The sequence below is a fragment of the Loxodonta africana genome, chromosome 15, assembly GCF_030014295.1.
Source record: "Loxodonta africana isolate mLoxAfr1 chromosome 15, mLoxAfr1.hap2, whole genome shotgun sequence".
In the NCBI taxonomy this organism is placed as follows: Eukaryota; Metazoa; Chordata; class Mammalia; order Proboscidea; family Elephantidae; genus Loxodonta; species Loxodonta africana.
This window is the reverse complement of record NC_087356.1, coordinates 18,233,747-18,367,554: the sequence shown is the minus strand read 5'-3', so window position 1 is coordinate 18,367,554 and position 133,808 is coordinate 18,233,747. Positions and strand designations below refer to the sequence as shown.

Genomic DNA, 133,808 nt, shown 5'->3' with positions numbered 1-133,808 from the left:
TAAGGTTTTCACTAGCTAATGCTTTTCAGAAGTAGACTGCCGGGTTCTTCTTCCTAGTCTATCTTAGTCTGGAAGCTCAGCTGAAACCTGTCCTCCATGGGTGACCCTGCTGGTATATGAATACCGGTAGCATAGCTTCCAGCATCACAGCAACACACAAGCCCCCACAGTACGACAAGCTGACAGACACGTGCGGGTATCTGCAAGGCTAGTGTGTTGAAATCTGTTAGAGTTTATGCAAAAGTGTGGCCAACCCTTATTCTGAGTTGTATGTGCCTGCCACGTGATAATGATTCTATTGGATGAATGAACGAAGGGATGAAAGCTTTACTCTCAGTGTACATCCACTGTGGTAGGCACTGTTCGTTGGTGCTTAATTCACACAGCTGCCTCTGCCTCTGCCTTTATCTGGCTGGGGAAGCACATTAGGCCAGATGTGGTAAGAGTTGATGCTCCTGGAAGCAGCCTTGACCAATGGCAGATGGGTACTGGTGGATAAATACCCCCGTTTCCTCGTATCTCAGTTGGGAGGACTCTGAGACGTGTTCTAGACAGCAGGATTAATGCCCAGTGGTCCTCAGAGGTAACTTGTCTGACAATTTAGCTTTTATTGTCTTCCTTTACTTTTCCAGTTCCCTTCCCCTTGGAATCACCTCCCAATCAAATGACTTGAACTTGAATCCTTGGTTAGAATCTGTTGTTGTTAGTTGCCATTGAGTCAATTCTGACTGATAGCAACCCCATGTGACAGAGTAGAACTGCCTTATAGGGTTTTCTAAGCTGTAATCTTCATGGGAGCAGATTGCCAGGTCTTCCTTCCACTGAGCTGCTGGGTGGGTTTAAACCCTGGACGTTTCAGTTAGCAGCCTAGCTCTTAACCATTGCACCACGAGAGCTCCTTGTTTACAGTGTGCTTCTGGGGAAACTCCAAGAATCTTCCTCACTGAGTGCTCTGTGCATGTGACCTCACAGTTCCTGGGGCTTCCCATTAACCCTCTGTCTGCTTTCTAAAAACAAGAATAATCTAGTTAGAAGAAAAGTGACCTTTAACCCACATCTAACTGAAATGTTAACTAAAAGGTCGGCAATTTGAATCCACCAGCCGCTTCTTGGAAACCCTATGGGGCAGTTCTACTCTGTCCTATAGGGTCGCGACAAGTTGGAATCAACTCGACAGCAACGGGCTTGGTTTGTGTTTAGCTGGAATAGCATTAGACTCTGTCAAAGTGCAAAGTCACTAGGTTTTATTGCCAAGTAATGTGTGTGGCCAGAATTCCTGACCTTTGTGCTGTCTGGAACACCCACCCTGACCATGAAGAACCCTACCCTGACCATAAGGGAATACCACAGTCTTCTTTATCTCTGTTTTGTTTGAATTTCTGTGAGGTACATTATTTAACCCACACCTAATTGGAATAGTATTAAACTCAGGCTTGATTAATTCTCGCTGGAAATGCTCATCTTATTAAGTATTTAACAGAAGTTCAGCTTCATTACCAAAGCTGATCAGACTGTGCTTTATTTAATGACTGGAAGGAGGACAAATGTCAGACCCACAAACCCATTTTCCTGGTCAACCTTCTTTGACAATGCACTTTGCCTAACTTTAAGGCAGTCGTGTTGGTTAAAAGTCCTTTTAGCTTTTCTTTGATTATTTAAGTATCTGAATTCTCTCCAGGTCCCCAGAGTACCTGCAAAAGATTCTAGACAACACTTCAGTAGCTCTCAGCCCTGGCTGTGCATTAAAATCAGCCAGGGAGCTTTTATTTAAAATGATTCCTGGGTCCCATTCCAGATCAATCAAATGATGGGGCCCAGGCCTCAACATTTTTAAAGTTCTCCAGGTGATTCTTATGTGCAACGAGTGGTGGGAGCCACAGTTGTAGAGGACAGGGCTCCTACAAGCTATGTACTCTAGCTGCCTCATGAGCTGTAGCTCTGGGGCTAAGAGTGTCCTCAGTGGCAGCCCTAAAACCAAAAAAAAAAAAAACCAAATCCGTTGCCATCGAGTTGATTCCGACTCATCGTGACCCTATAGGGGTAGAGTAGAACTGCCCCATAGATTTTCCAAGGAGCCCCTGGTGGATTGAAACTGCCAACTTTTTGGTTAGCAGATGTAGCTCTTAACCGCTACGCCACCAGGGTTTCCATGGCAGCCCTAGGTGACACAATATAGCCAGAGCACTTGCAGCCTGATCTATGTTTCACCCCACCTTCACCCACACTTCACCCCATGCTTCACTCCCTGCACTTGAGCCAAGAGACTTTGGGATCTCCCTCATCAACCTGCGCTTGAATGAGAAAACAGCTACCATGCAACAACCTTTCTCTCCCATAAGATAGCCAAGTCCTCGCCTCCCCAAGGAGGTTTCAGGTTGAGAATTTTATTTTCTCATTTGAAAGTTTGGGCAGTTGAATCTCATGTATTTTCATTTCTCTATCTTCAAATCTGATAATTTTTGCTCCCGGCTGAACCTTCAGTTATTATCTCCGTCTTGGTGGATGTGACTCTCTTAGTCCTTGGAGTGTACTTTGTTTTTTTATTTTATTTTTATTTTATTGCACTTTAGATGAAGGTTTATAGAACAAACTAGCTTCTCATTAAACAATTAGTACACATATTGTTTTATGACATTGTTTACCAATCCCATGACGGGTCAACGCTCTCCCTTCTCGACCTCGGGTTCCCTATTACCAGCTTTCCTGTCCCCTCCTGCCCTTGCCCCGGGCTGGCGTGCCCTGTTAATCTCTTTGTGATTTATGGGCCTGTCTAATCTTTCACTGGAGGGTGAACCTCAGGAGTGACTTCATTACTGAGACGAAAGGTTGTCCAGGGGCCCTAAGCCTGTTAAGGGCCAACGATCATGAAGATGGTATAGGACTGGGCAACATTTTGTTCTGTTGCACTTGAGGTTGCCATGAGTCAGAGCCGATTCAGTGGCAACTGACAACAACAACAACAAAGATATTTGTACGTTTTGGTGCGTACATGCATTTTTCTGGAGAAACACTCTATAGATTTTTTCATGTTCTCAAACGGGTCTGTGATGTAACAAAGTTTAAGAATTAACAACTTACTGTTTTTCCCCTTCTCCCCAAGAACCCAGACACAATTGTCTTGACTTGAGGACTAAAGCTGAAACTTATACATACCCTCCATTTGTTCCCTGCTATTGCCACCTCCATCCCTCACCATCTTGGTGCTCTGGAATGTCACAGCATGTAGGCTCTTAATCACCAGTGAGGGGATCTAACGCCACAGGGCATCCGGAAGCCAGAGGTCAAGAAAACAAAGTGGCCTGTCTCCCAGGGGCCAGCAGTCCTTCGGAGTAACATTCTGGCTTGTGTTCTCAGGTGGTCCATGAGATCCTAAGAAAACACTGTACGAGGCTAGTGTAACTGTTGGCCATAGAAAGGCTGGGTTAGCTGGAGGCCATGCTCTGCCTCTCCTCTGCAGGCATATGTGATTATTTTCTTTCTCTGAATTCTTAAAAAGGCATGAGAAGGTGGTCATCTGTCGCCGTCATGCCTTCCACCACATCAAAGCAGACATCTAATAAGCTGAGGGAGAGAAAACTGGAGACCCACCTGGTATACACCCCACTCCTTACCTTGCAAAGGTCATGTCTCCTCAGTTCTCTTCTGTGAGGTGAGAGGGTTAATAATGTCTTGCTCTCAGGGAGATAACATACTCATTGCTGTCCAGTCGATTCCAACTCATAGCAACCCTATAGGACAGAGTAGAACTCCCCTATAGGGTTTCCAAGGAGCGGTTGGTGGATTCAAACCGCTGACCTTTTGGTTAGCAGCTGAGCTCGTAACCACGGTGCCATCAGGGCCCTGGGAGGTAACCTAAGGCTCTATAGCTAATTTCCACAAAGGGAAGGGAACTGTGAGTGTGTGAGTGTGTATGGAGGTGTTGGTGTCGGGGGCGGCACAGGGAACAAGGAAACCAACACTTTTTGTCTGCCTAGCATGTGCCAGGCTGTGTTAGACCCTTTACCCATGACATGGCCTGGTGAGCGGCTGCAGGGTATGCAAACGAGGGAGCAACCACAGGACAGGGCCCACGTTGCAGGCCCAGAACAATTCAAACCCCAACACGAGGGAGTTACTCTTGAAAAGGGCAGAATAACCCTTCAGATTGCCTCTGACAGTGACTGCCAAGAGTACCTGCTCTTTCTTCTGCAGCAGAACTTTCTGCAATAATAAAAAGTGTTCTCTATCTGCAGTGCCCACTCACTACTATAGCCATCAGCCAAATGTGACTGTGAACCCTTGAAATGTGGCTAAGATGGCTAAAGAACTAAATTTTATTTCATTTTAATTCATTTACATTTAAATAGCCACATGTGGCTAGTGGCTACCACATTGGGTAAAACATTTTTACAGTAATTACCGAAAACCACACCAGTTGCCATGGAGCCAGTTCTGACTCATAGTGACCCCAGGTGTGTCAGAGTAGAATTGTGCTCCATAGAGCTTTTGGTGACTGATGTTTTAGAAGGAGATCTCTGGAACTTTCTGCAGAGGTACCTCTGGATGGACTCAAACCTCCACCCTTTTGGTCAGCAGCTGAGCATGTTAACTGTTTGCGCCAACCAGGAAGTCCTCTACGGTAATAGACCTGTTGCCGTCAAGTTGATTCCAACTCACAGCGACCTATAGGACAGAGTAGAACTGCCCCATAGTGTTTCCAAAGAGGTTCTGGTGGATTCGAACTGCCAGCCTTTTGGTTAGCAGCTGTAGCACTTAACCACTACACCACCGGGGTTTCCTGTCCCTACAGTAATAGAACCCGCAATATTTAGCTGGGTGCATGGCTACCTGAAGTAAAGACTGTATTTTACAGCCTCTTTTTTTTCTTGCAGTGTGTGGTTAAGTTTTGGCCCATATGTATGAGGATAAGTGATAAAGGCAACTTCAAGTTATGCTCTAAAGTGAAGGGTTGTTCCTTTCCTGTCACATTTGGCCCCTTCTTGCTGGCTGGAATGGGATGTGGCTGTCAGCCATCTTGAACTGGGTGATGAGGACAACACCTCAGTGATGGCAGAACAATAAGATAAGAGGAACCTGGGCCCCTGAGGACTTCATATAGCAGTGCCTCAAAGCCAGCTCAAACATTCACGTGTAAAAGAAAATGAGCCAAAATTATCCTAAGTCTTCTTTGAACCAAAAAAAAAAAAATTTACCTACGTGAGATCAAATTGACAACAGCAATTTGAAAAGTAGATGAGAAGCTCAGGGGCAGCCAGTTTAATCAATGGTGGTGGAACAATTTGGAGAAGGATGGTGAGAACGTTTGCACAACTTGAAGAAAGTAACCATTGTCACTGAGTTGTATACGTAGAAATTATTGAAATGGTGTGTGACTGTGTATATTTTTACCAAAATAAAAGAAAGAGAGAAAATAAAACTCCATTTCATTTAAGCTACTGTTATTTTGGGTCTCTGGGACCCTGAACCACACCTACATCCTATCCTAACCAATATCCTGCCCTCCTCACTCTTACAGAGACACTGGTGACTAATGTCCTGTTTGTGATTTTGCTCATGTGATTTCAAAGCTTCTGTCAGTCTCTACAAAGTGCAAGGGCAGAGACTCAGAAAGGGGTCACCCAGACACCTGTATGCCCCATGATATCCAAGCAGCTGACACTTGGTTTTGCAGCTCCCCATGGCACCATCCTTCCTCCTGGGTCAGCTCGCAAAACCTTACAGTCCAGCCTGGAAGAGAGACAAATGCTTCCTTCACGCTTCCTCTGCTTTGGCCTGGATTAAGGGCTATCTAAACCACCAAACCAAACCCAGTGCTGTCGAGTCAATTCCGACTCATAGCGACCCTACTGGACAGAGTAGAACTGCCCCACAGGGTTTCCAAGGAGCACCTGGCAGACTCGAACTGCCGACCCTTTGGTTAGCAGCCATAGCACTTATCCACTACGCCACCAGGGTTTCCAAGGGCTATCTTAAATCAAGAGCACACGATCATTAGGAAGGGCGAGAAAATCTAACTGGTCAGAGGGCCAAGATGGCATGTTGAGCTCTTATTCTCCACAGGGAGCAGGAGCTTGGGAATTCTGGGTTTGGAGATGGGCCAGAGCCCCACATCCAAACTGACTCCTGAGGAGGGGCATGTAACATTTGCAGAAAAGCGTTGGCTGATGTTACTGCTAATAGTAACACTTGTGCTCAACATCCAACTATACCCTCTGTTTACACTTGCTCAAGTAATGGAATTTTAGGAGCTGCACCTGGGGCGATAGAAAGGTGACAGGCGTTTCTATGGTAACCCTCCCACAAATGATCCTATCATATCTTTAGTCAGTTTAGGCACAGACTGAAGTTGGGGTCCACTGGAAAAAGAACGGTTAGGAATAATAATCATTAACATTCACCGAGTACCTTCTAGACGCCAGTACTTTGCTGGGCACTGTATCCTCATATGTTCCTCACAACAATTCCATGATGTGACTTCATTTACATACTAACAGATGAGGAAACTGTGGCTGGAGGAGGTTAATAATTGGCCCAATGTCACACAGCATGTAAGTCCTGTGCGTGGCAGGGATTTGAACCCACGCTGACTAGCTTCAGAGTCTACACACTGAGCCACCATCATCTTCTGCCTCTTGGCTCTCTGGGTGCTGTACTTGGGCCTTGGGTGCACACAGCCCTTCAGAGCCCCTCCCCGAGCATGGACCTGGTACCCAGGACTATAACCTCAGATGGCAAAGATCCAGGGCAAAACTACACGGCCACTAAGATGCAGCCTAGAAGTTTTTGTTTTTGTTAGATACATACATCTCTTTATCAAGTTAGTTAGTAGTCACTTGTCATAAAAATAAATCAATAAAAGCAGAATGTTCCAAAGTGTTCCTGTTATTTGAAATTTCCAGCAGTTTGAATTCCAGGCAAACAAGAATTTCTTCTAATTTTAACAATGAGTGGTCATTTTCAACTCCAACTGTAACTCTGAGTGCTTAGCTCACTTGTTTTGTTATTCCATTGCTTGCCATCCTAATGGCATGTATTTTCACTAAACCAGGCATTCAATGGAAAAACTGTATTTCATTTCAGCATGCATGTATAGTAGTCCTATTGCATATAAATCTTTAAGAAGCTTCTATTAAAACCTAATTAGAATATCTGCTTTAGAATCGTATGCTAGATTCCTGTGTCCTTTCTTAGGTTAATAAGTACCAGACTAACTACCAGGTTAACTCTTTTATTGCAAACCCTACCCAAGTAAAATAAAATATCTAACGATTCTGGAAGAAAACAATTCCTTCCATCTTGAGATAGCATCTCTTACTTCAGTGACAGGGAGCTTTACCTGATACTGACTTAGCATGATCAAAAATGCTTTGGGGATTATGACATTAATTTTTAAGAGGAAAAGTCCAGGATCGCTGTCTCGTTATACAAAACGTGTAATAACGCATTTTCACTTCTATACTTTGGTGTATATTAAACCTGTATTACCCTGTTGGTAGGAAACAAGAAGAGGACTTATAATTTTCTGTTACATTAACAGTCGATGGAATTGAGCAGTTTGTAAAAGTACTGAATTTGATTTTTGTTTTGTAAGATTTATAGCGTGATTTTAGTCTAATCTTGTCCTAAAAAGGCTTGTAAGCGACAAGCATGTCAGTCGTACATAAAAAGGCCTCCAAAAAGACTTTTGGTGCAGCACTCTGTGCCTGCATTGCGTCATCAACTGTTTCAGTGCCACTGGGGAAATCTGGTTTCTCAGATAAAACGGGATTCTGAGAAGTGACATTTACAAAATGTGGGTCTAGCCGGTTTGGAGCAAGAATTCACACATTAACAAGACCGTCCGCACTGCTGGCACAGCCCAAATGGTGAACATTTTTAGCATGAAGAGCTGGCGCGTGGCTCAGTACTGCATGGCTAAAGCCTGTGGAGAAACAGATAAGGGGTTGTACAGTTTGCTCATAATAACCATGCTTGCTTGACATTGCGAATTTTGCACAAAATTACCCAGAAAGCATAACAACTCTTTACTTCAGTAAATCACTCCTATGACTGAAAATGGGTTTTTTCGGGGGGGTTATGACTGAAAAAGATACAGCGATCGTTGGAGAGAACAGAGATACTTTTTCTAAAGTTTTTGGAGCAGACTTCAACTTTCTTCCCAGCCAGGGAAAAACTGCTACAACACACCACGGAGAAAATTAAAATTTGTTTGTTTTAAACATGAATCATGATAAAACTAAGGATTAGAAACTTAGAAAGAGGAAATTTATCTGAGCAAGAATATACCCGTTGCTATCAAGTCAATTCCAACTCATAGCAACCCTATAGGACAGAGTAGAACTGCCCCATATGGTTTCCAAGAAGCGGCTGGTAGATTCGAACTACCGATCTTTGGTTAACAGCCAAGCTCTTAACCACTGAGCCACCAGAGCAAGGAATGTAGCCAAGAAACCCAAGAAACACTGAAAAAAAAAAAAAAAATCCCGTCTCTCTAAGACTTATCAGGCTTGTACGTATGTGACGCTGTTGAGAGACACCCTGCACCCAAGTGTCTCCACTGGGCTTCTGAGGCCTCCAGCTCTCCCACTGAGTCTCCTCAGTGAAGTGAAGGTACAAGCTCCCCATAGCATAGACTGTTACCTGGAAGAAGGTAGATGTTAATCCAACATTCCTGTTTTTCAAACTATCAGTCTCGAATGAATGAGGCTAAGGATGGGTAAAAAGCCCTAGTGGCGTACTGGTTAAATGCTCCGCTGCTAACCGAGAGGTTGGCAGTCAAACCCAGAAGCTGCTCTTTGGGAGAAAGATGTGGCAGCCTGCTTCCTTAAGGATTACAGCCTTGAGTCATAATTTACCAGCTATTCTACCAGTCCCATTACTTCGCGGTGGGTGGGAGCTTCCAATCGGCCCATAGCTCTCCAGAGTTCAAAAACATGCACATTCTCTACCATGTTGAGCTTTTAGGCTCTTGACAGCCCTTGAATATGCCTGAGCCCCAAAGCACATACTTAAAATAGGGGAGCTCCAGACAGTAGCCCTGACACATGGGCCTATTCGTTGCCTACATTAAAAATGTCCGAGTCTATTTTTTCCCCTTTCTGGGAAGCTGACCTAAACAAGTAAGGCTGTGCTATAAATGCCATTCAAGACTTGACTTGTAAGTTCTAATTATAATTAAGATGATAATAATACTACTTTGTGTTTTTGCCGAGCCTTTCTTCCAAAGTGCTTCAAACACTCTCAGCTGCGTGAGGGCAGGTATTACACGTTCCTTTGTATCTACTTGCAGATTCTAATTACACCCTTTGATTCTGGTTCTAAACTTATCTTTCTTCCCAGAGCCCAGGGCACGAGGCCGCATCACCTGGGCTAAATTTCCTAGGAGTCTAGCACACCCTCCAACCGTGGAGAAGATCCCACCAGGCAGGCCCCTCACGGCTGGGCCTGATCCTCAGGTGGTTCAGACTGGCTGCTGAGAGCTCCCACCCTGCCCGCCAGGAACCTGTCCAGGGCTCCTCATTCCCCAGACTCTCTGGTGCCAGGCACTGAGCTTGGCTTCCTGCTTCTGTCACCAGGGAAGGGCCCCTCCTCTGAATACACTCCCTTCCCAAACCTGGCCCCAAGGACTCTATGCCCTCACTGTCCCAGCTCCAGGACAGGGACAGGCTTGGACTTGCTTATGTCCCTGTTATGTTGCACCAGGGTAACTGGTGGTCAGTATCATGCAGGCACTTTGCATTTTCCTCCGGTGTCCCTTTTTGAAGCTTTAGATTGGCATGTTCATTTATCCACTTTCTGTGACTCTATTTAAAAAAATTTGTTCCAATTTTATTTACTTCCCGCATGTGTCATTTTTGGAATCTGTTTCGTATCTTTTTTGAGAATGAGGTAGGAAATAAATAAGATCAGTAAACAAATATACATCCTTTTGTTTTACGAGTTCATTATTCTGCTTTCACCTTACTCTCATTTGAAGTAGAGGAGGGATCCTTAACCTTTTTTTCAAAGATAAACTCCTTGCGTTTTTCCTGAAGGATTCAGTTGTGTGTGTGTGTAGCAAGATATATTATAGCGCAATGATTGAGAAAGTGAGTTCTGAAGACAGACTACCTGAGTTCAAATCCCAAAGCCACCACTTATCAGTAGGGTGACTTTGAGCAAGTTACTTAACTCTGTGCACCTGCGTTTTATTATGAGAGTATTACTATTGACCTCATAATGTGACTGTGAGCATGAAATGCTAAAACAGTAATACATGTAAAGTGCTTAAAACAGGTGCTGAATTAACGTTCGTGGTTCTTGTAAGCGTGGGGCGGGGCAGAGAGGTGATGTTGAAAGTAAGTCCCTCTCCAGACGCGGAGAGAAGGTGACATCACAAGCTGCTCCCCCTCCGTTTGGGACGTTAGCGAAACTATAGAGGAGAAAGCGGGGGCTGGACAGGGGTACCTTGCTTAGAAACCACCCCACTTAGGCCTCAGTTTCCTGGTGGAGACCTAAGCTCTCCACAATCTCCTTCAAATTTCCCTGTTGTATTGTTTGGACAAAAAACTCCAGAGGGAGCTATGTCTATTCCTCTTTAACCCATCTCTAATGGATTTAATTTTTATTCTTAGATGTTCTATTTTGGTTCCTGGTTATTATTACTTAGTCAGTTTTTATTTTCATCAGGTTATATATGCTCATGATTAAAAGAGACAAATAGTCCTATAAGGCAATCCTCTGTTCCCCTCCCTAAAGAAATCATTTCTGATTCTTTTAGCTGATTCCTTGGGATTTACAACTATATCTCTAAGCCACACATTTGTATAGTTTCTTTTCTGTGAGTAGGTCTCAATGTTAGGCTTTCTATTGCTATTCCACTGTAAAAATGGTGTGGCAGAGCCATCTGATCACCTTTAACTTCATGAGGAGGAAGGAGAATCAAGATCACTTTGAGGCGGAGGCCAGACATACCTCCTCTTGGCAGCCGTTTTTACCAGTTCTCATACCAACCATCCCTCCCAGTCATGCTCTACTTTGCTGGGTTTGATAAGTCATTGCAATGACCACACAGAACTCACAGACAATACTCATGATTATGGGGTTTATTAGGGTAGTAACAGATTACAATTCTGGTTCAGGAATACTCCGGACACAGTTCTTTGATCAGGACAACCTTTTCTCAGCCATACCCACAGACATGCCTCTCTCTGGCCTCTAGGCCTCTGCCCTGCTTGGGCAAGTGTTACAAAGCTCTTTTAGGTCTGCCGATAAGTGCCCCAAGGCACCGCACTCACCAGTAAGCCTCAGCCTGAAGGCACTGAGCTATAGGTCCGGTCAGCAAACCTAGCTCTACCAGATGCCCAGAGGCACCTTACTCTGCCAGCAAGCCTGCCTGAAGTCACTCAGTTATCTTGCTCTGTGGGCTGGGCAGCACAGTGGGCTATCTCCTGCTGGTCTCCTGGTTCTGCTGCTCCTGTTTCTCTGCCGCTGCTTCTTGCCATCTTAAGTGTTACAGCTCTCTCTCGGTCTCCTGGTTCCAGGAGCTTCTCAGCACAGCAATCTCGGGTACAAAGGATGCACTCCACTCCTGGCTCTTCTTCCTTGGTGGTGGTGAGATCCTCTCCTCCTTCCCCTGGGATGGCTCATTTTAAGCCTAGAGTGGCGGCAAAACTGACCTGTCTCCTTGGAGGACCACTATTACCTTATTTACATAGTCCTTTACCCAGTCACTTGGAGCCCTGGTGGCACAGTGGTTAAGAGCTCAGGCTACTAACCAATAAGCTGGCAGTTCAAAGCCACCAGCTGCTCCTCGGAAACCCTATAGTGCAGTTCTACTCTGTCCTATAGTGTTGCTATGAGCCAGAATTGACTCAACAGCAGTGGGTTTGGTTTTTGGTTACTCAATCACTTGGTGGAAGCTACAAGGCCATATAAAAGCTATCCACAGCAACACACCCACTAAGAGACGTAAGGGCTTAGTTCTCTTTCACTCCCATGCCCCAACCACCACAGTCACTCATCCTTCCCTATACTTCATCCTGCCAATAGCTATACAGGTAGTCCCAACTTATAATAGGGTTCCATTCCAATGACTGCGTCGTAAGTTAGTTCTGATCTAAGTTGAATACTTCATTTTTTTTTTTTTTTTTAGTTTTCATTATTATTGCCATGGCCTGCTATAGGGCAGTGTTTCGAAAGGTAAATCACAACATTGAACACCTGCAAGTGAACGTTTGAGAATAAAAACATCAGCAAACTATGCACTGCAACATTGTATGCAGTACATATTACTAACGATAAGATGGACCAAAAAAAACAGTCATAAGTGCAGTTCCTCATAACTTGAATACATCCTAAATCAGGGACTCAAAAAACATCCTAAATCAGGGACTACCTGCATCTAATACAATAAGAACGATATTCAGTGTTGAGATGGTTGTGACTAGGTAAACAACTTTGATTGCTAGGCCTTGTAGTATGCCTAGAATACTTTTCCTTTCCTGTAACATTTTTTGTTTTTCGTAAAATTAATATTTGTTTGTGAATAATTTCCTTTGGAAGGATCAGCACAAAGCTGGCTCCTATGAGGTGGAGGTTAAAGATGTCCCCAATGTCCAACTTTTCCGAACTTCTGTACCACTCCATCATCTCTAACATCAACTACTCCTCCTCCCCTCAGTACTCTCCCTCCTATCTTTGGGTTCCATAATTCACTGCAACATCTCACAGACCTCACGAACCGTCACGGATATGGCTCACGTGGTTGTAGAGGGGAACAAGTCCCAAAATCATGGGTCAGGCATCAGGCTGGAGGGTTCTCCCGACTCATGTGGTTGCAGGGGCTGATGATCCCAAGATTGGCAGGTCAGATGACAGGCTACTGACCCACAGGGCTGCGGAAGCTGATGAATCCCAGAATCAGCAGGTCAGATGACAGGCTGCTGGCTCAAGTCTCAAGAACTGGAGATCAGATTATGATGGGCCAGATACAACATCCAGATCGAGAGAGAACTTTGCCAGAGCATTCATACGTATATTGGATGCAGACCACTCCCTCATGGAAACTCCCCTTACCTAAGCAAGGCGGTGCAATGGTGTGAATTGAATCAGTGTGGTAAGGGTGGTGAGTGGGGTAAGGGTGGTGTTATGGATTGACTTGTGTCCCCCCAAAATGTGTATAAACTTGGCTGGGCCATGATTCCCAGTATTATGTGGTTGTCCACCACTTTGTGATCTGATGTGATTATCCTATGTATGGTAAATTCTAACCTCTATGATGTTGAATGAGGCCGGATTAGAGGCAGTTTTGTTAGTGAGGCAGGACTTAATCCACAGGATTAGTTTGTATCTTCAATCAGTCTCTTTTGAGATATAAAAGTAAGAATTGAGCAGAGAGGATGGGGACTTCATGTCGCCAAGAATGAAGAACCAGAAGGGGAGCACGTCCTTTAGATGAAGGGTTCCTGCGCTCAGAAACCCCTAGGATAGAGGAACACTTATGACAAAGACCTTTTCAGAGAGCCAACAGAAATAGAAAGCCTTCCCCTGGAGCTGATACCCTGAATTTGGACTTCAGCCTTCTAGCCTGTGAGAGAATAAATCTCTCTTTGTTAAAGCCATCCACTGTGGTATTTCTGCTATAGCAGCACTAGACAATTAAAGACAGGTGGTGACCTGAGTCACACCCTCTAGTAAGGCAGAGACTCAAGATACATCCCACCCTAATCCTGCCTCATTAACATAAGAGACAACTTACTCCCAAGTAGGACTATAACCACAGGCATAGAAGCTAGGATTTACAACACATCATGAAATGGAGAACAATTGCATCAGACCACTAAAATCGAGGATGATTACATCATTACACAACTGCAAAATTACATCATCGTATAACTGCAAAACCACTGAAAATCATGGCCCAACCAAGTTGACACATAACCTTATTTATCCACCACAGGTTCCACACACCTTATATGTATTAGCAGCGAGCTGTCTAATCTTCTTAGTTGGTCATAATCCTACCAATCATTATGTAGGAGTCACAATGACTTTGGCTAGAAGGTCCATATTAAGTAATTTACTGCATCATCGTTTGTTTTTCTTCATTGCTTAGTTTTCTATAAATGTATCGCTAATTTAATCCCAAACTCTCTGACGGTTGTTTGAATCTCACTTAGTGTGTTCAGGCACATCAGATATTCCATCCAACTTCACGTCCCTGGGGGACTTGTTTGGAGCCTTCTAGCCTGCCTTAGTCTGGGCTCTTCCTTCACCGTCACAATGGGAATGTCACTGTTTGTAGTTGAATCCCACATTGTGCTTCCTCTTGTTTTATTTCCTCCTTTTGATGGTGCATATCTTTCAGTAGCTTCTTGAGAGAGTACTTGGAAGATAACTTTTTGGAGTCTTGCATGTATAAAAATAGAATGAACAAATATGTTTTGAAAAAGGATAGTCAGAATATTCCTTAGAAGGAAGGATGGCAGGACTTTGTCTCATGTACTTTGGACATGTTATCCGGAAGGACCAGTACCTGGAGAAGACATCATGTTGGTAAAGTAGAAGGTCAGCAAAAAAGAGGAAGACCCTCAATGAATTGGATTGACACAGCGGCTGTAACAATGGGCTCAAATATACCTACTATTGTGAGGATGATGCAGGACCAAGCAAAGTTTCCTTCTGTTATGCATGGGATCACTGTGATTTGGAACCGACTCAATGGCACCTAACAATGTACAAAAATATATTTTACCCTCACACTTGGTTGACTAATTTCACTCAGCAGAATGTTTTCAAGGTTCATCCATGTTGTGCCATGTAGCAGGACTTCATTTCTTTTCATGGCAGAGTAATGTTCATTGTAATGTATGTACATTTTCTTTATCCATTCATCTGTTTATGGACATTTGGGTTGTTTTCATCTTTTGGTTATTGTGAATAGTGCTGCAATGAACATTGGTGTACATATGTCTGTTTGTGTCACTACTTTCAAGTCTCTTGGGTGTAGACCTAGGAGTGGAATTGCTTAGTCATATGGTAGTTCTATGTTTAACTTTCTGAGGAACTGCCAAACTGTTTTCCACAACGGCTGTACCGTTTTGTGTTCCCACCAGCAATAGATAAGGGTTCCAATTTCCTCACATCTTCACTAACATTCGTAATTTTCCATTTTTTTAATCTTAGCCATCCTAGTAGGAGTGAAGTGATATTTCATTGTGGTTTGGATTTGCATTTCCCTAATAGGATTGCACAGTGGTTAAGCACTGAGCTGCTAACCAGAAAGTCTTGGGTTCAAACTCACTAGCCGCTCCATGGGAGAAAGATGTGACAGTCTGCGTCCATAAAGATTTACAGCCTTGCAAGCCCTATGGTGCAGTTCTACTCTATCCTAAAGGTTGCTATGAGTTGGAATATACTCAAAGGCGGTGGTGCAATGGTTAAGTGCTTGGCTGCCAACTGAAAGGTCAGCGGTTGGAACGCACAAGCAGCTCCACAGAAGAAAAGACTTGGCGATCTGCTCCCAAAAAGATTGCAGCCTAGGAAGTCCTATGGAGCAGTTTTACTTTGTTCTGTAGGGTCACTATGAGTCAGAATTGACTCAATGGCACACAACAACAAAGGCTAATGATGTTGAGCATCTTTTCATATGCTTGTTGGCCTCTTGTATATCCTCTTTGGTGAAATGTCTATTTAGGACCTGTGTCCGTTTTTCAAATGAGTTGTCTTTTTCTTTAGTTGTTGTTCTTTATATATTATGGATATTAAACTTTTATCTGAAATATGGTTCCCACAAATTTTCTCCCGTTCTATGGGTCGTCTTCTCACTTTGTTGATAAAGTCCTTTATTGTACAGAAGTTTTTAATTTTGATGAGACCCCATTTATCTACTTTGTCTTTCGTTGCCTGTGCTTTTGATGTATCTAAAAACCTGCTGTTGAAGACAACAAGAATTTTATGGTTTTAGGTTGTGTGTTTAGGTCTTTGACTGGTCTTGAATTAGTTTTTTACAATAAGTTCTTAATATCTGGTGGGGCAAGTACCCTTCGTCCTACTTCTCCTTCTCTTGTATTCTCTGTCCTCTTTCTGCCCTTCCATATACATTTTACAAGCACCTGATCATTTCCACAAAATTATCTTCATTGTGATTTTGAGCCAAACTATAGATAAACTTGGAGCAAATTGATCTTTATGACATTGGATTTTCTTATCCTTGAACATTATACTGCATTGAATAATGTCCCCTCTAAAATTCATGTTTATAGGAATGCGACCTTATTTGGGACACGTGAATGTGACCTTACTTGGAAATAGTGTCTTTGCAGACGTAGTCAATTAAAGACGAGGCCACACAGGCACCAGAAACTGGAGGAGAAAAGGAAGAGTTGTTTCCTAGAGCCTTCAGAGGGAGCATGGTTCTGCTGACACATTCATTTTGGACTACTAGCCTCTAGAACCATGTGAATACATTTCTGCTGTTTTAAGCCACCCAGTTTGCAGTACTTTGTTATGCAGCCTTATGAAGCTAATACAAACATAATAATTTTTCACTTGGGGACTTTTTCCTATCTTTCAATGAACTTTTACATTTTCTTTTTATACCGAGGTCCAGACAAGTCTTTAACATTAGTATCACAGCTTAGGGTTCCACATTCTACCAGAAAAAATAAACTCAACCAATTGTCATTGCTTCGATTCCGACTCCTGGAGATTCATGTGTGGCAGAGTAGTGCTCCATAGGATTTTCAGTCGTTGATTTTTCAGGAGTAGATTATGAAGACTTTCTTCTGAGGAGCCTCTGTGTGGGCTTGAACCTCCAATCTTTTGATTAGCAGCCAAGTACCTTAATCATTTGCACCACTCAGGGATTCATCCACAGTTTACGGGTAATGTGAATTCGGATCTGTTTATGCACAGTATAACTCCTATTCGCCTCTGACTTTGAGTTCTTTTTACTTCCAGAACTTGACCATTTCTCTTTCTTGGCTTCCAGTTTAGTATATATTAAAAAACATTTCGATCATATTTTTTCATTGTGTTTCTTTTTAATATTAGGTGAAAGTATATACAACAAAGTATACACCTGTTCAACAGTTTTTACATGTGTAGTTCAATGACATTGTGTCACCATCGTTGATACCTTCACCCGTGTTTCATCACCATTAGCTTAGACTCTCTTGCCCCTTAAAGTTCTCATCTATGCTTTAGGGTTACTGTTGTCAATTTGATCTCATATAGATCATTTTTTAAAAGAGCACAATGCTCAAGGCAAACATTCTTTATTAATTGAGCTAAGCTGTTGTTTAGTTAAAGATGACTTCATGGAATAGTTTCTGTTCAAGGTTTAAAAATTGTTTCCAGGCACTAGATTTGGGGTTTCACTTGGTCTCAATGGATCCAGTAAGTCTAGTTTCCATGAGAATTTGAAATTCTGTTCCACATTTTTCCTCCTTTTGATCAGGATCCATCTATTTGGTCCTTGATCAAAATGTTAGAAATGGCAGCCAGGTACCATCTATTTCTTTTGGTCTCATGACAAAGGAGGTAGTAGTTCATGGAGGCAATTAGACCTGCAGTTCATTTCATCCTCTGATTCCTGAGTCTCCTTCCTCTGTTGCTCCAGGCAAATAGAGAACAATTATTGTATCTTGAGTGGCCTCTCACAAGCATTTTAAAAATATTTTATTGTGTTTTAGGTGAAAGTTTACATAGCAAATTAGGTTCCTATTGAATAACTTTTATACAAGTTGTTTCATGACATTGGTTACATTTTTCACATAGGTCAACATTCTCATTATTTCCATTTTTTAAAAAAATTTATTTATTGTGCTTTAGGTGAAAGTTTACAAATCAAGTCAGTCTCTCAAACAAAAAGTCATACACACCTTGCTGTGTACTCCTAGCTGCTCTTCTCTTAATGAGACAACACATTCCTCCTCTCCACCCTATATTGCCTGTGTCCATTCAAACAGCTCCTGTCCCCCTTTTCCTTCTCATCTTACCACCAGACAGGAGTTGCCCACATAGTCTCATGTGTCTACTTGAGCCACAAAGTTCACTCCTCACCAGCATTATTGTCTATCTTATTGCAGTCCAGGCCAATCCCTGGCTGTAGAGTTGGTTTCGGGAAAGGTTCCAATCTTGGGCTATCAAAGGGTCTGGGGATCATGACCATCAGGATACCTCTGGTCTCGGTCAGACCGTTAAGACTGGCCTTTTCATGAGAATTTGAGATCTGCATCCCACTGTTTTCCTGCTCAATCAGGGATTCTCTGTTGTGTTCCCTGTCAGGGCAGTGATTGGTGGTAGCTGAGCACCATCTTTTTCTTCTGGTCTCAGGCTGATGGTGTCTCTGATTTATGTGGCCCTTTCTGTCTCTTGGGCTCATATTTACCTTGTGTCTTTGGTGTTCTTCAATCCTTTGCTCCAGGTAGGTTGAGAACAATTTATGCATCTTAGATGGCCACTTGCTAGCGTTTAAGACCCCAGACGCCTCTCACCAAAGTGAAATACAGATCATTTTCCTAATATATTTTGTTATGCCAATTGACCTAGATGTCCCCGGAAACCATGGCCCCCAGACCCTAGTCCCTGCTACTCTGGCCTTCGAAGCATTTGGTTGTATTCAGGAAACTTCTTTGCTTTTGGTTTAGCCCAGTTGTACTGACTATCCCTATGTTATGTGTTGCCCTTCCTTTCACCTAAAAAAATTTTTGTCTACTATCTAGTTAGTGAATATCCCTCTCCCTCCCTCCCACCCTCATAGCCATCAAAGAATATTTTCTTCTGTGTTTAAACTTTATCTAGAGTTCTTATAATAGTTGTCTCATACAATATTTGTCCTTTTGCAACTGACTAATTTCACCCAGCATGCCTTCAAGATTCCTCCATGTTATGAAATGTTTCACAGATTCATCGTTGCTCTTAATCATTGCATAGTATTCTATCGTGTGAATATACCATAATTTATTTATCCATTCATCTGTTGATGGACACCTTGGTTGCTTCCATCTTTTTGCTATTGTAAGTGCTGCGGTGAACATGGGTGTGCATATACCTATTCATGTCTCACAAGCTTTTAAGACATTTTGGTCATATTTTATCCAGAGTTTCTTCTGTGTCTAAAGTGAGTAAAGGGTTTCTACTTTCATAAAGTCCATGTAACCCAGTTTCACAAATGAGCCAGAGCTTCACAAAGTGTGTGATGGAGATGTTATGGTTTTCTCCCTATCATTGACTGTATCTGCCTTTGCTAATTCCCATTCCTCCCCTCCTTTTGAGCTTACTTACTTATTTGTATTATCAACAAGGGCCACATCTACTTCTTGAATGTATCAACACCCTGATGACTTCCAAGTAGCATTAATAATAGCAGAAATAAACCTATTAAGAGCTGACTGCTAAGTTTGTATAAATTTTATCATTCATTTCCTTCATGGATAGAAAAATTCAGAAACATCCATGGTGACCACCAATAGCAGTATTTTTTCTGGGCTGCAGATCACTGTTCATTATCCCCTCCTTCTCTTTTTCTTCCTCTAAGTAAATAAAAATGTCCATTAACCCCAGATGTTATCAGACAAGTGCCCATTGTGCTGACCTTGCTTGACCTCCTTTAGAAAAACTGCAAACCTGTTAGAAATAATTTGCAGAGCTGTGATCCCAGCCAGCAACTACAATGGCAGTGTTCAGCAAGCTCCTGCTGAGCAAGAAAGGAGATGATTTAACTTCATTGATGAGAAAGTCAGAAGTCTCACATGTAAGCTACGGGGTTATAATGCTGGCTGCCTTTTGCAGAAAAACTCTAGGCAAACATCTTTTCCTTCTAGAGAGAACCAGACTCCTATAGATCCACTCTCTCTCCCCAGTTCACAGTGCAGACAGGTGAAATAACTCATGAATGAGTTAGGAATGTTCTCTAACCAAGGAGGGTAAGCAGACGGCATTTTGTAGGGAATAGCAGTGATGCTAATGGTTGTGCTAGCTTGAAGGGAGCAGGAAACCAAGAAGTTAAAACAAAGAATTAGAAGACAGAGCTCTGTTTCTCAATGGACCTGAGCTCGTTCCTGCTCTGTGGATTTATATCTTCATTTGATGTCAAATTGAATGGGACTTTAAGAGTGTTTAACACTCTTAAAACAAAAACATGATCAAAGGGGCCTTATATTCCTAAAGTCTTGGCTAAGATGATATCTCTTGCTCAAAAATAATAATAATAACAGTTTTAAAAAAAGTGAATTAATAAGGGAAACAGTCCCACTGAAGGGAGATTACGTGGTGTTTGGAGGGATAGAGGCCGAAGCAGCCCTGTATGCCTCCTGTCCCTTCCCAGGAAAAGGAGACAGCCCCTGAACCCAGGAAGAGGATAATAGTTTGGGCAGCGGCCCTTTAGTAGTAGGTTCTGCATGCTAGTCTTTTGCAGCCACCCAGAAAGGTGTCTCATCTTAGCCAGAGTTCTCCAGAGAAACAGAACCAGTAAGACGGTTAGACAGACAGATAGATAGATAGATAAATAGATAGACAACTTATTGGTTCTGTTTTTATAGCTGAGATCTATGTACGTACGTATGTATGTATGCATGTATCTATCTATCTATCTATTTAGTCTTGTTTTAAGGAACTGGCTCACATGATTGTGGGGGATGGAAAGTCCAAAATCAATATGTCAGGCAATGGGCTGGACACTCCAGCAGGCTTGTGTCTGAAATTGGAAGGCCAGGTGGCAGCTGGAAATTCTGGCAGGGTGTCTGTTTACAGTCTTGAAGCAAAATCCTGGTGGCTAAGAGAAGGATTTTAAGGCCTTCATCTGATTGGATGAGGCCCATCCACATTGTGGAGGGTAATCTCCTTTACATAGGGTCAGCTGATTTACATAAATGCCAATTACATGTCAATACCTTCATAGCAACATCCATACTAGTATCTGACCACACAACTGGGTACCATAGCCTAGTCAAGTTGACACATAAAATCAACCATCACTTGTCTCAATCTCCTAGGAATATAGCTAGAGGTATATTGGGGAGGGGATGGGGTAGGAGACGGGGGGCTAGGAATTGGAGTTTCCAGCCACTGCAAGCACCCCGAACCTAAGCAATGGAAGCAGCAGAGCTGTCCTTCTCTGAGTATTTGGACAATGGGCACAACAGCAGATGTCCAGTGCGCCTGAAGGCCAGAGAGCCACCTGGGAGTTTCTTTGTAAGGTCTCTCAGACCTCCCATGGCCTGAGGGAAAATATAGAAACTAGGAAAAAATGAATACTCTCCTAAGAGAGGCTGGACAAGAGCCAGCAGTATCCTGGGTTTTGAAATGACTGTCAGGAGCCTTGGCTGAAAAACTGAAAAGTTGGCAGCTCCATTTCAGAAAGACCAGGTGATCTGCTCCTATAAAAACTACAACCTAGAAAACCCTATGGGGCAGTTCTAATCTGTCTCAAGGGGTGCCTATGTGTCAAAAATCTGCTCCAGGGCACCTAACAAGAAGTCAACTCAAAGAAATGAGAGTTCAGAACCATGGACAGAAGCATGAGCATGCAGGGGCTGCCCCCCAACAAAATAAAATGTTCCATACGCTACACCTAGTATTATCCCCATTTTACAGAGGAGGAAAGTGTTTCCCAGAGAGATTAAGCAGCTGCCCAAGGTCACACTGGTAATGATGAAAGAGGCAGGAATTGAACTCAAATTCATTTGATTTCAAAGACTATGAAATTTTATAGTTGAAGTCAGTCTCTTCCTCATCCCCACCTTCCCAAGATGTTTTGACCACTTTCCCTAAGATTTTGAACACTTAAGATTATTCATCCCCTCAGTTACATTCTCTGTCAGGAAAAGAATGCATCTCTGCCCCCTGCAATGGCATTCCTGATTTTCTTTTTAATAATTTTTATTGTGCTTTAAGTGAGAATTTACAAATCAAGTCAGTCACATATAAGCTTATATACACCTTACTCCATACTCCCACTTACTCTCCCCCTAATGAGTCAGCCCACTCCCTCCTTCCATTCTCTCCTTTCGTGACCATATTGCCAGTTTCTAACCCCCTCTACCCTCCTATCTCCCCTCCAGACAGGAGATGCCAACACAGTCTCAAGTGTCCACCTGATACAAGTAGCTCACTCTTCGTCAGCATCTCTCTCCAACTGCATTTGAAGCAAAAGAAATAACCACAGAAGTTGTACTGATACCCTTAGAGTTATTTTTTTTAAATAGACCTTATTTTTTAGAGTATTTTTTTTATTGTACTTTAGATGAAGGTTTACTGAACAAACTAGTTTCTTATCAAACAGTTAGTACACACATTGTTCTATGACATTGGTTAACAACCTCATGACATGTCAACTCTCTCCCTTCTCAACCCTGGGTTCCCTATTACCAGGTTTCGTGTTCCCTCCTGCCTTCCAGGCCATGCCCTAGGGCTGGTATGCCCCGTTAGTCTTGTTTTGTTCAACGGGCCTGTTCCATCTTTGGCTGAAGGGGGAACCTCTGGGGTGACCTCATTACTGAGATGAAAGAGTGTCCGAGGGCCATACTCTCAGGGTTTCTTCAGTCTCTCTCAGGCCAGCAAGTCTGGTCTTTCTGAGTGAGAATTTTGTTCTACATTTTTCTCCAGCTCTGTCTGGGACCCTCTATTGTGATCCCTGTCAGAGCAGTCAATGGTGGTAGCCAGGCACCATCTAGTTGTACAGGGCTGTGGTAGATGAGGTCCATCAGTCCTTCGGACTAATCTTTTCCTTGTGTCTTTAGTTTGCCTCATTCTTCCTTGCTCCCAAAGGGAAGAAACCAGTGGAGTATCTAGATGGCTGCTCATGGGCTTTTAAGACCCCAGACATAGAGCAGTTTTAAGTTTACGGAGAAATTGAGCAGAAAGTATAGAGTTCCTACATGCCCCTCCCCCCTTGCATCTGTTTCTTCTGTTATTACCATCTTGTATTCCTGTGTACATTTGTTACAACTGATGAACTAATATTGACATCTTAAATCATTAACTGAAGTCCATAGTTTACATTAGCATTCACTCTTCTCTTCATGCTGTACATTCCCATGGGTTTTGACAAATGCATCATGTCACGTGCTCATCATGACAGTATCATCCAGAAGAGTTTCACTGCCCTAAATATGGCCTGTGCTCCACCTATTCATCCCTCCCCCTGACCTCTGACCTCTTGGCAACGGTTGATCGTTTCACTGTCCCTACAGGTTTGCTTTTCCCAGAATGTCATATAGTTGGAGCTTTACAGTAGGTTGCTTTTTCCAGAGTGGCTTCTTTCACTTAACAAAAGTGTATTTACCACTAGAGTTTTCATTCTTTCGTTCCTTGCTCACCCTTAACGCCTAGAGCTCTGGAAGCACGGTGGTGCTGGAAACACACAAAACCACATGTCTTCAGCTTATCACTTCCAAAATGCTATTTCAGAGCTGCTTTCTATCCCCCCATCCTCCCCCTAAACCAGCCAGACGTCCTCCCACCCACCCACCATGTGTTGCCCATGTGCAGTTAATCTGCCTGTCCCTAGCACCACTGCGGGGTGGCAACAGCTTGGTCCTATCAGCAATCAGCTGCAGAAACCCCACTGCTCGTCAGCATCCTTGCACTGCGAGCTGGAAATAGGCCCCAAGTCTCCAAGTACCATGAAGAGCAGAATAGGGGTGGATGTGAGCAATTAAAAAAACAAAACTCCTTAGGACTAAATTGTTTTTCTGTAAGACTGTGTGCGTGACTTCTCCCAGTATGAATAGAGCCTGTCCACATGCTGAGAAAGGAAGCCACACACTGCCAGCCAGTACAGAGACCTGGGCAGGCAGGCTGGCAACCCCAGCGTCTGCCATCCTATCCGCCTTCATCTCAGGGGAGCAGAGGGCCTCCTTCCCTCTCCTGACTGCTTTGGTCTCAGGCGTCCTCTTACAAGTCTCTTCCGCTATTACTAAGAGGCAGCTCTTGTCACTCTGAGAGCTGAATGCACCAGGGTAGCAAAGCCATCAATGGTTCATAAAGCCCTGCCCACTGCTTTCTGATTAAATGCTCAAATGTAAACATTTGCAAATTCCGGTCCCCTCTGCACCCTCCCTCATTACTTTTTCCTTCTTCCTGAGAACCTGAGGACTTCTCATCTGAGCTACCTTTGGTCCTTAGGGTACCTTTGACACAACCTCTTGGCAGAATGCAGGGCTTGGGAGCAAAGCCTGACTGGATTTCGGCCCCCACTTGCCCCGTTGGCCTGATGCCCTTGCTTAGGGCACGCTGCACAACTCTACATGGAGTCCCTTGTCCTCTCTGCCCAGCTCCTTCTGCCAGTGTAGAGATGGTATCTTGGTTATCTAGTGCTGCTATAACAGAAATACCACAAATGCATGACTTTAACAAAAGAAATTTATTTTCTCATAGTCTAGGAGGCTAGAAGTCCAAATTCAGAGTGCCAGCTCCAGGGGAAGGCTTTCTCTCTCTGACAGCTCTGGGGAAAGGTCCTTGTCATCAATCTTCTGCTGGTCTAGAGGCTTCTCAGCACAGGGACCCTGAGTCCAAAGGATGCGCTCCCCTCCCAGTTCTTCATTTTTGGTGGCATAAGGTTCCCGTCCTCTCTGCTCAATTCTCTCTTTTATATCTCAAAAGAGATTGACTCAAGACATAACCTAATCCTATAGATTGAGTCCTGCTCATTAAGATAACTGCCTCTAATTCTGTCTCATCAACATCATAGAGGTAGGATTTACAGGACATAGGAAAATCACATCAGATCACAAAATGGTGGACAACCATACAATACTGGGAATCATGGCCTAGCCAAGCTGACACACATTTATGGGGGATACAATTCGATCCATAACAGATCGTCATTTCTCACATCCACTTCTGCTTTCCACGGTTAATTCCTCAAGATCAATGAATCAGCTGCATTTTCTGCACTCTCTCCTCAGCAGTTTCACTCTGAGAGCTGCCAGGAAAGGTTGAGTCCCTAGATACCAAGGGTCTACATCATAGGGTGGATTCTTGTTAGTTCAGGCACCTGTCACAGAGCCTGCAACGTTCAAACGCTCTAGGCCAATTTGGGGGACACTCATCATTCACCATTCCAAATGTGTTATTGCCTGATTCCTCATTAAAGATCTCCTTTAATGTGGTAGGAAACCCCGGTGGGGTAATGGCTAAGTGCTACGGCTGCTAACCAAGAAGTCGGCAGTTTGAATCCACCAGGCGCTCCTTGGAAACTCTATGGGGCAGTTCTACTCTGTCCTATACAGTCGCTATGAGTTGGAATCAACTTGATGGCAATGGGTTTCGTTGGGTTTCGTTAAATGTGGTAGGGTATAGCATGGGTTAAGGAAAAAGAGAAGAAAGACAACTATAAGTCTTGAATAGATTGAAAGCCCTTCATTCATCATTTATTCACCAAATACGCATTAAATGCCTATTGTTTGCCAGGAACCCTGCCAGATGCTACGATACAACAGAGAATAAGAAAGACGTGGTTCCTGCCCTTTTAAAGTTGACATAGTGGTGGAGCGAGTTTAACAAAGAAGCCTACAAATATATATAATTACAAGCTTTCAAAAGTGCTATGAATGGAAAGTACTTAACTCCCTTTGAGGAAAAACAGTATGTCTCATTTGTCTTGGTATCTCCAGTGCCTGGTACTTCTTGCTGCATGTTGTCAAGTCGATTCTGACTCATAGAGACCCCATAGGGTTTCTAAGGAACAGCTGGTGGATTCAAACTGCCAACCTTTGGTTAGCAGTCAAACTCTTAACCACTGTGCCACCAGAACCCTATACTTAAAAAAAAAAAAACCTAAAAAAAAAAAAACTTAGTACGTGCTAAATAAATATTTCTAGAACCAACGGATGGATAGATGACTACATGAAAGAAAGTTATTTCATAGCATAAGAATCACTTGAAGGCATGTCTTTAATAAGAGGTTGTGAAGATTGAAAGACATGAGTCCTGGATAACTTCTACCTTGGTTATTAATTTACACTGTAACTTCAAATTATCAAAACTTTCTTCAGGTCAGCAGCAATTCGGAGTGGAACACAAAGTCCCGGGCTTGGAGCATCTCTTCATCAGAACTTGTTCGCCACTCTGAAATTCTTGGACTAAAAGTACCTTTATGGAAACCAAGTTCTTTAAATAAAAAATAAAGAGGCAAAGCCTGCTCCATGCACTGTATGATTTCTACCTCTGGGCTTTGTGGCATTGTGGTCATCTCCAAAGCTCTGATTTCCTTTTTGTCTTTGTTGAGGACGTCTCAGTTGCAATGTATAGAAAGGCACTTAGAGGAATGCAAAGAAAAAAAAAGGAAAATTTAAGGAAAGAGGGAGAGCTCCTGGTTGCCAGTTTACAAAGTAGAGGTGTTATTTCCCTTCCCCCTTCTTCCCTTCCCTTCTTTTCTTTTTTCCTCTCTCTCTCTGAAACCATGACATCTATCCTCACTTCTTTGCTCTCTTGTCTTCTCCATTCTCTTTGCTGCAGGTTGACTTTCTCTACAAGGCTCTTGTTTTTGGCTCTCCCAAAACTTGGGCTTGCATGAGGCTCTGACTTGCCTTGGTCCCAACATCAGCCTCAACTCCACATGACCGGGTTCGTCAAGACTATCTGTGAGGAGGCACGCCCAATGCAAACTAGCATGAACAACCCCCCCCCCCATCATTCAATCCCATAATTGAAAATTCTAGAGTTATCTAGCTTTAGACACATGTGGATTTTGATACTTAAATAATACCACATCTCTCTCTTTCTCTCTCACTGTCTCTCTATCTGCTTTTCTTTATATTGCCTTTGAACACAGGGAATGGGATAGGAACATGCTGATCAACAGCTCTAGACTTACGTTGCTCCTCTTTACAATTTAAAATCCCAGAGGAAAAGAGAACTTTTTTTTCCTCAATAGTTTTGGCTAAATTCTGGGGAGGGCTCTGGTTGGCCTAATTTGGGTCATGTGCTTACACTTGACCAATCACTTTGGCCAAGGAAATGTAGTGCATAGATCGGCCAGGTCTGTGGCACAAATAGTTAAGCACTGAACTACTAACTGAAAGGTTGGCAGTTCAAACCCACCCAGAGGCACGTTGGAAGTGAGGGCTGGTGATGTGCTTCCAAAAGGTCACAGCCTTGAAAATCCTAGGGAGTGCAGCTCTCCTCTGCACACTTGGGATAGTCATGAGTTGGAATCAATTTGATGACAACTAACAACAACAAAGACTAGATTAGGGTCAGCCCTGCCTGAATCCCAAAGCTAAGGGTTATTAGTTTAAATTTTCAAGAGAATCTAATTGGTCCACCTTAAGTTAGCTGTCCATCATTGATCCAATCAGTTGCAGCCAGGAGAGCAAGATTACTTGGTACAAATACGGCTACCTAGGCTCACCTCTTCAGGATGGGCTATGTGTACAGGGCTACAGAGTCTGTTAAGCGGGGTTATGGGAGGTGAAGCAATACTGAATGAAAAAAAGTAAATGTGCCTCCCTCAGGCTGACACCTCCGTTTGGAAGAGACATGGTAAAAGTTATAAAATATGGAAAAAATCTCGAACTGCCCAGACTTCACAGACCCATGCAATTTTTAGAACAGAAAGAAACTGTAGAGATGATCAAAGTTCCAACCTCCTCATTTGACAAATGAAGAAGCTGAGGCTTTGGAAAGATTAGGCGGCTTGCCCAAATCTCATAGCTTCTTTATTGCAGAGCTTGATGTAAACCTGAAGTCTGAAGTGTCCTGCCTCCCAAGCAAAGACGTGTCTGCTACACCGGGCTGCTTAGCCAAAGCCTTGGACATCAGTTCATCTTCTTCAGGGCGGGGCTACTTCTGGGCTGCCTTGCTTTCCTTCCCTGGGACCAGGAGTGGATTAACCAGTAAGCAAGGTGCACATGGGCTTATATTAAGCAAGGTATGCACGGGCTTACTTGTGTTTACTTAATAATCTGTAGTGAACACTTTCACGTGGGTTTCACCACATCTTTGAAACCTATGTGAAATTGTTCACTATAGATTAGCAAGTAAGCACAAGTAAACCAATGTGTACCTTGCTTATTGGGTGATCTGTCCTGCTTCAGACCACCTGACTTCGTTTATTATGAATAGCTGCCTTGCTAGATGGAATTCAATGTAATGCAAATATCAACTCCATATCCAGCCATGGGTTATGTGCTACAGGTGTAGGAAGAAGTATTTAATGTTGCGGTTGAATGAAGTTGAGCAATGTATGGTCCCTCTCTTCAAAGAGCTTATAGTCAAGCTAGGAAGACAAGATTTTGACACATGTGCAGTGGTTAAGTCCATGCCTACTAACCAAAATGTCAGCAGTTCGAACTCACCAGCTGTTCCACAGGAGAAAGATGCCACAATCTGCTTCCGTGAGGATTACAGCCTTGGAAACCTGATGCGGGCAGTTCTGCTCTGCCCTATAGGATCACTATGATTCAGAATTGACCTGATGACAATGTGTTTAATAAACATAAATGATAGAAGACAGCATTTAACTAAGTACAAGTTTGAATATTGAGCATGATATTTATAGCCTTTTTGTTGTTGTTGTTGACACATCACTGTTTCCTATCTTTGATTACAGTTGTTTGGAATCTTCCCACCCTTGGCTTAGGCTGTTCTCACTTAGTGCAGAGGCTGTTTCCCATCCATTCTTGGCACTTAAGGACCTATCTGCATCCCCTGGAAGAACACTCCATAGGTCAGAAGCTCTGGAGTTCTCTGCTGAATCACGGCATCCCTTGGGACAATCTCTTTGGCACTCAAGGACACACCCATGTCCCTTGAGAGCACACCTCAGAGGTCAGAAGCTCTGGAGTTCTCTGCTGAATCACGGTGTCCCTTGGGACAGTGTCTTCTCCTTCACTGCAGTGATCTACCTCCTCCCAGAGCACGTCATTGCGAACCAGGGTCCAAAGGAAGGGTCTGTTGTTGGTGCCATTCCCTAGTGATGATGAGATGGGGCTGGCCTCCAATAGCTGAGACAGAAGGAATCACTCCAGCTGTAGAGGTCTCAAGAGGTAATTGAGTGGAGTAGAGGAGGTCCTTCCAGTCCCTGTGGATGGTGTGTCCATTCGGAGACTCCCATCTTGATTCTAATACAAAGGACTGTTTCAAAGATGCCAAGCTTGTGCCTGGCCAACTAAATTAAACCCTGGTACTTATCTCTTCCTCTAATAGGAAGCATAAGTGCCCCTTTCCCTAGGAAATCATGGAGAGGCTCCAGGAAAAGGGGTAGAAAGGGAGAAGAGAAAAATCCTATTCTGCATAACCTGCTCAAATGTGCAAAGTGGGGCCCACCAGAGCTGGTTGACAAGTGACTGTCACCCAGGATAGGTGACTGTTTTGTTCTGAACCTTGGTCAGGGAGTGGGTGCCGTATAAGTGATATAAGATCTAACACCATCTCACACCCCCCTTTCCCTCTGTAGAGCCACCCAGGCCTTCAGTCCCCCTCCCTCAACCATGTGCCTCACTCCCTCCCAGAGCCAAGCTTTGCGTAAGCCATCCCTTCCTCCTCTCTCTCCTCCACTCTTCACCTATGCAACAGAAGTCCTGGTGGCACAGTCCTGGTGCTTGGCTGCTAACCCAAGAGGTCAGTGGTTTGAACCCACCAGCTGCTCCAGGGGAAGAAGATGTGGCAATCTGCTTCTGTAAAGATTATAGCCTTGGAAACCCTACTGGGCAGTTTTACGCTGTCCTATAGTGTCACTATGAGTCTGACTTGATGGCAATGGGTTTTTTGGTTTTCACCTAGGTAACTCCCACTGCTGCCTTAGCTCCTAAATATCACTGATTGGGCATGGCTTCCCCCGATAGCTACTACGTACCATGTCCCTCTCCTTCCCAGCAGGTAACACTGTAGCAATTTGATCACACCAGAATGTAAGTGCTGAAAGGGCAGTGACCATGTCTGCTTTGGCTCACATGGCACCCGTGTGGAGCACCTTGACCTGGAGGCTAGCAGCAGGGACGAAGGGCAGGATGGGAGGTTGAGCAGGCAGCCAGTAGGAGGTAGTTGCGGGGAGCTTAAGCTGAGCAAGGGAGTGTGCAGAGCCAAGGATCAAGTCAGGGTATGTGGAGAATGTGCGTCAGGTCAGAACCTGGAGTACGTGGAGGAGCCCCGAGGCAGCTCTGGGAGTCAAAGAACAAATGCAGGGGATCAAACAATGATGGGGGTGAAAGTGGGGAATGGCGGGTTGAGCAAGCAAGTGGGAGGGGTCAGTGCCAATGCTAGACAGGAGGCCACTGCCCAGGGCAGTTTTCTGCATGGCTGGGTGGGTGGGCCACGTTTAAAGGACTAAGACTGAAGAAGAGGTAGAATGCCATTAAGAGACCTTCTAGAGCAGTGCTTCTCAAGCCTGGCTGCAGATTGGACTCACGAGGGGTTTTCTGAAGACACAAAAGCCCTGGGTTCCACCTCCAGAAATTCTGATTTTTGCTTTTATTCAAAAGGCAATGGGAAGGCATTGAAGGCTTTAAAGAGGGGTGTGTGAGTGTGTGTATGTGTGTGTGTGACATGGTGTGAATGTGGATAACAAATGGGGGCATCAGTTAGGAGGTTATTTGGTATGTGCCCCAGGAATACGTATTTTACAAAAGCATCCCATGTGTTTAAAATATGCGGCTAGAGTGGAACCATTGTTCTAAGGCAATAGTCTTTCATCTTGGCTGTACATTGGCTTTGCCAGGGGAGCTTTAAAAAATATTGATGCCTGGGCCTCACTCCCAGAAATTCTAGTTTAATTGGTCGAGTGTGGTCGGTACATGAGGGCTTTTCAGAGCTCCTCCAGATTTTTCTAATGTACAGCCTGGGCTGAGAACCGCTACTGTGAAGACTTGGTACTCAACGTGTGGTCTGTGGACCAGCAGCATCAGCATCACCTGGGAACTTGTTAGAAACGCAGAATCTCCGACCCCTTCATCTCTACCTATGTTTTAACCCCATGTCTGCATTTTAACAAGATCCCGGGTGAGTTTTGAATACATCAAAGTTTGGGAAGTGTTGTTCTCAAGGTGTGGTGTGTTCCCTGGACTGGCAGCACCAGTACCACCTGGGCACCTGCTAGAAATGGAAATTCACAGGCCCCATTACAAACCTGTTGAATCAGAGACCCTGGGCCAGGGTTCTGTTTTAAAGAGCCCTGCAGGTACTTCTGGTAAAGTTTGAGAACCGTAATTTCAGAGGGACAGAACAATAATTTCTGATGGAGCATCCACTGCGGAATCTGGCCAGCTGAGTGCTCCAGAGGTTTGGGGGTTAACTCGCTTCCCTAACCTCAGAGTGTAACGTTGGCTTCCAATCAAAAGACAGGGGCTGAACAACAGTGTCTCCTCTGCGTGGCCCACCTTCCTCCCTTCTCTGGACACATCCGGTCAGAGCCGAGGCTTGACGTTTTTCTCACGGTCTCTCTGATCTCCCACTCAGGATCTGTGCCAGAGGTGACATTGACTCCTGCCTAAGGCCTGACTTCGCCATGAGTTTCATGCAAAACAAAGAGAAGAAGCAGACAGAGCAGGGAAGCAGAGAAGCACAGCTGCAGAGACTCGAAGCTGCAGCCCAAGAAGAACTAAGGAAGCAAACACTAACTGCTCACATGAGAAGGTCTTCTCTTTGTGGCTAAAGTGTGTGGAGCAAGACCGGGGGAAGCAGAAGTTAACTTGTTGTTGCTTGTTGCCATGGAGTTGGCTCTGATTCAGGGTGACTCCATGTGCAATAAAATGAAACATTGCCCTGTCCTGCACCACCTTCGTGATCGTTGGTCTGCTCAAGTTCATTGTTGCAGCCACTGTGTATTTTGAGTGCTTTCCAACCTAGGGGCTCATATTCCAGCACTGTGTTGGATGATACTCTGCTATGATCCGTAGGGTTTTCGTTGGCTATTTTTTGAAAATAGATTGCCAGGCCTTTCTTCTTAGTCTGTCTTAGTCTGTAAGCTCTGTGGAAACCTGTCTACCAGGGTGACCCTGCTGGCATTTGAAACACCAGTTCCAGCACCATAGCAGCACACAAGCCAGCACAATACAAGGTGGGTGGTGGGAAGTGAATAACACAAGGTGTGGGGAGTTCTCCCCACAGATGCGTCCGCCTAGCTGCCCCCCTTTAACTGCAGCCACAGTTGTGATTTGCCCAGTATATTCAACTCTTTTCTCTCTCCAGCTTGTGACTAAGCTGGGCTTTGGGAGGACAGCAAGCAGTAGCAAAGGGGCAGATTTTGGCAGTGGAACGAGGGCCTAGCATCTTATGATCAAGGATGAGTTTCCTCCATATTCTGGGTTGTTACTTCCCATCTGTTCTCTGTTTTTGTGAGTTCTTAAGCAGTGTTCAGAAGGATCTGTGACTGTGCTTTAGGGACAGGCTAAGGTGCTGAGGCTGCACTTGGGTGTCTTACCTGGGACAGGAAGAGCTTTTGTGTCCTGTTTTCCTTCCCTAGTGGGTGGCGGGGCGGTATCCTTTGGAGAGGCAGAGTAAAGACCAGAGGTTGCCTTAGGGAGGAAAAGGGGAATAAGGACACAAAACCTCTTCATGTCCCATACAAAACACCCAAGTGGGGCCCCAGCACTTTAACTCAGGCCTGAAGCACATTCACACATCCTTCTGAACACTGCTTGAAGTTTTCACACCACCCTGGAGGTATCAAGATCCCCAAGAATGACTGAGCTCAAATATCCCGTCAGCCCAGTGGGCCGGAGACTTAAAATCAGATGTAAATAAGCAAATGAATGCGACATTTCTCACATACCCTGGACAGTGGAGTAAGATTCCTGTCTGCTACATAAGCGGGAGAAAGGTTTGTTTGCCTTATGGATGTTCCACTTGGAGGTGTCTGAAACCTGAGAGTCCTCAGAGAAGCTCAAAGGGAAGTGTCCTTCATCCCAAGGAAGGTCCAATCTGCCTGTTCAAATTCACTGCCGATGCTGAAAAAATGACTCACCACTCCATGGGGAGCAGCAACAGGTATGCTGAAAGATAGGAACAATCGAGTATGTGGTCAAAGTAATCATGCGCTGGGGCGGTTTGAGAGAAAGCTTGGTAGGGTCTCCTGACCAAACATATCAACCTCAGCACCTGGCTCTTCTCCATCATAGTTGCATTCTTTCAAGTCTTCAGATTTTCAGATTTTGAAACCAAAAACCTAATTAGTGTTTCCATTTAGTGTTTCTCAGATGTGTTCGGAAACCCTGGTGGCATAGTGGTTAAGAGTTTGGCTGCTAACCAAAAGGTTGGCAGTTCATAGGGTCCCTATGAGTTGGAATTGACTCAATGGCAATGGGTTTGGTTTTTTTTTTTTTGGCTTTATCAAGTCCCCAGGTAATTCTGACCCAGGTGCATTCACTGAACATAATGACTCTATAGGACGGAGTAGAACTGCCCCATAGGGTTTCCGAGGAGCAGCTGGTAGGTTTGAACTGCCGATCTTTTGGTTAACAGCCAAACACTTAACCATTATGCCACCAGGGCTCCAGGGAACTTGACAAAAATGTGTTATTTGTGAACCCTGCCCCAGGCCTATTGAATGAGACTCTCTGGTAATGAGAAAGGGGATGAGGAGTCCGCATTTTTAACCAGCGTACCGGATGATTCTGATATTCTCTGAAGTCTGAGGACCTCCGGGGTGGGGTGGGATCAGGTAGGGTGGGAGAGGTGGGGGCCATGCAGACAAGGTAGGTCAACATTTTGGCATGTAGAGAAGGGTTTCTATCTGGGGTTACAGACCACAAGGGAATGGCCTCCTGCGGACATGTGACTCCCACATGGTATGAAGGGTTGGTGAGCACAAGCTCATGTGTATTTTTCAGGGAAGAGCGGTCTTAACCTCCATCAGGTTCTCTGAGGCCTTCTTACTCAGTGTGGTCAGAAGACCAGCAGCATCAGCTTCACCAGGAGTTTGTTAGAAATGCAGACTCTTGGGCCACCCCAGCCCTAAAACAAACTAACAAGCAAAAAAAAAAAAAAAAAACGCAAACACATTGCCATGGAGTCGATTCCAACTCATAGAGACCCTATGGGACAGTAGAACTGCCCCACAGGGCTTCCAAGGCTGTAATCTCTATGGAAGCAGACTGTCACATCTTTTTCCCACTGGTGGGTTCCAACCGAAGACTTTCAGGTTAGCAGCTGAGCGCTTAACCACTGCACCACCAGGGTTCCTACCCCAGCCCTACTGAGTCTGAATTTGCATTTGAACACGACCCCCAAGTGATTCTGTTGCCCATTAAAGTTTGCAAAGCACTAAACCACCTAAGGGTGCGGGAAGAGGGGAGTTCTAGGAGGAGAAAAGAAAAACAAAAAAAACCCATAAAGTTTCAGTGAAGACACTGAATAATCATTTGTGTGCGTGTATGTGTGTGTTCATAGGAAAATGTATCAGCCGCCCTCTCGGCGGCTCTGGTCGTCCCAGGACCCCGAAACTGCTTTTCTACATGATTCTGTGGCTCAGCCAGCCTGGGTCTCCCCCGCAGCTGCTGGCTGTCCCCCTGCCACCCTCCTGGCCCCAAGGGAGGTGAGGTCAGCAGGCAGCCCTCCAGCTGAAGAGGCCTGCAGCCCCAGCACTTCCCTGGCCTCCTTCCTGGCCGCAGGAGCTGTGTGGTCTGCTTCTCCAAGGCATCTTCCCCCAAGGCAGGTTCTCCCAACTGCTTCAGGGGCAGTCATAGTGGAGAAACAGGACTGAGAGGTGGTAAGAGAGATGAGTTTAAATTGCACCCCACTGCCTTGGTTGCAGACAACACAGTAGGCGAGAGAAACACCAAGGAAGCGGGGGTGGCCTCTCTTAGCCCTTTCCTTGCAGGTTCCCGCTGAATGTGCTCCGCTGAGAAGTCAGTGCAGGCTGTCCTCACTGCCAGGCGCTCACGCACACCATCCTTCCTCGTCAACACCGCCTGCCAGAAGACAAGCTACTCTGCTTCCAATAAGTGGCTGGCCAGGGCCTGGCTGTTGACTGACTGACTAAGCACTTAGTGAGAGTGATGGCTTCCCCCTCCACGAGCAGCCCTGACATATCTTCTCTGCCTTGTGACTGCAAAGAAACCTCCTGGCTCTTCTTGAGCTGGGTGTGGCTGGGAGCTGCTCCGGGGTGGACTACAAAGCCTTTACTGCATTCTCTATGTCACCGCTTTCTATAACTGGCTCCCCTTTCTTCTTTCTTTCTCATCTCTGATTCCTTTTCCTATTATTTCACTCCACCCCGCCCTTTCAATCAATCATTCCTGTCTATACACTTCAGTACCACACGGCTCTGAAATATCCTCCTTTAACCCCATGTACCCTTCTAGCCCCAGTTTTCTCTCCTCTAATGGTAGAACTTCTTGAAACAATTGTCTTCACACAGTATCTCCCCTCCCTATCATCCATTCATTCCTTTATTCATTGTAACTTGCTTTCTACACCTACTGCTCCAGTCAAACTGCTCTTACAAAGTCCCCCATGCCGCCATGTTGAAAATCCAACAGACACTTCAGTCTTTACATACTTCACTTCTCAACAGAGCTTAACACAGCTGACATGCCCTGAAGTGTTTCCCTCTTGTGTCCCTGTGGCTCCCTGCTTTCTTCCTACCCCAGCTTCTCCTCTTCTACTGGCCTCTGTGTGTTGCAGTTCCTATGCACACAGTTCTGGGGACTTTTATCCCTGTCTTCACTCCCTAACATTTACAGCCTAAAAGATGTCATTACAGAAAAATAAAGCCATCTCTGTGAACAAGCAAACCTCATCTTTAATTTCGAAGATTAAGTGCTTCGAAGGAAAAATCTAAACAAGGAACTACAGTAAAACTTGCGAAGGCCAGAACCTGTGTAAGGTGGAAACTTGTTGGAGAAGGAAAATTCAAATACTGTCTACTAAAATGATGACTTAAGCCTGATAAACATTCTCTGAAAGCCAGAACCTGCAAGACAGAGAATCAGAAAATTGTTAGTATTGCAGCTCAAATATGAGGAAATGCTGGTGTGAAAGCCAGAAATAGTTCCGAGAAGTACAAGATCTGGGATGAAGGCTCAGTCTTCCACTTCCTTTTGTGTTGATACTGTGTGTGAGTGCATACGTTGGATCGCTATTGTTCTCTGAGTATGCTTATTCTTCACATTCTTTACAGTTTTCCTGCCTGTAAAATTTTTCCAGTGAAGAATAACGTCCATAAGTTTGGAAGAAGGTAAAAGACACTAATAAATTCCTTTATTTTCAATAAAATCTAGCAAAGTTACACATTATTCCTTTGTTTTGAGAGATTTTACTCTTCCTGTCTTTAATTTTAAGTTTTTGCTTTAGCTATTTGAAATTTTGATATATTATTACAATTTTCAAAGTTCATTCTTTTATTTGTTCATTCAAAATTTCTTGTTTTGCTCAAAAAATAGAGAAGCATCCTCATTTAACAGGTTCAATGTGTGTACAAAGGCAAAAACATTCTCATGCTTTTCTTTCTAAGTATTTTACTGAAGTGTGCTCACTTTACCATATAATGATGTTGATGGTTTTCATTTTTTCTTTTTGTTTGAAATATTGATGCTTTCAAGAAAATAAGATCATAAATTCCTTCATTTTTGTAAGAACTTATTTCCTTTTTTTAACATGTCTATTACTTCACAGCCATGGACAAGAGAGTGAGAAATTTATCTCTGAAAGAAAAGTTTGATGTTATCAAAAGGATAACTGAGGGGAAAAAGATCATCAAAAAAGCTGTGATTAAGTTGAAGTGAGGTAAGACCCAAATCTAGTCTATTATGAAAGAAAGGGATAAAATAATTTAAAAAATACACGAGCAGCACCGACGTAAACATCAAGACGGGAAGAGTAAGGAATTAAGCAGAAATCAACAAATATGTTTTGGAGGGGTTTCTTCAAGCCTCTGCCAAAAATGTTCCTATTTTAGGACCTATCCTGCACATAAAAAAGAAAAAAAACATGGAATCATCGCAATGTAGCTTGTGGGGAGTCAAATGAGGTTGACAAAGATGTTGTTCAAAACTGGTTCACAAAATTAAAAGAGATCATAAGGGGATATGATCCTAAAGACACTGCAAATGCCAATAAGACTGCCCTATTTTACAGGGCAATGACTACTCCCAGTGCCTACTAGTGCCCTGAAAATGAAGGAGGAAAAATGCTCATGGGGTTGGTTTTCAAAAGAGCAGCTTACTGGCCTCTTGACTATGTTTGCAGATGGGACATTTGAGAAACCATGGATAATTTGAAAGAGCAAAAAACCACAGTGCTTTAAGAATATTGAAGTTAATCAGTTTTCAGTAGAATGGAAATGGGATTAAAAAAAAAGGCTTGGATGATGGGAGCAATTTAAGAAGAGTTTTTAAGTAAACTTAACAGCATGAAAAACAAAATTGAAACATTCTTTTGTTCATTGACAATGCTACGAGGCATTGGTCACTGCCTCTGTACAATATTAAATTAATTTTTCCACCATCTACAACATGGGTCCTACAACCTCTGGATAATGAATGGCATTATCTAAAATGCTGAAATAAACTACAGGAAGCTATTGCTTCAAAAAGAGATTGCCAACATTGAGATGGCAAGATGGCATCAGAGATTTCTAAGAAAATCAATGTCCTTGATGCAATCTCATTTCTTACGTGACAATCAAAGTGATTAAGGAAACTTACACAATAAAAACTATAAAACTGCTGAAAGAGATTAAAGACTTAAATAAATGGAAAGATGTACCACGTTCATGGATCGAAAGACAATATTGTTAAGATGTCAGTACTACCCAAAACGATCTGTAGATTCAATGCAATCCTGATCAAAATTCTAATAGCCTTCTTTACAGAAATAAAAAAACTAATCCTCAACTTTACATGGAATGACAAGAGGCCCCAAATAGGTAAAGCAATGTGGAAAGAGAAGAACAAAGTAGGAGGACTCACGCTTCTGATTTTAAAACATACTGTACAGCTACCTACCACGGGTCTGTCACTTTGTTGTACTGTGGTGGCTTAGGTGTTGCTGTGGTACTGGAAGCTTTGCCACTGGCATTTTAAATACCAGCAGGTCACCCTTGGTGGACAGGTTTCAGCACAGCTTCCAGACTAAGACAGACTAGGAAGAAGGACCTGGCAGCCTACTTCTGAAAAAGTTGGCCAGTGAAAACCTTATGAGTAGCAGCAGAACATTGTCTGATAAAACAATGCCGGAAGGTGAGCCCCTCACGTTGGAAGGCATTCAAAATAAGACTGGGGAAGAGCTGCTTCCTCAAAGTAGAGTCGACCTTAATGACATGGATGAAGTCAAGCTTTTGGGACCTTCATTTGCTACAGTGAAGGTCAAAATGAGAAGAAATAGCTACAAACATGGAATGTGTGAAGTATGACTCTTAAAAAATTGAAAATCATCAAAATGAAATGGGATGCTTGAAAATAAATATGGTAAGCATTAGTGAGCTGAAACTGATTGGTATTGGCCATCTTGAATCAGACAATTCTATGGTGTGCTATGCCAGGGATGACAAAATGAAGACGAATGGCATCACATTCATTGTCAAAAAAAACATTTCAAGATCTATTCGACGGCACTGGGTTTTTGTTATCCTGAAGTGCAATGCTATCAGTGATATAATAATATCCATATGCCTACGAGGAAGACTAGTTAATGTGACTATTATTCAAATTTATGCACCAACCACTAAGGCCAAAGATGAAGAAATTGAAATTTTTTACCAACTTCTGCAGTCTGAAATTGAACAAACATGTAATCAAGATGCAGTGTTAATTTCTGGTAATTGGAATGCAAAAGTTGGAAACAAAGAGGAAGGATTTGTAGTTGGAAAATATGGCCTCGGTGATAGGAATGTCTTCGGAGATCACATGATGGAATTTTGCAAGACCAACAACTTCTTCATTGCAAATACCTTTTTCAATAACATAAAAAGCGACTGTATATGTGGCCCTCACCAGATGGAATATATAGGAACCAAATCAGCTACCTCTGTGGAAAGAGACAACGGAAAAGTTCAATATCATCAGTCAAAACAAGGCCAGGGGCTGACTGTGGACCAGACCATCAATTACTTGTATGTACGTTCAAGTTGAAGTTCAAGAAAATTAGAAAAAGTCCATGAGTCAAAGTACAACCTTGAGTGTATACCACCTGGGAGCAGGGTTCATATACTTTTGTATTATCCACAACACCTATCGTGGGGCTCACTAAAGACCTGTCAATAGATTGGTTGATTCCTCCTTGAGTTTTATCCCTTTGCTTCCTTCATATGAGACCAAATTAAGACCTTCAGGGGCTCTAATGCCCCGAGTAAAATAAAAATAATTTAAAATAATTATGAGATCATAAAATGACTTTTAAAAGGTTCAATAAGTTAGACTTTTCCCCATGATGATTATTCAGTACTTTGTTTGAAATATTAAACTCTTTCCAAACTTTTCTTTCTTATTAGCAGAGGAAATTGGTGTACGCTTTGCTGGTGGTCTAGGGATGTGCATATCCTGCGTGTTATGGGTGATCCCAGAATGCCTTCACTCCACAGTGGTGTGGAGGCAATGGGAAAGCTGGGTGGCAGCTCAGCCCACCTGCCTATGGTAGCCATCCTAACCATGGGGTCCCTGATAGAACAGCCGGTAAGTTGTCCATGACCTGACTGTGCTCCTGAACAGCCCAGTTGGCCATTTGCACAGAAATACAATCTGTGTCTCCTCTTAACTGCACTTTCTGAGCTACAAATGCAATTCATGTCCTCCAATCTTTCCTTTGTAAAGTGGAGTACTATTTACAGAGTGGTCAACACAGTCAAGAGATTGAGGGACAGATCAAATAGAAGCTAGGGGACCTGTACTTTTATCTAAGAAGACATAGAACCAAAAATAGGAATTGAAGGAGCTGTCAATAAGAGCAAAGGTAATAGTTACTGGCTTCCTTCACAATTGGCTTTCTTCAAAGCTCTCTTGAGTGTTCTAACTTAGATCCGAAAGTGGAACACCGATTCTGTTTAAATTACCTGGGCGTTGTGTAACCAAATAACAGGAATCTAGCAATTCTGGTTTCGGATTTCACTCAGTCTCCCTTACCCTGCTTGCCTGATAGAAAAATGTGCACACAGAGTAGCCTAATACCCTAATGTCTAGAACATAGCAAGTATGATAGGAATGAAGAGGTCCTAAGTGTTCCGTGAGTTCTTAATGAGACAGAAATTCTGATCAGAAGATTAGCAGTTTTATTATTTCTCCTCCAAGAAGCTGTGTTTTTGTTGCATTCATGAGTGTTCTAGAGATTGGAAAGTATTGAACCAGACAGATTTTAAATATTCACAGGTTGTTCATATCAATGTGATTTTACCTTTGTCCATTGAGGGACAGTAGGCACATTTGTGTTCTGTTCTACTGAAAAGTAATTCTGGGGACTTAATCTAGATTGCGTGAAAGAGCACAGACTGATGTTGAGATAAAAAGTTCTGAATTCCTGGGTGTAAGTAGATACTGAAATATTGTCCAATTTTAAGGTAAACGGCTATACAATTTAAAGCTCATTTTAACCATCAGTAGTACATTCCAAGAACAACAATAATAAGTGACAAAATACATAAAATAGCTGTAAATCTATTGCCTAAGATAACTATAAAAATAGTCTATGAAATATAACAAAAATCTTATAAAGTAATTGGTATAAATGGCAGTTTTTCACATGTTCAAGTGATGAGGAAACTAGCTGATAAATTAATTAGATCTTCAATACAAAATGGTGATTTTAATTTGTTTCCCTCAATTTGTAGCAGGCAAATTAATTCCTATTTTATGTCTTATATTCACAAACAAAAAACATATAATCATGGATCACATATATTCTAGCTTGGCTCTTGGTGGGCATGAATAGCTCTTTAAAACGTTGTTTTGGAGATTCTAGTGTTGGAAAGAGTGGTTTTCTGTCTCAAATTACTCAACAAGAGTTAATGAGAAAAATGAGTGTGCCACGGGGTGGTATTTATAACAAGAAATACCAGATTGGAAAGGACATTTACAAGGGTACCCATAATCCGTAGAAAATTAAAGAAATGTAGAACTGGGTAATAGTTCACTATTTGACCACATTTGAACATATTTTGTTTGGAACATAAATGGCTTTCCCTGCCCTCCTCTATCCAACATATGAAAACTTTGGACGAAAGATTGTTTTCATGCCAGAAAGTTGAATTTCTTTTCCTTTTTTTTTTTTAAATCAGTTAAGCTCCTAATTGTTGGACTAATACTGGCCTGAATTAAAATGTAATCCTCATAGTTTTCAGTTTTCATCCTTTTAGGAACACAATGGGTAAAGAAAAACTAATCTCAATGGAAAGAAGAAAAACACTAAAGAAACCCAATTCAAGATGGAGCCACGTCACCTGGAACTGTGCTAGATTCATGGTAGGTGGGCGGCTTTCCCAAATGCTTGTCTTTCCCTCTCCTTTTGCACTCTGTACCTCCTACGACCTCCACTGGCGTCTGGGAAGTAAGGGAAAATGGGGATTCCGCCCACAGGCTGAATGCTGGAAGAATCTGTAGCACCAAGTGTAGAAAACGAGTTCATGCTGAGAAAACTGCAGGGTAAGCTACTGCGGCTGATCTTCAGTCGAAACAGCTGAACTCTTATTTCCCAAGGCTCTTTCTTTAAAAGGAGGTCTGCTAGCCCAGTGGTTAAGAGCTGGGCTAGTCACCAAAAGGTGGGCAGTTTGAATCCACAAGCGGCTCCTTAGAAACCCTATGGAGCAGCTCTACTCTGTCCTACAGGGTTGCTATGAGTCAGAATCAACTCGACGGCAATGGGTTTTTTCTTTAAAAAGCCAAAAAAAAAATTACGAAATTATGAGGTACAACAAGCACCAACCAGGTGCCAAATTCATTGCCAGTAAAACTGAGATTGGTAAAAAGCCCTGCTGTTCTCTGTATTTCTCCTCCCCCAACAGATGACTCACTCAGACCCACACTGGGCCACATCACGAAGGAGGAGATCAGTGGCTACAAGTGACTAAGCACTTTAGGAAATTGGCACTCTGATTTCTCAAATGGTGGGTCTGACTATATTTTCACGTCTTGGAGCCCGCCTCACTGTGGTACAGCGTCAGCTAAAAATCTCCCACAGAGCGGGTGTGCGGCAGACACAAGAGCCTCCCTGGCCTGAAAAGGACTTTGAGAGACTAATTGTCTGTGGAGATGAATGGTTACAGTCACTGGGCTCTCGAAACTGGAATGCAGCTTATGAAGCAGCGCATTGTTATTCCCAAACCCACGTTCTGCGGAGGAAGTGGATCTTCTCCAACTGGTTGGCAAGCTTCTCAGTTGTTTACCTCTGGACTCAGTTTCTAAGGGTAGCTTGATTTCAGGTACCACCTGGTTTCTCAGGATGCCAATGTTCCCCAGGGAGGAGCTGCTTGGGCTGTTCCTGCCTGGGTTCTGAGAGCCCTGCGCCCTTAGAAGCAGGTTTCCCTGAGGCTTGCTCGGTTCAGATCTATCCCAAATGAACCCAAGACAGTCCCAGCCAGATCAGTTGGGAAGGAGTCGATTCTCAAACTCTTTTTGGGACCCTGAACTCAGCCCCTCCCACTCAGGGTACATTCTCCATCTCCTAAAGGAGTTTAAGGACAGGCTTTTCTTTTGTCTTCTCCTTTGCATGAGCTTCTAAACCCAGAGTCTTGGAGAAACGTCTCTGTCTCCTTCAGGCCCTCTTGGGAACAAAGCCCTGGTGGCCCCTTGGATGTCCCAGGTCCTTGAGCTGGACAGGCAGTTTAGTTCCAGCCACTGTCCTCACTGCAGGCATATATTTAGGTGCCTTTTTGGTGACAATACTTGCAGTTAAATACAGACTTCTTATTCAAACAGGAAATTTACATTTTTCGCATTCTTTAGCCAGAGCTAAAGAGGATGCTACAGGAATGACTGGGCAGATTAGGAATTTGTAGAATCTGAACGTTCTTCATATTTTTTCCTCTGCTGGTAAGAATGTTACTTTCTTCAACCTCCTTCTCTCTGGGTGTGTGAAGGTCGACCCTCCAGAGTTTACCTTTTCTTCTCACCTGGCTACAGCCCAGAAAGGATTAAACCATGGCATGTACTTATGGGATCAGCCTTTGGCATTAGGACAGACTCAGGTCCTAATCTGTAGGTCACCCCATCATCTGAAGGGTGGGGGATGAAGAGGGTAGGGATAAGGGAGCCCTTGTACCTCAGTAGTGAAGTGCTTGACTGCTAACCAAAAGTTGGCAGTTAGAACCCACCAGCCCCTACGTGGGAGAGAAAACCTGGCAATATGTTCCTGTAAAGATCTCAGCCTAGGTTTAACCCTATGGTACAGTTCTACTCTGTCCTACAGCGTTGCAATGAGTTGGAATCAACTGCACAGCACACGACCAAAACAAATACATATGTATATAAATATAAATAATTGCCATCAAGTCAGCTTCAACCCATGGCAACCCCATATATGTCAGAGCGGAACTGTTCTCCACAGAGTTTTCAATGACTGATTATTCAGCAGTAGATTGCCAGGCCTTTCTTCTGTGGCACCCCGGGTAGACTTGAACAGCCAACCTTTTGGTTAGCAGCTGAGCACATTAACTGTACCACCCAGGGAATCCGTTTTGTGTATGGACATGTATAATAGTATGTATATACACATATATATCATATCTCTATCTATTGAGATATATATATATATATAGAAGCCCTGGTGCCCCAGTGTTTAAAGAGCTCAGCTGCTAGCCGAAAGGCTGGCAGTTCAAACCCATCAGCCACTCCATGGGAGAAAGATGTGGCAGTCTGCTTCCATAAAGATTTACAGTCTTGGAAACCCTGTGGGGCAGTTCTACTCTGTGCTACGGGGTAGCTATGAGTTGGAATTGACTTGATGGCAATGGGATTTTTGCCATATATATATTTGTCATTGTTGTTAGGTGTCATCGAGTTGGCTCCGACTCATAGCAACCCTATGTACAACAGAATAAAACACTGCCCAGTCCTGCACCCCCTCACAATGGTTGTTATGTTTGAGCCCATTGTTGCAGCCACTGTGTCAGTCCATCACATCAAGGTTCCTCCTTTCTTTCGCTGACCCTCCACTTTACCAAGCCTGATGTCCTTCTCCAGGGACTTGTTCCTTCTGATAGCATATCCAAAGAACAGCCGTCCTTGATTCCAAGGAGCACCCTGGCTGTATTTCTTCCAAGACAGACTTGTTCCTTCTTCTGCCAGTCCATGGTATATTCGATATTCTTTGCCAACACTGTAATTAAAAGGCATCAATTTTTCTTTGGTCTTTCTTATTCATTGTCTAGCTTTTACATGTATATGTGGCAGTTGAAAATATCATGGCTTGGGTCAGGCACATCTTAGTCCGCAAGGTGACATCATTGCTTTTTAACCCTTTAAAGAGGTCTTTTGCAGCAGATTTACCCAATGCAATGCATGGTTTGATTTCCTGATTGCTACTTCCATGGGCAATGGTTGTAGATCCAAGTAAAATGAAATCCTTGACAACTTCAGCCTTTTCTCTTTTTATCATAATGTGGCTTATTGGTCCAGTTGTGAGGATTTTGGTTTCCTTTATGCTGAGGTGTAATCCATCCTGAAGGCTGTGGTCTTCGATCTTCATCAGTAAGTGCTTCAAGTCCTCTTCACTTTCAGCAAGCAAGGTTGTGTCGTCTGCATATTGAAGGTTGTTAATGAGCCTTATACCAAACCTGATGCCTCATTCTTCTTCATGTAGTCCACCTTCTCAGATTATTTGCTCAGCACACAGATTGAATAAGTATGGTAAAAGGATACAACCCTGAAGCACACTTTTCCTGACTTTAAACCATGCAGTATCCCCTTGTTCTGTTTGAACGACTGCGCTTGGTCTATGTACAGGTACCGCGTGAGCACAATTAAGTGTTCTTGAATTCCCATTCTTTGCAACGTTATCCATAATTTGTCAGCATAGTCAATAAAACACAGGTAAACATCTTTCTAGCGTTCACTGCTTTCAGCCAAAATCCATCTGACATCAGCGATGCTGTCCCTTATTCCATGTCCTCTTCTGAATTGGGCTTGAATTTCTGGCAGTTCCCTGTAGATGTACTGACGCAATTGCTTTTGAATTATATTCAGCAAAATTTTACTTGTGTGTGATGTTAATGGTATTCGATAATGTCCACATTCTGTTGGATCACCTTTCTTTGGGATGGACACAAATAAGGATCTCTTCCAGTCAGTTGGCCAGGTAACTGTCCTGCAATTTTCTTGGCGTAGACTAGTGAGCACCTCCAATGCTGCATCTGTTTGTTGAAATATCTCAGCTGGTATTTGGTCAATTCATGGAGCTACGTTTTTTGCCAGTGCCTTCAGTGCAGCTTGTATTCCTTCCTTCAGTACCATTGGCTCTTGATCATATGCTAGCTCCTGAAATGGTTGAACATCGACCGGTTCTTTTTGGTACAGTGACTCTGTGTATTCTTTCCATCTGCTTTTTTTAAAAAAGATTTCTGTGGATTTATTCGAGATTCCAACCATCTTTTTATTTTTTCGTACTTGCTATTCTTTTTTTTTTTTTTATCGTGCTTTAAGTGAAAGTTTACCGTTCAAGTCAGTTTCTCATACAAAAACTTATACACACATTGTTATGTGACCCCAGTTGCTCTCCCTACAATGTGACAGCACACTCCTTCTCTCCACCCTCTATTTCTCCTGTCCATCCAACCAGCACCTGTCCCCCTCTGCCTTCTCATCTCACCTCCAGACAGGAGTTGCCCACATACTCTCATGTGTCTACTTGAGCTAAGGAGCACACTCCTCACCTGTATCATTTTATGTCTTATAGTCCAGTCTAATCTTTGTTTGAAGTGTTGGCTCCAGGAATGGTTTTAGTTTTGGGCTAACAGAGAGTCTGGAGGCCATGACCTCCGGGAACCCTCCAGTCTCAGTCAGACCATGAAGTCTGGTCTTTTTACTAGAATTTGAGGTCTGCATCCCACTGTTCTCCTGCTCCATCGGGGATTTTCTGTTGTGTACCTTGTCAGGGAAGTCATTAGTGGTAATTGGGTACCATCTAGGCCTTCCGGTCTCAGGCTGATGGAGTCTCTGGTTTATGTGGTCCTTTCTTTCTTTTGGGCTCATATATCCCTTGTGTCTTTGGTGTGCTTCATTCTCCTTTGCTCCGGGTGGGTTGAGATCAACTGATGCATCTTAGATGGCTGCTTGCTAACTTTTAAGACCCCAGATGGCACTCACCAAAGTGGGATGCGGAACGTTTTCTTAATACACTTTATTATGCCAGTTGATCTAGATGTCCCCTGAAACTATATTCCCCAGACCCCCACCTGTGCTACTATGTCCCTCGAAGTGTTTGGTTGTGTTCAGGAAACTTCTTAGCTTTTAGATTAGTCTAGTTGTGCTGGCTTCCTCTTCCTTTTATCTAAAATAATTCTTGTTTGCTATCTAATTACTGCATACCCCTCACCCTCCCTCCCCACCCTCATGTTTAAACCTTTTCTTGAGTTCTTATAATAGTGGTCTCATGCAATATTTGTTCTTTTGCAACTGACTGATTTCACTCAGCATAATGCCTTCTAGATTCCTCCATGTTATGAGATGTTTCCTGGATTCATCATTGTTCTTTATCGTTGCCTAGTATGTCGTCATGTGAATATACCATAATTTATTTATCCATTCTTCTGTTGATGGGCACCTTGGTTGTTTCTATCTCTTTGCTATTGTAAGCAGTGCTGCAGTGAACATGGGTGTGCATGTATCTATTGGTGTGAAGGCTTTTATTTCTCTAGGATATAGTCCAACGAGTGGGACTGCTGGATTGTACGACAGTTCTATTTCTAGCTTTTGAAGGAAGCACCAAATCAATTTCCTAAGTGGTTGTACCGTTTGACATTCCCACCAGCAGCGTATAAGTGTTCCAGTCTCTCCACATCTTCTCCAACATTTACTATTTTGTATTTTTTAGATTAATGCCAGCCTTGTTGGGGTGAGATGGTATCTCATCGTAGTTTTGATTTGCATTTCTCTAAAGCCTAATGATTGTGAACATTTCCTCATGTACCTGTTAACCGCCTGAATGTCTTCTTTGGAGAAGTATCTTTTTATCTCCTTTACCCAATCTTGTAGATTTCAGAGATTAGGTGCTGATCGAATTTGTCGTAGCCAAAAATTTTTCCCAGCCTGTATGTTGTCTTTTTACTCTTTTGGTGAAGTCTTTGGAGGAGCATAAGTGTTTTATTTTTAGGAGCTCCCAGTTATCTAGTTCCTCTTCTGGTGTTTGTGCACTGTTAGTAATGTTTTATATACTGTTTATGCTGTGTATTAGGGCTCCTGTTGTTGTCCCTTTTTTTTCTTCCATGATCTTTATTGTTTTAGATTTTATATTTAGGTCTTTGATCCATTTTGAGTTAGTTTTTGTGCATGATGTGAGGTATGGGTCTTGTTTCATTTTTTTGCAGATGGATATCCAGTTACGCCAGCACCATTTGTTAAAGAGACTGTCTTTTCCCCAGCAGCCCTTGTCAAATATCAGCTGCTCATAGGTGGATGAATTCATGTCTGGACTCTCAATTCTGTCCATTGGTCTATGTATCTGCTGTTGTAGCAGTACCAGGCTGGTTTGACCACTGTAGTGTTATAATAGGTTTTAAAATCAGGTAGTGTGAGGCCTCCCACTTCGTTCTTCTTCTCCAGTGATGCTTTACTTATCCAGGGATACACCTTTCCATATGAAGTTGGTGATTTGCTTCTCTATCTCATTAAAAAATGCCATTGGAATTTGGATCAGGATTGCATTGTATCTGTAGATTGCTTTGGGTAAATAGACATTTTCACAATGTTGAGTCTTCCTCTCCACGAGCAAGGTATGTTTTCCCACTTATGTAGGTCTCTTTTGGTTTCTTGCAGTAGTGTCTTGTAATTTTCTTTCTTTCTTTCTTTCTTTTTTTTTATAGGTCTTTTACATCTCTGGTTAGATTTATTCCTAACTATTTAATCTTCTTGGGGTCTATTGTAAATGGTATTGATTTGGTGATTTCTTCGACGTTCTCTTTGTTGGTGTAGAGGAATCCAACTGATTTTTGTATGTTTACCTTGTATCCTGATACTTTGCTGAACTCTTCTATTAGTTCCAGTAGTTTTCTTGTGGATTCTTCAGGGTTTTCTGTGTATAAGATCATGTCATCTGCAAATAGGGATACTTTTACTTCTTTACCAATTTGGATGCCCTGTATTTCTTTTTCTAGCCTAATTGCTCTGGCTAGGACCTCCAGCACAATGCTGAATAAGACTGTGATAAAGGCCTTCCTTTTCTGGTTCCCATTCTCAAGAAGAATACTTTCAGACTCTCTCCATTTAGGCTGATGTTGGCTGTTGGCTTTGTATAACTGTCTTTGACTATGTTGAGGATTTTCCCTTCTAGTCCTATTTTGCTGAGAGTTTTTATCATGAATGGGTGTTGGATTTTGTCAAATACCTTTTCTGCATCACTCGATAAGATCATGTGGTTCTTGCCTTTTGTTTTATTTATGTGATGGATTACATTGGTTGTTTTTCTAGTGTTGAACCATCCCTGCATACCTGGTATGAACCCCACTTGGTCGTGGTGAATTATTTTTTGGATATGTTGTTGAATTCTATTGCCTAGAATTTTGTTGAGGATTTTTGCATCTAAGTTCATGAGGGATATTGGTCTGTGGTATCTTTACTTGGTTTTGGTATCAGAGTTGTCCTGGCGTCATAGAATGATTTTGGGAGTATTCCATCCTTTTCTATGCTCTGAAATACCTTTAGTAGTTGTAGTGTTCTCTCTTCTCTGAAAGTTTAGTAGAATTCTCCAGTGAAGCCATCAAGGCCAGGGCTTTTTAAAATTGTTGTTGGAAGTTTTTTAATTACCTTTTCAATCTCTTCTTTTGCTATAGGTTTATTTAGTTGTTCCACCTTTGTTTGTGTTAGTTTAGGTAGGTAGTGTGTTTCTAGCAATTTGTCCATTTCCTCTAAGTTTTCAAATTTGTTAGAGTGCAATTTTTCATAGTATTCTGTTATGATTCTTTTAATTTCAGTTGGGGGTCTGTTGTGATATCGCCCATCTCATTTCTTATTCAGGTTATTTGCTTCCTTTCCTGTTTTTCTTTTGTCATTTTGGCCAATGGTTTAGCAATTTTTTTGATCTTTTCAAAGAAAAGATTGTTTTTCTATTCTCTATTTCATTTAATTCTGCTGTAATTTTTATTATTTGCTTTCTTCTGGTGACCGAGGTTTCTTTTGCTGTTGTCTTTCTGTTTGCTCTAGTTGTAGGGTTAATGCTTTGATTTTGGCCCCTTCTACCCTTTGGATGTATGTATTGCTATAAATTGACCTCTGAGCACTGCTTTTGCTGTGTCCCACAGGTTCTGGTAGGATGTATTTTCATTCTCATTTGACTCTAAGAATTTTCTTATTCTGTCCTTAATTTCTTCTGTAACCCAATAGTTTTTGAGCAAGGTATTGTTCAGTTTCCATGTGTTTGATTTTTTTTCCCTTGCTTTTTCTGTTATTGATTTCTACTTTTATAGCTTTAGGTTCAGAAAAAATGCTTTGTAATATTTTCATGTCTTGGGTTCTGTTAAGACTTGCTTTATGTCCTAATACGTTTCCTATTCTGAAGAATGTTCCATGTGTGTTGGAAAAGGAAATATACTTGGCTGCTGTTGGGTGGAATGTTCTGTGTATGTCTATGAGGTCAAGTTGATTGATTGTGGCATTTAGATCTTCCGTGTCTTTATTGAGCTTCTTTCTGGATGTTCACCGAAAGTGGTGTGCTGGTCCCCTACTATTATTCTGGAGCTGCCTATCTCATTTTTCAATGTTGTTAGAGTTTGTTTTATGTATTTTGGAGCCCCATTGTGGGGTATGTAATTATTTACTATGGTTATGTTCTCCTGGTGGATTGACCCTTTAATCATTATATAGTGTCCTTCCTTATCCTTTGTGGTAGATTTAACTTTAAAGCCTAGTTTGTCAGAAATTAATATTGCCATGCCTGCTCTTTTTTGATTGTTGTTTGCTTGATATATTTTTTTCCATTCTTTGAGGTTTAATTTGTTTTTGTCTTTAAGTCTAAGGTGTGTCTCTTGTAGGCAGCATATAGACAAATCATTTTTTTTTAATCCATTCTGCCATTCTCTTTCTCTTTATTGGTGCGTTTAGTCCATTTACATTCAGCATAATTATTGATAGGTATGAGTTTAGTGCTGTCCCATTTTGATGTCTTTTTTTGTGTGTTGTTGACAGTTTCTTTGTTCCACTTAATTTTCTGAGCTGAGTCATTTTTCTTTATATATATTCTTTTCTTCTTTTTTCATTGTTGTTGATTTTGTATTTGCTGAGCGTTTATGTTTTTTATTTTGATGTGTAGGACTGTTAGTTTCCTTTGTGGCAACCTTAATATTTACCCTTATTTTTCTAAGTTTAAACCAATATTTTGTTTCTTTATATCACCTTAACTTCCCCTCCATATGAAAGATCTATGGCTACATTTTTTTAGTCCCTCTTTTTTATTTTAATGTTGTCGTCTTTTACATAAAGACACCGCTGTTTCCCTGTTTTGAGCATTTATTTTTGTGATTTCCCTATCTGAGTTGATACCTGGTTGCTCTGTCCTGTGTTCCAGTTTTGGATTGTTATCTGATGTTATTGACTTTCTAACCAGAGGATTCCCTTTAATATTTCTTGTAATTTTGGTTTGGTTTTTGCAAATTCCCTAAACTTCTGTTTATTTGGAAAAGTCCTAATTTTGCCATCATATTTGAGAGATAGTTTTGCTGTATATATAATTCTTGGCTGGCAATTTTTTTTCCCTCAGACTTTATATATGTCATCCCATTGTCTTCTTGACTGCGTGGTTTCTGCTGGGTAGTCCAGGCTTAGTCTTATTGACTGTCCTTTGTAGGTAACTTTTCATTTATTCCTAGCGGCTCTTAAAATTCTCTGTTCATCTTTGGTTTTGGCAAGTTTGATTATAATATGTCTTGGTGACTTTCTTTTGGGATCTACCTTGTATGGGGTTCGATGAGCATCTTGGATAGATATCTCCTTATCTTTCACAATATCAGAGAAGTTTTCTGCCAGCAAATCTTTAACAATTCTCTCTGTATTTCATATGTTATCATGCCCTGTTATGGTACTCCAATCACTTGTAGGGTTTTCCTCTTGATAGTCTCCCTTATAATTCTTAGAGTTTGCTCGTTTCTTAAAATTCTTTTATCTGATTTTTCCTCAAATATTTTGGTGCCAAGTGCTTTATCTTCAATCTCACTAATTCTGACTTCCATTGCCTCAATTCTGCTCTTATGACTTTCTATTGAATTGTCTAATTTTGAAATTTTATTGTTAATCTTCTGAATTTCTGTTTGCTGTCTCTCTATGGATTCTTGCAGCCTATTAAACTTATCATTATGCTCTTGTCTAATCTGCTTAAGTTTCTCTAATGCTTTCTGCATTCCTTGGCTTGTTCTGCTTTGCCTCTTCTTCCTGATCTCTTGAAGAGTTCTGTATATTAATCTTTTTTATTCTACCTCTGGTAATTCCAGGAAATTCTCTTCATCTGGAAGATTTCTTGATTCTTTGATTTCGGAACTTGCTGAAGCCATCGTGGTCTGTCTCTTTATGTGATTTAATATTGAATGTTGTCTCTGAGCCATAAATAAGGTATTGTATTTATATATTTTATGTTTGCTTACTGTGTCCTCGCTTCTTGTTTTGTTTTGTTTTGATATGCCCAGATAGGCTGCTTGAGTGAGCTAGTTTGATTATTGGTGCCTTTGAAGCTCAGACGTCCTGTCACCAAGTGGACAGAGCTGTTACTAGGTATGTGAGCCTAGAAGTCCATTCACTTTTCTTGTATAGATTCAGCTCAGGTGTCCAGATAGTCAGTCACCAAGTGTGTGGTGCAGGCTCTCACCTACAGTCATAGATGAGCAGGGGTGATTGGTGTAGGCACAGGTATCTGGCTGCAGTAGGGGGTCACGTGCTGAGCAAGGCAGGGGGCTGACAACCGCCCCTGAGCATCTGTGAAGAAAGCATGTCCCTGTTCCCTAGAGTGCATAGGTGGATGGGTTTTGCAGCCAGACTATGGACACCCAATGCTGTTGGTTGTAAGGACTGAGAGGCACCACTTATTCTTGACCCCTGTTGCAATGGCTAGGTGGTGTGGGTGGAGCCACCAGTCCTCAGGCCCCTGAGGTGAGTAGGTAAGGACCCTGCTTAATAGGCAAAGGGGTGTTAAATGTCATGAACCTACCTCTCCACCATGTAGCTGAAACTGTTGAAGTTAGACTTCAGGTGTATACCCTGTTGTACTGTGTGAATGAGGGCCTACACTGTTGAAATGGGCCCACACAGGTCTATGCAGGGGTGAAAGGCATTCAAAGTCCATGGACCCCTTATGCCTGTGCCTGGGCAAAGGAGCCATTTCTGCCCTGAGTTCCCAGCTTAGGGGAGCTGGCCGATTATTTTTTCCCTGTTTGTTAATTTGTTCCCTTTCCAAGGCCTGGAGAATGGCTCAGGGCAAGTGCAAGGTTCTTCTTCTGGCCCAGGGGATGCAGCCAGCTGGGACCCAGTGCAGATCAAGAAGGGAGCAGATAAGCGGGAGGGAGGTTTTTCCCAAAGGGGTATTTTTGGATTGCGATAGGTTAAACGTAGGTACTTATAGTTTGCCAGTTGAGGGCTGCTTCCCCCTTATTCTGGAGGGTTGAGCAGACTCTCTGCCGTTCAGCCTCTCCCAATGTGGAAAATGCATCCCAAATGCCTCTGCCTGCCTTGCTGTGCTTGCGGCCAATTCCCACTAGGTCAGTTTTGCCAACTCCTCACTGCTTCTGAACCGTTTCTCCCTCTCCCTGCCACTCAGCCTGATTCCTCAACTTTGCCTTTGATGTTCAGGACTCCTAGCTAGTAATTGATTCGTTTGTTTTTTTTCAGGTCTTTGTTGTAAGAGGGACCACAGGAAGCATCTGACTACTCTGTTATCTTGACCCTACCCACCCCTCCATCTGCTTTTGATGCTTCTTGCATCATTAAGTATTTTGCCTATCCCCAGAGAATCCTTAAAAAATGCAACCCAACGCTTGAATTTTTTCTTCAGTTCTTTCAGCTTAGGAAATGCTGAATGTGTTCTTTCCTGTTGGTTTTCTAACTCCAGGTCTTTGCACATTTCATTATAATACTTTACTTTGTCTTCTCAAGCTGCCCTTTGAAATCTTCTGTTCAGCTCTTTTACTTCATCATTTCTTCCATTTGCTTTAGTGAGGCTACATTCAAGAACAAGTTTTAGAGTCTCTTCTGACATCCATTTTGGACTTTTCTTTCTTTCCTGTCTTTTTAATGATCTCTTGCTTTCTTCATGTATGATGTCCTTGATATCTTCCTACAACTCATCTGGTCTTTGATCATTAGTGTTCAACACGTCAAATCTACACACACACACACACACACACACGTGGAACAGGCCTGTGACTAAAGTGGAGTGGGCTTAAAGTTTTTTTTTCCATAAGGCCATTGTTAAATGATGGTTCTGGAAGATTAATCTTATTTTTCTGGAAGAAAGTAGAAGTAGGTACGCCACTTAGCTGACTAATGTAATGGATCAGATCAAAATGAGCAAATACACAGACTGTATTTGCAAATGCCACAATTTCCCTCCGGTGCCCATGGCAATCACTATTAATGGACAGCCACCCTCTTTCCTACTAAACTCAAAATCCATCTCAACATAGTGCTCCAAGCCACTACCAATTAATTTGAATTGGCCCATGAGATAGAAACTGCTTTCTGTTCTGGTTCAAATGCAAGATAATAACCCCTGGGCTAGGTTTTAGCAGCAGGAATGAAGAGACAACAGTGAGGAGACCCAAGAGAAGGAAAGCGAGAACATCTCAGAGCCCAGTCTCAACTCATTGGTTCACAGAAGGGAGGGCCAACAGTGGTTCTAGAGATAACCCCAGTATTCAGAATTTGTCTAGGGCCCACCCATAAGGCCAATTTCCACTGAGGGAACTGAGGTGAGCCTCAGAGCTCACCTGGACTGTCCCTCAGAGTCCTCAGGTTGACATCTCAGGTTGGTTAGCCTTGGCTGGCTTCCAGAGGTGGACAATAGGCAAACTACTGAGCTCATGATTAGATGATCCTGTACATCCAAGTAGATGAGTGTCCTCTGTCCCTGGTTTGGTAGCAGCTTATGGGAGGATACAGCTAATTCCCTTTAGACACTCTGGGTCATAGCATCCTAAAGGCTAGACCCAGCAGCCTAAGGCTATAAGGAAACAGAAGAAGCTTGGGGCCAATCTGAGAGAAACACCTTTCATTCCATTTAATCCTGTTTTTCTTTGGGTGAGTGGCTTCAGCAGGCAGGAAGCCTCATTTCCTTTCTCTGTACTGGAACTCCTTGGTTTTAGTCCTTTGTTGTCTTCAGCCATTGCAAAACTGATCTAGATTGCACAATACGGGCAACGTGATGACCGTGACCGAGACTGGATGAGTCACATTAAACCCAGTGGTGGTAATAGGTCAGATATTCATATGAAGAGTTAGCGCTATTACTCCCTAATTTGTCATCACACCTGCCTTCAAACTGTTATTAATATTTAAGAGATTAAGTCAACAATATGCCTTCCTCTTCTCCAGTTGCTTAGGACTCTTTTTTTGTTGTTGTTGTTACATAATAAATGACTTCAACGTGAAGGCCTCAGGGCCTTGATTTTGCCATTTGTTCCTTTGTTTCTGTTTGTTGATTGTTTCTCCTTAGGCACATATCAGAAGACCCAAGAACTAGAGATAGAGAAAAACCTCTCAGAGTTCAATGATCCAAAATGGACTAGAATTTAACAAAACATGTTGCAGCTGCTGTTGATTTAGCTCTCGACTCCTGGTGACCCTGTGTACAACAGAATGACATGCTGCACCATCCCCATGATTGGTCGGTCCAACTGCTGTGATCCATAGGGTTTTTTCACTGGCTGATTTTCAGAAGTAGGTCACCAGGCCTTTCTTTCTAGTCTGTCTTAGCCTGGAAGCTCCTCTGAAACCTGTTCAGCATCACAGCAACATGCAAGCCTCCACTGACAGATGGGTGGTGGCTGCACCTGAGGTGAATTGGCCGGAATCAAACCCAGGTCTCCCACATGGAAGGTGGGAATTCATTTCAGCCCGCTGAACCACCACTGCCCCCCAATGAAACATGCAGATTTATAAAACCAAAGGCTTATTGAAAGAGAAACCACAACATTGAGGGTTGTGTGTGTGTTTGTATGTGTGAGAGAGAGAGGGAGAGGAAAAAGAGTGAAAGAGCAAAACAGCTTTGTGTGGGCAGGCAGTGGTGTGACTTGAAAATACCTATGACCAGACGCACATCTGTCAGGCTAGAAGCCGGGAGTAACGCTTGGTACATGTTACCCATAATCCTGGCATTTCCTCAAGCCTGAACTATATTAGCAGTCAGCCTGCAACACTCTTTTCTGTGACCTCTCCTAACCCAGACAGTTAAAGATTAAGCTCTCCTGAGTAAATGGATGAATCTCTTGAGGTGTGGTCTCTTTTGGCTAGGACCAAAACTGTAACAATACTCATGGCACTGCAGACAGCGGAAAGAATCCAGTCATTGACTCAGAAACAACTCGACATTAAAGATAGATGCAAAAATTCCCAAAGCTTTAGACCACGCCCCAAACAGGACTTTAATGATTACTCTCTTAGTTCCACAACAGAACTTTTCCTCAGGTAATAAGCATTAATTGAGCACCTACTGATACACGGGAAGGATACACAGATTAAGACAAGCTGACCTTGCCAAGTTTATAAACTAATTGCACAGACGACATTAACATACATTAACAGGTGGTTTTGTGAATCTATCCACAATTCCACAATCATCAGAGAGCAGGCAAGATGTGGTAGAAGGAAGTCTGTGAGATCCAAAGTAACAAGAAAAGTTTTTTTTCTGAGGAGGTAGGCTAGGAACTCATTCTAAAACAAAGGAATGAATTGTTTTAGTTTTAAAAATAGCTTTGATTTTTTTTTTTAATTACAAACTTAGTAAATGTTTATTATAGAAAATTAGGAATTACAGGTTGGAAGAAAAAACTTCCAATCACCAGTTACTCCACCACTGAGAACTCACCCCTGGGGCATCACCCTGTACACTGGGCTGCATCTTTTTCTGCATCTTTCTCTCTTTCTACCACTCTGGTCTCATTTACCACAGATCTAGAAAGCAGCCTCATTAGATTTCATTTCCAAAAATGTTTCTACTACTAAAAGCAAGTTTGAGAACTTCTGCTGAACCCCCTGGCCAGGTGAATCCTCCCAGACCCTGCTATTGTAGCCTCACCCTCTTTCTGATCAGCCTCCCATGGCAACCCCCTTCGCCAGACGTTCAGGGCCTTCCTCTTCAGGCCACCCTCTTTCTCTGCACCTTTGTTTCCCATCACCCCCTACAAGACCTTTCCTTTTCAGCCAAACTGTCCCTAGAATATGATGTGCTCGTTCCTGCGGCCAGCCTTTTGCTCACATCCTTTCACCACAGTGTGTGGCCAACACTTCTCTTCAAATATCTCCATTTGAACTCTGTAACTTGTTTCTCTGGCCTCCTCGGCCTGTGGATCACAGCAATAGCAGCTCCCTACATGGCAACCGCGTTACTTCCATTGTGCATGGGGTCTCCATAAGTCCGGGGCCAAGTCAACAGCAGCTAACAACAATAACAATATCACACCTGGTCCTGCCTGAGTGGTGCTCGGCCTCTAGGATCCCTCAAAGTAACACCCAGAAATTTCACCCCAGAGAATGTCTCACATGCACTCACAAACATGCCACAAACACATGGTACGTGCCATGCTCTTTCTCTCTAGCTCTAGCCATCCTTGCTCCGCCCATGCTTATGCTTCTAACCAAGGCCACCACTCCTGCCCATGCCCACCATAAATACCACAATGTCCTTTGTCCTGATGCCCCCAAGGCTGTAGCCCTCAAGGTCCCAGCACTGTGGCCACTGGAGTGTTCAGGAACAGATGCTACACTGTTCTATGCAGAAGAGGAGAAGGTGCTCTTCTTCTCCCTCTGGGTCAGCCTTCACTCCCTGGACTTCAGGGGACATTACTCATTTTTACTCATAGCCCTGTGACTCAGATTCCTCCTGAAAGCAGCTCCTTTGGCATCTGCCTTCTTTCCAAAGCCTCAGACAGGAATCTGTTGTCTGAGGGGAGGGAGGGACTCACCAGACCCCATGTTGCCCTTCCAGTACCTTGTCCCCCAAAGAGGCACCCTTGAAAACTTACTCATGCAGTGGACATCCAAGAACTGCTTCCTCCCTGGCTTATCAGACGTGCTCAGAAATATCCAAGTCCTACTGTCAGAAACAGTTTAGGTTCAAACTAGGACTCCCACTATGTACCCTTTAAGACCCACTCAGCGGCCAAGTTTCCTACCACCTTCTCAATCCCAGCTGATCCTACTTCCTCCCTGAATTCGGGTGAAATGAACTTACAGGCCTCTGCAGCAGTCATGGGGTTACAATTAATTTGGTAATTAATTATGTATTTCCTTGTGACAAATTAGCAACTCAAATTGGTGTTAAATTTTTTATTGTACTATAAAAAGTTATACTTTAAAGAAATACCTTTCTGATTCTGAGGATATTGGGCACAGAATGGAAAATCAAAAATGGTAGTTTCTTCCCTAATCAATCCTTAGGAAGATGGGAATAGCTTGAAAAATTAACAAGAGTTAAAGTTTCATGTTTATATCTTGCCTCATCATTCTTGATGCAGAAAAAAAAAACAAACAAACCCAAACCCGTTGCCCTTGAGTCAATTCCGACTCATAGCAACCCTATAGGACAGAGCAGAACTGCCCTATAGAGTTTCCAAGGAACAGGTGGTGGATTCCAACTGCCAGCCTTGTGGATTACAACAGAATATTGTCCAATACTGTGCTGGAAGATGAACTCCGCAGGTTGGAAGGTGCTCAAAATACAGAGAGGCTACGACAGTGAACGTGAGCGTGCCGACCACCACAGAGATGGTGCAGGATCAGGCCGTGTTTGGCTCTGTTGTTCACGAGGCCTGCATGAGTCAGAACTGACTCCACGACAACTAACAACAACAGGATTGTACACTACAGTATCGTGGAGTGTTTCCAAAAAACCAAAAGCCAAACCCACTGCTGTCGAAGGCAACGCCAACTCAGGACAGCCCCACAGGACAGGGTAGGACCGCCCCATAGGGCCTCCGAGGAGTGACTGGTAGATTCCAACTGCTGACCTTTTTTTTTTTAGCAACTGAACACTTAACCACTTCCCCGCCAGGGCCCTGGGGTATTCCAACATGTGTAAATCGGCTTATTTGTGTAACTCCTTTACTTTGCTCAAGTAAATCTGCATAACTATTGACATCCATTTAGTCCATCTGGATTCCAGAGCAGTGAAATTAACCATGTGGTAATTCAGACCTGTCAAGGAAATGGCCTTCGGCAAATTGCAGGCTGGAGGCAACTGTGCAGCTTGTGCTCTACATTCTCCCCTTCTGGAGACAGGAGAGATAAGCCTAGAAATGGACATACTTTAAGAGGAAAAAGCTTGAGATTATTTTTGGAACCAATCCACTGTCTACCCCTATAGTCATAATGCCAGGAAAGGAATTGTGAGTAATTGCTGTCCAAGCCTAAAGCTGGTTTTTGTGGTGAGAAATCCTCCTTCTTTTGGAATGATCAAATTTGGGGTTTTGAAAATAGCTTTTATAATTACTGACTAATCTATTAAAGGCATACCATTCAATTAACAATTCGACTCCATGGCATGGGGATATCCTATAATGATAGGTTAATGGCTTCCATGCTTAACAAAAACAAAAGGGGCTATTAGACTTTTAGTAAAATCAACACTGAAACTCTTTGCTGGCCATGTATTCCTGGTTAAATTGGCCTCAGAAGCAAATGTATAGAGAACTTTTAAGATTCCAAGTTGGTTTAATGGGTTTCACAGAAGGTGTTCAAAGGTAGCTTTCCCATCAACAATGGGGGCTTAGATAGAGGTGATGTGTTGACTTCAGGTCACTTGGAAAGTGGGTCACCCAGAAACTGACCCTCTGTTCCCTGAATCTCTCAGCTAGTCCTACTTCCTCTCTGAACTGAGCTCATCAGTGTTTGAATTTGTCCAAGTCTACGTGGAAGAGGAAGTTCCAGTCACTCCCTTCCCATGCTTGGCATATGGAACCCAAAGCGGGTGCGCAGAGGGAAGACAGCTGGCAGGAACAAAGAACTCCTGGGGAGGGGCTGAGACTAGAAAGCCATGCCCAAATAGGGGAACTTTTGACAGGTGGGGATATCAAGGGCCTCCAATTGTGGGGAGCAGGATGGAGATGTTACCGTTGGGAGGTAGAGCAGTGTTATTCTGGGATATCTGATTCAGAATAGGTGGAAAGGTGGATCAGGGCCTAGTATTTAAATGGTGAGCATTGAAAGACCAGTAGGCCTCAGATCGCTAACAAAAGCGTGCTTTTCAAACTTTATTACACATATAAATCACTTGGGATCTTGCTAAAAAAGCAGATTCTGGTTTGAAACCTAAGAGTCTGCATTTCTAACAAGCTCTCAGGTGATGTCGAGGTGGCTGATCCAGCCACCACCACCATAGTCCCTGCTTTGATTGAACAAGGTTTCCAGGCAGAGCCAGCCTCAGATCCAGGCCAGCAGGTGGGGCCTACTGGACACTGCTTTCTCCTAGGGAAGTGGAGAGGGGGTATTTCCTCCAGGGCCACTCTCCTGGGGCTCTAAATTGGGGGCAGCGCCTCCCCTTCCTCCAAGTCTGGCTGTGCACAGCACAAATGGTGCGGTTCTTCTGTCATCTCTGTGTTCAGATCTCTCATGACGTTCTGCACAAAGAGGAAAGGGGTCCGTGTATAAACCTCCTACTGAATGCTAATACCAAAAACCCATTGCTGTCGAGCCAATTCTGACTCATGGCGACCCTATAGTCCCTTTCAAAAGGAAAGTTCTTCTCTTATTAATACATATTTAGGGGCACAATATACATGCAGAGCCAGGAATCTGGATGTTACTACACATCCCTGATTCAGTAAGAAGTCGGCTAGACTTAGATAATAACTGGAAGGCATTTCAGCATTTTTAATGTAATTTGGATGATGAAGCCCAAATCATTTTCCAATGTAAACCAATCAAGTATATTCCAGTTGGAGTGTCTTTACCAAAAATAAACTTCCCTATGAATGTATAAAAGATAATTACACTGTCTCCAAGGCATTGGCCTCTTCCCAAATATGGAGAGAAGCCAGCATGCCTCAGAGTAGAATGAAGGCACCAATTCAACGACCCCAGTGCCCTTCCCCTCCCCATCCTAGTGGTCAGTTTTAGCCTTCTCAGAGCTGTCATTACGACTCCAGCTTGACTAGACCATGGCTGCAGGCTCCGTTCCTAATTCCAAATTTGCTATCTTCCACGTTGCACTGCCTGTCACAGGAAGGACTGGGCAAGAGAGAGAGTAATGTCAAAGCTCAAATCCAGCCCTGCTCCTGGAACAAAGTCTCTCTTAGGTTCTCAGTGTTGCTACAACAGAAATACCACAAGTGGGTGGTTTTAGAGAACATAATTCATTTTCTTATAGTTTAGGAAGCTGCTGTTGTTGTTGTTAGGTGCTGTTGAGTCGGTTCTGACTCAGCGACCCTGTGTACAATAGAATGAAACACTGCTTGGTCCTATGCCATCCTCACAACCGTTGTTATGCTTGAGGCCATTGTTGCAGCCAACTGTGCCAATTCATCTCATTGAGGGTCTTCCTCTTTTTCACTGACCCTCCACTTTACCAAGCATGATGTCCTTCTTTAAGGACTGATCCCTCTGATAATATGCCCAAAGTATGTGAGACAAGTCTCGCCATCCTCACTTCCAAGTGGCACTCTGGCTGTACGTCTTCCAAAACAGATTTTGTTCTTTTGGCAGTCGGTGGTATATTCAATACTCTTCACCAGCACCATAATTCAAAGCCATCAGTTCTTCTTCGGTCTTCCTTATTCATTGTCCAGCTTTCACATGCATATGAGGCGATTGGAAATTCCATGGCTTGGGTCAGGCACACCTTAGTCCTCAAAGTGACATCTTTGCTTTTTAACCCTTTAAAGAAGTCTTTTGCAGTGGATTTGCCCAGTTCAATATGTCGTTTAATTTCCTCACTGATACTTCCATGGGCATTGATTGTGGATCCAAGTAAAATGAAATATTTGACAATTTCAATCTTTTCTTTGTTTATCATAATGTTGCTTATTGGTCCAATTGTGAGGATTTTGTTTTCTTTATGTTGAGGTGTAATGCATACTGAAGGCTGTGGTCTTTGATGTTCATCAGTAAGTGCTTCAAGTCTTCTTCACTTTCAGCAAGCAAGGTTGCGACATCTGCATAACGCAGGTTGTTTAATGAGTGTTCCACCAATCCTGATGTCGAGTTCTTCATATAATCCATCTTCTTGGATTATTTGGTCAGTGTACAGATTGAATAAGCATAGTGAAAGAATACAAGCCCGATACACACCTTTCCTGATTTTAAACCGTGCAGTAGCCCCTTGTTCTGTTCGAACAATTGCCTCGTGGTCTGTGCACAGGTTCCTCATGAGCACAGTTGAGTGTTCTGGAATTCCTATTCTTTACAATGTTATTTATAATTTGTTATGATCCACACAGTCGAATGCCTTTGCATAGTTAATAAAACACAGGTTAACATCTTTATGGTATTCTCTGCCGTCAGCCAAGCTCCATCTGACAACAGCAATGATATCCCTCATTCCAACTCCTCGTCTGGATCCAGCTTCAACTTCTGGCAAATTGCTGTTGCTGTACTGCTGCAACCACTTTTGAATGATCTTCAGCAAAATTTTACTTGTGTGTGATATTAGTGATCATATTGCCTGCTCAGTATTTACTCTCTGAGTCTTTACAGAATAAGTTTGCTAACCTCTGAATTAAGTCTTTCACGCTAAGGTATAAAAGACAAACTAATAGTTTAATATGTTACTCCTCCAGGGATTACTTGAGATTTAATAGAGGAATAATATCTTAATCTAAAGGAATTAGTGGCTAGTAACAGAATTTTAAGGGGACCTGGTGGTACAGCGGTTAAAGTGTTTGGCTGCTAATGGAAAGGTCGGCAGTTCAACCCCACCAGCCGCTCCACAAGGGAATGATGTGGCAGCCTGCTTCCATGAAGATTACAGCCCTGGAAACCCTATGTGGCAGTTGTACTCTGTCCTATAGAGCAGTGGGTTTGGTTTGTTTTTTTTTTTAATAAGGTCACTCTAAGTCAGAATCGACTGAATAGCAGTGGGTTTTCATTTAACAGGATTTCAGTCATTAACAACGGGATACTTAGGGAGATATTTTGGGGTGGGGAAATTTCTTAAGTTCAATTACTCCCTATCCCACCTACCTGTAAACACAGTTGTGGGTCCACCTGTTAAGGACTTTAATAGTTGAGAGGGTTATTATGGTGTGGAGAAAGACTCGAAAGAGAGGTTGGTCTGAAGGAGTTCCGTAGTGCTAAGGTGGCAGTCTGAAGTTGGAAGCACACGGTCCAGGAGATTGTGCTTTGTCTCAGTCTGACTCAGATGTCCATTCTTATCATTTATAAGCAAACAAAAATATCTTGAAATCCATTTAAGGAGATTCAGATTCCTGACTTGCGTTGTCCCCCACTCTTTTTGCCTTTTTACTTTTCATGGGTATTCAACTTCACAAAGCTAAGTTTTTTTATGGTATCCAGAAGGTTTTCTTTCTGAAATTCCCATGAGCAGTGTTATTTATCTCTAAGAAAGTTCACTACCCCCTCACCAGAAAAGAAAAAAAGCAGAAGCAAGCTCACAGTGCGGCCTCCCTCCAGCGTGTTGCACCAGCAGCATGAAGCCGACTTACCGAGACTTTGAAGTAACTGCTGCACAAAATGGGAACAAGAACATCTGGTTTCTCATGCAGAGGTGAATCAGAGGCCAAGCGTTCATGGAGAATAATGATCACTCCTAACCTTTGTTCAGGATATTACAAGTCACGAAATGTTCTCCAGAACATTCTCTCATTTAATCCTCAGGATAATCCCCCATTTTACAGGTAAAGAAACTAAGGATCTGGAAAGTTAATCAAACTAGATCAAACAGCTTTTAGGGACAGAGTCAGGTTTAAATTCAGGTCTTCTGAGTCTTCTCTTGGTAGAGGGTTCATCCCCCGAGACTATGTTGGAGGGAGCGTCGCACATCATTAAGAGCAATTAAACCAGCACAGTTATTCACACCGATTCTTGAAGGCCAAGGTTTTGTTACTGAACGTTCAGGTGCAAGAGTGGTGTGATGGTTAAGGTTATGTGTCAACTAGGCTAGGCCATGATACTCAATGGTTTGGCAGATATTTTGTAATCACCCTCTATTTTGTGATCTGATGTGAGCAGCCAATCAGTTAAAAGGGGAGTTTCCTTAGGGGTGTGGCCTTGCATATAGTATATATAGGTGTTCTGGCAAAGCTTGCTCTCTCTGGATCCTGCATCCAACTCGTCATCCTCTGACCTTCAGTTCTTGGGACCTGAGCTAGCAGCTTGCTCTCTGACCTGCAGATTTTGAGTTTGTCAGTGCCTGCAGCCATGTGAGTCAGAGGCCTCCAGCTTGACTTCTGACCCATGAATTTGGAACTTGCGAGCCTACACAAATGCATGAGCCATTTCCTTGAAATAAATCTCTCTCTCTCTCTATATGTACATATATATACACATGTGTATATATATATATATGGAAACCCTGGTGGCATAGTGGTTAAGTGCTACAGCTGCTAACTAAAGGGTCAGCATTTCGAATCTGCCATGTGCTCCTTGGAAACTCTATGGGGCAGTTCTACCCTGTCCCATAGGGTCGCTATGAGTCGGAATCGACTCGACAGCACTGGGTTTGGTTTGGTTTGGATATATATATATATATATACACTTCACTAGTTTTACTGCTCTAGAGAACTCAGCCTAAGACAAGTGGCTAGTGGCAACATAACGAGAATAGGCTGTGTTCAGGTGTGCCCATAAGCTACCCATGTTGAGGACCAAGAGGCCACTGCATATGGCTCCTGGCTCCTCCTCAGTCAGATGGTGGCTACATACCTCTAGCACTTAAGGAGCTTTGTGCAAACTTGAAAAAAGGTAAACCAATTACACAAAGGTGCTCCTTCCCCCTGCTGACTCAGCCCTGGGCCGTGGCATAACTTGGCAAGCTGAGCCCTGGATTCAGCCAGACAAGGCACTACTGTCCAGACACAGCCAGTACATCTGTCCAGGGCCTCCGCCTTCCAGCTCAGAGACCTCCCTTCACCAAGGATGCTTCTCAAAAGAAAGAAAAGCTTGTTGAGAAGAACTGAATTTGTACAGTGACGTGAACAGTACACAGTTTACCAAGAGTATAATAGTTACAATCTAAACTCAGTATGACTTGGATAAAAATGGCAGTCTTTCCACGCTGGAGTGCTGGGCTGGTCATGGTCCATGCCATCTCCATCTTGGCTAAGCCCCTCGCTGCATCCCATTTAAGCCCATTTACCCTGCTAACTCAGGTTTTGCCACATTAAGCAAGGTTGTCCTTGAATCAGAGGAGACATGCACCTAGCAGAGAGGTGGAGTTACTCTTTGTGAGTGGATGGGTGGCCGTCCCCTTCAGCATGTCTCTGACACTCCATGACAGGCGATCCTGCTGGGATAGGGTACCTCCGCCAAGCCTAGATATTTCCAGGAGGTCAAACAGCCATCCAAGCATGCTGGGTCTCTTGCCATTCCTCCTCTAAATGTTCTGGGAACCCACAACATCCTCTAGGCCACGGGCAAAGTCCAACTGAGCTCATTAATTATATTAGGTCACCTTTTCTGCTCAGAGGTCAATAGCAGCAAGAGCTCACAATCCCTTTTTGAGTTGTGCTTTCTTAGGATTTGAAGGAGGAAGAATGGATCCAAGAGCAAAACACAGCTCTAACTAGTGCTGAGAGACAGGGAAAGAAAGTCAACTCAGGATGCATCTACAGAAAGACAGGAGGAGAGTTAGCTCAGAGCATACTAATCCCATCTGCATCCCAGCCACTCCTTCATGGGCCATGTCCTAATAGCTTGAGAACAAGACTATAAGGCAGGTGTAGAAATGGACCCTCAGCCAAAAGGGTTCATGTCTTGGTCATCTAGTGCTGCTATAACAGAAATACCACAAGTGGGTGGTTTTAACAAAGAGAAATTGATTTCTTTACAGTAAAGTAGGCTAAAAGTCCAGCTTCAGGGCATCAGCTCCAGAGGAAGGCTTCTCTCTGTTGGTCTTCTCATCAATCTTCCCCTGGAATAGGAGCTTTTTGGCTCAGGGACCTCAGGTCTAAAGGACATGCTCTGCTCCCAGCGGTGCTTTCTTCATGGTATGAGGTCCTCCTTCTCTGCTCCCTTCCCTTTCCTTTTTATCTCTTGAGAGGTAAAAGATGGTGTAGGCCGCACCCCATAGAAACTCCCTTTTGCATTGGATCATGGATGTGACCTGGGTAATGGTGTTACAATCCCACCCTAATTCTCTTTACCATAAAATTACAATCACAAAATGGAGGACAACCACACAATCAATATTGGGAGTCATGGCCTAACCAAGTTGACACATATTTTGGGGGGACACAATTCAATCCATGACAGTTCAGTTTACACTAAATGCATTCAGTTTACAAGATGACCTGAGTATCATTTATATTTTCTAGTGTGGACTCACAGCAGTGCACCAAACCAAATGAAACCCGTTGCTATCAAGTCGATTCTGACGCATAAAAAAAAAAAAAAAAAAAAATTCTGACGCATAGCGACCCTAAAGTGGCACTGAAATAGTTTCTAGTCTTCCTCAGGTGGTTACTACTATTTGTGTCTGTATAAATATTATTGAACAAGTAGGTTTGCCTTCAACAACTTCCTACCATCTTTTCTACACCCTTCTCTTTACAGCTCTACTTTTCCCATATTCAGATCTGGGTTTTGATGATTTTGTCACAGAGTTTGGGGGTTAGTTATTGTTTTGTTCACATAAGAATATCACATGGTGGCTCTTGATCCCTAGCCTTCCAACTTTTGATAGATAATGAGGTGTCCAGAGAAGTTTGACATTTTATAGTGTTTTTCAGGATTATATCCCACTCTTTTGTGGTATTTACCTACATCAATTTAGCCAAAACTACATAGGTAAAAATATGGCAGATCTGTGTTTTCTAATATAAAAGTTTGCTAAAACAATTTATAAGAGAGTGATCATTTTAAAAAATGGTTATACAAAAATTAAAAAGAAAACTTTTTGATATTATGTATAGACGAGTCTACCACCCATCTGTCAGTTTGTCGTACTGTGGTGGCTTGCATGTTGCTGTGATGCTGGAAGCTATGCCACTGGTACTTCAAATACTAGCATGGTCACCCATGGTGGGCAGGTTTCAGTGGCACTTCCAGACTAAGGCAGACAAGGAAGAAAGGCCTGGTGATCTGCTTCCAAATATTAGCCAATGAAAACTCTACGGATCACAACAGAATGTTGTCCAATATAGTGCTGACCCTGTGGATTCACTTCCTGTAATTCACACAGTTCACAGACTCTCCTGCATAGATACCTGCTGGACAGCTTCTTGTGAGTGTGGCCTGCTGGGTCCCAGGAAAGGCTCATGGCTTTACCTCATGGCTGGTGTACAATGCTCCCAGGCCAGTGTATGTGAGCTGTGAGTGAATGAAGGGGACTCCACTCTTGCTTTCCAGGATCGAGCTGTCTGGGGAAATGCTGACATGTCTCACTACCTCTCTTCCTGTCCTTGTCTTCCTGTCTGTCCATGTGTGCTTTTATAACCTCATCACTTATAAATCATTCCACTTCATCCCAAAAGAGTAATGGAATAAATAATAAATTCAGACAACCTGTTAGTACCAGTTCTAGTAAATCCCTCTTAAGGCAGCTGAGCGTAAAGCCCTCGGATTTAAAAAGATGATGGACACATTATGAGGTGATTATTCAAGTTACGAGGCAATTCTTAGAACCTAGAACGACAAAGTCAGAAAGGGATCTTGGAGTTCTTTGATTGCACTCATCCGCCCATCTTGTAGCTGAGAAAACTGAGCCCTCAGTGGAAAAATGACCAGGCCAAGCACTCTCTCGTTCCTAACTTACAGCTCTGCCTTTTATGTTTCAAAAAGGAGTGTTTTGCTGCAAAAATGTTAATTCTTTTAGAGCAATCGAAACATGATTTTATTTAAAAATATTTAATTTATACACAGATTCCTGGGAAATTACCTATTACGTATAATGAGAGACAATGGCTTATAAAATAGAGTATGGCTTTATGTGGTACTAATGTTGTGATCCCACACCCTAGAATAATGGACCCTATTCCACATCCACAGAGTCCCTGGGTGGTGCAAAAAGTTAAGCACTTGATTACTAACCAAAAGGTTGGCAGTTAGAACCCACCCAGAGGTGTCTTGGAAGAAAAGCTTGGTGATCTGCTTGCAGAAGTTCATGGCCTTGAACACCCTATGGAGCACAGTTCTACTTCGCACACATGGGGTTGCCATGAGTCAGAATCAACTAAACAGCAACTGGTATTTTTTGTTTTTTATCCCACATTCAAATCAGTATTAACCTATTGTCGTTGAGTTGATTCCAACTCACAGAAACCCTATAGGACAGAGTAGAACTGCCCCATAGGCTTTCCAAAGAGCAGCTGGTGGATTCCAACGGCTGACTTTTTGGTTGACAGTCGTAGCACTTAACCACTGCCCCACCGGGGCTCTAAATCACTATTAGCACTTCTTAGTAACACCTTGGGTTTGAAGTAAATCCATATTACAAAACCAAACCATCCAGATAGGCACTTCATGAACTCTCTTGGATATGTCTTTATTGACACAAATATATTTTTAAATCATGAGATGAGACAAGCTATTAACAAAGCCCGGGCCACTTCATTTGTTCTTGATAACCTTTAGGGACCCTGTCTCAGCTTCCCTCTTAATACTCCAGGTTTCATTTCTATAACTTGCCGTGTGATTTTTTCAGCCAGCAGCTGTGTGAGCAACTAGCTGTGTGCCCATTTACGTAAATATCCACACACACACACACACGTGCCCCTAGGAACAAAAGCTAGCACAGAACATTAACTCAATTCAACAGAAAAGAAAATGCTTTTTTTTTTTTTTTAAAACAAAACCTTGGTGCAGGCACCCTTTTGGGGGCACACTGTCAGTCTGTGCTTTTGTCCTGGCTGGCTCCTGATTTTTAATGCATGCTGAAAGAGTCACTCCTGCACGTGCATTTTGCAGAGGCCACTTTGGCTTGCTGCCACCTGCCCTTGCTGTATTAAGAAGCATGGATCCATTGCTATTATGGAGTTTGAAGCAGAGCCAGAAGAAATCTCAAAGGGCCCTCTCCCCAGAGATACATGAATGGAATACAAATGAGACACAAATGATAGCATGAAGCCTCCATCACTCTTGGGACAAAGTGGGGGGCTGTGTCGTAGGCCAGCCGGCAGTTCTAGTCCTTGGGAAAGAAATGAAATTAAAACATGTTATCGACGACTCGAAGGCAACTAGTTTTTTTTTTTTTTTTATCATTTACATATGTAATTCCTTCATTGGCAAGGTGTGTCTTTTTTTCTGTTGTTTTCCTCAGAGTGGGAACTAAAATTCCTTAAAGCAAAGGTAGGTATTTAAGGCTTGGCAGGGCTAAGCTGAGAGGTAGGTTGTCTGTCCCCAGTATCTCCACGACTTCCTAAATACCCAGGGCCCCATCCTGCTGATCAGATAACAAAAGAAGCAACCTAATACGCTCATTTATACTACAATTTTAGGGGCTTGATACGTTACTTCTCCCAGAGATATCTGCACTCCGCAGGTATTTGCTTTCCAGAGGGTGACAGAGAGCAAACAATACTTCACCTAAAGGAATAGACAGAGCTAAAGGTAGAATTTCAGGGGCCAGAGCTTTTAAATCACCCTACCCAGGAAACCGTCTATTAATAGCAGGACAGATCTAAATGTATCTCTGATGAGGTGACAGGAAAAAAAGGGAGTGTCATACATACATTACGAACCAAGAAGGGTAAGTCATGGCTTCTGCTATTTTTCCTTCTTCCCTCCCTCCAACCCTTAGAATGATTCCTGTGACTTCATGCCTCTGAATCCATTGCCCCATGTGACAAAGCCAGTTCTAAAGATTCAGCAAAGCATCCCTCACACATTTTGTTGGTAAAGATAAATCCAAGACTGAGTTCAGTGCAAAGTGAATTAAAGGTCACAAACAATGGTACATGTCTTAGTCATCTAGTGCTGCTATAACAGAAATACCACAAGTGGATGGCTTTAAAAAAAAAAGAAATTTATTCTCTCATAGTCTAGTAGGCTAGAAGTCCAAATTCAAGGTGTCACCTCCAGTTGAAGGCTTTCTCTCTCTGTGAGCTCTGGAGGAAGGTCCTTCTTGTCAATCTTCCCCTAGACTAGGAGCTTTTCCACACAGGAACCCTGGGCCCAAAGGATGCACTCTACTCCCAGCACTGCTCTCTTGGTGGTATGAAGTCCCCATATCTCTCTACTCCATTCTCCCTTTTATTTCTCAAAAGAGATTGGCTTAAGACACTATCTCATCTTGTAGATCTCATCAACATAACTGCCACTAATCCATCTCATTACATCATAGTGATAGGGTTTACAACACATAGGGAAATCTTATCAGACGACAAAATGGTAGATAATTGTACAATACTGGGAATCATGACCTAGCCAAGTTGACAGATATTTTTAGGGGACACAATTCAATCCAGGACACCACAGAATAGAATAAAATGGCAAAAATTCAAGTGGAAACGCTAAGGCCAGACAAGAGCTAGCACAAACAGAGGGCAAAGCCTCAGGAATCACTAATGTTTTTATGCAAAGGACATGTTTGGTAAAGTAGTGGGCCAACAAAAATGAGGAAACCCTCAATGAGATGGACTGACACAAGAGCTCCAAAAACGGAGTCAAACATACCAAGGATCACGAAGACAGCACGGAATCAGGGAATGTGTTGTTCTGTTACATATAATGTTGCCATGAGTCAGGGTCAACTTGATGGCAACTAATAATGATGCTTGATTTTTTTCTTTTCTTATGAGAGTAAGAAAAGAATAAAAAAATCCGTTTGGTCATGTGAAAGTCAGAAAATTTCCCAGATATTTGCTGACCAACTATATCTCAGTATCTCTCTGTCATTCCTTCAAATCCCGCATTACTGCCTTTTATTACAGTCTCCGGCTCTGCAAGAATCAGTCACAGTGACTACAGGTGGAACAAGGGTGTACCAGGGAGAGTGGTCCGCCCCAGGGCAGGTGAGCAGAGGGTGCGTTGCCTGTGAACCAGACCAAACTCTTTGCCATAGAGTCGATTCTGATTCAAAGCGGCCCTATAGGACAGAGCAAAACTGCCCCGTAGGGTTTCCAAAGAGTGGCTGGTGGATTCAAACTTCCGACCTTCTGATTAGCAGCCGTAGCTCTTGCCACTATGCTGCAAGGGCTCCGCATTGCCTGTAGAAGACTTAAAAACAGTAATAAAATCAACTAAAAGTCAGTCTGCTTTTTATACCACCACGGCCAGCAATTCTAAACAAAGTTAGTGGTAAAATATTCCCCTCCCACCTTCTGCCCCCAAAACCTTCTGTTGGTCTAAGTTCCAAACAATTGCCAAAGCTGCTGTGGAATTTTAACAAAATAAATGTAAGCTTCCATTCAGCACATTTTTTTTTTTTTTTTTTATCACTTATCCTTTAGTAAACATTGTGTTCTGCATGGAAGTTAATTCAGAGAATTAACTCCATGCATTTATTTTGGGAGTAACTTCATAACAAAGTTTACTTTGGGCATAATTTGTGTCTCCATCCTCCGTGGTACTACATAGCCTGGCAATCCGGCCGTAGATTCAGGATAAACAACGATAGCACTGTGATTGTAAAGACAGAGAGACAGAACTTGGCTTACTTCAATTCTGCCATTCTATGTAACCAGTTTACAGTTTAGAGTTTACAGTGTGTGTTTAAATTTTCTGGAATTTATTATGAAATGGGATTTTTAAGAATAAAATGGAAATTTTATGCCAAACTTAAGTTTCTTTTCCTACTTATTTTTCTGTTGCTTCATGTGAAAGAAGCCTTTCAAAATTAAAATTAATTAAAAGTGCTCTTCGATCAACTGGGAGCAAGGATAGATTGACACTTCATGAATATGGGAAGAAAAATAATTTTGACAGGTGTTGACAAATTTTTAGAAGTTAATCTAAAAACAGAAACTGTAAAATTATTATTCATTACTGTGACAAACCAATATGTAGGTATACATTTTTATCTTTCTTCAAAAAATACATTAATGAAATTAAAAGTATTAATCCATAGGTTTTTTTTTTCTTTTTTGAGTTGTAATATTTATTTTAAATTATTTTTTACTGATATAATACAAAGTTTAATAAAGGAATATTTTCAAGGTCTGTGTTTCTTTTCTGGTCTTTATTATTATTCATTTCATTTTATGATTATGACTAAAAATAATTTTGGTTGTGTTTCTTTCCTGGTCTTTGTTATTATTCATTTCATTTTATGATTATTACTAAAAATAATTTAGTCACAGAGAGGAAAAAACAAACAAAACCCATTGCTGAAGTCAATTCAGACTCATAGCTACGCAGAGGAAGTGGGTGTTAAAAGTGCTCCACTCTGGGAATCAAATATCAGTCCTAGCATACTAATCTGTTACCTGTTTCGTTTTTGTGGCTCCCTGACTCTCTCCCTCTCACCCATACTCATCCCACCCTCCACCATCGCTCTGAAAGGACAGGTTAGTCATTTGTTCTAGAAAGGTAGTTCTGACACACAAAATAACTCATGCCTGTTCCAGGCTTTTTTCCCTCATCTTTCTCTCCACTTTTCCTTGCAGAGAAGGGAGTTCGATTACAAAATCAGAAGGGTTGGTTAAAAATTATTTGTCAACTCTCTTCCCCCATTTACTAAGAGCAGAAATGAGCAGAGAACAGACCCACTAGGATCCCGCCTATGAGAAGCTGAGCGAGGAGCTGGGGAGGCGGTAGGAGGGAGGAGAGTCTGACAACCCTAGCCTTATCACACTCCCAATACCACAAGAACATATTGTACTGACAGGCAGAATTAATCAGCACAAGCCCATGTCCCTCATGGCCTCAGCATCCTTCTTCATCCCATAGAGTTTACATCCCAGTACCCTCCCTCCACAATCACTACCACCTCCAATTCTGGTCAGCTCAAGGACTTTGAATAATCAACTCAAAGCAAGAGAGAAATTATTTCTCACCTAAATTTAGCACAGTTTCATCATCATCCTTCAGTTTTCTGAAGGTTCCTATGTCGCCCAATGGTGATTCATTATGTCATTAAATGTCACATGGCCTTCATATTGGTGACGGAGAAAGGTTATGATACCTATTTTTCATTTTTACTTACCTGAATATAATGAATTCCACTGATGACCTATTTCTGAAATCCGCCAATCAAAGGAAATTGTAGAGTTCACCATAGTAACAGCTCGGTGTCAGTCGCCAGAGTGAGAAGCCCACAGCAGAGGAGGCACCGGCCAATAGCAGGGCAGAGGAACGCCACCATCTCATAGCAACCAAGAGATTTGCATGGCAACACCAGTTGCTGCAGAAAAGAAAAATTAGAAACAATATTCTGTTAGGGAGAAATAAAGGTCTCAACTGTTAAGTCATACATGAGTCACAGTTGTGAGGACCTATCCTAAAATAGCCACCTAAACATAGCTCAGATAATACCTGCCTGATCAAGGAGTCTGTGTGCCGGGAACACTTTGCCCAGCACCAGTGTGGAGCCACCTCAGGAGTGAGAGAGAACATTGACAGAACACAGGGCTCTGAATAGGGAGGGAAAGAGCTCTTTGAATTCTAGTAACAGCAGTGCACATTTGGAGGGTAAATTACACATAAGTCATCATAGTTAGTCCTGTGAGAGACACATGGCAGAGATTACTGTTACTGAACTCTCCATTTCCCTAACCCCCAAGCCCAAGCCTGTTCCTTCCTTGGCTTTCCCATTTCCATCAATGGCAACTTACTTCTTCCAGTTGCTTGGGCCAAAAACCTCAAAGTCCTCCTTGACTCTCTTTCTCTCTCATTCATGGTCAAGCCATCAGTAAACTCTGTTCTTTCTACTTTAAGACACGTCCAGAATCCAGCCACCTCTCACCACCTCCACCTCTACACCCTGGTCCAAGCCACCATCTTTTCTCGCCTGGAAGAACAGCATCCTGACTGGCTTTTCTGTTTCCCTCTCTTGCCATTCTACAGTCTAATCTCAACACAGCAGCCATATTGACCTTTCCAAAACATAAGGCTCACCACCCTCCAATGACTCCCCATTTCTCTCAGAGTAAAAACCCCAGTCCCCACAGTGACTTATGAAACTGGACACACTTAGCTCTCTTGTGGCTCCTCTGGCCCAATTCCTGCTTTGCTCTTCTTTGCTCACTCTACTTCAGTCACACTGGCCTCCTCCATGTTCTTCCAGCACACCAGGCTGACTTTCACCTCAGGACCTTTGCATGAGCTATTTCCTCTGTTTGGAACATTCTTCCCCCTGATACCCTCAGGGCTTACTCTCTCATTTCCTTTAAGTTTTTGCTCAGACATCACCTTCTTAGTGAATCCATCTCTGACTGTTTTAAAACTGGATTCTCCGTTCCACACCCTTTACCCACAGCCCCTAATCCCCTTCCCTGGCACTAGAACAATGCCACGCACACAGTAAGTACTCAATAAACATCTGATTATAAATGAGTGGAACATGGTTTTACACATAAAGTAACTGAGGCGCAAGACATTAAATGATTTGCACATAGGCTCACAGCCAGGGGGTGACGGAGCCCAGACTTGAACCCAGACTTACTAATAACTCCAAACTGTGCTTCACCTACTCTGCCACATTCTCGTTTCCTTTTTCAGACCCTCCATCACTTCTAATAAGTGCCATGAAAGTATTAATTCTTTGAGAAGGGGAGAGGGCCAGCTGGACCAATGGGGTGACTGTGGGCATGGCCACGGCAGGAGTAGAGAGTGGGGGTGATCTGGCCCAGCCCCTGCGTGATGCCCAAGTGACACTTCCAGGACGGTCAGAACATGTCAACATGCCTGTGCCAACGACACCCCAAATCACTTCTTCCCAGGAAGAAGGGCAATGTGGTGACCCCTCGCCAAGTCCTTCCAGACCACTTTTGGCCATTCAGCATTTCTATATCTTTATTCACTTTGTTTGCCTTGTCTAAAATGAAGATTTAAATGGAATTTTTAGTCTGCAAAGTGTTTCATCACCTTTCTTGCTAGTTTGTTTCTCAAAAAGTCTCAGAGTCAAATTAAACCTGCACTGCACAAACTGGTTTAAAAAAAATGGAAAAATTCAGTCACCAAGCATGTATTTTAGTCTCCCCAATAAATAGTTGCTTTATTTTTAACAGAAGCAAGCTAGTGTAAATGGGATTATGTAGAACACTGTTTTTTTTTTTTTTGACTAAAGTTACACTGAAGATTGGGAGCAACATGTCTACAATTTCTACCCCGACTCTGGTAGAGGAGAGTAAGGCATGGAGGAGAAGATGGGTGGGAAGAGGGGAGAGACCACCCAGAAGCAGGCAGGCAGAGGAATAAACCATAGTCAGTAACATTTTGCTTTCATCATCTATACAGGTGGTTGGGAAACACTGGTGTCAACACAGATGCATACCATCAATAATCTTGTTGGGTATGTGTTGAAGAAAAAAATAGTCATGACCCTTCCATGAGGGAACTAGAAGCATGAAAGACAAAATCAGTAACAATGGTAACAGTTATTCCTTCTTAAGCATTAAGACATGACAAGTATTTGGTAAATGCTTTAATGCAGTTTTACGTTTAGACTTCTCCGCAACCCTGGGAGGGACGAATTGCCTCCCTGTTTTACAGAGTCCACTCAGAAATTAAAAGACTTGTCGAAGGTTATACACTTAGTGACAGAACTGACCCACTGACCTCTAATGTCTTTGCTCTTGACTATTCCATCATATGCCTGCTCTTCAGTAAGATTAATTCATGTGATATAAAGAAACAGAAAAATATAAAACCTGGAAGTTGCCTAAAGAAACATTAAAAAAAATAAACCCTCGGTGAAAGTATCAGTCATTCCAAGCCCACGGAGCCATGTATGGAGAACTAGGCAAGAGTGTAGAGCTCCGAAGGGGCTGGGCCCGCCGTCCTGCTTCTCATCTCAAAGCTACTCCATTGCCTCCTCCTTTTTGCACTACAGAATCAGCTCAATACTTGCAGGACAGGAAATGCCAGCGCCTGGCTCACAAAGGTTCACCTTACCAGAGATTGTGGAACAAAGAATGTTCTGGAATTGCTTCCCTGTTGGTATAAACAGGTCCCTGGGTGGTGTAAACAGTTCGCGCTCGACTCATAACCTAAAGCTTGGCAATTCAAACCCACCCAGTGATTCTGCAGAAGAAAGACGTGGTGATCTGTAAAGACTACAGCCAAGGAAGCCCTATGGAGCACTTCTACTCTGTAACACAGGGGGTCGCCATGAGTCAGAATGCAATGGGTTTGGGTTTTTTTTGGTTTTAACTCACAGGTTTCATTATGCTGAGAACCTCAGGATGGTCAGCTCTTTCCACATAGTTGGGGGTCGGGGGAGGATCCAGAGTGGGTACCAAAATAACAAGTGGAATTTGGGGACCTAGAGTGTTCTAGTGAAGCTTCTGACCTGGAGCAGAGGAGGGTGGGCTTGTGCTAAAGCAACTCCCCCTTCTCAGCTGCATCACATTCCTTCCAGGTCTTTGCTTCAGAAGCAAATGTAAAGGTAAACAAGAAAAAAGGAAGACCTGTTAAGGATTCCTAAATTGTCTTATTAAATCTAGCCTAACTTTATAGGTGAACGTCAAGCTGACACGCTGTAGCCTTTGATATTCTGACAGTCCGGGGCAGTTTCTATCCAGACTAAACTTCCTGGTTCTTTAGCCTGAGAAGCAGAAGTTTTTCTGTATTTAAATGTGGTCATAGCTGAGATACCTAAGACCAGGACCATCTTTTAGTTCCTTTCTTTTTGTTCAAGCAGCAGCAGGTCTCCTCTGCTAGTTTCTACTTTGTGGTGAAGCTTCCTTTGACCACCCCAGACCTGAATTCCCTTAGCATTTGTTGTCTGCACCATGCAGTGGGCACTGGTGTATTTGCTAATACGGTAGAAGACAGGGTGTCCTAGTGGTCAGGGCCCTGGAATCAAACGGACAAGGGGATGGGGCTCAGATCCCAGCTCTGAGTCTGACTAATCATGTGTTCTCTGACAAATTACTTACCCTTGAGCTCTGTCATCTGTAAAATGAACACAAAGATGTCAATCTTACAGAATTTTTTTGGTGAGGAGTAAATAACACATTATATTGGCAGAGGGCCTAGTATAGTGCCTGGAGCATAGCAAGTGTCCAGTTCCTATATTAAAAGCGAAATACCTTAACAAAGAACTGAGAGATGGCAAAAAATGGATGCAATTCTAATTTGATCCCAGTTCTTGCTGAATTACCCAGTTAATTACATATGCGGAGCCCTGGTGGCACAGTGGTTAAGAGCTCAGCTGCTAAGCAATCAACCCTATTTTCAAAACGGAGAAGCCTCATCTCCCCAGTTTTTGAGATGGGTTTTCCTCAAAACCGAGAGTCGGCTTTCTTCTCAACATACTCAAGGACCACACCTCTCAGACTAACGATACTAAAAAAAAAAACAAAAAAACAACAAACCCACTGCTGTCGAGTTGATTCCGACTCATAGCAACCCTATAGGACAGAGGAGAACTGCCCCATAGAGTTTCCAAGGAGAGCCTGGCAGATTCGAACTGCTGACCTTTTGGTTAGCAGCTGTAGCCCTTAACCACTACGCCACCAGGGTTTCCACTAATGATATTAGGTATTATAAAACTTCCCTGCAGATCACCGTAACCATCTGCCTCAACTCACCTTTACAATGGATTAGGGCAGTGTCATCTTTGCCTCAGTAGCCTCAGGTCTTCTGTTAGCCTTTGAGTCCATAAATAAAAACCACCTGTATAATCGCGGGGTTGATTTTAGACTATAGGCCCTGTTTAAATGCATGTGCCCAAACACAGAGTAGGTAGGAATAGTCTTTTGATAGATGAAATCCCAATTTTAAATGATGTAAAACTGGGCTGTATGTCAGCCCCTGCCACCCCACCCCCTCATTTTAACCATCTGTGTAAAGGATTAGGCGCAGCTATTGGGTGAATTGGTTCCATGCCCTCCTGTCACTGGAAATAGAAGACAAACATCTTCCCTTCTTCTGTTTATTGTTTTTTGTTTATTGTTAGGAACTTGGAACAGCTCTATGAAGCAGTTGTACCTGTTGTCTGGTCCTTGTTGGAAAGCACAGCTGAGCATAAACCGTGGCAATGAGGACTAGAGAGGGAGCTGTCCTGACCTGCAGGCCCTGCTGGGGTGTCTGGCTACTAGGATGGGTAGTAGGAGCCCTCTTTATTTGCAAGAGGGCTCAGTGAACCCCAAGGGAAAAATGGAAAGGAGAACTTTGGAATGAAGGAGGGGTTGGGGAAGGGGTCAGGGATGCCTGAATTCTGCCGGGGGCCCCTGGCTAACTGTTGGTGTGGAAGAATGCTTTTGGATAATACACAGGATAATGCTAGCCAAATGTGCTCGGAGCCAGCTCTGGTGCTTTTGTCCCGAGTTCCCCAGAGAGAGGGCATTTAGAAAACAGAAAAGGTAAGTTCATCTATGCAGCTTGCTAATGAAATAAATTGTTGGAAAGAAAGCTCTCAGTCAGATCAGTAGATGATGGGGGTGGGCGGGGGGGCGCATAGCACCAGGGACAACCGCAAGAAAATTTTAACGGCTTCCAAGAAGAGCCTGCAAGACATAATGCCCTCAGACCCAGCAAGAGAGACATGCTGCAGAGGGCCCCTCACATCGCAAATACAAAGAAGTGAAAATGTTAAAGAACACAGGGACGGCTTTGCTGGCCCGAATCCAGGGCTCAGCTCCGGCACAGGGAGATCCTAACCCTAAACATCTGCTCTCATGACTTGCTCTGTTCAGGCCCCAGGGAAACATTCCCCGTCACCTCTTGCCTCGCATCCAAATGTCGTCCCAGATGGTGGGTTGTGCTGCTGCTAACTTTGGAGATGGACACCGTTTCAGAGGGTGGGTAGTATCTGAGCAGCTAAAGCATGTAGGTCAGAGAACAAGACAGATATGTAACTTGTCCAATCTTTCCTCTCAGATTGCATGAATGGGGAGATGATTGCACAACGAAGTCCTGCTTCGCAGTAGGGCCGAGCCGCAATCTTCTTGCTTTTTTTTTGATGTTCCAGTGTAGGGCAAAGAACAGCATGTATTTTATGATTTGTTACCTTGATTTCCAAAGTCGGAATATTTAAATTGCATTTAGACTTTTGTCTCAGACTCCACGAATGTTAAGGCAGATCTGCCCATGAGTTACCCAAGACCCCAACTCAGGAAGGAGGAGGACTGGGGGCACTCGAGGCAGTGATTCTCCTTCATGGGGATTCATTATCTGTGCATCTATTACCCAAACCCTTGTATATTCTGCCCCAGAGGGTATGGTCCAAAAAAGCCAGGGTTACCAAACACTGGAACCGAAATCTTCATATTTGGCAAATAATGCTCTAATATCAGCGTGGATGCTACCACTTAGGCTCATCCGAGAGATCGGCTCAGGGAGGACATTTGAAAGTCAACTTGTTTGAGAATGGGCAACGTTTTCACTCTCCCTCCACCCTTATCAATACACACCCCCTGCCCCTAGGCATTTTCCACAGAACTTCCACTCTCCTCCCTTCTTGGGAAACGATGAACAAAGAAACCCCACCTTCTCTCCCCACCTACTTGCTGTTGCTCCCCAAGAGAGGAGTGGTTGATCCCATTTGTCAGAACCAAAAAAACTCATTGCCATTGAGTAGACTCCAACTTACGGCGACCCGACAGGACAGAGTAGAAACTGTCCCATAGAGTTTCCAAGGAGTGGCTGGTGGATTCAAACTGCCGACCTTTTCGTTAGCGGCCATAGCCTTTAACCACTGTGACACCAGGGCTCCACTGGGTTGAATAGTGTCCCCCCAAATTCATGCCCATCTGGAATCTAAGAATGTGACCTTATTTGGAGATACAGTCTTTGCAGATGTGATTAGTTGAGATGCTATTATGCATTAGGGTGGGTCTTAAATCCAGTGCTTTGTATCCTTGAAAAGGAGAAAAATAGAGAGAAAACACGATGTGGAGACAGACGCAGAGGCTGCAGTGATGTACATACAAGCCAAGGAATACCAAGTATTGCCCACAACTACCAGAAAAGTATATAACACATTCTCCCTCAGAGCCTCCAGAAGGAATCAGCACTGCCCACACCTTGATTTTGGACTTCCAGGCTCCAGAACCATGAGAGAATAAATTCCCGCTGTTTTAAGCCACCCAGTTTATGGTACTTTGTTACGGCCGCTCTAAGGAAACTCATACAAAATGTTAAGAGGGATGACTTGCCACCTGTAAGGTTCCTAAATTAGCGCACTTTTGTCAGTTTTATTGCCCGTCTTGAAAGCTTATCAGGTCCCCCTGAATTCACAATAAAGATAAGTTAAGAGACACAGGCCGAAGGATATACTAGCTTCAGTCATTTAAGTTCTCCAAGCAATAATCCTAATGTTCTATATTTCTAATTTCTCTAGATAATTGAAAAGTAACATATAATCTTAGTTCCCTCCCCCCCAAAAAAGTATGAGTTTTTTTTTAAGTTACGCATTTGACATTTTTGAAGATCAATATTGTAAATATCTATCTAAGGTCATTTCTTTCATTAAACAGTAGCTGAACACGTTGTCCTCTAAGTTACTCATGATTTTTCATGTAGTCAATTCCTTCTGAAATCCTGAGCTGGAAAAATTTTCTATCGTCAAGTAAATGTAATGTTTTTTTTTTTTTTTTTTCTTACAAGAACCATACAATCCACCTACTTCCCTGTTTGTCCTCATTTCTAAGATTAGCACTAAATTTAATGATCAGTTATAATAACTAGTTCAACTCTGGTGCCTGAAATTATTTCCCAGTTTCTTTTATATTTTGGGGCCCCAGTGGCTCAGTGTTAAGACCTCAGGTCGCTAACCAAAATGTCGGCAGTTCATATCCACCAGGTGCTCCTTGGAAACCCTTTGGGACAGTTCTACTCTGTTTATAGGGCTGCTATGAGTCTACTCGACTCAACAGTAATGGGATTGGTTTGGGGTTTTTAACATTTTAATAAACTTTTTACGTTGGAATAATTTTAGACTTACAGAAAAGTTGTGAAATAGTATAAATAGTTTCTGTATACCCTTCACACAACTCCTCCTGATATTAACATCTTACTCAACCTTGGTACTTTTGTTAAAACTAAGACATTAACATTGATGCATTAAAAAAAAGCACGGACTAAACTACAGACTTTGCTCAGATATCACCAATTTTTCCACTAATGTCCTTTGTCTGTCCCAGAATTCTGTCCAGGATACCACATTGCAGTTATCCCAGCTTATTTTAATTGAAATAGGGTGTCCAAGTTGAAAACCTTTCCTAAGAAATTTAATGAATAAAAACTGGAAAAACATTTATTTAAAATTTGCAAAAGATTTTCTTTGTCAAAAAAAAAAAAATGCAGAGACACACATTTATGCCTAGGGTAAACCATTTTCATGTTTGTGGGAAAAAATACACTAAATGGGATGTTTAGTTACACAGATGTAAAGCAAATACTCACTCTGTGTCAGGAGAAGGCTATGGAATAACTTGAATGAAGAAAGTTTTCAACTAATAAACTATGTGTTCAGTTTTGGACTAAAGCTATGTATAGGCTGACCTGGCTCTGTGTGTGTGTGTGCATGGAGATAAGGGTTTCCTTAAAAGGAGTGAATCTTTTTACTGCTGACCATCCTGGGAACAGGCAGCTCTTGGGACAGGAAATGGGGACTTGGGAGGAAAGCCTTAGATCTCAGTTGGGGATGGAGATTGAGCCTCCTCTCCCAGGCTTGTGTTTGTGGTGGCTTGGATTTCAAGTAGTGAAGGCATGCTCAAGGGATTCCCAGCAGCGTGAACGAGCTGGCCCTGGACACATGGAGACAGGCTGAGAACTAGGCAAGGAGGCATCTCTAATCTCAAAAGGTGGGGTTTGGGCCTCATGCCTCTAAGAGCAGCCTTGTCCAGCAGTAATCCTAAAATATCTGCTGGGTTGTACTTCCCCTATAGGAAGCTTTCAATCAAGTCTTGCCAAAAATTGCAGCCTAGTCTCAGCTGTGTTGTGAAGAGTTAAAGAAAAGGCCTTTGCCAGACTTGAGATGGAATGGCAAAGAAGAAAACAGTAACTTCTCCCCCAACACAACACCACAGGCAGAGTATGGCTGGGGGTATAGAGGAAAGGTTTGTGGGGAGAAGTGGCGGCCTTCTAAGGGCTACCAGCAGCAGAAGCAGTAGCATGGTGGCTCAGCAAATTGGCTGGAGGAGAATCTATTGGTTCTATTCCTAAACACACATGAGATGCCGTCCGGGAACCTCTAAGAAATACCGGGGAACATTTGATGAGGGCTAACTTTTAACTTCTACAGAACCAGGCAGGAGCTCAAAGTCATCAATAATAATAAAAAAAAAGACCCATTGGTGTTGAGTTGATTCCTATATGACAGGGTAGAACTGCCCCATAGAGTTTCCAAGGAGCACCTGGTGGATTCAAACTGTGTACCTTTTGGTTAGCAGCCGTAGCACTTAACCACTACACTACCAGGGTTTCTATTAGTCATCATAAAGGAAGTATGAAATGTGACTTTATTTTGTGGTCCCAGGCTAGCGAGATCTGCACATATGTTGGTGTCAGCTGCCATCAAGTCAGCTCTGACTCATGGAGACTTTATGTACAACAGAACAAAACATTAGCCAGTCCTGCCCATCCTCACAATTACCAGTATGTTCGAGTCCATTGTTACAGCCATTGTGCCAAACCATCTCACCAGGGGTCTCCCCAGCTCTCATTGGTTCTCTACTTCACAAAACATGATGTCCTTCTCTAACACCTGATCTCTTCAGATGACACATCCAAAGCAAGTAAGTTAGACAATGTCCTGCTGTGATCCATAGGGTTTTCATTGGCTAATTTTCAAAAGTAAGTCACCAGAACTTTTTTCCTACTTTGTCTTAGTCTGGAAGCTCTACTGAAACCTGTCCGCCATGAGTAATCCTGCTGGTATTTGAAATACTGGTAGCTTAGCTTCCAGCATCATAGTAACGTGCAAACCACCACAGTACAACAAACTGACAGATGTTGTTGTGTTGTTAGGTGCTGTTGAGTCAGTTCCAACTCATAGCCACCCCGTGTACAACAGAACAAAACACTGCCTGGTCCTGCGCCATCCTCACAATGGTTGTTATGCTTAAGCCCGTTGTTGCAGCCACTGTGTCAAGCCATCTCATTGAGGGTCTTCCACTTTTTCGTGGACCCTCTACCAAGCCTGATGTCCTTCTGCAAGGACTGAACCCTCCTGATAATCTCCCTATCCTTGCTTCTAAGAAGCATTTCTGGCTGTACTTCTTCCAAGACAGATTTGCTCATTCTTTTGGCAGTCCATGGTATATTCAACATTCTTCCCCAGCACGATAAACTTAGAGGTTATACAATTGTTTCCATTATTTACTTTAATTGCTTGATTTTGTTAATTCATTCATTCATAAATATTTATGCAGCACCTGCTCTATGCCAGGCACTGTTCTAGGCACTGAGAATGCAAGAATGGCAAAAAGAACAAATCTGACTTAATGAAAGAGTCCTTGCCCTCATGGGGAAATATTTTGCAAGGTACATTGTATGCCTTCTAAATCCTTATGAAGTGTAGAGACAATATAGATAATAATTTTAAAGATATTATTTAATTCAAATATGCATTAGTGAAATGAGAAAGAAATCAGGTTTGGTCCTTGAAAAGAGGGGATTTATTAGATGCTGTTCATCAGGAAGGTTCGGGGAGCATATCTCCATCTTGGAACTACTCTCTGAGAAGAGAAAGGCTCCTCAGAAGGTTTTTGGTTCTTCTGTAACCCATTGCCTGTGGTGGCCATAGAGAGTTCATGTTGGATCATAGCCAAAATCTAAATACTGTCTTGGCCATTCACAACTGAAAAAAAAAACAAACAAAAAACAGAACAATAAAGGCCTTAGAAACAGACAGCCTTTAGATGTTTCTTTTGAAAAGAGCATGAAATAGAGCTTCTAAATCTAATTGTCATTGCTGACGTAGTCTATTGTAAAAATACAATAGCGAATAGGCAAGAACCGGAAGATTCCAAATTGTCAGACATCGAAGAGATACTGTGAATCATCTCTCTTAAAAACCATGGCTGTCAGAGTCCGTGATTCTGATTATGAAGGCATCTGTAGCTAAGTAATGGTGGTTATGGAAATCACCGAAAAGTTATTAAAAAAATGTTAGATTAAAAAAATTAAACCACTGCCACTGAGTCAATTCCAACTCATAGTGACCTTGTAGGACAGAACAGAGCTGCCCCATAGGGTTTCCAAGGCTGTAATCTTTACAGAAGCAGACTGCCACATCTTCCTCCCGCAAAGTGGCTGGTAGGTTCGAACTACCAACCTCTCATTTAGCAGCCAAGTGCCTAATCACTGTGCCACCAGGGTGCCTCATGTTAGATAATACAGTACAGCTAATTCCCCAGGTGTTGTTCCTACTCTCAAGTAAGGACCTACATGAACCAAGTGACAGCATACAATTCTCTTATGGGTGTAAGTTTCCACAGATACTGTTCATTCACATTTGCTTAGGTCCTTTAACTCTATCAGTCTCAACAGCATCATTATTTCTTGCTTTGTTATTTCTTCTCTCCAATCTACGTCTGTAGTCTGTTCTTATAAATAATTCAGCATTCATCTGGGCATTTGTTTGCAATATTATCTTACATGATGCCGTGTAGGAACAGAGAGGAAAATGCAAAACATTTATAAAGGTAAGTAATGCTTAAATACTGGGAAATAGTGTTTCTTTCTATCTTTCATGTTTGCAGAGTAGTTCTGCCCCATTCACTGTGTCTTCCAGAAAGTCTGGTTTCATGGGCTTAAGCTTGCTGGAAAACATAATGTAACTGAAACTTGATAAGAGGGTTCAGTCCAATTAAGTTCACTGCAGAACTATCTATCATACTATAATGCCTGGTAAGCGTGCATCTGTATATTCAAAGAGGCTTCAAAGGAAGCAAGTTAGATCATCCGTACACACAACGGGGCAAGCAGAGCTTTCTTTCCCAGCAAAACAATGGTGCTCTAATGCTGTCTCATTCTCAATCAATCCCACTTAATTAACACTAAAAGAACATATATAAGTAAGTATGAAGGATTAAGGCTGTTGACAATTTATGAACACAAAACTCTAAGCTGAATTTGATCTTTTCAAATACAATTTTGGGATAACACTGCTAGAATTTCCAGGCCAATTTAGGGCTTCCAGTCAAATTGAGATTTGTAGTTCAAACCTTGCTGGCCCATTTCCCACAATACATTCTACATATTCCTGGGAAGCTCACCACAATTACAATGAACATCCAATCTTCCAGTTTCTAAATAGGGTTAAGACAAACGTTGAAGAAAGAATGGAGCCCATTTTGGAGGAGGTATACTTACATCTCTCTCAACTGACAAGAATTCAGTAAGAGGATAAATGTTCTAAATTATGCAAACCTACGAGAATCCAGATCAAGTATTGACCAAAGGCCCCTTTGCACAGGCCACTCCCTCTTTTGGAATGCTACTAAATACGGGGAAATAATGTTTCTTTCCATCTTTCCTGTTTGCATAGTGGTTCTGCCACATCCACCGAGACTGAACTTTCTCTTCCAGAAAGTCTGTTTTCATGGACTCAAGTTTTCCTTCCCTTCCTCCCCGCAACTTCCAGTCTAATTCCTATTTACCACTTGAGTCTTAGCTTCGTAGACACCCCAGAGGAGGCCAGATGTCCCAATATACGCCTTCATGGTGCTCTCTCTGCTTTGTGACATTATCCCTTTTTTTCTCTAGTGGCTGATTGATGTCTGCTTCCCCCAATGAGCATAAAGAAACTGTAGGAGACCAGAACCATATCTGTCTTATTCACCTCTGGCTAGCCAGGTTCAAGGTAGTTATTCAATAAACACTCAAATGAATACATCAGTGAGTGTGAGTAAAAATAACAGCTAACATTTACATGATCATTTACTACATGTGAGGCTCTGAGCTGAGTGTTTTACTGTGAGAACGAGTGAATGAATGACAGAACAGACACCAGGAACATTAAAAGCACCTGAATGAATAGTAAATCTCATTTTCAACAAGTTACGCACTGTTGTTGACTGAATTGTGTCCCCCAAAAATGTATGTCAACTTGGTTAGGCCATGATTCCCAGTATTGTGTGGTTGTCCTCCATTTTGTGATTTTCCTAGGTGTTATAAATCATCATCTCTGCCTGTGGTTGAAGAGGATTAGGGTGGGACATAGCACCCTTACTCAGGTCACATCCCTGATTCAATGTAAAGGGAGTTTCCCTGGGGTGTAGACTGCACCACATTTTATCTTACAAGAGATAAAAGGAAAGGGAAGCAAACAGAGAGTTGGAGACCTCATACAACCAAGAAAGCAGTGCCAGGAGCAGAGCGTGTCCTTTGGACCCGGGGTTCCTGCATGGAGAAGCTCCTAGTCCAGGGGAAGATTGATGACAAGGACCTTCCTCCAGAGCTGACAGAGAATAAGGCCTTTCCCTGGAGCTGATGCCCTGAATTTGGACTTCTAGCCTGCTACACCGAGAGAAAATTTCTCTTTGTTAAAGCTATCCACTTGTGATACTTCTGTTACAGCAGCACCAGATGACTGAGACATGCATGAAGGCTTTTGGTTCACATAAAATTTAAAAGGAAGTCTCAAAGTTCAGTTTCACCTGTGAGAATGAATGAATCACCAACAAAAATGAACACTGAGAACATTAAAAGCATCTTAATGAATAGGTGAGATCTCATCTTTGACAAGTTGTACGTGAAGACATTTGTTTACATAAAATTGAAGGGAAAGTCTCAAAGTTCAGTATGACATGATCACCTAACTTGAAGACCAGGGAGGAACTCAAATTTTATGACGAAATTTCCAAAAGCAAAGCCTGAAAAAGACAGTCCAGAATAAAATGATAATGTGTTCCTACCTGCTAACAGTAGCTAGAAGAGACAGGAAGATGGTCTTTAGGGTAGAGAGAGAGGATCCATAACTTTATTCAGATTCTTAAAGAGTTACGTGACTTAAAAAGAGTTGAAAACTACTGCTGTATATATGATTTTGTAAGGGGCATTTTCCACTCCATACAGATGTATCTTATTTCTTATTATGTCATTAAATACTCCTCTGTAAGATCTTTGCAAAAGGCTACGAGAATTCTATTATAAACATGTACCACTATTTATTTAATGACTCCCCTAATATTGGACATTTAGGTTGCTTTCAATTTTTGGTTATATCAACAGCGCTTGCAGTTAAATCTTTGCACACTCCTTAATTATTTAAAGGGATCAAATTATAGGGAACAATATTTCCAATGGCATTTAGATTCACACATGATATTTAACCCAAGCCTGAGATCACAGCCTTCTTTTAGTACACAGAGTGCAATTCGCGACTTCAAAGAATTAAAAACATTTAGCAGCATTTTTATTTACTTGCATTCAGTTGCTTTCTCATTTATTCACCTTCTAAAAAAAAAAATTTTTTTTTTTTTTCTATCAAAGGAGCAAAACGTCCACGAAACTGAGTTGAAAGAAATTCTGAAGGCGCCATCTGGGAATGGCAGCACCTTGGTCCTACCGTGCGTTCTTGACAGTGAATATTTAAGATACTTGTCGTGGCATTTCTTCTAGCCCTGCGGATTTTTTCAGTTTATGCAACTGAATGATCCTCTTATTAAGCAATTATGGACTTATGTGCTGTTTCCATGAAAAATCTCTATATTTCTAGATTAAAAAACAAACAAACAAACCCACTGCCGTCAAGTTGATTCTGGCTCATAAGACCCCATAGGGTTTCCAAGGCTGTAAATCTCCATGGAAGCAGACTGCCACATCTTTCTCCTGAGGAGCCGCTGGTAGCTTTGAACTGCCAACCTTTCAGTTAGCAGGCAACTGAGGATTTTAAAAGGTCATAACTCAGTACTCTTGGTTTCTTAACTCCCAAAAGGCAAACCAAGCCATTTGATGGTTTGCCTGGGTCCGAAGGGGAAAGAGCTTCTAAAATTAGTATGAAGTCAGTCCTATTGTGACTTAATAATGAATAGAGGGGAAAAAGGAATCACTGGCTCCATAAATAACTGGCTGCAGGGTCTATAGGAATGCCATCTCGGCTAACGTTCGTAGAGGAGTGAGAAGGTCCTCCAAAGTGAATGCTAGAAACAAAATATGATGTTCCATCTAAAGGAAATCTTATTGTGCTGGATGAATTTCAGTCATGGCCATTCTCAAGGAGCAACTGCATCTCAGATAATGAGATGATACAGGACACAGCAAAAAAGTACAACTGATGAACTCCATTTAGTGTTGTCTTGTTATTTGTGACGTCAGGTCTTGTGATGTGTCACTAATCACCTTGAAAAGCATTTTTAAAAGTTATCTCAATCACAGAAAACTTTAGTGGATTTCCCAGCCTGCGAAAACCCTTTCTGGTGACCTTAATCTTGCAGCCCTACATATTGTCACATGGGTTCATTTAATGCACGAGACAAAGCCCTTAAGCTGCATTTCCATCCTTTATAATAGAGATCTGATAGTCAAAGGGACCTTGAGAAAAGAAGCCCAGCAGACCACAACTTGTCTCAAAAGTTTTATCACATTTTCTTATTTTTGATGGAATTTAGGTTTCAGAGTCGATACCATAAGAAGTAGAAGTAGCTTTAAGAGTAATCTCATTTTTTTTTTTTTTTCTAACCAGGTGTTTAACTACTATTGGTCTTTCTAAAATGGTAGTTTTTCTCCCTTTAGTCCACCGCTTCAAGTCACTGGATATCACCTACCGCAGGCCAATTGCTTTACAAAATAGGCACAGCTCGAACTTGATGAAGTGAAGCATAAAGACCCACATTGCCGTTTTCCTAGAGAGCTGATGAATCCGCTACCTATTCTCTTCAGCAGTTTTTCTCCTGGCCCACAGGGCTGCTCATTCTTCTCCCACTCACTATTTATGCATCTGTCTTTATGGTGCTGATTCTCCGGAGACCTTCCTGTTGTATCCCTAAGATATCTACATATCAGAAACATTACCCACATCAATTAATGCAACTCAAATAGTAGAGATTAAGTCATCCCAGGCTCCCGGCTAAATGGAGAGACTTCTCTCTTTTAGGTCACACGAAAAGAAATAAAGGCAAATGTACACACACGTAAAAATATCCATCAACATCAGAACTGCTCCCAACAGAGTTCAGGGAAGCTAGCTTGCTACCAAAAGATCCCGAAGTGAAAATATGAGGAAACGAGTTCAATAGAATGAGGTAAAATTTCAACCATTGGAGAGCTGGCTCCAGACAGGGAAAGCTTGATCCTAGGTTTGTCCACAGCATGCAGTCATTTGATGGTTTGGCAAGACAACAAGGAAGATCTGACCTGGGAACCATAAAAGTGCTGTATTTCAGGTTCAAGAATGCACTGAGAGCCCCAAACTCACAAAAGTTCTAGTGTCACTATTGTGATCCCACTGTGGGAAGATGTACTGTTGGGTCGGGTGCTAAACTTAAAATCAAAATTTAAAAGCATGGGCCTCCGAGACCTGTAGACCTGAGGTGACCATGCCAAACTTCAACCCAGAGAAATGTTTGGCAGAGCAGTAAGAGATCATTTTCCACACTGGCTGAATTATATCAGGATTTCTTAAGGGCAGAGTATCTGGCTGGTGCAAACAATTAATGTGCTCAGCTGCTAACAGAAACCTTGGAGGTTGGCATCTACTCAGAGGCACCTGACAGGAAAGGCCTGGTGATCTTCCACAAAGAGCACAACTGTACTCTGATACATCTGGTTACTGTGAGTTGGAGTCCACTTGACAGCAACTGGTACTGGTACTTCCTAAGGACAACGAGAAACTAAGCTATGTTTCACTGGAAACAGAGTGGGAAAGGATAATAAAGCACTCATGAATGAGGCTTGGCACACAGAGAAATTAAAGAAAGAAACATGTAGGTAGAAATAAAGAACTTTTAAATGTGGGGTAGAGTTGCACAGAAGTGCAAAAATGAAGGAAATGTTTAGCCTAGTACATCCACAGTTCAGGAACACTACACTTCCACCTGCTCCAGGGTTCTGCACACTGTAGGCGCTCAATAAATGTTAATTGACCTGAATTAATGTGTTTCATCATTCCAAAATGCAGTCCAGGACCTAATTAGTTAGCCCACGCAAGCCTTCAGGAAAGCAGGCCTTCTAAATATACCTCTATTTTATTGTGTGAGACCAGCGACGTGAAATAGTTAAGTGATATCCTCAGTTCACCCTTTGAGTTAGAAGCAGAGCCAAGATGAGAAATCAGATGCACAAACATCCACCGAACCAACCCAGGAGCTTCAGCTAGGAGCTGAAGAGGCAGGAACTCCAAGGTAGGTGGAAGTTAAAGTCTAGACTCAGAGAATTTTTCAGTTTTCTCAATTTACAGATGAAGAATCTTGAGGTTAACTCACTGGACTTTCCCGAGGGCTGGCTCAGGAAGTAGGCACTTCAGAGTCCAAGTGAGAAGTTGTGGAGGATGAACTCTAAGATGGTGCAAAGAAGGCTCTAGCTGAGAAGCAGCCAGGTGTCACAAAGAGAGCGTGAGCTCTGGAGGCAGGCAGTCCTGGCTTTGAAGCCAACTCTATCTCTCAGCAGCTGTGACCTCGAGTGGTGTACTTAACTTCTCCAAGACTCAGTTTCCTCATCCATAAATTGAAAATGATCACGACCATCTTATAGAGTTAACATGAAAACTGAAGATACTAGATAAGCTCCTAACACGATGACTGGTCCACCACACACACTCAGATACAACCCAATAAACAAAATGTTACGACAACGATTTCACAAAGGACAACAGAGCATCATGCATCTAGAGGTTGTGTGAAGGTTTCCACCAGCTTGGTGAGAGGAAATCCAAAATAATTAATAAACACACGCACAGGGCATTCAATCTGCAGATCACAAGGATAATTTTTTCAGTATGAGAAAAATTCAGTCCAGCAGCTCATGAGCAGATGTCACCCTAGAGCAATGTCCTTGACATAGGGCAGGCTGGTCTTTCATCATCTGTTCCCCTCTCTCTCTACCTCTCTTTCTCTCAATTATGGCTTTTATTTACGTGATGTTCATCAGATCCACCACATACCACACAGTAGTATATCATACCCCATGTGGACCATGGTTTTACTACAGGCTCCCAAGATTGAGGGCAGATGTAATATGCTCTTATGTTTGCCCAAAGATTTAAAGAAGAGTTAGGTTACTTAATGCTGCACCCTACACCACACTTTGTGACACAGAGCTGGCTACTAAAAATGCATTTGGAAATTCTAACCTTCAATCAATAATTACATTAAACCAGCACCATTGATTGGAATTTTATTCAACAATAAAATAGCCGATATTATTTGTATCTTCATACCAAAGGGAAAACCATCCCTTTTCCACATGGAATTGATTTGAAAGCGGGTTATACTTTTGAGGGAGAAACACTCCAGAGAAATGAACCTATGAGTCCCTGAGTTTGTCGATGTCAAATAGTGTCAGGATTGAAAGAACCTCAATGGTCTTCTGGTAGCCTTGAAATATGTAACAATTACACCTCTTTTGACCCATCACAGCTGTCCAGGTGCCACTTACAGACCTGTGGTAACGTGGTGATTGTTTAGAATAATTTAAGAACTACCTCCAAAGAGGAGTCATCTGAAGAAAAAAACAAAAACAGACAATTCCTCCAGCAAGTTAAAAATCCTTGCAACTTTCTTACTCACTTAAGTTGATATAAGTCAGAAGACTTCAGGTTAATGAAAGCCAGGAATATAAAACTCAGAGCAGACTTTTAAATTAAATTTAGCAATTTATGGTTGCCTTTAACATGATCAAAGCTAAACTTTTACAAGGAAATTTTCTCAATAAAGTCAAGCAATTCTACCTTCAAAGACATGTCCATGTCTACGCAGCAGCAGCAATTGCACAGCACTCTGTTTTCTTCAAAATTAAAATTTACATTTGTAAATGTTGATCCACAAACTAGTCCTGGGTTCGCAGATTTCATGATCGATCCCGAATGGCCAAGGGGAACCCTATGAAGTAAGTGAAGTTTATATGTATGGGCACTGCTTCCTTTGCCTTCCTTTAAATGTTGGTATGCCACTAAGTTCCATCTTTCCACTTTCCGCCTTCTCCTTATTTATTTACTTTCCCTGGGTGATCTTGTCCACTTTTGCCTACATGCTCATGACTCCCAACCCTCTACCTCTAGCTCAAGCCTCTCTCCTGAGCTTCAGACTCATATATCCAAATGCCTTCTGGACATCTCTGCCTTGATGTCCCATTCTCAAACTCAGTGTGCCCAGTACAAAGCTCCTCTTTTCTGCAATATGTATTCCTCTTCCTCCTTTCTCATTTTTCTTACCGGGACCAAGATTCAACCAATCACTTAGGCCAGAAATCTGAGCACAGTGGAGAATCCGAGGATAGTAGCAAGGAGGAGATCCAAGTGGCAAAATGTAACAGTAGGGGCATCAAGATGAGAAAGAACATGACATGTGTATTATTAATCAGGATAGGACAGGCTATGCCAAGGTAACAAATAAACTCCAAGTATTAGTTTCCTCTACCACCCATTTGTCAATTTGTCATATCATTGTGGCTTGCCTGTTACAGTGCTAGAGGCTATGCCACCAGTATTTCAAATACCAGCAGTGTCACCCATGGTGAACAGGTTTCAGTGGAGACTCCAGACTAAGACAGACTAGGAAGAAAGGCCTGGCAATCTACTTTCAAATATTAGCCAATAAAAACCTTATGGATCATGACAGAATATATTACCCAATATAGTGCTAGAAGATAAGCCCCCTAAGTTGGAAAAAACTACACAATAGCTGTAACAATGTACTCAAACACATGAATGATCACAAAGGTGGCACAGGTCCAAGCAACTTTTCAGTGTACTTGACAGCAACTAACAACAATTAGTTTCCTAGGGCTGTCATGACAAATTACCACAAACTTGGTGGCTCAAAACAATAAAAATTTATTCTCTCACATTCTGGAGCCCAGAAGTCCAAAATTAAGGTATCAGTAGGACTGGTTCTTTCTGGAAGCTCTGAGGGAAAATCTGTTCTATGCCTCTCTCCTAGCTTCTTCTGGTGACTGCTGGCAACCCTTGGCATTTCTTCTCTTGTAGTTGCATAACTCCAGTCCCAGGCTCTGTCTTCGCATGGTCTTCCCTTCTGTGTCTCTATGGGTGCTCACCCACCATTGGATTTAGGTCCCAACCTAATCCAAGATGATCTCATTTAGAGAGCCTTACCTTAACTACATCTACTAAGACCCTTTTTCCAAACAAGGTCCCATTCCCAGATACCGAGGGTTAGGACTTGAACATATCTTTTGGGGGGACAAAATTCAACCCACTACACCCTTTAATCTCAGTGAATTGCTCTCACTAAAAAACTTTTTTGATGTCAGTGAGCAGGTTGCCTGCAACAGAAGCTCAAGATCCAGTTTGCTTCCATCTTGCAGCTCTCTGTCTTAGAGTCCTGCACTGCCTGGCATATGGACAAAACAGAATGACTATGAAGAACTCAGATCCCCTCTTATCTTCCTTGAACTGGAAGTGCATAGCTCTTCTGCTCACTTCTTTATTGTCAGAAGCTTGGTCATTGTTCCAAACTAACTGCAAAAGGGACTGGGAAATGTCTTCTCGTTTGCCCAGGAGACAAAATGAGGTGGTGAGCACACAGCATTCTCTCCATCACAACACGTTTAGGAAACTGAAAGAAGATTGGCAATGGAGTGGTGAGGAGAGGGTAGGTAGACAGCGCCAGGAAAGACAGACATGTAAGTAAAGCCAAAACCAACATAACTGTCTAGAAGGACTGAGTGGGGTCAAAAGCCTGACTGCCATCATGAGGATAGTTCACGAATTTAGTTGGAGTTTAAAGATGGGATGGATGACCGCAAAGCCAAAAAGATGTGGTCAGTTGAGAACGCTAGAGCTCAAACATCTCAAACTAAGTCATCCCAAGTAAAGGTCCACCTTCTGCTCCCAGGACCGGTCTAAGGTTCCTATTGCTTTAAGAATCAGTGGTGTTCATATTAGCACCTGAGACTCACAACTAAAAGCAAACAAGCAAAAAAGTTTGCTGTGGTGCTAAGTTCACTTCCTCTGGACACTGCCTGATCCTTCCCCAAACAGCTTCGGTCCCATGCTTCCCCCCTGGCGCTCCCGCCTCAGCTGCATCCCAGCTCCCACTCCAGGCTCACTGGGGGCGGGGCAGATGGGAGATAGAGACAAAACCGCCTGATGTTATAAAACAAACGTGAGAAGCACTTGTGAGCAGCCAGAGAATGTAGGAGAAACAGTCTCCACCGGAGAGAATTGCAAGGGAGGAGGTGTCACCAAAAGATAAAAAGCCTCTAATTATTCACACAAGGGACACTTGTTTTCTTAAAAAGGGACAAACTCCTGGAGAGCATAATGCGTGAATTTATCAATGGAATTTCACATGCCCTGGCAGGTGGGTGGCAGGGAGATTTGGGGCCCCTCTTTTTTCAAATTACAGCTCCGAGGCTTTGCCTCAGAAAAATCCATCCGTCTTGGCAAAGCCCCTCCCACACACGCACAATGTGGCGGTCTCGGGCCGCCTCGAGGCTGGACAGCTTGTCAGCGGAGCCCACAAAATGAGAACTGTTTCCCCGGCGTGCAGCTGGCGCGCCCTTTCAGCCGGTCCCAGCTGCCCGGAGCCGCGCACGCAGGCGGGCCACGCCCCCTGCTGAATATTCATGAGTTGCCTGGAGCTCGCGCCGGGGATTTGAAAAGAATTAAAGGGGCCGAATGGGTTTCCTGATAGGGGATAAGAAGGAAGGAGGGAGTCAGGCTTTGTCAGAGCTTGCAAACCGAAGAGCGTCGTTGCTAAGCTAGGCGAGGTCAAGTTTATAAAGGGAGCTCGCTGCTTTGTGTAATTTATCCAGGCTTTCGATGTCCCTCCTCACAAACAACGTGCAATTACTGGTGCTTCACAGCCAGGCTCTCTTTCTAGCACTTGGAAGCATGGAAACAACTGAGAGTAGGCTTGTAGCCGGGTATTAAGTACTTCATAACTATTACCCAGTTATACATCCGCGTGAGGACTCATTCTTCTCACGAATAGTCGTGTGCAAGTTTTTTAATTTGTGCACGTTCTACGTTCTACCTGTCTAATTTATGACTTTTGTGTCTGTGTCAGTGTATGCCATAGGCTAGAAACTACAAAACAAAACAAAAAAACTTTTAAAATGTATACAGTCTATGATTTAGTTGGCGGTTAACTGTACATACTAAAACTCATATTTGACTATTATTATCTTTTTTAATAGCGAGATTTCCCAGCACAGGTCATCTAAAAAAGCATTTAATTGATTCATAACGCATGGTGGGAGTTTTAGGAAGTGGATTTGCTGTCTTTTGTTGTTGTTGGGGCCAGAGAGTTCACTTTAGAATTCACTGAACAGAAATTACTGGAAACTTCGTGGAGTACATCCATTCCATTAATCTCTCCATTAAGAGAGAGACTCTGTTTCTAACCTACCAATTGGAAAGGGGAGAAATAACAGTGCTGGGGGCTGGGGGTGGGGAGACCAAAGAATAAGACATAAGACAGGAGGGGGAATAGTGTAAAATCACTTAACAAAAGCCAAACCCGTTGCCGTTGCCTTCGAGTCAGTTCCGACTCATAGCGACCCTACAGGACAGGGCAGAACTGCCCCATAGTTTCCAAGGAGTGCCTGGTGAGTTTGAACTGCCAATCTTTTGTTTAGCAGCTGTAGCACTTAACCACTATAACACTAGGGTTTCCATAAAAGCACTTAGCTACTTTAAATGAGGGCAAACCCTTCCCCACCCCACTTCCATCCCAAAGAGGGGATCAAACATGCATCTGTAAGACTAGAACCACAGTGAGCAGCCCAGGAGATGGTGTGGAAAGTAGGATAGGTGCCAGACAAAGGACACAAACAAATGTCCCAGTAGTACACACGGATTCCGGAAATTAGAGACTGATAAACTTAACATCAATCTGCAACAAAGCCTTAGCTTGAATAGTTCAACAGACAGCTAGTGAGCACTTAAAATGAGCACTAGGAACCAAAAAGCGTTCACTAGGCACTGGACAAGACAAAGTTTATTTCCTTTTTATTTATTTATTTAAATGAAGTGCTTCGCTAATACATCAGAATGCCAAAAACCAAATATATCTTGACAAAAGGACAACCTATCTTCTGCTACCTTTTTTAAAATTTTTTTCTTCTGCGATGGATTCAGGATTCAAAATTATCTCTTATGTGTACTCTGTCCTAGGGTCGCTATGAGTTGGAATCGACTCGATGGCACTGGATGGGTTTGGGTGGAAAGATGATTGAAAACCACAAAAATCGGGCAGAGACTGTACTGTAGAGCCAGACAGGACTGGATTTGATTCCAGGCTCTGCAAATTACTAGCTGTGTGACCGGAGGCATCCCTGAGTCTCAGTTTTCATGACTTCAAAATGGGAATAGAATATCTACTTTATAGAAATTAAAGAAAACACAAGTAGAGTACCCAGCACAGACACTAAAGGATAGACAATTATTATGAAGATATAATTTAAAAGTTAAAATTCAAATATGAACTCAGAAAAGAACTGAATTAAGCAGTTCATACAAAATAAGATTTGGGAATTTTTTATTCCTTGAAAGCTCAATATGAAATAGCCAAATGGCATGGTTTAGGTATAAACTGAAATTTATTGACAGAAGTACATTTAAGCCAACGTGAAAAGAGTTCCATTAAACTCTAGCTAGTCAGATCCTATCTGAAATTTGCTGTCCCTTTTTGGGCAGTGCACTTGAAAGGGAGCAAGGAAAAGTTAAATAAAATCCAAGATGGTGTGAGATCCAGAAACCACAATATCTGGACAACAGTTGAAAGAGATGGTGATATTTATTTAGGAGAAGAGATTACATAATAGCTATCTTGTGGTATTTGAAGGGCTGTGATGCGGAATAGGATATAAACATGGTCTATGCAATTCCCATTGGTAGAGTTAGGACAAATAATTGGAAGTTGCAATGAGACAGATTTTGGGCTCAATATATGTGTTCATGATTACTGAAAGTATTCCTGCAGCGGCTAGAAGCCAGCTGCCAATGACAGTGTAGAAGAGGTTATTGCCCTAGAAAAGAGAGTAGCCTCATCTTAGATTAGAGTCAGTAATACACCGTGTCCATGGCACCACTCTCACCCACAGCAGGCATGACTAATCAATGACCACCCTTTTTCCTGCTGTATTGAACTCAGCCTGGCAATATCTTTCAATGCAATACTCCAAGCTGCCACCATCAATTCATTAGGGATGACAGCAGACTCGGATGATCCCTTAGGATCCTTTGTAACTCTATGAGCCTATAATTTAGAAATTTTCCCCAATAGCATAATTATAAAAATATGTCTGTAAATAAACTAGAATAGAACTCACAGCTACAAGCAAAAAAAAAAATTCCAGACATCTGCGTATGTGGGTCTTTTTGAGTCAGTATTTGTGCCTTTGCATGTACATATATGGGATAGTACATACACGGTTTGGTCCTACCCCAAAACAGGAATCACAGGAGGGAAATAACTCATTGTTTACAAGAATCCTTCAATAGTGAATCCTGAACTGGACATGTCGATAGAGACACTGTTTTATGTTTAATCACTCATTTCTCCTACACGAAATTCAAATCTTCTACTACCTTATCCCACCCACTAAAAAATTCATTTTGTAAGTTGAAACCTTTGGGACATCAAGGGTAGGTTGGAAAAGGAGAAAACATGGGGGAGTTGGCAGAGGTAGTGCTGGGCACTTGGTAAACCCTCAAAAAAGGGGGAGGTTGTATCACTAAGTAGAAGTGGCCAAAGAGAGGTCAATAAGAGAATAAATCACGAAACTGCTAAATATCCAAAGACATAGCAAACTTAGTCTCTAAGCTAATAGATGGGCAGCAGGAACCTCCTAGAAGTAGTAGTTGAAGACAGGTGGGTGGTAGCCCATATTTTGGCTCCCCAGCTAACAACTAGGAGAACAGAGAACTCAACCTAACATCCAACGAAGGAGATAAAGATGCAAACGCAGCTCAGCGGAGAAAGGATAGTCTTTTCACTAAATGGCGCTGGAAAGATTGGATATCAATATGCAATCACCATATACAAAAACTATTTAAAAATGGATCAGAAACCTAAACATAAAACTGTATAACTTCTTTGAAGTCTTCTTTTTTTAAATTAATTTTTATTTTTAAAAATATGTCCATTTAAAGAAAGAGTATACACAGGTGAGATGCAGATACGCAAAAATCGTTACAGTGGCACCCCACCACCGCCCTTTGCCACACTGCCTCCAAGTGCAAGTTGGTGTTGTTGGTGCCATCAAGTCAATGCTGGCTCATAGTGACCCCATGTGTCTCAGTAGAACTGCCCCATAGGGTTTCCTAGGCTGTAATCTTTACAGGATTTTAAAAGGAGCCCTGATGGTGCAGTAGTTAAAGCGTGTGGCTGCTAACTCAAAGGTTGGCTGTTTGAACCCACAAGCTGCTCTGTGGGAGAAAGATGTGGTAGTCTGCTTCCATACAGATGTACAGCCTTGGAAACCTCATGGGGCAGTTCTGCTCTGTCCCACAGGGTGGCTATGAGTCAAAATCAACTTGATGGTTTGTTTGGTTTTTGGAATCTTTGCAGGAGCAGATTGCCAGGTCTTTTCTCCCACTGAGCTGCTGGTGGGTTCTGATCTCTGACCTTTTGGTTAGCAGCCAAGCATTTAACTGTTGAGACATGAGGGCTCCTTCCAAGGGCTAGGGAAGGTGTGATAACCCTACCCAGCAGGATGGTCTTTGAGACAGAACTCTAGTCTCAGGAGGCAAGACAATGTGCAAGCCAGGAAAATATGCCCAATACCAGGCATGTGGGCGTGGGAAAATGTGTTGGAAGAGGAAGGGAGGAAGCTGCAGTCTGCAGACCAGTACTTCCCCAGACTCTCAGAATCTCAGGTTTAGGACAGGAACATGAGCCCTGGATGCCACTACCTAACACTTGTGTGGCTACTTTTCAACAGCCTTCCCTGGTCAGAGGGCGCTCAGCTGGGCAGGCCAGACCTGGAAAAGTAATCAGTACCTGCAGCTAAGTGAGCTGAGCAAGGTAGGAGAAAGGTGTGTGCTGCTCATCTTTGCCGTAAATTCTTTCACATTAAATTATGACACCAGTTAAGACAGCTACCTTTTTCAGGATCAAACTCCAGTATGGCAAGAATTAGAAAAGAGAGGACATAACAAATATTTTGAAGAATCCTCTCTTGCAATTGATTTTCTAAGGAAGGAACAGATAAGATATTCTTTCCTTCTTTACCCATAAAATTCCTAAGAGTATAAAGACAATACACTGTAAAGCTTAAAAACATTAGCTACGGCCTCAGATCGCCTGGGTTGAATCCCAGCTTTGCCTCCCAGTAGCTGTATAAGCTTGGCCTGGTTTCTTAAGCTCTCTGAACCTCAGTTTCTTCTTCTATAAAGTGGAGATGACAACAAAACAAAAGCCTCCTAGAGATGAGCTGATAATACATGTGAAATATTTAGCCTCATGGTGCTTTTAGCCAGAAGTTAGCACTCAGTAAGTGAGTTAGAGATAGAGAGCCAGGTGGGACCTTAAAGATCACCTAGAACCTCTCATCTGATGTGAAGTAAGGCCTAGAGACACTGCACTGTGGCCTACCCAACATCTCACAGCTAAATTCAAGTGTCATCAGTTTTTATTTTAGTTGTCTTTCCTCTCTTGGTGGCTGAAATCATTTTCCTAGTACCTCTTCTTCTTTTGTCAAGCGTATAACAACTTGCACCATATTTTACTCTATGATTTTTCCATGGCTTCACAGTGACCCTACATTCTTTTAGCACTCCTACATCGTGAAAGCTGAACGCCATCTGTCATTTGATCAGTGTGCAACAGTCTCAAGAGCTTAGTAAAATGCCTTTTCTATGAAGCAGCCTTCCCTGATAAGCATAACGCGATAATTTAACTTTCAAGATCCACTTAGGATAGAAGGGATAAGACAGGCCCATACATAAACATTCTTTCCCCAGGCAGCATACTTATAAATATACCAAGATGTACCCGTCTTGAGTTCACTGCAAACTATCTAGTGATCTTCCACTTCCAGGCTTTTAGGACCCTTCTTTCAGAAAGAAGAGAGTACACTGGTTTCTATATCATCTCTTCAGATAATGGGCATGAGCTCTTGTTCTAAAAAAGTCAGCTAGTCACTTGATCTATTCCAGGTGGCAATCTCCTTTGCCCTTCGGACTATTTTCTCAAAGTCTATAGGGTAGAGTCATAAACTACAGCAGGTTTTACAAATAGCTGCTCGCCAGAAGGACAAGCTATTTGGAAATTAGGTCACATCTTAGGGCTCTCTGCCAGACTCATACACAGGAATAGTAACATCATTTCCAGAAGTATCTTTGAACACCAAGAACAATGACAGATAATGTTGTTCTGCTGAGAAATGCTGAACGGCCGGATTCCTTGTAGGGTCTCTTGAAAGCTTCCTGACAAAAAATAAAAGGGTCGAGGGGAATGCCTCAAATGTCTGCCTTTCCAAAGAAGATGACTTCTCTATGAGTTTTCATATTACAATTTATCTTCCCTGGGCCTAAAATGCCTTGCATGGAGTTCAAATGTGTGGAAACGAGGAGTGAGGGATCCATTTCCTTCCTCTTCCCCTATTATTGGATCCCCACGTTACCTCAGAGACTCACATAAATAAGGAAAGGCTTTACCAGAGAAGAGTGTGGAACTCTCCCTTTTGGTTCTGTTCCTGATGTTTTGGGGACATTTGGTCAGAGTTTTATGCCATGACCACCACTGGTCTGTCAATTTGTTGTAGTGATGGCTTGCATGCTGCTGTGATGCTGGGAGCAATGCCACTGGTACTTCAAATACCAGCAGGGTCACCCATGGTGGATAGGTTGCAGCAGAGCTTCCCAACTAAGAAAGATTAGGAAGAAAACCCTGGAAATCTGCTTCTGAAAATTAGCCATGAAAACCTTATGGATGACAGCAGAGCATTCTCTGACTCGCTTGCTTTGGACATGTCGTCAGAAGGGATCAGTTGCTGGAGGTGGACATCATGTTTAGTGAAGTAGAGGTCCAACAAGCGCATGGGAGACCCTCAGTGAGATGGATTGGCACAATAGCTGCCACAATGGATTTGAACATGCCAGTGATTACGAACATGACACAGGACTGGGAGACGTTTTGTTCTTTTGTATGTGTGGTCATCCTTTGTTGGAGCAGGCTTGATGGCAGCTGTGTATCTATCTCGTGTCATGAAGCGGCCATTGAGTGCTTGGTACACTGCCTTCTCAACCACCTCTGCTTCCTACCTTGGAGATGGATCCTGTTAGGGAAAAGAATAAATTTAACATCTTGCTGCAGGTAACACATGGGAGTTTGCTGGAAATGCAAAATCTCAGGTCCCACCCCAGAATCAGAATCTGCATTTTCATGAGTTTCCAGGGAGATTGGTGCCCACACTCAACTCTGCGAAACTCTGATTTAAAGCCTGTTTTAAAGATAGATGCTATAAACACCAACTTCCTGCTGGTCCTGAAGATGTATAGCCTAAGACTGCATTTCAAGTTGGCAACTGTTTCCAGAGAGGAAAGAAAGACAAGGAGCCTATCAGACTTACAATGCTTGCAAATTGACAGCAGTCCTTTAGATCCATGGCAAGGGAGTGAGAGTCTGCTTCAGGGGTCAGAGGCACCCAGCTGGCACAGACAGGCAAGCAAAATTCGCTTCTGTACACCTCAGCAAGACTTTGAAACTATCCAGGGGCTCCTGTTATTTTTCTTCTGTGTGTTTCATAAAAGCTGGTGCCAAAACTTTTCAAAACTTGAAATTATAACTGATTGCCTTATTGTCAGTTAAAAGGATGAAGTTCCTAGGGGGCACAAATTCCCATTTCAGAAGAAATCAATAGGAAATATTCATCTGTCAGTGATAAATTATCATATGTATTGATTTCCCTGGCTTTTAGGACTCTTAGCAGCAACAGGGAAAAGTTAATCGTTCTGGAATGCATATGAACTAGGAGCATAACCCCAGGGAGCAGGGAGCTTGCCCATTACTCAAGAGTGTGTTACAAACAAATTACAGGCAAAATTCCTCCAATGTGATAGAATTCTCCATTTTGGCTACTCTTGAGCATTTATAAGGCAGACAATACCAGGGAGGGAACAAATGTTTAACAGCCATCTGCTTTGTGTGCAGAATTGGACAGACTGATTCACACGCAGGGTGGTACTTTAATCTTTTCTTTTAAAATACTGCCAGCAGCATTGCTCAATGGCACACCCTCCTCAGTGTAAACTCAAAAAAAAGCGTACAATACTGCCATTCTACCAGTTATGTTTTAAGAGACTGACGATCAACTAATCAAGGAAGAGAGAAAATACTGGAAGCATGTGTGATATATGTTCTTTTGTAGATCAAATTTCACCTCCATACGTTTGTTCACAGGGTTCCCTCTGCCTAAATCCTTCCTCACCCATCTCCACTGGTTAGGGGAACCTTCTCAGGCATCCCAAACTAGAATTCTCTTTGCTTCCCCTATTTTCTCATAGCCAGTTGTGTGATCTTCTAGTATACTATGGAATTCTTTCTGCCTTGCATCACAATTATCTGACATGTAATCTCTACTGCTACCCTACATGGTTCCTCAGAGCTTGTGGTTAGATGCTGTTGAGTTGGTTCCAACTCATATTGACCCTATATTCAACAGAACGAAACACTGCCCAGTCCTGCGCCATCCTCACTATCATTGTTATGCTACTTTACCAAGCATGATGTCCTTCTCTAGGGACTGGCCCCTCCTCATACGGTGTCCAAAGTATGTGAGAAAAAGTCTCGCCATCCTTGCTTCTAAGGAGCATTCTGGCTGTACTTCTTCCGAGACAGACTTGTTCATTCTTCTGACAGTCCATGGTATATTCGACATTCTCTGCCAACGCCATAATTCAAAGGTGGCAATTCTTCTTCAGTCTTCCTTATTTATTGTCCAGCTTTCACTTGCATATGAGGCAATTGAAAACACCATGGCTTGAGTCAGGTGCACCTTAGTCCTCAAAGTGACATCTTTGCTTTTAAACACTTTGAAGAGGTTGATTCTTTAGAGCTAGGCCTTGCTAATTTTTGCAGCTTTCCATCTAGCACAAGGCTTGGCACATTATGTGCAGTCCATAGTTACTGATTTGAGCAAATAAGAGTTATTGGGTTCTCATTTCCCAATATCTCAAGGTCCAGTTTGACCAAATAGCAATCAGCATGGAAAAGCAAATATTAAGGGAAAAGTAATGGGGCTCTACCAAGGTCTTAATTCTCTTTGTCAATCAGTCAACAAATATTTAACTAGCACCCAGTGTGTACCTGAAAAGAGGAAATTATAAAACAAGGAGAGAGAGGAAGCCATAATCAAAGACAAAATTTTCAGGGCAAGTAAAAGGCAAAAAATAGGAAGCAGGCAAAGGTCTACCCATCGTCTTGTCTACATCCTCTGTCCCCCTCCCTCTGATTTCCTGCTGTCTTCAGCTTCTTCTCTCCTCTGTTATGTCCCTGTATGTGAGTGTAGTATAGTTCTTACCACTCCATATTGCAGTTAAGTCAGGAAACTAAGTTTGAACCTACGCCATAGTTGGGGCTCAAGTGTGTCTATTTCCCAGCCAGGACCTAAGGACCAGGCCTGAGTTCTTAGAGAAAAGAGCTGAAGTAACATTTGAAAAGGCCGTACTCATGAAGGACTTTGGAAGAAGAAGGGGCACAGATATACCTGCATTAGGACCCAGAAAACAAAGAGTAACAGCCACTGATGGAAGGGGCATTCTTCCCATTTCTGCACGGAAGACAGTAGGTTGCAGTGAAGTGTGGACTGGACTAATCCTAGCTTGACATTCATTCATTCAATATTCACATAAGTGTCTGGCACTGTTCTAGACCCAGAGAAAACAACCCTGAAGAAAATGGACAAAGCTCCTGCTCTCTTGCATCTCATTATAGCCATGAAATGACCAAGAGGCACCATCTGTAATAGAGTATGTATATTCTTCAGGTAGAGGGTCAGTGAAAGAGAGCGAGACTCTCAACAAGAGGGATTGACATAGTGCCTGCAACAATAGGCTCAAGCATAGCAATTAATGTGAGAATCGTGCAGGACCGGGCAGAGTTTCATTCTGTTGTACATACGGTCACTATGGGTTGGAACCGGCTCAATGGCACCTAACAACAACAGAAAGCACCAGACACCTGGCATACTTGAGGCTAGAAAGCAGCAGATATCAACAGGCGGCAGCTGATGTGGAAAAGCATAAGTGGTCAGCATGGGACCACACATAAAAGGCTAAGTTACTCTATACGTAAGTGGTGGCCACGAGCCTGCAAAATCTGAATGGTTTCTTTTACGAGAACCATATTTGTACTCATGGAGGTGAAGTCCAGGCAGATTTAGATTACCTTGTAAGTTGTTAACTTATTTTCTTGCCTATGAAGCCATGAATACACTGACGTATGGACGTTTTCTCACCAGCACCTAGAAGAGTGACTGGCAGAACTAGGTACCTAGAATTATGTGAGAAAAGAAAGGAAGAGAAAAGGAAAATATGCAATAATTGAAAAATATTAAAGATGGATCTTTACTTTTTTTTTTTTTACAAATGGCAGGAATCCATTTAGAGCCAAGCCTGGTGAGAACATGATGATAGCTCTCCATCAATATCAGATGTTATAATAAAGTGAGGACACTGGAGAAATTCCAAAGATACTTTGAGAAATGACAGCCTTATTGGAATATAACTTCCAATGGCAACTGCACTTAACAAAGTGGATGCCCAAGCTGTGGCATGTGTGCTGAAACCTTTCTGGTGCTTTGTAGTTGCAACTCATGTGTCAAGTGCTAGACTATGTGTTACTGACCATAATACCTGCAGGAATTCAAAAAAGAAGGAGTGTTTTCATGGACCCAATTTTTTAAAGAGTATTGCAGTCCTGGCACTGAAATACTAAAGAAATGGAGAACCAAAAAGAAGAAATAATGTAAAACTGATCAACATCTTCACCAAAAATGAGGAAAACCATTAAAGGAGCACCTAAAATGAAAACCTAAAAAGAGTGGTGAGGATGCTTTTGTTTACAAACAACAGAAATAAACTTTGACTAGTTTAGATAACAAAGAGGACTAGTTGGAGGGATAACAGCAGAGTGATAGTCAGCCCTTTCACCCTAATATGGGCATTCTACATGTTGATGGTTGGTTGATATTCATGCTGTACACTTTGTCTAATGTTTTGGCCGTCAGCCCTGGCCACTGAGATTTCTCATGAATTCCAAGGGTAGAACGCAGCTGGGCCAGAGAAATGGACTAGAACCTGTATTTGATGGCTTTGACCGTAAGTAACAGAAAACCCTGACTTAAACTGATTTGTAACAGGGGTTGGCAAATGACAGACCATGGGTTGGCCACCTGTTTTTGTCAATAAAGTTTTACTAGTACACAGCCATGCCCATTACATATTATCTAGGGCTGCTTGAGAGCCACAATGGGTATTTAAAACAGAGACTACACGTCCCATAGAGTTTAAAATATTTATTATCTGGCCTTTTAAGAAAAAATTTGGTGACCCCTGCCATCTGCAATATGTCATTTGACTCATCAGCAAATAACAACAATGTTTTAGATTCAGTTCTAGGGTGGGCTCAAACTTTGCATTAAGGGCCTAGGCTTTTTAGAATTCTTCTTGCTGCCATCTTCAGTGTTGCCCCCATCCAGGATGGCCACTCTTATGGTGGCAAGAGAGCTACCAATGGCAATCAGTACCATGTGCTTCCTTGTTTATGTCCAGGAGAAGAAAGAATAACTTCTTCCTCAGGCATGGAATATAAACCTTTGATCCGATTGGGTCAGTTTATACACATGCCTATAATTGGATCAATACAGTGGCCAAGGGATTGTCATGCACTTATTATCTTAGACTAATCATACCTCCCCCTCAACATGTCTGTCAGTTTGTCGTACTGTGGGGGCTTCTGTGTTGCTGTGATGCTGGAAGCTATGCTACCAGTATTCAGATACCAGCAGGGTCACCCATGGAGGACAGTTTTCAGCTGAGCTTCCAGACTAAGACAGACTAGGAAGAAGGACCCGGCAGTCTATTTCTGAAAAGCATTAGCCAGTGAAAACCTTAGGAATAGCAGCAGAACATTGTCTGATATAGTGCTGGAAGATGAGCACCCCAGGTTGGAAGGCACTCAAAACATGACTGGGGAAGAGCTGCCTCCTCAAAGTAGATTCAACCTTAATGACGTGGATGGAGTAAGGCTTTCGGGTCCTTCGTTTGCTGACGTGGCATGACTCAAAATGAGAAGAAACAGCTGCAAACATCCATTAATAATCAGAACCTGGAATGTATGAAGTATGAATCTAGGAAAATTGGAAAATCGTCAAAAATGAAATGGAATGCATAAACATCCATATCCTAGGCATTAGTGAGCTGAAATGGACTGCGGTGGGCCATTTTGAATCGGGACTACCATATAGTCTACTATGCTGGGAATGACAACTCGAAGAGGAATGGTGTTGCGTTCATTGTCAAAAAGAATATTTCAAGATCTATCCTGACGTACAATGCTGTCAGTGATAGGATAATGTCCATACATCTACAAGGAAGACCAGTTAATATGACTAATATTCAAATTTACGCAGCAACCACTAGGGCCAAAGATGAAGAAATAGAAGATTTTATCAGCTGCTACAGTCTGAAATTGATCAGACATGCAATCAAGATGCATTGATAATTACTGGTGATTGGAATGCAAAAGTTGGAAACAAAGAAGAAGAATCAGTAGTTGGAAAATATGGCCTTGGTGAGAGAAACAATGCCAGAGATTGAATGATAGAATTTTGCAAGACCAACGACTTCTTCACTGCAAATACCTTCTTTCACTAACATTAGCGGCGATTATACACATGGACCTCACCAGATGGAACACATAGAAATCAAATAGACTACATCTGTGGAAAGAGACGATGCAAAAGCTCAATATCATCAGTCAGAACAAGGCCAGGGGCCGACTGTGGAACAGGCCATCAACTGATCATATGCAAGTTCAAGCTGAAACTGAAGAAAATCAGAGCAAGCCCACAAGAGCCAAAATATCACCTTGAGTATATCCCACCTGAATTTAGAAACCATCTCAAGAATAGACTTGACTTATCGAACACTAGTGACCAAAGAGCAGAAGAGTTGTGGAATGACATCAAGGATATCATCCATGAAGAAAGCAAGAGGTCACTGAAAAGACAGGAGAAAGAAAAGACCAAGATGGATGTCAGAGGAGACTCTGAAACTTGCTCTTGAGTGTCAAGCAGCTAAAGCAAAAGGAAGAATTGATGAAGTAAAAGAACTGAACAGAAGATTTCAAAGGGCCTCTCGAGAAGACAAAGTAAAGTATTATAATGACACGTGCAAAGAGCTGGAGATGGAAAACCAAAAGGGAAGAACATGCTCAGTATTTCTCAAGCTGAAAGAACTGAAGAAAAAATCCAAGCCTTGAGTTGCAATAGTGAAGGATTCCATGGAGAAAATATTAAACAACGCAGGAAGCATCAAAAGAAGATGGAAGGAATACACAGAGTCATTATACCAAAAAGAATTAGTTGATATTCAGCCATTTCAAGAGGTGGCATATGATCAGGAACCGATGGTACTGAAGGAAGAAGTCCAGGCTGCTCTGAAGGCATTGGCAAAAAACAAGGCTCCAGGAATTGATGGAATATTAACTGAGATGTTTCAACAAACAGATGCAGCGCTGGAGGTGCTCGCTCGTCTATGCCAAGAAATATGGAAGACAGCTTCCTGGCCAACTGACTGGAAGAGATCCATATTTATGCCTATTCCCAAGAAAGGTGGTCCAACCGAATGTGGAAATTATACAACAATATCACTAATATCACATGCAAGCAAAATTTTGCTGAAGATCATTCAAAAACAGCTGTAGCAGTGTATCAACAGGGAACTGCCAGAAATTCAGGCCAGTTTCAGAAGAGGACATGGAACCAGGGATATCATTGCTGATGTCAGATGGATCCTGGCTGAAAGCAGAGAATACCAGAAGGATGTTTATCTGTGTTTTATTGACTATGCAAAGGCATTTGACTGTGTGGATCATAACAAACTATGGATAACACTGCAAAGAATGGGAATTCCAGAACACTTAATTGTGCTCATGAGGAACCTTTACATAGATCAAGAGGCAGTTGTTGGGACAGAACAAGGGGATACTGATTGGTTTAAAGTCAGGAAAGGTGTGCGTCAGGGTTGTATTCTTTCACCATTCCTATTTAATCTGTATGCTGTGCAGATAATCTCAGAATCTGGACTATATGAAGAAGAATGGGGCGTCAGGATTGGAGGAAGACTCATTAACAACCTGCGTTATGCAGATGACACAACCTTGCTTAGTGAAAGTGAAGAGGACTTGAAGCACTTACTAATGAAGATCAAAGACCACAGCCTTCAGTATGGATTACACCTCAACATAAAGAAAACAAAAATCTTCACAACTGGACCAATGAGCAACATCATGACAGATGGAGAAAAGATTGAAGTTGTCAAGGGTTTCATTTGACTTGGATCCACAATCAACAGCCATGGAAGCAGCAGTCAAAAAATCAAAAGATGCATTGCACTGGGCAAATCTGCTGCAAAGGGCCTCTTCAAAGTGTTGAAGAGCAAAGATGTCACCCTGAAGAGTAAGGCGCACCTGACCCAAGCCATGGTATTTTCAATCACATCATATGCATGTGAAAGCTGGACAATGAATAAGGAAGACCGAAGGAGAGTTGATGCCTTTGAATTGTGGTGTTTGTGAAGAATGTTGAATATACCATGGACTGCCAAAAGAACGAACAAATCTGTCTTGGAAGAAGTGCAACCAGAATGCTCCTTAGAGGCAAGGATGGCAAGACTGTGTCTTTCATAGTTCGGAGATGTTGTCAGGAGGGATCAGTCCCTGGAGAAAGACATCATGCTTGGCAGAGTACAGGGTCAGCGGAAAAGAGGAAGGCCCTCAGCGAGGTGGATTGACACAGCGACTGCAACAATGAGCTCCAGCATAACAACGATTGTAAGGATGGCGCAGGACAGGGCACTGTTTCGTTCTGTTGTGCATAGGGTCGCTATGAGTCAGAACTGACTGGACGGCACCTAACAACAACAACAACAACAATCATACCTCCTGGCATCTGGAGTCCATAAGAATTTGAAATTCTGCTCTGCATTTTCCCTCTTTTGATCAGGATTCTTCTATGGAAACTTTGATCAAAACGTTCATTAATGGTAGCCAGGCACCATCCAGTCCTTTTGGTCTCATGTCAAAGGAGGCAGCTGTTCATGGAGGCAATTAGTCACACATTCCATATCCTCCTCCTATCCCCTACCCTCCTTCTTCCTCTGTTGCTGTAGGTGAACAGAGACCAATTACAGTGCCTTGGATGGCCATTGCAAGCTTTTAGGAACCCAGGTGATACACAAGGAACTAGGAGGCAGAGCAGAAGCACTATACATATTATTAAGCCAATTACTGGGTATACCACGAAACCATGACCCTAAACCTCCAAACCAAAGAACCAAATCCCTTGAGGTGCTTGGTTGTACATAAGCAGCCTCAGCAGCTACTATTTTCATTGTTGTTGTCATTGTTGTAAACATATCTATCACACAACTTTTGCCAGTTCAACACTTTATAAGTGTACAACTTATAACAGCAATTACAATAATTGACTGTGCAACCCTACCTTTAATTAACGTGATTTTTCCATCACCACTAACCCCCTCTCCCCCTCTCACTGCCCCTGTTAACCACTAATACACTATATTCTCTCTACATTTGCCTGTTCTTGTCTTTTTACATAAGCGAGGTCATACAATATTTGTCATTTTTTGATTGGCTTATTTCGCTCAGCATAATGTCATCAAGCTCCATCCATACTGTGGCATGTATCAAGACTTCATTTCTCCTACTGGCTGAGTAGTATTCCATTGTATGTATGTACCACATTTTGTTTACCCATGCATCTGTTGATGGGCATTTAGGTTGTTTCCACCATTGGCTATTGTGAATGCTACAATGACTATTGGTGTACAAGTTTCTTTTTGAGTCTCTGCTTTTGAGGGTTTGGGGTATACCTGGGAGCGGAATTTCTGGGTCATATGGTAGTTCTATTTTTAGCTTTTTGAGGAACTGCTATCCTGTTTTCCACAACGGCAGTACCATTTTGCATTCCCACCAGCAATGGATAAGGGTTCCAGTTTCCCTACATCCTCACCAACATGTTATTTTCTGTGTTTTTGTTTTTTTATCTTAGCCATCCTAGTGGGAGTGAAGTGGTATGTCATTGTGGTTTTGATTTGTATCTCTCTGATGGCTAACGATGCTGAGCATCTTTCCATATGTCCGGTGGCCATTCAAATGTCCTCTTTGGTTGTTTGCCCATTTTATGATTGTGTTATTCGTCTTTTTGCTGTTGTCAATGTTTTATACATATTTTGGTTATTAGATTCTTATCAGATGTAAGATTTCCAAAGATATTCTACCAATCTGCTGCTTGCCTTTTCACATTTTTGATAAAGTCTTTTGATGAACAAAACTTTAATTTTTATGAGGCCCAATGTATTTTTTTCTTTTTGTTATTATATTAGATAACCTATTGTTAAAAACTAGGCTGACAGTGTTGCCCCCGAATTTTCTTCTAAGAATTTTATGGTTTTAGTTTGCACATTTAGGTCCTTCATTTTGAATTCGTTTTTGTGTATGGTATGAGGCATGAAGTCATCAAAGATTTCATTTTACTTGGATCCACAATCAATACCCATGGAAGCAACAGTCAAGAAACCAAATGACACACTGCATTGGGCAAATCTGCTGCAAAAGACCTCTTTAAGGTGTTAAGAAGCAAAGATGTCACTCTAAGGACTAAGGTGCGTCTGACCCAAGCCTTGGTGTTTTTGATCGCCTCATGTACGTGGGAAAGTTGGACAATTAATAAGGAAGACTGAAGAAGAATTGATGCCTTTGAGTTGTGGTGTTGGAGAAGAATATTGAATATACCACGGACTGCCAGAAGAAGGAACAAAGCTGTCTTGGAAGAAGCACAACCAAATGTTCCTTAGAAGCAAGGATGGCGAAACTTTATCTTACATACTTTGGACATGTTATCAGGACATGTCCCTGGAGAAGGACATCAGGCTGGGTAAAGTGGAAGGTCAGCGAAAAAGAGTAAGGACCCTCAACAAGATGGCTTAACACAGTGGCTGCAACAATGGGCTCCAGCATAACAACAATCAAGAGGATGGCGCAGGACCAGGTGGTGTTTTGTTCTGTTTTACATGGGGTCGCTCTAAGTCCGAAATGACTCAATGGTACCTAACAACAACAACAACAAGATTAAGCATGGGTCCTGTTTCATTTTTCTACATGTGGAAATCCAATTTTACCAGCACCATTTATTGAAAAGACTCTTCAAATGGACTTAGCACCCTTGTCAAAAATCAGTTGACCACAGATGTGTGGGTTTATTTCTGGACTCTCAGTTCTATTCCATTGGTCTGTGTGCCTATTATTATGCCAGTGCCAGGCTGTTTTGATTACTATAGCTGTATAAAAAACAAAAAAACCAAACCCATTGCTATCAAGCCAATCCTGACTCATAGCGGCCCTATCAGACAGAGTAGAACTACCCCATAGGATTTCCAAGGAGTGCCTAGTGGATTCGAACTGCTGGCCTTTTGGTTAGCAGCCATAGCTCTTATAGCATATTTTAAAATCAGGAAGTGTGAGTCCTTTTGGTTAGCAGCCATAGCTCTTATAGTATATTTTAAAATCAGGAAGTGTGAGTCCTCCTACTTTGTTTTTCTCTTTCAACATTACTTTAGCTACTCGGGGCCTCTTGCCATTCCATGTAAAGTTGACGATTGTTTTTTTTTTATTTCTGTAAATAAGACTGTTGGAATTTTGATCAGGATTGCATTGAATCTATAGATCACTTTGGGTAGTATTGACATCTTAACAATATTAAGTCTTCTAAACATGGAACATCCTTCCATTTATTTAAGTCTTCTTTAATCTCTTTCAACAGTGTTTTATAGTTTTCATTGTATAAATCCTTCACATCCCTGGCTAGATTTATTCCTTTTGTTGTCATTAGGTGGATGGCACAGGCCCGGGCAGTGTTTTGTTCTGTTGTACTTTGGGTTGCTATGAGTTAAAACCAAAGTACAACAGAACAAAACACTGCCCGGGCCTGTGCCATCCTCATGATTGTTGTTATGCTTGAGCCCATTGTTGCAGTCAACCCATTTCACTGAGGGTCTTTTTCTTTTTTCACTGACCATCTCCTTTACCAAGCATGATGTCCTTCTTCAGGGACTTATCCTGCCTGATAACATGTCGAAAGTATGTGAGATGTAGTCTTCCCGCCCTATATCAGACAATGTTCCCCTGCCATTCACAAGGTTTCACTGGCTAATTCTTTTCAGAAGTAGACCACTGAATCCTTCTTCCTACTCTTAGTCTGGCAGCTCAGCTGAAATCTGTCTGCCATGGGCGACCCTGCTGGTATTTAAATAGCAGTGGCCTAGCTTCCGCATCACAGCAGCATGCAAGCCCCCACAATTCAACAAACTGACAGACGTGGGGGGGAAATTTATTCCTAGGTATTTTATTTTCTTTGATGCTATTTTAAATGGAATTTTTTCCAAATTTACCTTTCAGATTTCTGGTGTATAGAAACCCAACTAATTTTTGTTTGTTGACCTTGTACCCTGTAACTTTGTTAAATTTCTCCATTATCTCCAGATGTTTTCTTGTGGACTCTTTGGGATTTTCTATATTTAGCATCATATCATCTGTGAATAGAGGTGATTTTACTTCTTCATTTCCAATCTGGATACCTTTTATTTCTTTTTTTTCCCAATGTTATTGCTCTGGCTAGGACTTCTAGTACAATATTGGATAGGAGCTGTGAGGGCAGGCACCCTTGTCTTGTTCCCAATTTCAAGGGGGAAAGCTTTCAGTCTTTCTCCATTAAGTATAATGTTGGCTGTTGGCTTTTCAAATATGCCCTGAATCATACTGAGGAATTCCTCTTCTATTCCAGTCTTCTTGAGGGTTGTCATCAAGAAAGGGTGTTGAATTTTATCAAATGATTTTTCTGCATCCGTAGAGATGATCATGTGGTTCTTTTCCTTTGTTCTATTGATGTGGTGTATTATGTTGACTAATTTTCTAATGTTGAACCATCCCTGTATTCCTTGAATAAAATCCACTTGGTCATGGTTCATGACTCTTTAAATAAGCTATTGGATTCTATTCACTAGTATTCTGATGAGGATTTTTACATCTATATTCGTAAGAGATATTGGCCCGTAATTTTCTTGTCTTACAGCATCTTTGTCTGGTTTTGGTATCAAGATTATGTTTGCCTCATAGAATGAATTAGGGAGTATTCCTTTCTTCTCTATCTTTTGGAAGAGTTTAAACACTGTTGGTGTCACTTGTCTAAATGTTTGGGTAGAAATCCCTGGGGAAGCTATCTGGTCCAGGACTTTTTTTGTTGGGAGGTTTTCGATCACTGATTTGATCTCTTCACTTGTTATGGATCTGTGAAAGCTTTCTATTTCCTCTTGAGCCAGTTTTTGGTAGTGTCTTAGGCTGGGTTCTCTAGAAGAGCAAACCAGTGAAGCGTCTATATATATATGTATATATACATAGAGAGAGAGAGATTTATATCAAGGAAATGGCTCACTCAATTGTAGAGGCTGAAAAATCCCAAGCCCTTGGGTCAGGCTGGAGGCTGACCCACATAGCTGCAGGGGCTGGCAAACCCAAGATCAGCAGATCAGCTGCTAGCTCAAGAACTGGAAGTTAGATGAACAGGAGCCAGCTGCAGGATCCAGAGCAAGCAAAAGCCCACGAGTCTTTTGAGAAACTCCACGTATATTGGATGCAAGCCATACTCCAAGGAAACTCTGTTTCAACTAATTGGTTACAGCAGATTCCATCATGAAGGTGAGCACCTTATTATACATATGACTGCCAAACTGTGTCATAACTGCCAAACCGCTTAGAATCATGACCCAAACAAGCTGACACAGAACTTTAACAATCACAGGTAGGTTGTGTGCTTCTAAGAATTTGTCCATTTCATCTAGGTTATCCAGTTTGTTGCAATACAGTTGTTCATAATATTATATCAATATTCTCTTTATTTCTATCAGGTCAGTTGTAATGCCCCTCTCATTTCTTATTTTGGTTATTTGCACCTGTTCTCTTTTTTCTTTGTCAGTCTAGCTAAAGGCTTGTCAGTTTTATTGGATTTTTCAAAGAACCAACTTCTGGTTTTATTGATTCTTTGTATTATTTTCCTGTTTTAGATTTTATTTATTTCTGCAGAAATGTTCTTTTCTCCTTTCTGGACAGCTACATGCTCAGCTTAAAAATCAGGGGTTCCACCATTATGGAAGAAGGGGAGAACAGATATTAAGGAACAAACAGCAGTCTCTTCAAAATGATAATTCATTGTTAGAACACCCAAGACTTCTAAGCTAAGAAACCAAAAAAACCAAACCCAGTGTCGTTGAATCAATTCCGACTCATAGCGACCCTATAGGACAGAGTAGAACTGCCCTGTAGAGTTTTCAAGGAGTGCGTGGTGTATTTGAACTGCCAACCCTTGGGTTAGCAGCTGTAGCACTTAACCACTACACCACCAGGGTTTCCAGCTAAGAGGGTTCCTTTTTAACTCAAAAAGAAAAAAAAAAAGCAGTAATCTTTAAGAAATATAAAGAATTCAATAATAAAACTTAAGTCTTATACTCCCATAATTGAAATCTGAGTGCATTAAAGCAACAGAAAAAGATACAAAAATGCAGTCACTATTTGCTTATGACACGTATGATCTTTGAAGAAAAGCAATACTGTGTCCTAGTGAGGAACTATATCCCAGAAACTGATAATTCATTCAAGTCATTTTAGACCAAATTTTACAGATTCTGCAGGTGTGGTGGTATAAAAGGAGGCAGATTAGCTTTCCTTTACATTCAGATTCAGTCCTAAGAATACGAAATGCTGAAAAGCTATTGTTTAAGCCCAAGGACCTTCTTCTGTCAAAATGGAAATGCCCAAAATGACGAGGTGTATTTCTTCAACTAAAAAAAAGGAGTCTAGAAAAGTATTCCTAATCCTGCGTGCTGTAATGATAGCTTCATCAAAGGGTTTGTAACTTGCCTTTCATATTATGATTGATAGGCCAGTTACCCATGGAAAGAAGATACAAATAGTATTTTACATCTCCAACATACAGGTGACTGCCACAAGACCGACTCGGTCGATTCAGAAAAAGTAACAAAGCACAGGTCTCATGTCTGTGAATGAATAGGGAGTTGAGAAAGGGCTTTTTGACTCCCTGAAAAGTTCAGCAAAATCAAGCCTCACTGCAGAGGGTGTGCCAGCTGTTCAGGGCAACGCCTTTCCTGCCATCAGGGAGTACAAGCGCATATACGTCAAGTATTATTTGGTGACAAGAATAGGACATTATTCTGAGCAATGAAGTCTTATTGAAATTCTCCCAAAGTACATAGATGCTGTAACATGGCAATTACTCTAAGAAAGAGCTTTTAATTTAGAAATTGCCTCATCTTTTTGGTTTCTATTTTTGATGACATTTGTAATCTAAATTACCAAGAAACCTGTATCTCTCAAACTTTTACGTCAAACCCCAAATCTGATTTGCAATTTTATTTTGGGATCAGCTCATTCATTAACGTTCAGTCTGTTTTTATGAGATTTAGCTCCAGTCTAGGCCCAGGTAAAGAGCAGGGGAGTGAAAGGAATTAGTACCATTTTCAAGCAAGGCAGAAGCATGGCTGTGTCACCACTTAAATATCTACTTCCTCTCCTGTGCAGCTCCTAGAGTCTGGGCAGAAGAGGAAGTCACACAGGGCTGATGTTTGCAAGGTTGGGGCCTTAGCCTCGGTCTGTGAAGCAATGAAACAATCAATGTCGGGTCAATGGTACTTAATTTTTAGATCCTCAGCAAACATACTCATTAATTCATTGTTTCGGCAATCACCTTTCAAGCACCTGTCTGGACCAGGCTCTGTGAGAAACCATGGGTATACACAGAAAGATCAGAAAGTGTCCCCATTCTCGTAAAATAGGTTAACAGTGGTATCAGTTCCAACGGTGTTAGTTTCAGTTATAGAAATAATCAGCATGTCTAAAGAAAACAATTGGCAGAAAATATGTACAAATGATCACAACTATTAGCTGGAATAAATTTTTTTCCAACTTCCTATAATGCTATCATCTTACTATAATATATTCTTCTGTTTTCAATATAAAAAAAAAAAAAAACAGTAATTCCAAGCTGTAGTGTTAGAAATTGAGGAATGCATTTTTATTTATTCAAATAAAATTACTCTAAATTCAGGTTCGGACTTCTTAAGTTCAAGATGCCAAGTAGGCCATTGGATAAAGGTCTGGAGTTCAGGAGACAAGTCCGAGTTGGAGATTCACATTTGGCAGCTTGTAAATGATATTTACAGCCACAAGCCTGGATGAGATCGCCAAGGGAGTGAGTAAAGAAAAGTGGCCCAAAGGCTGAGCTCTGGGGCCCTCCAAGGCGGTGAGGTCAGGGAGAAAGAGGAGGAACCAGCAAAGGAGACTGAGAAGGAATGCCCAGTGAGGAGCAGAAAACCAAGAAAGGGTGATGGCCCAACTGCATTAAATGCTATATACCTAAGTAAGACATCGAAACCCTTGTGGCATAGTAGTTAAGTGCTATGACTGCTAAGCTCAGCAGTTCAAATCTACCAGGTACTCCTTGGAAAATATGGGACAGTTCTACTCTGTCTTAAAGGGTCCCTATGAGTCAGAATAGACTTGATGGCAACACTTTTTTTTTTTTTTAAGTAAGATATGGGCTGAAAATTGATCAGTGGACTTAGCAAAGAGCCCTGGTGACTCAGTGCTTAAGAGCTCAGCTGCTAACCAAAAGGCTGGCAGTTTGAATCCACCAGCTGCTTCTTGGAAACCTTATGGGGCAGTTCTACTCTTTCCTATAGGGTTGCTACCAGTCAGAATGGATTTGATGGCAATGGATTTGCACTTAATAAAGTGCAGGTCATTAGTGTTTTTTGGAAAGAACAGTTTCGATGGAGCATTCATGGGAATCATACCTGTTTGGAGGGAGTTTAAGAGGTGAGAAGACAGGAGAAATTAGCGGCAGCAAATATAGATAACCCTTGAGAAAACTTTTGCTTAAAGCGGAGCAAAGAAATGGCCCCTAGCCGCATTTTTCTTATATGTTCCTTCATGTATTAATTTGAAAAATTAGTAATTAATGCATTTTTTTTAAGCCGGCAAACATGTCCTTAACACAGGTATTTGCTAAGGAATTATTTGGCAAACAGTAGATACAGTTTTCTGTACAAGATCATTTCAGAGTTTATAAAATCATCTCCATTGTAAAATACACTTTATGCAAAAGGGGTCTTCTCAAATTGATACGTGTGTTGGTGTTTCTCACTCCTATCCCTTCTGAAAATGCTACCATTTACCTCAGAAGGAATATCATAGGGAAACACAAGCTCAGCAACCTTTGCTACTTATACCCAGGACCTTGGGAAAATCTCTTAGCACTGAATGCCTTCCTTCCAATAATACAAGGGCAAAGGGCATTGGGTCTGTCTGTGAGCACTGTGGGTGTTGGCAAGATGGGGGAAAAGTAGGAATAGGTTTGTTTTGGTGTTTTGTTCTAGTACCTAAGGCTAACTTCAAACCCAAAGATGTTTGTTTTTTTTCTTTTGGAGGGGTGGGGACAGTGGGAATTTTCTGCTATTCTGCTCTTTATCACATTCAGACTAGTGTGACTGCCTAAGCCATATCATGATATCAAAGTCACTGTCAATATTCTGCAACTAATTTTTTAAAATCTGATTTCATTGCAATAGTTTTAAAAAACACCTTCAAAAAGGGATAATTGAATATTGCGGCCACAATCATAGGCAAAGATCATCTCTAGTAAAAGGAATATGTTTTGTCTTTTCACTGCCCTGAATCATTCCAACTCACTTAACTATACAAATAGTTTCTTTTTGTAAGAATAAATGTTGGAATCATATTTAATACACTGTTGTTGTCATTGTTATTCTTGGGTGCTATGGAGTCTATGCCAACTCATGGCGATCCCATATGATAGAGTAGAACTGCACCATAGGGTTTTGTAGACTGTAATCTTTATGGGAGCAGATTGCCAAGTCCTTCTCCCGAAGACCCACTGGGTGGGTTCGAACCACCAGCCTTTCGGTTAGCAGTCAAGCACTTAACTGTTGTGCCACCAGGGCTCCCTTTTAATACACTAAACCCACTGCTGTCAAGTCTAGTGTATTTGATTCCCACTCATAGTGACCTATAGGACAGAGTAGAACTGCCCCATTGGCTTTCCAAGGCTGTAATCTTTACAGGAGCAGACTACCAGACTACCACATCCTTCTCCTGCAGAGTACTTGTAGGGTTCAAACTGCTGACTTTTCAGTTAGCAGCCAAGCTCTTTAAGCACTGCTCCACCAGGGCTCCTTTTTTTTTTTTTTATTGAATACACTGGTAAAAAATTGCTGGTAAATAACCAATGTCAGAATTGTACCTATCCATAAGATTTTTTTATATATATATAAGATTAAAACACCCGTGAGGAAAATTCATTGCTATGCTAGCAACTTTCCAGCTGCATTACAGCAGAGTGACCAAGAACACTAGCTCTGGAGGCAGCAATGACTGCCATCACCTGAGAAGCTGAGTTTATGTGGCTGCTGGAGAGCCGACGCAGCTCAGGGTCATGTTCAGGGGGCCATGGACTTCACAGTGAAGGGTCTGGAAAGACAGACCATCAGGAGGATGCAGGACCTTATATTCCAGTGCAGGCACAGCTGCTGTGGGAACAATCAGGCCTCCATGCAGCAAGAGTTCAGTGCCTGGAGCACCCCTTACTCTCAGGCTCTGGTGATCAGCTAGTTGGAAAATTCCAGGACCAGCAAGCCTGGTGCCTCTGTGTTGCAACCACAAAGCCAAAGACTCGATGGATGCAGAGAGCAAGGTGCTTTGGACGAAGCAGCAACTGGGAACCTGTGTGACCGAGTGTGTGGATGACCACATAAACCACATATCTCCAATGGTCAGGAAAATAAAAGGGTCTCTCTCCCATCTCTTTGGAAGTAAGAATCTTTGCCTGTGGCCATCTTGGTTGGAAGCGGGAATCTATTAAAGAATAAGATTTTTGCTCTTTTACGCAAAATTGAGGAATGAAGAAATCAAGGATTGCAGCAAGTTTAAATAACATGTTACTTGCCGCTGGGCACTTGGCTCCATTATATATTTTAATGCATAGAAACTGAAATGGAAGGAAAAAAACCAAACCATCTAATTGATTCCAGCTCATGGCAACCCTATGTGTGTCCCAGCAGAACTGTGCTCTGTAGGGTTTTCAATGGCTGTGACCTTTTGAAAGTAGATTGCCAGGCTTTCCTTCCAGCACACCACTGGGTGGATTTGAACCTCCAACCTTCCAGTCAGCAGCTGAGTGCAAAGCGGTGTTAAATTTTGGGTCAGGGATAGCACAAGTTTCCTTTCTAGCCCAGATTTTATGTAGTGAGAGCTTTGGCAGTAGGGATCTTCCTGGTTGTACCAAGCCAGAGCCTTCCAAGGTACCAGATTATTCTTGGTGCATAAAAGCAACAGACTTGCCAATTCCAAACTCTGGTAGAGCTTGAAGAGAGGTGATTCTGTATGTTGCCAGCCTCCCATATACCAGGAGTACCACCACACCATTTTCCATAGGCCATGAAGCAAAAGCCTTGAGGTTATTTCTAATTTTAAGAGAAAAAAATATTTGAGGGTATTTTTGTTTGGTTTGGTTTTCTTTTAAATTCAAGGGCCTGAAATTGATTATGATACGGAACTGGGAGAGGGTGCTCAGGAAGAGAACTCTGAGACATTCCTAATGGATGTACCTTTCTTGCCACCAAGATGTGGATGTGCCCTTCTTGAGGGTCTCACGCATCACATCTTTCAGCCCGGATACCATGTGAAGTGTGAGAGGCAGGTGTCACGCTGGTATGGGAAGCAGAACTTCCCTTTCCCTGCTTCCATGATGGCTCAGAGGCTGCCTTCCCCTGCTCTTCAGTAAAGAGTGGTGGGTAATCTTGCAGTGACGCTTTGCCCTTGAAGAGCAAGGAGATTGTTACTATAGTATGTACCAGTGTCCTATAATGAATGCTGAAAGACGGACTCTTTGCTTAATTAGGAAGAGTTGGAAAGGACTGGGTTTGGGAAGATCTGAGTTTGTTTTGTTTTGTTTCTTTCTGGAGGAAAATGGAATGAAAGCTTCAATATGGCACTGCTTACATAGCCCCTGAAATTACAGAGCTCTGCTGAGAAGAGCCCCTGACAACTGTGAAGATACAGAAGCTATGGCTCCCTCAGGGCAATGGGAAGCGGGCATCCTTTACCAAATGCTTTTTGCCAGGCCAAAGGCCTCTGAGCTGTGCCATGTTCCTGCCCCTACACTGGCATCCTGCTGATAAGGATCTTGTTCTCCTTCCATCACCTTATTACTTCAAGTGATAACAGCCTGTCTGGGCTGCTTCAAGGCTGTGATATATTTTCCTAGTGTTGTGATTAAAAAATAAATAAGGTTTACTCCACCTGCCCCCAATAAGGCAGTAACCGGCAATCAGACAGATCAACATTTGAATCCCAGCCCCTCAACTTACTAGCTAGGTGGCTTTGAGCCAATTATTAACCAATTATTAAGTGGCCAGGTAGTAAAGTGGAAGTAAATTTGCCTACCTTCACAGGATCCAATGAGTTAATGCAGGTAAAATCACTTGGCAACTAGTGAACTGCCGACAGTTGGTGGCCATCAGAGTTACTGGATGAGGAGACAATGCGTAGGACCCCTCCTAGACGGATGGTGGACAGAAGGGCTGCAGCGAATGTGCAGTGGGCACAGGGGCAGCCACGTAGCTGATGCAGGTCCTGTCCTTGAGAACACCCAGCAACTCTCTCATCAGTCCCGGGGCTGTCCCAGCACTGTCACCCTGTGCTAACGGCTTCTCTGGAGGAACTGAAAACACTTGAAGAACTTTGCAAAGGTCAGCTGTGGCTAATAGTCTATCCCCCTGAGAACCTCGCACCACAAGAACACACACACACACACACACACACACATCTGACTCGAGAATAATTGAGAGCCGGGGACGTAGGGCAATTCTGGAACATTATTTTCCTTGGGATATAAATCTCAACAGAGCAGGCCCAGAAAGATTCTAGGACTTACCCACAGGGGGGTCACTACTAAGAGTTGTGATAAAATGTTTAAAGCTAGGGTGGGGAATAGGAAGGCGAGAGCAGTGGTTAGATAGGAAGGTTTGCTAAGAGACTAAATAATTGGTTTGATTGAAGCTTCTTTGATATATTGGTTTCTATCAATTTCCAGGTCAGCAGCTGCTGCCAGGTGTTGCTAAAATTGTGAACACAGAGCGAAAGGGCCTGACAGGTGTACAAAAAGAATTGCCAAGCATGACCTAGCTAAGAACTGCCAATCCGCTTCCTGAAGTATTTTCACCCCTAGTCTTTAGAGGCTGCTTTTTATTTTGCTGGTGAAGGCGCCTAAAAGTCCTATGAATTGAATCCCAAATTTGCTACAAATCTGTAGCAGAATGAATATGAGCAAAGGGTCCCACAGAACTGGAGCTCTGCCCAATAACAGCCAGACTTGCACCAAGTTACCTAACTTCTCAGAGCCTCAGTTTGCTCATCTGTAAAACAGGGCCTAACAAGGCCTACTTCTCTGGGTTGTTGCAAGGATCACATGAGAACCTGCATGCAAAGCACCTAGCACCACACAGACACGTACGTGTCATCATTAAGTAAAAGGAGAAAATGGTTTCTTTTAGCACAGGAGTTTCTATCCATCCCACATACAGGGGAGATACTGTATTAAACCAACCATTTATGTGATTTGTGGTTATGCTGGGTGTCATGGGTTGAATTGTGTCCCTCAAAAATATGTGTCAGCTTGGTTAGGCCATGATTCCCAGTATTGTGTGGTGGTCCTGCATTTTGTGATTTTCCCAGGTGTTATAAATCATAATCTCTGCCTGTGGTTAAAGAGGATTAGGGTGGGATGTAACACCCTTGCTCAGGTCACATCCCTGATCCAATGTAAAGGGAGTTTCCCTGCAGTGTGGCCTGCACCACCTTTTATCTTACAAGAGATAAAAGGAAAGGGAAGCAAGCAGAGAGTTGGGGGCCTCATACCACCAAGAAAGCAGTGCCGAGAGCAGAGTGAGTCCTTTGGACCCGGGGTTCCTGTGCGGAGAAGCTCCTAGTTCAGGTGAAGATTGATGACAAGGACTTTCCTTCAGAGCCAACAGAGAAAGCCTTCCCCTGGAGCTGATGCCCTGAATTTGGACTTTTAGCCCACTTTGCCGTGAGAAAATTAATTTCTCTCTGTTAAAGCCATCTATGTGTGGTATTTCTGTTATAGCAGCACTACTAAGACACTGTGAAATCCAAGTTCCCGTGGAATGTTTACTGTGATCAACCCAAAGCCCCTCTCAAAGTCCCTGCATCTAATCTTCAAATGCAATATCACTGCCGCAAAGAATGAGAGGAGTGGAAGACAAGCGCCAGTGTATTAAATACAACCCCTCCCCTTTTTCCTAAAGCCTGTCTGTCTCCTTGTCTTAATAACTCTTCAGTTCCCAAAAAGCAGAGACTCTTGGGAAACAGGAAGTAGCAAAATGCCAGTGAGAAAATCCCCAGATGCAGATCAGCCATACATCACTCAGACAACAAGTTGGTCAAAAGAGGGAAATTCCCCGCCAGCCCTCAGAAACAGTCCCTCAAGAACACAAGAAAGCTTAGAGAAGGTTAATTTGGGAAACCCCCTCAGAGACAACAGAACAGAAACGGAAAGCTGCTGCCTGAATGAAATCTGAACAGAGTAAGCCAATTAGTGGCTGCGTGGGGAGCACCCTGTGTAAAGTCATAATGCTGCTCCTGCCCTGCTTCCCCCTTTTCAACCTGATCCTGAGGGGAACATTTAAAGGGACACAGTTGCCAGAGCCACTTGACACCCACTCGGCTCAAGCTCCCACCCCAGGGGAATTAGTGCTGCAACTCTGAGCCTCTTGATGTTAGCTGCTGCTAAGCCCCATTCACTTTCCCTTGGGACCTCCTTTGACACTGTGGTAGAATTATCAGGCCACAGTTGTCATACTGTGAGTTTCCCACACAGTCGTGCTGCGGCAAGCCATCAGGTTTTACTGGGTTCTAATCTATATGTGACCTTGTCGAGATTTAATCTATATGTGGCCTTGAGGTCACATTTCTTCGCGGTTGCTAAGCTTCAAAATCGGGAAGGAACTCTTCCCATAGGGATGGGGGAAAAAAATCAAATAAACCCTGTCCTGTGAAGGGCTTAGAATGGAATATCTGCTGGTGGGTTGTTGCAGAGAAAGCGTATAAACACTGTTGGAAAAGGGCCTGGGGGACGTACTGCTCTATGGCTCCCTCATCTCTAGATGCAGGCAAAGTCCAGGTCGCTGCTGCCACCAATTCTCTGTCAAAGCTCCCATTCCCATAGGACTTCTATTTGGTGTTTTTTTTCTTGTTTGTTTTTGGTTTTGTCTGAAACTTAAAATGACCTTTTCGAGAAGATGACAAAAACTACATTTTAGTAGACGAGAGAGGAAAGTAGAACCCTTTTGATGCCCAAAATGTCCTTGACTGTCTACTTTCCCAAAATAGGTACCAAATTAGGGAAGCAGAGGAGTTTTTTAAGGAGAATATCTCTGGGTTTAAAACTGTGTCACACCTTATGCTCTGCTAGAGTGTGGACCACTTAGGTAGTCAGGGCCCACAGTTGCATGATTCACAATTACACAGGCCACTTTCAAATATTTTTTGGCTCCTAGAAAAACAACCCTGACAAAACCACTTTCTCGATGCCTTCACACAAATGTGGTTCTTACTCAGTTAGGTTGTGAAACTTTGGAAAGATTGTTTCCCCAGAAATTGTAAGGGTTCTCAGCCACCTGCTTATCCCCATGCTTGGAGTAAGCCAGAAAACTCCTTTTGGGGTTTGCATGTTTCCTGGTGTCATGGATTGAATTGTGTCCCTCAGAAATATCTGTCAACTTGACTAGGTCATGATTCCCAGTTGTCAGAGATTGAATTGTGTCCTCTAAAAATATGCGTATCAATTTGGCTAGATCATGTGTGATTGTCCACCACTTCTCGTCATCTGATGTGATGTTCCTATGTGTTGTAAATCCTATCTCTATGATGTTAATGATGTAGGATAGGCAGCAGCTGTGTTAGTGAGGCAGGACTCAATCTACTAGGTTGGATCACGTCTTGAGGCACTTCTCTTTTGAGACATAAAAGAGAGAAGCTAGCTGAGAGATGGGGACCTCATACCACCAAGAAAGCAGTGCCAGGAGCAGAGAGCATCTTTCGGACCTGGGGTTCCTGTGCGGAGAAGCTCCTAGTCCAGGGGAAGACTGATGAGAAGGACCTTCCTCCAGAGCCAAAAGAGAGAGAAAGCCTTCTCCTGGAGCTGGCACCCTGAATTTGAACTTCTAGCCTACCAGACTGTGAGAAAATAAATTTCTCTTTGTTAAAACCATCCACTTGTGGTGTTTCTGTTATAGCAGCACTAGATGACCAAGACACCAGTATTGTATGATTGTCCACCATTTTGTCATCTGATGTCATTTCCCTATGTGTGGTAACCCCTGTCTCTTTGATGTTGATGAAAAGGGATTATCAGCAGCTATGTAAACTCAATCTACAAGATTAATCTATAACTGAAGCCAATCTCTTTAGAGATAAGAAAGAGAAGTGAGCAGAGAGATAGGGTATTTTCAAGCACCAAGAAAGCAGTGCCAGGAGCAGAGGGTATCCTTTGGACCTGGGTCCCTTCATCTTAGAAGCTCCTAGACCTGGGAAGATTGACAACAAGGACCTTTCCCCAGAGCCAAGAGAGAGAGAAAGCCTTCCCCTGGAGCCAGTACCTGAATTTGGACTTCTAGCCTCCTAAACTGTAAGAAAATAAATTTCTCTTTGTTAAAGCCATCCACTTGTGCTATTTCTGTTACAGCAGCACTAGATAACTAAGACACTTAGTAATTAGAATAGCCCTTAAATTCATTCTGTAGACAGAAATAATAATTATAATACAGAGACCAAACCAGTTGCCATTGAATTGACACTGAATTATGGCTACGTCGTGTGTGTCAGAGTAGAACTGTGCTCCACAGGGTTTTCAATGGCTGATATTTTGGAAGTACATCACCAGGCCTTTCTTCCAAGGCACCTCTGGGTAGACTCAAACCTCCAACCTTTCAGTTAACAGCTCAGTGTGTTAACTCTTGCATCACCCAGGGACCCCTTATAATCATAATAGTTACATTTTAAACTGCTATCAAACTCTCCTACATTTGCAAATTCTAGATGGTCAAAATGCCCTCAACAGGTATTACTCCCATTTTTCATCTGGGAGCCTAGGAGGTATTCAATTCCTAACAAGACCAAAAAGATTTTTGATTCCAGGGAAAGATTTTCATCTGCTCTCAGCGCTGCCGCAGTTACAAATGTGAAATCAATTAAATGACAATGCAGGTCAACAAAAACAGCCCTATGGTGCAGGCACAGATGAAACAGATCCCAACAAGGGTCTGAGAGTAATAAATAAACTCATGAAACAGGAAAGCATGGAGCAACTTTGACGGAAGTAAGCTGTTTGCCTTTGCCCTGGAAAGTTTATCGTGTTTTAAACAATTGTAAACATGTCAGTATACGTGGATACCGTTTCCATAGCAGCATAGCAACAGTTAAGAGTTTCTCCAAACATACCCAAAAGGAAACTAAAAATAGCTTGTCTTCAATATCAAAATACATCCATACACATATTCAGACAACAGTACACAAAATGAGGTGTAATTAAAAGTTGTGTGGACACCAACCTGTCATAAAAGCATACTGCAGGTAGCTTTAAAAACCAGTGAGTCCAGTAACTTTAGAACTGCAGTAGAGACCAAAAAGTCCAAGAGGGGAAAAGTGGATGCCACCTTGAATTCTAAGATCAGAGGCTTGTGACACCCAGTACCTCCAACCATTGCTTTATTGGCTCTTTATTGCCCGTAAGGTGCCTCTGTGTACCTGTTCACCCACAGTTCTTACCAAAATTGGGCATGAGCACTTGATACATACTATTATCTCCATTTATGACAGTCGTCTCTGATCATCTTAAGTTTTCTAGCCAGTTCATTTGTCCTCCCTAAAAAGATGGAACAGTAGTTGCATTTAAAAAAAAATAATGTAAAACCAAATGTCACGCTTACCAAGTGAGCATACTTAAACTGATACTCAGTGACAGAAATAGTGATTCTAAAATAAAGACAGAGTGTCATTGCATTTTTTGGACCTTTGCTGTTTGTGATTTTTATTTATATCCAAGAATTACAAGTATTTCAAAAACATCATCTAGTAGGAAATATTATTACTAGGGTATATATAATTTATTGTCCAAACTGGGACACTTTCAAGAGTGAAAGGGGATGCTATTTATAATTATATTTATAATTACTCCAGGAAAACAGATGGAACCCAAGACTGACCCAGGCAAATGTGGTGAACTATTGCACAAAAAGTATAGGCTTCTTGAGGACAGAGATAATGTTTTACATATTTTTGTATCTTCAGCACCTACTGTAGTGCTTTATGCTAGAAGATAAATAGATAAGTACCATTGAGTCAATTCTGACTTTGGTACAACAGAACAAAACATTTACCTGGCCCTGTGTCATCCTCATGGTCACCAGCATGCTTGAGTCAATCCTTGTGGCTGTTGTGCCAATCCTCCCTACCAAAGGTCTCCCTCATCCCCACTGGCCCTTTATGTCTCAAAACGTGATATCCTTCCCCAGTGATTGACCCCTCCTGATGCCAGCCAGTTGGACAATGTTCTGTTGTGATCCATAAGGTTCTCATTGGCTGATTTTCAGAAGTAGATTGCCAGACCTTTCTTCTTAATCTGTTTTAGTCTGGAACCTGTCCATGATGGGTGACCCTGCCAGTACTTGAAATACTGGTGGCATAGCTTCCAGCATCACAGCAACATGCAAGCCACCACAGTACAACAAACTGATAGAGGGGTGGTGGCTATACCCAGAAAGAATTCAATAAATGCTTGTTAAATGTGTGAATTTTATCGTTGAATTATGTTTTTGTAAAACTTTTTAAAGTATATAATACAAAGCTGAGGCTATTTCTGTTTTTAGGTTCATAGTCCACATGTTAGGGTAAAATAAAATCCCACGTAGCTCTATAGGGTGAATCTTACTTTTTCCATCATCTGATCCTCTCCCTGAAAGTAGAGGATAAAAATGGAAAAGTAAAATACATCCATGAGTCATAAAAAGATAATTCTATCCATCTGGGATGGCTTATGAAAGCACTAAAGAAAGGTTAGAGCATGAATTCAGATAAGAAGCAATTTCATAATCTCTATGATGGTCATTATCCTGGTTTCATTTTTCCTTGCCAGGAATGCTGGCCCCTGGGGAGAAATGCAGAGCAGGTATCGAATGAGTACACTCTGGCTGGGAAGAAATGCTATTTATCTTTCATAATGGAGAATTGAGAAGAGCACTAGCCATTGGTGGACTCCCAGGAGTGGAGGTAAGAGCCTCTGAGCTTTCTGCCTGGATCTCCTGGGGATGCAGGGAGTGCCTTATGAAAGTCATTTTCCCATTTGATGGACCTCCAGTTCTTGGTTTATAAGCTACAGCAAAAGATTGCTGTGGGAAGTTATCATTCCATTCAAGTGAGGCACTTAGTGATCCCCTTATGAGAAGTGCTATAAATCTCTCTAGCCCTCAGTGGTGAGGCAGTCAGTAGAGCTTGGGAGGCAGTGTTGCCTGTCTTTACAGTCTCAGGCTCTAGAGTCATGTTGTTTGGATTTGCACCCAGTGGCGTAGTGGTTAAGAGCTTAGCTGCTAACCACAATGTTGGCAGATTGAATCCACCATCCACTCCTTGGGAACCCTGTGGGGTAGACCTCCTCTGTCCTAAAGGGTTGCCATGAGTTGGTATCAACTCAACTGTAATGAATTTGTAAGGATGTGTGTGCATGTATGTGTGTGTGTTTATGTTGCCTAACCTTTCTGGCGATGGCAGTGGGTTTTTTTTTTTTTTTTTTTAAGCCTTCCTGGGCCTCAGTTTCTTCATCATTAGAAGAGGAAAAATAATAACTATACCTCCTTACGGGGGGTCAAACGATATTTGTGAGGGTGGGTCAAACGATACTCATATAAAACACCTAGACTGTTATTGTCCAGCTCTCTACCCTCTGTCAACATTTATTTGTTTGAGCACTTGGCAAGAGTCCTACTTGGAGAAATTTTTTAATTAAATGAGAAAATTACGCTTTCATTTTTCTAATCCAAATCAACCCAAATTTGTGTACCTAATGCTAGAAAGAATCTTCTAGGCTACTGATGGACTAGAAAACATCACAGGCTCACCTCCCTCCCCAGAATATAACTACTGATTACTCAAACACCAAGGGAACTTTGCATTTTTAAGAGTTATTGTTATTCATTAAATTCTCTCAGACTTTGTGAGCTGGGCCATAACTAGCCACTCCATTTTAAGGAAAGCTGAAGAGCTGAACCAGAAGAATGATATCTGCTCTTTAATATCTAATTTGAAGACTAGGAAAGCTCCAAGAAGTAAGTTCTTTACAGAATTATGTAAAGCTTCATATTTCATCAATTTCTGGTATCCAAAGTGGTAGGGAATGGGCCCTTCATAAATATCATATCTGTTGTTATCTACAGAGAGCGTGCCAGTTGGTTATTTAAATACAGCCAAATTCTGTTCAGTTTGATAATTACAGAATTTGACATTCATAGAGGTTCCTTTTTTTATTCTGGGAATAAGAAATTCACAAACTCATTAAATTATGAAATGTTTCTACCCTCTTATCCTAACACAGTTACCCCCATGGACTATATTACCACATGAAGCCTTTGGGACATGTCACTCCTGACGTTCACAAAGGCTCATAGCAAGGAAACTCGGTTCACATAAAAGCCACCACTGTGTGGTTAAAATATGAAATTTAACATTAATCTACCTTTACTAAACAAAGATGTTACTCACAGATTCTTCTGTCCAACAAATCTACACTGGCACTCAAAGTAGAGATGGGACTCAAATCTCTTCAAGAATATGTATGAGTGGGAGACTTGGCCACAACATTTATCTATTTCTTTTGAGAAATAATAATAATAGGTTACCTATCTAGCCGTATTACCATTTATTCCTCAGCCACATTGAGGTAAATCTAATTATCTCCCACAAAATAGGGGTTCCTAATGAAACTTCTATTATTCAATACATTTCATAAGCTGTAAAGGTCTAAATAGCGCCCAGATTCTCTTAGAGCCCTTAGAAGCCCAGATGTCTTCATCACCCAGACTGAAGTGTCCTTGTACAGATGAATGGAGCAAGCAAGCTGGGGTGCAAAGTACATGGGACTGGAGTTCAGGAGAAAGAGCTTCTTGTCACAGTTCCGTGACTTCCTAGCTATGAACTTGGGCAAGTCATTTAGCAGTGAAATATTGGAGAATAGAAAATTCATGTGGTCTCAGAAGATAGCTTGACAGAGCATTTCTTAATTGTTGTTAGCTGCCATCAATCCCTGACTCATGGAGACCGCGCACACAATGGAACAAAACACTGCCTGGCCCTGCGCCATCCCCATGATCAGCTGTGAATCAGACCTTTGGGATTCACAGGGTTTTCCTTCTTTCTTTCTTAAAATTTTATTGTTCTTTAAGTGAAAGTTTATAAATCAAGTCAGTCTTTTTTTTTTTTTAATTTATTGTTCTTTAAGTAAAAGTTTATAAATCAAGTCAGTCTCTCATACAAAAATTTATATACACCTTGCTATATACTCCTAACTGCTCTCTCCCTAATGAGACAGCACACTCCTTCCCTTCACTCGCTCTTTTCGTCCACAGGGTTTTCATTGGCTGACTTTTGGAAGTTGGTCACCAGGCCTTCCTTCCTAGTCTGTCTTAGTCTAAAAATGCCACTGAAACCTGTTCAGCATCATAGTAACACGCAAGCCTCTACGGATAGATGAGTGGGAGCTGTGCATGAGGTACATTGGTTAGGAATTGAACTCAGGTCTCCTGCATGGGAGGCAAGAATTCTACCACTGAACCACCTCTGCCCCTCACTTCGTAATCACAAAAGGTGAAAATGCCTCTACGGTGGAGAAAACTGGTAGACACCACCTTAACCTAATGACCAAACTTGACCTCACCCATAAGGGGCAAACTGACTTTGTGTCTCCTGGTGTGATGACTACGTCACCATTTGGTATTCTTCACGAAAGAAAAAAGCACTTGAGCAGACTGCTCTAGATTTAAGCAGATTAAAAAGGCATACCAACCAAAGTATGTGACTCTTGATTGGATCCTGGATTACTGGGACCCTACTAAATTAGGACTCTATGTTTGGTAACATTATTATATCAGTGTTCATTTCTATGTCAAAATGTCTGTTGTGTATTTATGTGTACAACATACATATAGGAAAGGAGAGGGGGCAAATTGTTGGCAATTTGGGTGAACGATATATGAATGCCCCTATGCTTTTAACTTTTTGGGAGGTGTCTTGGTCATCTAGTGCTGCTATAACAGAATTACAACAAGTGGATGGTTTTAACAAAGAGAAATTTATTTTCTCACGGTCTAGTAGGTTACAAGTCCAAATTCAGGGCGTCGGCTACAGGGGAAGGCTTTCTCTCTCTGTCAGCTCTGGAGGAAGGCTTCCTCTGGTCAAGGAGCTTCTTAGGCACAGGGACCCCCTGTCCAAAGGATGCGATCTGCTCCTGGTGCTGCTTTCTTGGTGGTATGAGGTCCCCAACTCTCTGCTTGTTTCCCTTTCCTTTTATCTCTCGAGAGGTAAAAGGTGGTGCTGGACACACCCCAGGGAAACTCCCTTTGCCTTGGATCAGGGAAGTGACCTGAGTGAGGGTCGTGTTACAATCCCACCCTAATCCTCGCAACATAAAATTACAGCTACAAAATGGAGGACAAAAACACAATACTGGGAATCATGGCCTAACCAAGTTGATACACACATTTTTTGGGGGGACATAATTCAATCCATGACAGGAGGTTAAAATTTTTCAAAAGAATATTTGTGGGAGAAATCCCTTCAGTTCAGGGCATACTTACTTCACTTATTAAGTTTACAGACCATGGATTCTTTTTTTTTGTACTTTAGATGAAGGTTTACAGAACAAACTAGCTTCTCATTAAAAATTAGTACATATATTATACTGTGACATTGGTGACCAACCCCACGACATGTCAACATTCTCCCTTCTCAACCTTGAGTTCCCTATTTCCAGCCTTCCTCTCCCTTCCTGCCTTTTTAGTCCTTTCCCCTGGGCTGGTGTGCTCCTTTAGTCTAGTTTTGTTTTATGGGCTGTCTAATCTTTGGCTGAAGGGTGAACCTCAGGAGTAACTTCACTACTGAGCTATGAGGGTGTCCAGGGCCATACTCTTGGGGTTTCTCCAGTCTCTGTCAGACTGGTAAGTCTGATCTTTTTTTGTGAGTTAGAATTTTGTTCTACATTTTTCTGCAGCTCTGTCCAGGACCCTCTATTGTGATCCCTGTCAGAACAGTCAGTGGTGGTAGCCGGGCACCATCTAGTTGTGCTGGACTCAGTCTGGTGGAGGCTGTGGTAGTTGTGGTCCATTAGTTCTTTGGACTACTTTTTCCCTTGTGTCTTCGGTTTTCTTCATTCTCCCTTGCTACCGACAGGGTGAGATCACTGGAGTATCTTAGATGGTTGCTCACAAGCTTTTAAAACCCCAGACACTACTCACCAAAGTAGAATGTAGACCATTTTCTTTATAAACTATGTTATGCCAGTTGAGCTGGATGCCCCCAAGACCAACCATGGTCCCCACAGCCCTCAACCAGTAATTTGGTTGCTCAGGGAGTTTGGGAGTGTCTGTGGAGCTTCCACGACCTTGCCTTGGACAAGTTGTGCTGGCGTTCCCAGTATTGTGTACTGTACAGACCATGAATTCTTAAGATATAGTTTGGAAAATAGAATTGTGTCTAATACAAAAAAATAATACCTATGAATGGAGATCCGTGCATAATTCTAAATCACGTCATTCTTAGCTTCTACTGCCTCTTATAAAAGAATTTAAATTGCTCTTTATAAAGCTTCTATTCAAAATAATGACCTATTAGCCCAAGGAACTGAATTATTGAACTTTTCCAAAATTCTCCATACACCAGAGGTTTAGTACACTAAAAAATTTGATGGTTAACTCTGAATGAAATGACTACCTCCCGCTGTCACTTATGTACACTAAAGACAGCAAATATTTGGCCCTGTGACTCCACTCATGCCCATACCAGACATCATTAACTGTCCTCAGCATGATTTCCCACGAAGGCAGGGCACAGCCTCACAGTTCTTCACGTAGCGCTCCAAGGAGTCCTTACCAACTCGTCAGACACAACCTACCTGCTATCATAGGTTACTCAGCAGAATGTTTGTGGTAATTGAGGTATCACTTTTAAGGTCACTTACCTGATTAGGGTCACAACCCTATAGCCTAGAGTAAGAAAATTTACGGTGGGGAGAGTGAGCTCTGCTCAGTTCACTCATTTAAATTAAATTAAAATGAAAATTTATTCATTTGAATACTTCCAATTAAAAAAAAAAGTAAAAAGCAGGAGTCCCTGGGTAATGCAAATGGGTAAGTGCTAGATCACCAGCTGAAAGGTTGGCCAGGAGATCTGCTTCCCAAAGGTCACAGCCTTGAAAATCCTATGGAGCAGTTTCACTCTGCACACACGGGGTTACCATGAGTTGAAATTCACTTGACAGCAACAAACAACAACAATAAAAACTGGTTGTTATAAAATCAATACCAACTCATGTCAGCCCCACGTGTTACAGAGTAGAACTGCTCCACAGGGTTTTGAAGGCTGAGACCTTTTGGAAACAGATCGCCAGGCCTTTTTGTCTTGGCGCCACTGAGTGGGTTCGAACCACCAACCTTTGGGTTAATACCAAACCAAACCAAACCCGTTGGCACTGAGTCGATTCTGACTCATAGCGACCCTATAGGACAGAGTAGAACTGCCCCATAGAGTTTCCAAGGAGCGCCTGGTGGATTTGAACTGCCGACCTTTAGGTTAGCAGCTGTAGCACTTAACCACTGCACCACCAGGGTTTCCTTTAGGTTAATAAAAAAAAAAAAAAAAATTTTTTTTTTTTTTTAATAGATGAGTGTAAATCATTTGCCCTACCCAGGTACCTGTACTTCCAATAGTGGCAAACTTTAAGGCTGCATTTGTCCTTAAATGGCAGATTTCAGAGAGACCTATCTAGCAGGAGCCCTGGTGGTGCGTAGGTTAAGCACTCATCTGCTAACCAGAAGGTCAGCAGTTCAAACCCACCAGCCACTCGACGAGACAAAGATGTGGCAGTCTGCTTCTGTCAAGATTTACAGCCTTTGAAACCCTATGGGGCAGTTCTACTCTGTCTTATAGGGTCGCTATGAGTCAGAATTGACTCCACGGTAGTGGGGTTTTTTTTTTTTTTTGGTAGTCTAGCCAATTAGTTTCTTGTTATTTCTGTAGCTCAGCCCCTCATCTGTTTCCTTTGTGCCACTTATCCCAACTTGCAAGTAGTTTGGTCATTTGTTAGCATGTTGTTGTGGCTTTGTTCTGTCTTTCCTATTATAATGTAAACTCACACAGAGCAGGGGACTGTTTCTGTCTGGTGCACCTCTGGGTCTTCAGCCTCTAATACACAGCCTAGCACCCAGCACCACTTGGTGAGTGTTTATTGAATAAATTAATCGATCGATGAATGGATAAATGAATAGGCTTGATTTTTTTAATATCCCAAGTTATTTGGAGCTAAGACTGGGTGGGGGCGGGGGAGGGGGGTGTCAGGGATCAGAGAACAAAACAAGTAATCAACCTTCTGTGTTATGCCTAAAAATAGAGTTAAACTCAATTAGCCCTGCTGGTCCATAAATAAGCCCGGTTCTGAAAGGAACTCAAAAGATCTTCAATATGCTGTGAGCAATGATCTTTGCTAGGATAAGTGTAAGTCTCCTTGAAGGATAATACTAACTTGAATGTATAGTTTGTGTCATTTTTTTTTCTTTTAGTTGCGTCATTTTTTTAAAGCCGGTTTTATTCATTGCCT

At 42.4% G+C, this 133,808-nt stretch overlaps 1 long non-coding RNA gene across 5 annotated transcripts; it reads right to left on the bottom strand.

Annotated features, from left to right (window-relative positions):
• Window positions 1-25,792: 25,792 nt before the first annotated feature.
• On the bottom strand, window positions 25,793-124,111 carry LOC135227770 (uncharacterized). 5 transcript variants are annotated; one of them, XR_010317918.1, is made up of 5 exons: window positions 120,317-124,111; window positions 91,243-100,760; window positions 72,448-72,645; window positions 32,699-32,918; window positions 25,793-32,441 (listed from the first exon to the last, which is right to left on the bottom strand). It is a non-coding gene; the product is annotated as an uncharacterized LOC135227770 (long non-coding RNA). The 5 variants fall into 5 exon arrangements; XR_010317919.1 differs by having other exon boundaries at window positions 25,799-26,245; XR_010317917.1 differs by having other exon boundaries at window positions 25,793-32,918; window positions 120,317-124,109.
• Between the last annotated feature and the right edge of the window lie 9,697 nt (window positions 124,112-133,808).